At 38.4% G+C, this 133,813-nt stretch overlaps 2 protein-coding genes and 1 pseudogene across 5 annotated transcripts in view; 2 read left to right on the forward strand and 1 right to left on the reverse strand.

Annotated features, from left to right (window-relative positions):
• The window catches only part of PRRG4 (proline rich and Gla domain 4), a 16,977-nt gene extending 2,941 nt beyond the window's left edge, over positions 1-14,036 (forward strand). For all 3 annotated transcript variants that reach the window (XM_069554683.1, XM_069554685.1, XM_069554686.1), the window contains exons 3-6: positions 4,997-5,160; positions 6,848-6,896; positions 7,918-8,050; positions 12,283-14,036. In XM_069554683.1, coding sequence (XP_069410784.1) covers positions 4,997-5,160; positions 6,848-6,896; positions 7,918-8,050; positions 12,283-12,517 — 581 coding nt within the window. In that variant the 3' untranslated portion in view covers positions 12,518-14,036. The remainder of the gene's footprint in view (positions 1-4,996; positions 5,161-6,847; positions 6,897-7,917; positions 8,051-12,282) is intronic.
• An 18,746-nt stretch (positions 14,037-32,782) lies between these two features.
• On the reverse strand, positions 32,783-38,580 carry LOC138420963 (copper transport protein ATOX1 pseudogene; annotated as a pseudogene).
• QSER1 (glutamine and serine rich 1) lies at positions 37,751-116,260 on the forward strand. 2 transcript variants are annotated; one of them, XM_069554687.1, is made up of 13 exons: positions 37,751-38,255; positions 71,068-71,180; positions 71,582-71,743; positions 74,634-78,329; positions 93,098-93,426; positions 94,245-94,361; positions 94,955-95,088; positions 96,744-96,961; positions 101,754-101,891; positions 104,141-104,238; positions 107,417-107,569; positions 111,167-111,262; positions 112,514-116,260. In XM_069554687.1, the coding sequence occupies exons 1-13, from the start codon at positions 38,068-38,070 to the stop codon at positions 112,652-112,654; spliced, it is 5,583 nt and encodes a 1,860-aa protein (XP_069410788.1). In that variant the 5' UTR covers positions 37,751-38,067; the 3' UTR covers positions 112,655-116,260. The 2 variants fall into 2 exon arrangements, with proteins under 2 accessions (XP_069410788.1, XP_069410789.1); XM_069554688.1 differs by having other exon boundaries at positions 93,221-93,426.
• Positions 116,261-133,813: the final 17,553 nt, after the last annotated feature.

A 133,813-nucleotide genomic window follows, 5' to 3' on the forward strand; every position in this document is an offset into this window, starting at 1 on the left:
CAAGATGGAGGGGGCATATATATAGCCATGGCTGATTCATCTTGAGGTTTGACAAAAACAAAATTCTGTAAAGAAATTATCCTTCAATTAAAAAATAAATAAAAAATTTTTTAATGAAAAACAACAAAAAAAGTCTGCCTGCAGTGCAGGAGACCTGAGTTTTTTCTCCAGGTCAGGAAGATCTCCTGGGGAAGGAAATAGCAACCTACTCCAGTATTCTTGCCTGGAAATCCGAATAGACTGCTTCACCTAATGGGCGAGGCAGGGTGTAAACTGATAATCTCCATAAACTCTATGACAGAAGTAGAAGCAGAGAGTTCAAGAGCAGAGGTATTGGTTAGCCGTATTAGTTAGCATTAGTATTAGTTAGGTATTAGTTAGCATAGTAGCTATGTCTCTGGAGAGCTGTATTGCGCAGAAGCCAGTGCTCTCTGCATATGAGATATAACAAATGGAGATATGAAAAGTAACTAGGAAAATAAAAGACCTTCAGTTGTGTTCCGATAAAGCCGAGAGGTGAGATTTAAATGACTCAAAGGGAACTTATTTAGAAAGCATGGAAAGACAGGAGAGGAGAATAGAATATCTCGGTAGGTTTAAAACAGGGAAATAGACAGCCTCTTAGGATAGTCTAAGTCAGGAGAAATAAAGATGAGAAGATAATCTGAGGCAGCAGATACAAAAGTGCAGAGGCCAGTGTATCCTCTGGCAATGGCCTGAGGGGAAATAGGAACCATTGCTGCAAGTTCAGGATGCTCCAGGGGCATGGAAGTTTGCTTCTTTTAATTAAAAGCAAGTCCAGGCTACTTAGAACCCAGATAACAAAGGACCGGATTTCTCCTGAGATCATAAGGGAGGCAAGAAGTGTGATAAGGCATTGAAGGTCTAAGATGAACCATGGACTGAATTAGAACTTTCAACCTCAGGAAGTTGTGGACAGCAGTCCCTCCCAGAAGGCATGTTTTATACAGCAGTCGAGACTTTCATTGGCATAAATATCATTTAAGGAACAATAAAAGTGTTTGTGACCCACTTTTTTATTTTCCTTTTAAGTTGAAGGTCCCATTTAGAAGTCGGGTGTTTTGTAACTCAGATAACAGGAGGCCAACAATGAGAAATTTGGCACTGCTTTTCTAGCCAGTAAAATGTAAAGATCTGGGCATATCTGAGAAGCAGCAATACAAAGGCAGATTTCTAATTCTCTGTTCTGAAATCAGATTTTGTAAGTAAGTACAGTACAACTAAGTTAAGCAGACTCAAAGTTACTTCATCCCTGGTTTAGTATTATAAACCTGTGCCAAGATTACAAACAGGCCATACCTCTGTATTGCCTCAACTCGGAGAATTTAGGTCCAAGAGGAAAGTCAAGTTCAGTCATTTATTATTGTAAGTAATTTGGGGGGCACCTCTGTGTGTCAACATCCCTGCTTTAATGGAATTTTCCTTCTAGCTAGGGGAACAGAGTGGTAACAGATAAGTAAATAAAGCATATAGAACACTAGCTGGAAAGTGCCATGAAAAAAACACGGTGTGGGATGGGGATTGGCAGAGGTGAGTGGCGATGGGGTTCAAGGTAACACTGAACAAAATGTGGAAGTGAGAATACAGACTGAGAGAGGAAAGTTCTATTCAGTGGAAAGCAAGTTCAAAGGCAGGAGAGATCCGGGCACTTTGGAAATGTGCTGTCACTGTCGTGGACAGGGAGATGACTTAGAGGGCCATTATAAGAATCCCAACGAAAAATGATGGCGACTTGGAAAGTTTCTCAGTCTGTTTCGTGGTTGCGTAAAATCCACAAGAATAAAGAAGAGGAAAGAACCAACATTTTGTCACAGGACAGAATGGTCTACCTTTTTAGAATATTTCTCAAAACAACTAGCACTAATGAACTGATTCTGGCTCCCCCGTCCTTGGTTCAAGTAGCTCATAAATCTTATTTATAACTTAGAAATGAAGATGCTAGAATAACACTGGCCAGTAGAAATAGAATGTGCACCACATGAATCATTTAAAATTTTCTAGCAGCCACATTTTAAAAAGTAAAAAGAAATAGGTGCAACTAATTTTGATAAAGTATTTAATTTAACCCAATATATTCCAAATATTTAACCTAATATTACAAATATAAGCAAAAGAAAACATTGAGATACTTTACATTTTTCTTAACCATGTCTTTGAAGTCCCTTTCTACACTTAGTGTTCAGTTCAGTCACTCAGTCGTGTCTGACTCTTTGTGACCCCATGGACCACAGCATGCCTCCCTGTTGACCACCAACTCCCGGAGTCTACTCAAACTCTTCTCCATTGAGTCTGAGATGCCAACCAACCATCTCCTCCTCTGTTGTCCCCTTCTCCTCCTGCCTTCAATCTTTCCCAGCATCAGGGTCTTTTCAAGTGAGTCAGCTTTTCACATCAGGTGGCCAAAGTATTGGAGTTTGAGCTTCAACATCAGTCCTTCCAATGAACACCCGGGACTGATCTCCTTTAGGATGGACTGGTTGGATCTCCTTGCAGTCCAAGGGACTCTCAAAAGTCTTCTCCAACACCGCAGTTCAAAAGCATCAATTCTTCAGCACTCAGCTTTCTTTATAGTCCAGTTCTCACATCCATACATGACTACAGGAAAAACCATAGCCTTGACTAACCTTTGTTGGCAAAGTAATGTCTCTGCTTTCTAATATCCTGTCTAGGTTGGTCATAACTTTCCTTCCAGGGAGCAAGCATCTTTTAATTTCATGGCTGCAATCACCATCTGCAGTGATTTTGGAGCCCCAAAAAATAAAGTCTGACACTGTTTCCTCATCTATTTGCCATGAAGTGATGGGACCGGATGCTATGATCTTAGTTTTCTGAATGTTGAGCTTTAAGCCAACTTTTTCACTCTATTTCACTTTCATCAAGAGGCTCTTTAGTTCTTCACTTTCTTCCATAAGGGTGGTGTCATCTGCTTATCTGAGGTTATTGATATTTCTCCTGGCAATCTTGATTCCAGCTTGTGCTTCTTACAGCCCAGTGTTTCTCAAGATGTACTCTGCATAGAAGTTAAATAAGCATGGTGACAATATACAGCCTTGATGTACTCCTTTTCCTATTTGGAACCAGTCTGTTGTTCCATGTCCAGTTCTAACTGTTGCTTCCTGACCTGCATATAGGTTTCTCAAGAGGCAGGTCAGGTGGTCTGGTGTTCCCATCTCTTGAAGAATTTTCCACAGTTTATTGTGATCCACACAGTCAAAGGCTTTGGCATAGTCAGTAAAGCAGAAATAGATGTTTTTCTGGAACTCTCTTGCTTTTTCCATGATCAAGAGGATGTTGGCCATTTGATCTCTGGTTCCTCTGCCTTTTCTAAAACCATCTTGAACATCTGGAAGTTCACAGTTCACGTGTTGCTGAAGCCTGGCTTGGAGAATTTTAAGCATTAGTTTACTAGCGTGTGAGATGAGTGTAATTGTGCAGTAGTTCGAGCATTCTTTGGCATTGCCTTTCTTTGGAATTGGAATGAAAACTGACCTATTCCAGTCCTGTGGCCACTGCTGAGTTTTCCAAATTTGCTGGCATATTGAGTGCAGCCCTTTCACAGCATCATCTTTCAGGATTTGAAATAATAGCTCAACTGGAATTCCATCACCTCCACTACCTTTGTTCGTAGTGATGCTTTCTAAGGCCCACTTGACTTCACATTGCAGGATGTCTGGCCATCGTGATTATCTGGGTCATGAAGATCTTTTTTGTACAGTTCTTCTGTGTATTCTTGCCACCTCTTCTTAATATTTTCTGCTTCTGTTAGGTCCCTACCATTTCTGTCCTTTATTGAGCCCATCTTTGCATGAAATGTTTCCTTGGTATCTCTAATTTTCTTGAAGAGATCTCTAGTCTTTCCCATTCTGTTCTTTTCCTCTATTTCTTTGCACTGATCACTGAGGAAGGCTTTCTTACCTCTCCTTGCTATTCTTTGGAACTCTGCATTCAGATGGGTATTATCTTTCCGTTTCTCCTTTACTTTTCGCTTCTCTTCTTTTCACAGCTATTTGTAAGGCCTCCCTAGACAGCCATTTTGCTTTTTTGCATTTCTTTTTTAGGGGGATGGTCTTGATCCCTGTCTCCTATACAATGTTAATGATCCTCTGTCCATCATTCATCAGGCCCTCTGTCTATCAGATCTAGTCCCTTAAATCTATTTCTCACTTCCACTGTATTATCATAAGGGATTTGATTTAGGTCATACCTGAATGGTCTAGTGGTTTTCTCCACTATCTTCAATTTAAGTCTGAATTCTACACTTACAGCACATTCAAGTCACACTAGCCACGTTTCAGGTTTTTGATACCATATGTGACTAGTGGCTGCTATATTGGACAAAACAGCTCTGTTAAGACTCACACCTGGGACTTCCTTGGTGGTCCAGCATTCTTGGTCAGGACTCTGTGCTACTAATGCAGGGGCATGGGTTCAGTCCTGGTTGGGAACTAAGATCTTGCATGCCACACAGCGCTGCCAAAAAAAAAGTGATTTAGGAAATGGCAACCCAGAGGTGTAAGTGACTTATCCCAGGAGATACAGCTGATAGCTAAGCCAAATCAGTAAAGAAAAATCTGTGTCTTCTGTGTCTAACACTCTGCCACTACACCAGACTAATTTTTCTCAGTCAAAATAATAGGAAACCAGTGCTTTAGAGGTAGCGTAGTCTGGCCTGTCATTTATTGGAAAAATAATTGTCTAGAGGAAAAAATGAAACTCAATTTTTTTTCACTTATGCTGAGAACTTTGGACATAATCTACTCAAGTATGTCCTGGAATTTGATTAATATCTGTATTTCATCTTTAGCAGGAATTGTTTTTACTGATGATATTTCTTTTTGTCAGATTTAAAAACCACAGAGGAAAGTTGGGCATAATTTAACCACATCAAAGGAACTATGTGCTCTTCCCATAATTAAAACAGAAATTTTCTGCCTTATTTTTGTCAATGTTTGAAATCTTTCTATTTCTTTGTTAGTATTTACATCAAAAGAAGAAGCAAACCTGTTCATACATAGACACCTCCTATATAATAGATTTGATTTGGAGCTCTTCACTCCCGGTGACCTAGAAAGAGAATGCATAGAAGAACTTTGTAATTATGAGGAAGCCAGAGAGATTTTTGTGGATGAAGATAAAACGGTAATTTTGTTGATGATGTTAATTGGCTAGACATTTATTAAATTGTACTTTAAAAAGTGGTACTTTTCAGGCATTAGAAATTATATGCCTTAAATAAAATTAGGATTGTATACCTGTTATCTCTTTCTACTTTCTTAAAATGCTAATTAACCCATTTAGATTTTACTTTATACTTTCCTAGGTTTACAGTAATTAGCAGATTATCAATTGTGTTATAATTTTGTGTTTAACATTTATGATATTCAAAGACAGTCTTGAAGCACAGTGAATTAAACTTTAGGATATTAAGTTAGTTCTCTGACTCAGGCTTCAATCAGTCAAAACTCAGAGAAATTTTTCCTATCAAGACTTAGCTTTTTGATGACTATATTTATATTTCAAGTACTTATTGACAATCTACTATGTGTCATATGCTCTCCTAGAAACTGAGGATAAAATACATATTCCCTGCATTCAGGAGTTTATTGCTTGGCAATAAACTTTTAGAATGTCTCCCTTAAAATATAATTAACTTCTGTCTGTTAATCCTGAAAAATACAAAACAAATAGCCAGCACTGTCCCTGTTATAATCTGGCATATTCTTTAAAAATATCAAGTGACCCAGATTCTTTGCTTTTGTAAATAACCCCAAGCTTAAATAACCCCAGCTCTTTTTCCCCTTCCTCAAGAATCCCGTTTTACTCTTTAGTCACTAAGAACCTCTCTAGGTATTCTTCAAATGAAGGTGTTAAACTGAAACTCAGCTCTTTTTCTTCCCAAATTCTCCCCAGCCTCCCATTCCCTGCTATTACCTGCTGCATCTATTAGAGAAAGGAAGCAAAGACTGCTCCGCCTTGTAGTTGTGTCTGTTGAAATTCTAATCTGTTTCTCACAAAACCGTTTTCTAGTTTTATCACAGTTCCTTAAAAACGGCTTCCATTCTCTCAAGTAACACTGAACTTAAAAAGTCTCAGGGATGTCTTTCCAAATCAATAAATACCTTTTAATAAAATCTCTGAGCAAGGGCTTCCCTGGTGGTCCAGTGGTTGAAAGCCTGCCTCCAATGCAGAGGACATGGGTTAGATCTCTGACCCCAGAAGATCACACGTGCCTCAGGGCAAGTCAATTGAGTCCATGCCCCACACCAAGAGAAGACACCACAATGGAAAGCCCTTGCCCTCCAACCAGAGAGCAGCTGCCGATTGCCACAACTGGAGAAAACCTGCCCGCAAACAACACAGACCCAGCACAACCAAAAATAAATTGATTGTTTCAAAAACCTATAAAAACCTCCCATCAAACTGAAGGCTCACCTAGTGTAGAAAAAAGTCAGACTCCTTTTCAAACACGATCATGAATCCTCTGCTTCAACTTCCACCTCTGCTGTTTTCATCAACTCTCTAATTCGGTAGTGTCCCTGGACACCTGAGTGAGGGCCCTGGGCCAATGAAGGAAGAATATCAGGGTCCAGTGGTAAAGAGCTGGCACTAGCAATAAAGCCCCGGCCAATTTCAGTTGGAAGAAACGGTAGTGGGTGGCAATGCTTTAATTATTTAATAGAGTGAGTCACTTGCTCCAGCATGAATGAACTGGTGTCTTATATGTGGCACGTGCCAAGTGTTTACACCCCTAGTCGAGGTCCTGGAGACCAAAGGAAATGATGTTAAAGATATTAAATAAACTTGGAAATTTTTACCTTTCTCTTAGATGAAATTTTGGCAAGAATATTCAGTTAGAGGACCAACCACAAAATCAGGTAAGGCAAGAATGGATCAATTTTAATGTTTTTTTTTTTTTCCATCCTCCATCATAGTACATTTTTAGTTTCGTTGTTTGAGTTTGGTTGTTGCACAACGTACATATCTTGTAAATCCGGGAAAGGTTTCTCAATTATACACAGGGCTATCTAAGACAGAGAAGGCCGCATTCATCTATTTACACACTGAAAATCAAGTTTGGTGAGATACTAGGGAAATGAGATAATAGGCTTAATTCGCTCTTTTAAACAGCTCAGCTAAGTCAGGACTTGCACAGAATAAAAGTCAGACTGTTATTCGAGTAGTAAGCTATTTTAAATTTTTTCTTTTTTACCATTACAAGTGAATGAAATACTTGGGCTACTAAGTAAATTAATATTTTTAGGTAGAATTAAGTAACTTCTAGAGAGGGGAGATCCTTTGTCTTATCTGCATTGATCATCTCTAGCTGCTTTTAGTCAGGTTCGTTTTGTTTTTACCAGCGATTTATTCATTCCCCCAGGCAGGGCTCCAGCTGTAGGGAGACTGTATTACATATAGCTACTCTGGAGTGGCTTAGTAAATTTCTGTCAGTAGTTAATATCAAAATGTGTATAGTTGAACAAAGAATATGTTTATCCTGCTTAGACTTTTATTCATTTAAGAAGACATCTAAAATAAATCAGACACTTCCCCTGGTGGTCCAGTGGCTAAGTCTCTGAACTCCCAATGCAGGGAACCCGGGTTCCACCCCTGGTCAGGGATCTAGAACCCACATGCCACGACTAAGACCCAGCACAGCCAAAATGAATAAATAATTTTAATTAAAATAATAAAAATAAATGAAGCCATACCTAGGGCTTTTAGGAAGTATATGTTTCCCCACCCCCAGGTCATTCCTCTGGCACAGACTTTTAAAAATAACCAATATTAATTATTAGATGCTTAATAATGTGCTTACACTCAATGTTAAATTTATTGAAATCATAGGTGGTGCTTTTCAGTTGTTATATTTATGTTAGTTTAATGATTTCTCTTAAGATACTAACAGAGAGAAAATCGACGTTATGGGCCTTCTGACTGGATTAATTGCTGCTGGAGTATTTTTGGTTATTTTGGGATTAGCTGGTTACTATCTTTGTATCACCAAGTGTCACAGGCAACAATATCCAGGGTAAGTATTGAGTGAAAACATTTAATTTATGATTATACTTTCTATACTATTATTTTTAAATGGCTACAAAAATGACTGCCTATATTTTGAACTATATTTTTTATTTTGGAATAATTTCAGATATACAGGAAAGTTACAAAGATAGCCCAGAGAGTTCCTATATACCTTCGCCAGTTCCCTCATTGTTAAACTCTTATGTTACCATATTACATTTGTAAAACTAACAAGCCAACTTTGGGCTTCCCTGGCGGCTCAGATGGTAAACAATGTCTGCAATGCAGGAAACCTGGGTTCAGTCCCTAGTTTAGGAAGATTCCCCTGGAGAAGGGAATGGGTAGCCACTTCCAGTATTCTTGCCTGGAGGATTCAATGGACAGAGAAGCCTGGCGGGCTCCCATCCACGGGGTCACAAAGAGTCGGACATGACTGAGCAACTAACACGAGCCAATGTTAATACATTGCTATTATTAACTGAATTCCAGCATATTAGTAAAGCTTCCTAAAGGCCATAATTGTTTGCATAATAAATCTCAACATCATTAGAATAAAAAGTTATTCTCATTCATATTCTTATCTGCAAGTATAGATAAAAGTGTAGAACTACCTTATTTAAAAAAAAAAAGCAACAGATGCGAAACAGGCAATCAGGATTATTTCTTGTATATCCTTATTTACCCTATTTACGGTTCCAAATTCTATAAAGACGCTCATTATTGACCAGGTGATAAAACGATTATGGAAATAGATAGTGGTGATGGCTGTACAACATTGTGAATATAATAAATACCATTAATTGTACACCTGAAAATGGTTATAATGACAAATTTTGTTATGCATATTTTACCATAATAAATTTTTTTTCTTTATTGTTAAGGTAAGAGTTTAGGGGAATAGAGGTGGAATTAGGATAAATCTGTTGGAAGATAAAAGCTGAAGCCAAGTTTTCTGAGTATGATGAAAGGACAGAGGCAAGAGCAGAGGCAAGTCTGAAAGGATGCCCATAGTAAGAGTGCAGAGGAAGTTGGTTGTTGCTGTTGTTTTAGTCTCTTAGTTGTATCCAGCTCTTTTGTGATCCCATGGACTGTAGCCCACCAGGCTCCGTTCGTTGTCCATGGAATTTCTCTAGCAGGTATAGTGGAGTGAGTTGCCATTTCCTTCTCCAGGGAATCCTTCCAACCCAGGGACTGAACTTGTGTCCTCTGCATTGCACGCAAATTCTTTACCACTGCTTCCTGGGAAGCCCCTGCAGAGGAGGACATGCCTGCAAAGGGGGCAGAGGACAGGGGCAAAGTGAAGTCGTTCAGTCGTGTCTGACTCTTTGGGACCCCATGGACTGTAACCTATCAGGCTCCCCCGTCCATGGGATTTTCCAGGCAAGAATGCTGGAGTGGATTGCCATTTCCTTCTCCAGGGGATATTCCCGACACAGGGATTGAACCCGGGTTTCCCGCATTGCAGGCGGACGCTTTACCATCTGAGCCACCAGAGAAGCCCCAAGTAAAGTGTAATTCTATCCCCCAGCTGGAATTCCTAAACAGTCCCCTGAGGCATTATCTGAGAGTTCTATAAATCCTCTAACAGTTTGAAAAGTGAAAGAAAGTAAGGAAAATTTTGTGTAATTTTTCTTAAGCCACTATCTTTAAGCTGAGGTTTTTATTAATTTCACCTACTTAACAGACAGGGAATCAGGGAATCACCTACTTAACAGACAGGGAATCAGGGAATCAGCAAGTTCTCCCCATTTTCAAGGGCTTATTTAATATGGCTTTCTCCACAAGCTGCAGGATACCTGGAAATTCATGGGTTAATGAAGAAATTGGGATATTTATCTTTAAAGACTCTGCTTGTCTTTTATCTTTCCTTCTTTTCTATCCCATTTACAATATTTTCCCCCAAAGGCCGTGTGTGTGCCCTCAGTATTTAATAATATCCCTGAAGATCTGTGAACAGAGCTATTATTCAGTGTCATGCTCAACATCCTTCTCTTCTCTTTCCTGTTTTCTTCCATTTCTCTGCTTTTCCACACCACTACACCTTCTTACCTTATGCCTTTTTTTCTCTAAAGCCTTCTAGCTTCTTTCCTGCATGAGTTTAGAAGCAGAATTCAAAGACACATGGAGTAAAGAGGTGCCATTTTTATGCATGTTTTCTGTGTATGTTATTATTAAATTTTGAAAACCCAGATATCTTTATTTTAAAAGTAAGATTAGTTATCCTTAGTACAGTAGAATGCTGTCCCATTTACAGGTCATTTTTACATCTACTGTCTCACTTTGATTCTCAGAGCAACCCTTTATAGGGCACATTTCAAACTAGGTTAACCAGACAGTCCTTTGTGTTAAGATTAACTTTTAAATACTTACTAACTGACTAAAGTACTTTTTTATCAATTGTCCCAAGAAATTCTTCCAACAGAGTTACATGTTCTCTTTCTACCTTTTGCAAGTCTGAAAGTGGGGGAAGGGTGAGGAATATTTTGAAAAAGAGTGAAAAATGAGATCATTGTTAGAATAGTTTGTCTCATTCTTTTGTAAAAACATGCCAAGAAATGGGCAACAAGATCTTTTCATTTCTTAGTCCCTATATTTTATGGAGAGAAATAGGCATAATATAATGTTGTCAGCTTATCTGAGATGTTCTTGGTGTGTACTTTCTGATTTCAGTCATGTAAGATGTATGTAAGAAATCACTGTGAAAACACTTAATGATTTTAGTATCATTATACTGCTCCTGTAACAGATTTTGAAGGTCAACGTGGAAAAATTTATTTGTTCAAGTATAACATGTCTCTCCTGTTTCCTATAAGCAAACTAGTAGTACTTTTCATCACAAGCTAATGAATGTGGCAGGTGACAAGCCAACCATGCATACGTTCCAGATTTCCAACAGAGGAGGAATTGTATTGAGCCCTCTAAGTAAACTTCTGAGGCTCTCAGTCACCTCTCAACTATTGAAGAGCAGATAATCCAATTCCTCGATTTATATAGACCTTTTTCTTTTCTTCTCTCTCTGCTATTTTCCTCTCTCTTCCCTTTCAATTTCAGATCTCATTGTAACTTCCAACAGAAAAGGTTGATATTTAGAGGCAAGTTGATATTTAGTTTGCAAAAGTGTACAGTATTTTGGGTCTGCTAAACTCTCTTATTAGGAAGAATACTATTATAAATATTGATTATAGGTTCAGGATTATCTATATATTTTAATTATCTTATTAACCATACTATAAGAGGTTAATTTCTGCATAGATGCTTCATAGACAGCCAACTTCACAGTCTTAAGTGGATCAATTTACTTATGTTTAAGTTATAATTTGTAATTCACAAGTGAGAAGGGGAAATGTGGTTTCGGAACACCAGACCAGTATTGCATTTCAGCTTTCATTGGCTGATGTAGGTGACAAAGTTTTGTGAAAAATGGTGGAACTTGAACTAAGCCATTTTTTTTTAATTAAAAAATGTTTTTTTCTAATTGTTAGGCTTCCATCTGTGGAGATCAATGGGGAGTAAAGACGCTACCTTGGCAAGGGCAGAGAGCCATAAAATAAAGCAAGGCTAGATTAAGGGAGGCTTTGAAAAGTAGGCACAGGAGTTGGAAATTGATTCAGCAGAAAGCAGACTTCAAGTTAGACTTTTGTGGAGAAGAATGATGGGATGGAAGTCCTGCTGAGGAGGGATGGACCAGGCAGCAAGGCTGCTGGGGTAACAGAGGAGAGAGATGGACATCCACTGATGTTATTACCTCTGTGGCATCAATTTCCTTAGCTTTGAGTTGTAGCGCCTTTCAACAAAGCCTGGATTTGGTTTAACACCATACTTTGAGAAAATTTTAATTCAGGAATAGGAGAAAAAAAGAATTCACGTGTTTTGAGTCCTCGTTACAGTATTCCAGACTCTGCTTAGATGCCTTACATAATCTTTCTCAATCCACAAAAAACATCTCTGTTGACATAGCTATTATTATTCCCATTTTACAGAAGAAGAAACCTGAGTTAGGTTACCTTGCCTTTGGTCACATTGCTATGAAATGACAGGATCCTGTTTCATACCAATGACTGACTTCAAAGCTCTTGGTCTTCCCACTAAACCAAGACTCATTCAGAGTTTATGGGTAAATTAAAACTTGTTATATTAATAAAGAAGGTTCAGCTTTGATCTAAATAGTTGGATTTCTTAATATTGCTGTCTTAACCTAAAATACTGCCTTTCCTAGACCTCAATGCTCTCTCTATTTAGTTCTTCAGACATCTACGTAAGAAGGGGCAGACACACTCCTTCCATCATCTTCAGAAGACCAGAGGAGGCTGTCTTGTCTCCATCGCCACCTTCATTGGAAGATACAGGATTACCTTCTTATGAACAGGCAGTGGCATTGACCAGAAAACAGAGTGTTTCACCACCACCACCTTATCCCGGGCTGGCAAATGATTTTAGGGTATTTAAAAAGTCTATGTCACTCCCATCTCACTAAGCCCTCACTGTCTTGGTGATATAGGACATTCACATTATTTAAGTGGTTCTTTTCCCTGAACCAAAAAAGACAGGTCAATTCAGACGTTTATGACAAACTATAGAGAATAAAGGAGAAATAAGCATGTGTTCTCTGCCACTGGAGTTCTGTCAGCATCTTTAACCTGAACTTTATCATTATCAGCTGGATACGGAATTTTGTACCCTTGCAGTTAAGGAGAGAGCACTGTTCTGTTCAAAAGAATCTGTTATGGATGTCACAGCTAGAACTGGTGAACTGTCTGTATTCTTTGTACAGAAATGGTTGTAGGTTTGTTGTTGTGTTAGTCGCTCAGTTATGTCCGATTCTTTGAGACCCTATGGATTGTAGTCTGCCAGGCTTCTCTGTCCATGGAATTCTCCAGGCAAGAATACTGGAGTGAAAAAAAAAAAAAAAAGAATACTGGAGTGCGTAACCATTCCCTTCTCTAGGGGATCTTCCAGATCCAGGGATTGACCCAGGATCTCCAGCATTGCAGTCAGATTCTTTACTGTCTGAGCCACCAGGGAAACCCCATAGATTTTTTGTATTGAATACTAAAAAAAAAGAAAAAGAATTTCTAATTATTAGATTATTCCAAGTTATAATATTGGACCTACTCTTTTTTAGGATTTCTTTTTGTTGCAAATACTCCACAGAATCTGACATGTAAATATAAATCAATAACCTTAATAAAATCAGTTTTTTATCTTAAATTATTGCATAGCATTCACTATATTTTGCACAGTTTAGTCATGAACTGTTGCTATCAGTCATACTTTATTATGGGGGGGGGGGCAGTCAATAGTTTTCTTTAAAAAATAAACACTAGGGAGTTACTTCTTCAGAAGGAACATGGTTGCAATGGAAAGGATTTGCAAGGGTTGTTAGACCATGAAGTAGATTATAGGCCTCAAATCTAGGAGTGGAGCTTGATAAATTTGTGCATATTACTGACGAGTAGACAAACCCATTTTCATTGCTAAATTATCTGTATCTGACTATGCATAACTATTAACCTGGAAAAATTTTCAAAGTTTATAAATAATAGTTTGAGAACCTAGAAGTAACTTACTTTTCTGCTATCAAAATAATATTGATTAAAGTTACCAGCAATCTTTTAATGTCTGGACACAGAAGATCGTAGGCGATAATTCTGACCTATAGTTTGTATCTTCTTCTAATTCTGTATTGTGACCAATCTCCCCTTATAAACATAATAGAGTATAAGCTATAAACTTCTGGAATGAATGTGTGAGCACAAATTTATTTGAGTGTATGTGTATGTGAATTTGTTTCCTCTTTCAGGAACTCAAAAAATAACATACTCCTGAGAAATAGAAAATTCTGTTCTTTATGTTTTTGCCAGGCATTGCTTTTTTTCTATGTAATACCATTTATAAAACCGTATTTTGTTTTATAATTTTAGAGGGATGAGATTAAAACTCACATGCGTTTGGTAGTTCCTTCCAAATTAAACGTTTAAAAAGTATAAATCATATTACACTGTGTTTGAGTGTATGCCTCTCTTTTAAGACAGTGTGATCTTAATGCAGATGAAAGAAAGATCTTAATCATTATAGACTGCTAAAGACTTTACGTTTGATATTTTCAGAGTCTCTTTGGTTACTTGTTGCAAAGAAATCATCTAGCAAAAATTTTTGTTGTTTGATATTTCATTTTGTTTTAAATTAATTTTTATTGGAGTGTAGTTGCTTTACATTGTTCTTTCAGTTTCCACTGTGCAGCAAAATGAATCAGCCATACATACATACATACATACATACATATATATCCCTTCCCTTTTGAACTTCTTTCCCATTCAGGTCACCACAGTACATTAAGTAGGGTTCTCTTACAGTGTTCTCATTAGTTATCTATTTTATACATAGTAACATTTGGATATAATTAGGAAAAGTGGTCTTTTTAATGCCACCTACATAATCTATAAAAATTTTACTATTAGTCATATATTTGCTTTACATAAGCACTTTTCCTCATATAACTTTGCCCTTATTTTAATCTTGTTTAAAAGATCAGAGGCAGGACTTCCCTGGGGATCTAGTGGTTAAGACTCTGCACTTGCAATGCAAGGGGCATGGGTTTGATTCCTGGGCAGGGAACTAAGATTCCATGTGTCACACAGCCAATAAATAAATAAAGCAAGCAAGCACCTAATGCTGGTTCTGAGGCTAATTAGGAAACATTAAAAAAAAAAAAAAGATTGGAAGCAAACTCCATCATTTTAGCAATCACTCTAAAGCATGCAAGGATAACTTGCCCCAAATCTAACATGTTGGTAAGAGCTAGGTTTAGAATGAGCAAGCATATTTTTTTCAACCCCATCTTATACCTATAGAATTACACTTCTCAAATTATAAAGTATTGACAATTCTAAGTCTGTATGAGAAATGTACAGACATTTGTCATTTATACATAAATGTATATAAGAGCATATGTTGCATATCTGTGTTTTCTCACACATGTGTTTCTTAGGATGGATAAAAATATAAGATATGATTTATCTTTTATTGAATCACAATCTAAAATATTCCATGAACTTGTTTACTCCAGTTGACTCACAGAAATCTTACTGTAAATCCAGCTTCAGGGCCTGTGACAACCCGTCACCCAGCAGCAGCAGAGATTTGTCATATGCCATCATTTACTGTAAAACCATTCCTCTAACCTGAACAAATCTGGAATTCATTAAGATTATGAAATAACTAGTGTTTGTTGAGAATCCAATCCATAATACTTTAAATATAAAACAGAAAATATGATAGAATCATAACCAACAAATACGATAATTAAAAGGAAAATATTAATAAAAAATTATTGACATGTATTTCTGTCCCATTCTCCCTTTTCTATTCCTGTTGTATTTTTGGTAGTGGGTTTTTTGGTTTGGTTAATTTGCTTTTGTTAGTGCTTATTCCCTGAGTAACTGATTAGTGTTAACCATTAAATCTCTCTTGACACAAACTTTATAGTTAATTAGACAGTTTTCCCCTCTATTACAATCAGGACATGAATGTAATATGCGTATGAAAAGGGAAAGTTACACAGTCGTGTCCGACTCTTTGCGACCCCGATTGTAGCCTGCCAGGCTCCTCTGTTCATGGGATTTTCCAAACAAGAATACTGGAGTGAATTGCCATTTCCTTCTCCAAGGGATCTTCCCAACCCAGGGATCAAACCAGGTCTTGTGCATTGTAGGCAGATTCTTTATCATCTGAGCCACCAGGAATAAGACTAGAAAAAGACAAATACACATTTATAGGGTTCTGCCTTCAATAGGATAGATAATCCTACACAGAATATTCTCTTTTTAAGATGAAAAAAATCAAAAAGAGCACAAACTATGTGTCAGAGTTTTGCATCTATTAATATTATGCCCTCTGAGTAAATACACAGAGGTCAGTGAAAATTCTCAGAACAATTAAAAACTAGAGCAATGGTGTTCTCTGAAACTGGTTTCCTGTTTGCCTATAAAATTCGAACAATTTTTTTCTATTTCTCAGATAAGTTATGTGTATTTGTACTTTTCCTATACGTACAAGTGAATTTTTTAATGAGAAGAAGTTTGTCAGTGCTGTTTGAAAGCTTAATTTCATATTATTCGTACTGTTTTTATTCTAACTGAATGTGAAATAAGTTTGTATTAGTTACTGGTTGATTTGAAATATTGTATATGGCATTTATACTACTAGAAGAATGTCTAGAATTTCTGTAATTTTTTAAAAACTAGATTCTTTTGTAAATCCTGCCTGTGTAGCATTTTGGAACATGTATGACATATATTGATACCTTTAACCTTCCGTATTGTGTTTCCTTCAGCATTTTTTTGTTGTTTAAAAATGTTTCCCTAACAGGTAAAAGTTTAAGGCAATTCAGTACTTATCAGCATTTTCATTATCTGAAAAAAGCAACTTGCTTTTGAATGCATTTTTTCTGATATGCTTGATTATATTTTGGCTTTAATGGATTTCCTATTGCAGGCATTTTTTATATATGTGAATAAACTTTATGCTAAGTAAATATTTGTTGCTTGTTTCACTGTTTATTTGAAGAATGTTTAATTCTTATTCTTCATATAATGGCATATAATTATGTGAACAATGCATTGCATGTTTTCAAAACAGTGTTTACAGCATGATATTGCTATATCTATCTTTCACCTGGGGGTAGTAACTTTCTATTTAAACTGTTTAATTGTAATTGTGAAAGTGCTATTTTCCTTAACACAGTTTTAATATTTAATGTATTGTTTGAGACAAATTTATAATATATTACTGCTTAAAATTGAATTTACTTCTGACCTTTATCTATACATAAATTAAAAAAAATTTTTTAATATAGTAAGGTTATACTAAATTATAGGAGTAACAGTGCCTCCAACATAAGAGAAACACATTAAGTAATACTATGTATCATACAGATAAATGAACTCTGTTTTTTAAATATTACATTATGTTCAACATTTAGTCCTCCTTAAATTTTTTATCCAGTTGATTAATACATAAATGTTAATACTTTTACTCCTTAAAATTACTTTAGTCAAAGGAATGAAAAGCCAAGCTAGTGACTAGGAGAAACCATTTGCAAAAGATACATCTGATAAAGGACTGTTATCCAAACTATACAAAGAACCCTTAGAATTCAACAATAAGAAAAGGAACAACCTGATTAAAAATATGGGCAGAAGACTTGAACAGATACCTCACCAAAAAAGATGATTAGGTAACAAGCATATGAAAACATGTCCAACAGCATATCATTAAAGAATTGCAAGTCAAAACAACAAAGAGATACACACCTATTAAAATGGCCAAAATCCAGAACTCTGACCACATTAAATGTTGGTTAGGATGTGGAGCAAAATGAACTCTCATTTACTGCTCATTGGAACACAAAATGGTGCAGCCACTTTGGAAGACAGTTTGGCAGTTCCTCATAAAACTAAACATTTTTACCATTTGATCCAGCAGTCATACTCCCTAGTACTTACCCAAATGGGTTGGAAACTTAGGTCCACACAGAAACCTGCATATGGATGTTTATAACAGCCTTACTTATAATTGCCAGAACTTGAAAGCAACCAAGTTGTCCTTCAGAAAGTAAATAGATAAATAGTGGTAAATTTAGATAATGGAATATTATTCACCACTAAAAAGAAATGAGCTATCAAACCATAAAAAAACATAATGGATATTTAAATGAACACTACTAAGCCAAAAGAGCCAATCTCAAAAGGCTACAAACTGTATGATTACAACAATATGACTTTCTGGAAATGGCAAAACCAGGAAGATGTAAGAAGATCAGTGGTGTCAGGGATTGGGTGAATGAATGGATGTGGAGGAGGAATAGGTGGAGAATAGAAAATTTTTAGAGCAGTGAAACTACTCTGTATGACATGGTAGTGGTGAAGACATATCATTATACATTTGTTAAAATGCATAGACAACTCCAAGAGTGAACTATAATATAATAGACTATGGACTTCAGGTAATAAAGATATATCAATGTCAGTTTATCAGTTATAATGACTGTGTACCTCTACGACATGGGACATTGTTAGTGGGTGAGGTTGTTCATTTGTGAGGATGGGTTATATATGAGCTTTCTATATTTCCCATTCAATTTTGCTCCAGACTGCTCTAAAAAGTAAAGATTATTAATTTAAAAAATACTTTTAAGACTAAAAGTTTCCTTAGGACTGCTTGAAAGTTTTTTTTAAAACACTTCCTTATATTCTGTTGAAGAGTAGCAGGAAAAAGTGAATTCTTTTACTTAATGCTTTTATGTTATAATTAACTAGGTGAAATCTGTAAGTAAAATTTCAAGGAATTCAAAAATATACCCTAGATTTTGACTGCTGTGACAAGATAGTGAAACAGACACAAAATCTAAAAAACGAGGTAAAATAGCCACATTTCATCTAAAGATAGAAACTTTCCTAACAGCTTAAGAAAGAGGACTTTGAGGGCTAAGATCATAGAGATTTGGAACGTAAGGGTGATTAGAAATGCCCTTGCAAAGTTAATGCAGGATTGTCAAGTCCATTACTGACTCAGCATATTTTTCTCACTCGTGGGCAAACTCCGGGAGACAGTGAGGGACAGGGAGGCTTGGAGTGCTGCAGTCCATGGGGTTGCAAAGAGTCAGACATGACTTGGCAAGAGAACAACAACAACAACAACAAAATGAGCTGAAGGTTAGAGGCCAACCTCAGCAACAGGAGTCACTTGCAGTTCCTAGAAGCTGCCTGCAGTTCCTGGCTACATGGGATTGTTGCTTACTTCATCAAGCTAACAGAGAGATCTATAGAGGGTGTCTGCTAGCAAAATAAAGCCTTATATAATGTAACATAAACACAAGAGAGACATCTCATTATCTTTGCTACATTCTGTTGGTTAGAACAAAGTCACAGTTTACACCTGCATTCAAAGGAAAGAGATTCTACAAAGATGTGAATACCAGAAGAGAGAGGTCATTGCGGATCACTTTAGGGTCTTTCCACCATAAGCACCTATCACACGCCAAACGCTTTCTCTACAATCTTTCATTTTGTACAACCATGTTAAAAGTCTCTCAGTTATAAAGTGTTAGGTTAACATAAGTTAACATCTAACCGGCTTCCCTGATAGCTCAGTTGGTAAAGAATACTCCTGCAATGCAGGAGACCCTGGTTTGATTCCCGCAGAAGGGAGGGCTACCCACTCCAGTATTCTTGGGTTTCCCTTGTGGCTCAGCCGGTAAAGAATTTGCCTGCAATGAGGGAGACCTGGGTTTGATCCCCTGAGATCCTCTGGAAAAGGGAACAGCTACCTACTCCAGTATTGTGGCCTGGAGAATTCCATGGAGAAGTCCGTGGGGTCGCAGAGTCAGACACGACTGAGCGACTTCCACTTTCACTTCCACTGATTTTATTCTTGCCTTTGAAAACTTTGTAACATCTCATTATTTACCATTTTCATTGATCTTGTTCATTTTCCAACAATTCCTAGTATTATATAGTTTTAAACAAATTATCAAAGGTAATAAGAATGAGAACAATTTGAGAAATTGGTCCTGTTCTTCTTAGCAAGTTAAGATACAGCCAAAGGAAAAGTACCTGGAAAGGGTGGATCAAAAAAAGAGTGGATCAAAACCCTCGTCCTTACATCCCCTTGAATGTTTACTCTCACATATGATTTATAATTTAGCTAATTATGGGTCAAAAAAATCATTTTCCTTGGCATATTGTGGATATTGCTCCAACATCTTCTGGCATCTAATTGCTGTTAAGAATTATAATAATGCTCTGATTCCATTCCTTGACATATGATCACTTATTTCTTTTTTTCCTCTCCTTAAATATTGGAAATATATTTTCTTACAATTCTGGAGGCTAGAAGTCTGAGATTAAAGTGTCAGCAGAATTTATTTCTTTGGCAGCCTCTCCAGCTGGCTTGTGGATTAGACATCTCTGCTTTTACTGATACATGGTCTTTCTCCTCTTTACTTCTGTGTCCTAATCTCCTCTTCTTGTAAGGATACCAGTTATATTGGAGTAGGGCCCATCCTAAAGACATTGTTTTAACTCAATTACCTCTTTGAAGACCCTATTTCCAAATTCTATCCCGTTCTGAGATATAATACAAAGGGTTAGCATTAAAAGTATAAAATTTTAACACCTGAAATTTTAGGAGGACACAGTTCGGCTCCTAACACTGCTCTCCCTGCTTTTGTCCTCGTTTCCTAAAGTCTAGTTTCCATCCTCTGGAAACTTTCAAATTTTCTTTTTATCCCTGGTGATCTCAAATTCACAGTTCTGGGTCTTTTCATTTATTGTTCATGGCATCCAATGCCTTCTTTTAATTTGAAGATTTATGCCCCCGAATTCTAGAGAATTTTCTTGTGCAATTTTTTGCTTTCTTCTCATTTGTTTTCTCCACTTTTTGTGTGATTCCTAATGGTTGAATATTGGACTCTCTGGACTGATTCACTATTTTCAATTTCTTTCTCCAAGCTATTCTTTCTGCATAAGTTCTTTAACCTTTAATTCTATTAAATTTCATTTTTAATTTTAGATTGTCATGTTTTTAATCTCCAAGAGCATTGTTGGGGTTTTTTTACAATTTTTTTTTTACAATTATAACAACTTCAATGGTGTATAATTTACATGCCATAAAATGGTGCCCTCTTCAACTGAGCAGTTCCACGAGTTTTAACAAATGAAGACATCCATGTAACCATCATCCCAACTGCAGAAAGTGTCCATGCACCCCTTTACTGTCAATTTCTTGACTTTTCAGCCACCAGTCTACTTTATAGATTAATTTTGCCTAATACTATAATTTTATATACTAAATCAAATAATATGACATGTATTCCTTAGTGTCTGATTTCTTCTACTCAACAGAATATTGTTGCATAAGCCAGTAGGTTATTCCTTCTTATTGCTGAATAATATTTCATTGTACTGGTATATCACAATTTCTTTATTCACCTGTTGATAAGTGTTTGTGAATAAAGCTACTGTGAACATTCATCTGCAAGTCTTTGTATGGACATATAATTTCAGTTCTTTTGGGTAAATACCTTGGAATAATACTGCTGGTAATAGGTGGGTGTATGTTTAACTTTATAAGAAACAACCAAATTGCTTTTCAAAGTGATTGAACCATTTCACATTCCCAACAGGAATATATGAAAGTTCTGATGGCTCCACATCCTTGCCAACACTGGCTCTTCACAGTCTTAATTTTACCCATTCTGGTGGGTACACCGTGTTCTCTCATAGTGGGTTTTTTTTAATGTTCTTTTCTTTTTTAATTGGAGGATAATTGCTTTACAATGTTGTGTGCTCATTGTGTTTTTAATTTGCAGTTCCCTCATGACTGATGATATTGAGTATCTTTTGAAATTTATGTGTGTGTGATTATCTTTTTATATGCTTATTAGCCATTCATATGGGCTTCCCAGGTGGCTCAGTAAAGAATCCATCTGCCAATGCAGAGGTGAGTTCAGTCCCTGGGTGGGGAAGATATCGTGGAAAAGGAAATGACAACCAACTCCAGTATTTGTTTTTTAATTTTTGAATTGGAGGATAATTGCTTTACAATATTGTGCTGGTTTTTGCCATACATCAACATAGTCAGCCATAGGTACACATATATCCCCTCCCTCCTACACCGTTTGACTCCTCTAGGTTGTCACAGAGCACCTGATTCGAGCTCCCTGCATACAGCAAATTTCCACTGGCTGTCCATTTTACATATGGCAATTTATATGCTTCCATGCTACTTTCTCCATTCATCCCACCCTCTCCTTCTGCCACCTGGGTCCACAAGTCTGTTCTCTCTGGGGTCTCCATTGCTGCCCTGCAAATAGGCTCATCAGTACCATCTTTCTAGATTCCATATATAGCATTCTCTAGGATCATCAATTCTCTAGAATCAAGAGCTTCAGCACATAAAGTATGAAATGCTATTCACCACACATACAATACTTGTCCTAGAAAGCAGCCTCCCACGTGCCTGCGCTGTGGCATGTTGTGTCCGACTCTTTTGCAACTCCATGGACTGTAACCCGCCAGGCTCCACTGTCCATGGAATTTTCTGGGCAAGAATACTGGGGTGGCTTGTCATTTCCTACTCCAGGGGATCTTCCTGACCCGGGGATGGAACCCACATCTCTTGCGTCTCCTGCATTGGCAGACAGATTCTTTACCATTGGCGCCACCTGGGAAACTCTAGTGTTAACAAGCAATATTTGTTTTTCTCTTTCTGACTTCACTCTATAACAGGCTCTAGGTTCATCCACCTCTTTAGGACTGACTAAAATGTATCCTTTTTAAGGCTGGGTAATACTCCATTGTGGGCTTCCTGGTGGCTCAGTGGTAAAGAATCTGCCTGCAATGCAGGAGATAATGCAAGAGATGCAGGTTCAATCCCTGGGTTGGGAAAATCCCCTGGAGGAGGGCATGGCAACCCACTCCAGTATTTTTGCCTGGAGAATCCCATGGACAGAGGAGCCTACCAGGCTACATCCATAGGGTCACAAAGAGTCGGACACAACTGAAGTGACTTAGCACGCATGCAATATTCCACTGTATATATGTACCACAACTTCTTTATCGATTCATCTGCTGATGGACATCTAGGTAGCTTCCATGTCCTAACTATTGTAAATAGTGCTGACATTAGGGTATATGTGTCTTTTTCAATTATGGTTTTCTCAGGGTATATGCTCAGTAGTGGGATTGTGGGGTCATATGGTAGTTTTATTCCTGGTTTTTTAAAGGAATTTCCATACTATTTTCCATAGTTGCTCTATCAATTTACATTCCCACCAACAGCGCAAGAGGGTTCCCTTTACTCCACACCCTGTCTGGAATTTATTGTTTGTAGATTTTTTTATGATGGCCATTTTGATCGGTATAAGGTAATTTTGATTTGCATTTCTCTAATAAAGAGTGATGTTACGCATCTTTTCATGTGTTTATTAGCCATCTGTATATCCCACTCCAGTATTCTTACCTGGGAAATCCCATGGACAGAGAAGCCTGGTGGGCTATAGTCCATGGGGTCGCAAAGAGTCGGCCATGACTTAGTAACTAAACACAACAAGCCGTTCATGTCTTCTTCTATCAAGTATTCATTCAAATCTGCGTCCATTTTTCAATTAGTTTGTTTTCTTCTTCCTTGTGAATTACAAGGATTCTTTCTATAGTCTTAATGCAAATCCTCTATCAGATATGTATTTGGCAAATATTTCGTCCTGGTCATGGCTTGTCTTTTCGTTTTCTTAGGGGTGTCTTTCAAAAAGCAGAAGTTTAAAATTTTGATGCAGTCCTATTTATCTGTTTTTCTTTTATGTTCATTACTTTGTATGTCCTGTCAATAAATCATTGTTTGTGCCAAAACTGTAAAGATTTCCCTGTTTTCTTCTAGACATTTTATAGTTTCAACTTTTACAGGTAAGTCTAATTTTTATGTAGGTATGAAGTTAGGATTGACATTCATTTTCCTCCATTCAACTATGCAATTGTTTTAGCAATTGTTTATTTAAAAGCCTGTCCTTTCCCCACCTAATTATCTGAATTATCTTGGAATCTTTGTTGAAATCAATTGATATATTTGGGGCCCTCTATTAGGTTTCATTCATCTCTGTCTATCCTTGTACCAATACTGTACTGTTTTTGCTCACTATAGCTTTGTAGTAAGTCTTAAAAAGAAGTCGTATAAGTCCTCCAACTTTACTCTTTCCCCAGATTATTTTGGCATTTTCATGCATATTTTCTTTATTTACTTACTGGCTATGCTGGGTCTTTGTTGCTGCGCTGGCTGTTCTCTAGTTGCCAGGAGAGGGGGGCTTCTCTCTAGTTGCGGTGCATGGGCATCTCATTGCAGTGGCTTCTCCTTTGCAGAGCACAGCTTCTAGTGCACGCAGGTTTCAGCAGTTTTAGCACTCGGGCTCGGTAGTCATGGTTCCCGGGCTCTAGAGCATAGGCTCAATAGTTGCGGCACACGGGCTTAGTAGCTCTGAGGCATGTGGTATCTTTTCGGACCAGGGATTGAACCCGTATCTCCTGCGTTGGCAGGTGGATTCTTTACCACTGAACCACCAGGGAAGCCCTGCCATGTATATTTTAGAACTAGCTTGTCAACTTCTGAATCAAAGTACTTCTGGGAATTTAGAATTGCACTAAATATATAGAAAATTTTGAAAAGAATCACCCTCAATGATTATGAGTCCTCCGATCCATAATATATATTTTCAAGCTATTGGAAATATCTCTCAGCAACATTCATAGATTTCAGTATGCAAGGGTTGCATATATTTTGTTAAATTCATCCTTAAGCAGTTCATGTCTTTTTATGCGATTCAAAATGCTATTTCTAAAATTTAATCTTTCAACTTCTAGGTATGAATCCAACAGAATTAAAAGCATATTCACAGAAAAGCTTGTATACAAATATTCATTGCAGCACTTTTCATAATAACCAAAAAGTGGAAACACTCAAATGTCTACCGAACTATGAATGAATATGCAAAATGTGGCATATCCATATAATCCACTATTCAACTCTAAAAAGGAATGAAATACTGATAGATGCTACAACATGGGTGAGCCTTGAAAACATTATGCTAAGTGAAAGAAGTCAGACACAGAAGACCACACATATTACACAATTCGACTTATATGAAAAGCCCAGAACAGGCAAATTCATAGACAAAAAGTAGATGAATGGTTGTCAAAGGCTAGGGGGAGGAGGGAATGAGAAGAGTTTGCTATTATACATGAGATATCTTTTTGAGGTGATACAAATGTTCTAGAATTAGTGGCATTGGTTGTACAACTTATGAATATACTAAAACCCATTGAATTGAATACTTTGAAATAATGAATTTGTGAATTATACCTCAATTTTTAGAAACTGTATTTTCCAACTGTTTACTGCTACTGTATAAAAATACAATTGTTTCATTTATTGACCTTGTATCCTGTAATCTTGTTAAATTCAATTATTCTACTATTCCTTAGAATTTTCTATGACATAATCATGACATTCGCAAATAAAGAGAGTTTTACTTTCTTTTTTTCCCCTCACCTTACTGTGTTTGGCTGAACCACCAGTATGCTGTTGAGAATGATGTGTTTGAGAGTTTGAAAGTAAATATAATAAACGTTAGCATGATATAGGGTATTCGTTGTACGATTCTTTAATCTACTTTATGTCAAAAAAGCTAAAACAAAACAAAACTGAAAACTATGTTCCCAACACTGTTCTAGGCATATATTGTTATTTAATTCTCTCATTACCTCTATGAGGCAGGCATTATTACCTAAGTAATAATTTACAGGCAAATATTTTACAAAAGAGGAGACTGAGGCACAGAAAGGTTAAGTAGCCTACTCAAGTTCTCACAGTAAGCAGCAGAAGCAGTTACTGAAGGCAGCCTGGCTTCAGTCTATGCTCTTTGCTGCTGCTGCTGCTAAGTCGCTTCAGTCGTGTCCGACTCTGTGCGACCCTGGAGACGGCAGCCCACCAGGCTCCCCCGTCCCTGGGATTCTCCAGGCAAGAACACTGGAGTGGGTTGCCATTTCCTTCTCCAATGCATGAAAGTGAAAAGTGAAAGTGAAGTCACTCAGTCGTGTCCGACTCTTAGTGACCCCATGGACTGCACCCTACCAGGCTCCTCTGTCCATGGGATTTTCCAGGCAAGAGTACTGGAGTGGGGCGCCATTGCCTTGCTATTCTGTCTCTTCATAGAGTGTATTTTTAGCTTTTGTTTCAAGGTTGGAGGGTGGGGGAGAGCATGTAAGCTTTTGTTTGGAAAGATCACAGTTTTTTTTTTCTTAAGCCCCTGCCCTTGTTTTACCCCTGTATTGGTAACTTTGGGATTGTCCCAGTTCTGACCTCTTGAACATGTTTTCAAGATGTAGCTTCTAGCACTTTTAGTGACATTCCTTCACCCTGCCTTGTCCCCTTAACCAATTCATAGTTAATGAGAAGACTGAATAACTGAGACTTGGGGACAGTCACTTATCAAAGAACATACAGTCATGTATGGATGTGAGACATGGACCATAAAGAAAGGTCAGGGCAGAAAAATTGTTGCTTTTGGACTGTGGTGTTGGAGAAGACTCTTGAGAGTCCCTTGGACAGCAAGGAGATCAAACTAGCCAATCCTAAAGGAAATCAACCCCGAATATTCATTGGAAGGACTGATGTTGAAGCTGAAGCTCCAATACTTTGGCCACCTGATGCAAAGAGTCAACTCATTGGAAAAGACCCTGATACTGGGAAAGACTGAAACCACGAGGAGAAGGGGGCAATAGAGGGTGAGATGGTTGAATGGCATCACCAGCTCAATGGACATGAGTTTGAGCAAGCTCCAAGAGATGGTGAAGGACAGGAAAGCATGGCGTGCTGCAGTCCATGGGGTCACAAAGAGTTGGACACAACAGTGATTGAACTGAACTGAACTGATAAAAACTCAAATTACAGCACTAAAATTAAGTAGTTATATCAAACAATAGTAAACAAATGTTCCCCAAAAGTGGAACGATTTGGGTGTCGGCAGTTTAATTGGGAGGCAGCAAGAAAGACAGAAAAGGGAGAAAGGTAGGACAGGACAAACCAATGGCATATCATCAACAGGAAACAGGGGTCACTCGTGTAAAGACCACTCTCAGAAGGATGCAAAATACCTCTCATAACAGTCCTCATGGAAGCTGGAAGGCTGGAGTATTTACCAGTGACTTCCATTCTTCACTGATTGAAGGTTTCTCCTGATGGGGAAATGCAAATTTCTCTACATTCTAGGGAGCTCCAGGGAGGCCTAAGAAAGCCAAATGCAGAAAGACACGTGTCAGTGTCCTGGGTTAGGCTGCTCTGTGCACAATGTAAGTCAGCATTGTCTCAGAGGTGAGCCAGGGGATTGCGAAGCGGGCACCAGAGGAGTCTGCTACAACTTGTCATGACCCATGGTTTCCCTATGAGTTTCTGAAGTTGTGAGCAAGCAGCCACGTTACATGACTAGTGAAAAATAAAAAGGAAATGAGTATGCATAAATACAATAAAACAAGTATATTGAATAGTCTGTGCTGACTTTTTAAATTATAAAAATGTTCTCTGAGTAGAGTGTATGTGTGTGTCTCTGTATATAAACCTATGAAGGTACTGTGTTTGTTCTTTTTTTATTCTTATTCTTTTTCCTTTTAATTCTTTTTTTTTTTTTTTTTTTGCCACTCCATGGAGTTTGTGGGATCTTAGCTCCCTGACTAGGGATTGAACCTGCGCCACTACAATGGAATCCAAGATCCTAACCACTAGGCCATCAGGGAACTCCCAGGACTGTACTTCTCATGTTCTTTGTTTGTTTGCTTGTTTTTTAATTAATTTTTCTTGAAGTATTTTACAACACTGTGTTAGTTTCCACTGTATAGCAAAGTAAATCAGCTATATCTATACATATATCCTGTCCTTTTTGGATTTCTTTCCCATTTAGGTCACCACACAGCACTGGGTTCCCTTAGCTCTACAGTAGGTTCTTGTTACTTATCTATTTTATGCACAGTATTAATGGTATATATATGTTAATCCCAATCCCTCAGTTCATCCAGATGTTCTTATTTGCACAACAGATATAGAGACACAGATGTACTTCTTGTGTTGATACATTGATGTCCCGTTCTGGCAGATGTGGGTGGAATGGGGTAGGACATTACGAAGAACAAGGGAATGTTTTCTGTGACTTTGGTCATTTACTCCCTGGTTCAGATTTTTGTGGCTCCTTATTGTGAGGAAGCGGAGAAGGCAATGGCACCCCACTCCAGTACTCTTGCCTGGAAAATCCCATGGACAGAGGAGCTTAGTAGGCTGCAGTCCATGGGGTCGCTAAGAGTCAGACATGACTGAGCGACTTCACTTTCCCTTTTCACTTTCATGCACTGGAGAAGGAAATAGCAACCCACTCCAGTATTCTTGCCTGGAGAATCCCAGGGACGAGGAAGCCTGGTGGGCTGCCGTCTCTGGGGTCGCACAGAGTCAGACACGACTGAAGCGACTTAGCAGCAGCAGCACTGTGAGGAAGTATACTAAAGTAATTAAATGTTTGGGTATTGGGTCAGTTTGGGGACTATTTGAACATCAAAACAGATAAATATGGTAATGGACTATAATGTTGTGTTCTAGGACTCCCAAGATCATCCTCATATTCAATGATTTGCTGCAAGAACTCACAAGGCAGTGAAGTTGCTACACTGATGGATACAGTCAGTTAAGATGAAAGGAGATAGATTCAGCAATGGCAAAAGGCACATAGAACAGAGTATAAGTGAGGGAGACAAGGTAGAGCGTGAGGTCGTGCTCTCCCAATGGGGTCCTGCGGACATTCCTCACATGAAGTACTGCCAATCACGGAAGCTTACTTGAGTCTTGATGTCCTGGGTTTTTGGGGGGAGGTTTTTCACATAGGTGTGGCTGACTCCCTGGTGACTGATCTTAATTCCCTAAACCTTCGGGAGGTCAAGCTTATACTGTGTGGTCCAAAGCCCTCACCATAAATCACATTGTTAGCATTACTCACTGGTGTGGTCCAAGGCCTAGGGTAAATAAAACCACTCTTAACAGGCAGGATATTCCAAGTGCTTAGAAGTTGTGGCTCTGGAGCCTGGATGCTAAGTCGCTTCAATCGTGTTCCATTCTTTGTGATCCTATGGACTGTAGCCTGTCAGGCTCCACTGTCCATGGGATTGTCCAGGCAAGAATACTGGAGTGGGTGGCAATGTCCTCCTCCAGGGGATCTTCCCAACTCAGGGATGAATCAAACCTGCATCTCTTACATCTCTTGCATTGCAGACAGATTCTTTATTGCTGAGCCACCAGGGAAGCCCCTGGAGCCTGGCGAGGGCCAAACCTTTCTTTGGAATATACAACATTTGGACAACCTGAACCTGCTGAGTTCATTCTGCACAATGCAAATCCACTGAATAAAAAATAATTCATGAATTTATACTGAAATGGATAAACAGATAGATGGGTTGATAAACAGGAGATTAGGAAAAGTTCCTTATAGAAGAATGATAACTAATGATTATGAAAGAAAAGATGGATTTAGAAAAATCGCAATTCAGTAACCATAATAATAATTGCTTCAATTAAGAATCATCAGGTGGATTTCCCTGGTGGTCCAATAGTTAAGACTGCATGCTTCCAAAGCAGGGGGCACAGGTTCGATCCCTGGTTGGGACTCTTTTCCAGTGAGTCAACTCTTCACATGAGGTGGCCAAAGTACTGGAGTTTCAGCTTTAGAATCATTCCTTCCAAAGAAATCCGAGGGCTGATCTTCTTCAGAATGGACTGGTTGGATCTCTTTGCAGTCCAAGGGACTCTCAAGAGTCTTCTCCAACACCACAGTTCAAAAGCATCAATTCTTCGGTGCTCAGCTTTCTTCACAGTCCAACTCTCACATCCATACATGATCACTGGAAAAATCATAGCCTTGACTAGATGGACCTTTGTTGGCAAAGTAATGTCTCTGCTTTTCAACATGCTATCTAGGTTGGTCATAACTTTTCTTCCAAGGAGTAAGCGTCTTTTAATTTCATGGCTGCAATCACCATCTGCAGTGATTTTGGAGCCCAGAAAAATAAAGTCTGCCACTGTTTCCACTGTTTCCCCATCTATTTCCCATGAAGTGATAGGACCAGATGCCATGATCTTCGTTTTCTGAATGTTGAGTTTTAAGCCAACTTGGTCACTCTCCACTTTCACTTTCATCAAGAGGCTTTTTAGCTCCTCTTCATTTTCTGCCATAAGGGTGGTGTCATCTGCATATCTGAGGTTATTGATATTTCTCCCAGCAATCTTGATTCCAGCTTGTGCTTCTTCTAGCCAAGTGTTTCTCATGATGTACTCTGCATAGAAGTTAAATAAACACGGTGACAATATACAGCCTTGACATACTCCTCTTCTTATCTGGAACCAGTCTGTTGTTCCATGTCCAGTTCTAACTGTTGCTTCCTGACCTGCATATAAGTTTCTCAAAAGGCAGGTCAGGTGGTCTGGTGTTCCCATCTCTTTCAGAATTTTCCACAGTTTATTGTGATCCACACAGTCAAAAGCTTTGGCATAGTCAATAAAGCAGAAATAATGTTTTTCTGGAACTCTCTTGCTTTTTCCATGATCCAGCGGATGTTGGAAATTTGATCTCTGGTTCCTTTGCCTTTTCTAAAGCCAGCTTGAACATCTGGAAGTTCACGGTTCACATATTGCTGAAGCTTGGCTTGGAGAATTTTAAGCATTACTTTACTAGCATGTGAGATGAGTGTAATTGTGCGGTAGTTTGAACATTCTTTGGCATTGCCTTTTTTTGGGATTGGAATGAAAACTGACCTTTTCCAGTCCTGTGGCCACTGCTGAGTTTTCCAAATTTGCTGGCATATTGAGTGCAGCCCTTTCACAGCATCATCTTTCAGGATTTGAAAGAGCTCAACTGGAATTCCATCACCTCCACTAGCTTTGTTCATAGTGATGCTTTCTAAGGCCCACTTGACTTCACATTGCAGGATGTCTGGCTCTAGGTGAGTGATCACACCATCATGATTATCTGGGTCGTGAAGATCTTTTTTGTACAGTTCTTCTGTGTATTCTTGCCACCTTTTCTTAATATTTTCTGCTTGTTAGGTCCATACCATTTCTGTCCTTTATTGAGCCCATCTTTGCATGAAATGTTCCCTTGGTATCTCTAATTTTCTTGAAGAGATCTCTAGTCTTTCCCATTCTGTTCTTTTCCTCTGTTTCTTTGCATTGATCACTGAGGAAGGCTTTCTTATCTCTTCTTGCTATTCTTTGGAACTCTGCATTCAGATGCTTATATGTTTCCTTTTCTCCTTTGCTTTTCATTTCTCTTCTTTTCACAGCTATTTGTAAGGCCTCCCCAGACAGCCATTTTGTTTTTTTGCATTTCTTTTCCATGGGGATGATCTTGATCCCTGTCTCCTATGCAATGTCATGAACCTCCGTCCATAGTTCATGAGGCACTCTATCAGATCTAGTTCCTTAAATTTATTTCTCACTTCCATTGAATAATCATAAGGGATTTGATTTAGGTCATACCTGAATGGTCTAGTGGTTTTCCCTACTTTCTTCAATTTAAGTCTGAATTTGGCAATAAGGAGTTCATGATCTGAGCCACAGTCAGCTCCTAGTCTTGTTTTTGTTGACTGTATAGAGCTTCTCCATCTTTGGCTGCAAAGAATATAATCAATCTGATTTCAGTGTTGACCATCTGGTGATGTCCATGTGTAGAGTCTTCTCTTGTGTTGTTGGAAGAGGGTGTTTGCTATGACCAGTGCATTTTCTTGGCAAAACTCTACTAGTCTTTGCCCTGCTTCATTCCATATTCCAAGGCCAAATTTGCCTGTTACTCCAGGTGTTTCTTGACTTCCTACTTTTGCATTCCAGTCCCCTATAATGAAAAGGATATTTTTTGGGGGTGTGAGTTCTAAAAGGTCTTGTAGGTCTTCATAGAACCGTTCAACTTCAGTTTCTTCAGTGTTACTGGTTGGGGCATAGACTTGGATTACTGTGATACTGAATGGTTTGCCTTGGAAACGAACAGAGATCATTCTGTCGTTTTTGAGATTGCATCCAAGTACTGCATTTCGGACTCTTGTTGACCATGATGGCTACTCCATTTCTTCTAAGGGATTCTTGCCCACAGTAGTAGATATAATGGTCATCTGAGTTTTATTTACCCATTCCAGTCTATCCATTTTAGTTCGCTGATTCCTAGAATGTCAGTGTTCACTCTTGCCATCCCCTTTTGACCACTTCCAATTTGCCTTGATTCATGGACCTGACATTCCAGGTTCCTTTGCAATATTGCTCTTTACAGCATCGGACCTTGCAGATTAACCAGGTGGGCCCTAAATCCAAAAACAAGCGTTCTTATAAAGGATGGAGGAGCAGACAGATATACAGAATGTGAAGACAGAGGCAGAAATTAGAATGAGGGAGCCAACTTAAGGAATGCCCTAGGAGCTGAAAGAGGCAAGGAAGAATCCTCTCCAAGAGCCTCCAGGGGAAGCACACAGCCCTGTAGACAGCATGATTTTGGGCTTCTGTCCTCCAGAATTGTGACACATAAATTTCTATGGCTTTAAGCCACCCAGCTTGTGATAATATATTGCAGGTCTCATAGGAGACTAATAGAGATACTAAAACCAGCGGTGAAGGAATGATGCTTTGAGAGTTTACAGTCTTAAAGTACCAACAAAATATTACTATAAAAGAAAATATAGCCGCTCTTTGGTGGAGATAGGAGCCCCTTGTGGCTCAGACAGTTAAGAGTCTGCCTGCAGTGTGGGAGACCTGGGTTCGATCCTTGTGTTGGGAAGATACCTTGGAGAAGGAAATGGCAACCCACTCCAGTATTCTTGCCTGGAGAATCCCATGGACGGAGGAGCCTAGCAGGCTACAGTCCATGAGGTCGCAAAGAGCGACTTCACTTTCCCTTCACTTTCACTTTAGTGGAGATACCTGGCAATAGCACTTTAACCAAGCTTATTGGGTTCAGAAGTCAAATATAGCTGGTTTGAAGCTCCACTTGTATTAGCATCAATTTATATTAGTTTACATGATTTGGGCAGTTAATTTCATTAAGCCTCAATTTCCTGTAAAATGGAAATAATAATAACCAATATCCACAGTGTAAGAATATTTTGAGGATTAAATATAGTTATAGATACACTATAGTTTATAGATAAACTATAAAAAGCCCATAGCACAGGACCCAGCACATTCATATTCAATACATATTGGCTACACTTTTTTTTCTTCCCCAGCAAAAGCAGCTGGACTTTATTGCAGAGGAGCATGGTAAGTGAGGGTCTCTGCAGAACTCCATTGTCTGAGCAGGACTGACAGGTCTTAGATCTGTCTGGAAGACGGGAGAGGATCTATTCTGCAGGTTGGACACCCAGGCCCTCTCTACTTGGGGCCAAGGTAGGAAACAGCCTTTCCTGTTTTCCCCAGGGTCTCCAGCAGAGTGTCCACACTATGCTCAGAGGTGATGCAAACCTTCTTGTTGGGCAGGTCAATGTCAAACTGAACTCCTCCTAGCTTGTTGAGGATATGAGTGACAGTATTAGCGCAGGCTTCACAGGTCATGTCCACGGAGAACTCATGCTTTGTTGGAACTGAAGAGGTGGCGGCAGTGGCATTGGCTTTCTGGCTCTCCATATTGGTTATTCTGATGAAAGTAAAAGTGCAAGTGTTAGCTTCTAAGTCTTGTCTGATTCTTTGAGACCCCATGGGCTGTAGCCTGCCAGGCTCCTCTGTCCATGGAATTCTCCAGGCAAGGATACTGAAGTAGGTTGCCATTCTCTTCTCCAGGAGATCTTCTGCTATGATTTACAGAAGGAGGTTTAAATTTCCTGTAACCTACTCAGGGAGATAAAAGATGTCATTCAATGATCGACTTGATCATACCACACCCCTATCTTTCCAGCCCTTACTTAAAGTGGGCTCTAACCCCCTAACCTCTTGGTCTCCAATTATTCAACCTGGCTTCTTCCAGACCCCTATCAGCTAAACTATAGTGACAGAGCTCAAGAGATCATTTAATTCATAGTTCAGACCACTTCCTCTACCTGTAAAACTGATGATCAACTAGGCTTTCTGAAACTCTACTCACTGGAAGGAATGTGAGTCATCACTGTCTTTGAATGACACCTGTGGCTTCCAAAGAAGCAGGTATAAATGCAGCTTTTCTGATCCCATTGCGGTTTCCCTGGAGGGTAAGACAAGCAACAGAGATAGCAGCCAAAGACGGTTGATAGGATCTAAGCCTCAGAGAAAATGATAGTGGGGCTTACTTCATTTCTGATTGTTGTTTTTCCTTTTTTTTCTGCGGGATCTTAGTTCCTTGACTGGGGCTGTGGTCATGAAAGTACCAAGTCCAAACCACTGGACTATCAGGGAACTCCCTCATTTCTGATGTTGTGATTTAATTTCTGATGTTGACCTAAGAGAGTGAAATCAGTTCTCCCCCAGCAAAAACAGGATTATATGCCAGAAGAGAAAGGAAAAATGGAAGATTAAGACCCCTCCCCTAATCAACCCAATTGCCACAAAACTTGACCTCCTTGCATCTTTCTAAATAACGGTTAGTCTTTTTGTAACATTAGAATATATGGAGTTACTGACTACATTTCAAATCTGTCAACCCCCAACACTGCATTTCCCCACAAGCTAAAAAAACAAGGCTGCCTCAGTGGAGATACAGTTTCATTACTTCCTCCCTCAACTGAATGCCTCTATTAACCTAAAACAATCTGAACCCTGGGCTTCAGTTTCCTCAATAGCAGAATGAAAGTGATGAACTACGCTAAGCTTCCTACCAGTTTAAATATATGGTGATTTTCTAATGGGATGGGAAGAAGGTGGGAAATGTGAGGAGAGTGTCCATGGACACTCTTTTCTTTGGTCATGCCTTGTAGCATGTGGGATCTTAGTTCCCCGACCAGGGATTGAACCCTTGTGCCCTGCATTGGGAGCACAAAGTCTTAACCACTGGACCACCAGTAAGTCCATCATGGACAGTTTCGGAGACATCACTAACTTATAGACAATAAAACTCAGAAGGAATTGAAGACATGGGTGGGAGAGGAGGAAAGACTTTTAAGTGTAGGATCTTAATTCATCTTGCAACCAAGTTGCCTTTGTTTCCAGAAGAGTATGTAAATGATTAAATGGAATTTCTGAATGGGTACTTAAAAAATTGTATTTGGATTTATTCATTCAATAAATATGTATTTAGAGCCTAATGTCAGGTGTAGCACTAAGTACTGAGAATAGAAGGATGAATTAAACCCAACTCCTTCCTTTAAGGAACTCATGATCTGTGAGAGAATGGGGCAGATATACAACTAATCATAATGCAACAAGATAGTGTTAAATACAATAGATGCAACAGGCACCATAGAGCAACTGAAAAGGAAGCAATTGGTTTTGCCTTGGAATGATGAGGAAATGTCATGAAAGACACAACAGTTGATCTGGATCTTGAATTCCACAGGCAAAAAAATGGAATGAATATTTTTATTTAAAACAAGAACAACAAGGCTCATTGGTGACTTTTGGTGCTGTTTGAATCAGACTTAAAGGGCTTCCCCGCTGGCTCAGTGGTAAAGCATCTGCCTTCAATGCAAGAGACACAGGTTTGATCTCTGGATCAAGAAAATCCCGTGCAGAAGGAAATGGCTACCCACTCCAGTATTCTTGCTTGGGAAATCCCATGGACTGAAGAGCCTAGTGAGCTACAGTTCATGGGGGTGCAGAAGAGCTGGACAAGACTTACAGACTAAACAATAAGAACAACAGATCAGATTCAAACAGCTGGGTTGGGAATTATCTGAAAGATAACATGAAAAGTTTGCAGTGTTGGGAGTATGTCGTAGGGAAGATGACATTCTTCAGGTAACATCATTCAGTTCAGTTCAGTCGCTCAGTCATGTCCGACTCTTTGCGACCCCGTGAATTGCAGCACGCCAAGACTCCCTGTCCATCACCAACTCCTGGAGCTTACCCAAACCCATGTCCATCGAGTTGGTGATGCCATCCAGCCATCTCATCCTCTGTCATCCCCTTCTCCTCCTGCCCCCAATCCCTCCCACCATCAGGGTCTTTTCCAATGAGTCAACTGTTCGCATGAGGTGGCCAAAGTATCATCAATTTTACCAAAAAGACTGTGATGTTTTATGATGTTATTTGTAGACATTTTGTAACATCGGAAATATACTTGCATTGACCTAAGGTAAACTAAATTTCACTTAATGGGCAAAGGAACATCACATATGGTGACAGACTAATATTATTTTTAAAACACTAAAATTTTCCTTTAATATTTTTTCTCTGATTTATGTGACATAAACAAACTACATAATGGTGTGAGGGACTATAAAGGTTTTATTGCCACTTGTTTGGTATTGCCTGCATAAGTTCTGAGTACCAGTTGTGAGTATCAAACTGCCATAAAACATTTGTAACATGCCACTCCACTTTTCATACAGGCAAAACTTTAGTGCTCACAAAAATACTCATAACTTTGCTTTATTTATATAGATTACAGATCTCCAGTCAGAAGTAAGAAAAATAAACGTTGTATGGAATATTTGTTACTTCTCTGCAGGGTCTTAGATTATCTGGCAAATTCCTTCTCCAAAGAATACCACTTTTCAAAGATGTCCTCAGAAAATGCATACTGGGATTAACATAAAATCGGCAAAGTCACTTGTGTCCACACATTTGAATTCATTTGTAAATAACCACTACTCACTTCCTTGCTTCCCCACCCCAGGACAGGACTCCAAGCAGCACAGGTGACGAAAGACTTACAAAAAAAGGAATGAATAGGAACAAAAGGATGTAGGCGCCAGGAGGAAAACAGAATCTTCCAGGACAAAATTAATCTCAGAAGGAACAGCAGGTCCAAAACCAGGGATTAGTGAAGTTTAAGTTGCTTTTTGCATGGTGATCAGAGTTAATGTATTAGATTTATTGTCTCCTACGATGCCTGTCTGATTTGTTTAACCTTCATGTTAAGCTTATCTTGAGGGATAGATTTCTGTACTAAGCACATAAATAGGTGTTAAACCTGTATTGATTTTTAAAAAGGGTGATGGTCAATCAACTTCACCGTTATTAACTTTTCCTTTATGCCTTAAGGACCAAACAGTAGTTTCTATGATTCTTGTTTCACTACTTATAAGTTACTAGAAGAAACAGCAACTCTCATATACAATAGGGAACCGCAAATAATCTTTAATTCCCCTCCTCCCCCAAACAACCTGGACGCCGGACAGGAAACGTTTGGATAGAGTCCTGCTGAAGTTCCAAGCCTCAAACAAAAAACTCCAACACAGTGTGTGCACAGTGAGTTTAAATTTATGGTAATTAAAGTCATCCAGATGGTGGCTGTATTAATCAATGAAGAGGCAGTATTCATCCTGGGACAGAAGATTCGGAAAACCAGAATGAGAAAAATCCCTAAGGTGGGGGTGGGGACAGTTAATAAGAGCCCTCCAGGGAAAGGTCCTTTCAACGAGGGTTGGAAAAGAATACGTTTGAATTTGAATCTCTTTGAATATAAATCTCCCCTAACAGCAGGAAAAGGGTCCTCTAGCCCAGCAAGCTTTGGGCAGGAAGGGAGTAAACGGAACTGTAAAACAGTGTGCTCAGCTGTTTCTGGTTTGGGACGAGGCGCAGAGAAAGGAGTCGCGATGTGGGAACTGAGTATTTGAGTCACTCAAAATAACTCGAAGGGTCAAATAACGAACTCCAGGCAAAGCGTTGACAAGCCTCCCCCGCCGCAGCACCCCGCGCCCGGTTTCCGCTGTTTCCCCCACCCTCGCGGAGGAGCCCGGCAGGCGCGGCCCCTTCCCACGCGGGGCGCGGCGAGCGCCGACGGCTTTCCCTGGAGCAGCCGAGGGCGGGAAGTCCGCGGCTCGCGGGCTAGGGCTGGCGGCCGCCCCTACGATTCCCGGAGCTGGCCTGGGCCGGGCAGGCCTCAAGCCTTCTCCGCCCGGGCTGGCCTTTCAGAGGCGGCGGCGGCGGCAGCAGCGGAGGAGGAGGCCGTCTCTACCCGCGAGCCGCGAGCGCGGGGCGCCGAGGGGAGGCGGGGCGAGGCCGCGGGGCGGAGGGGGGGGCGGGAGGTGCATCCTGGGAAATCCACCAACATGGGGCGCAGCCACCGCCGCCGCCGCCGCCGCGAGTCCCGGCCACGGATGCCGCCGCTCCCCTGACGCCCAGCTGGGGCCTCGCGGCGCACCGCGGCCCGGCTCCCCCCGGCACAGACCGGCCAGCGCGCCCTCCGCCCGCTCGCCCGCGGCCATGTGAGGGGGCAGCTCCCTCCGCCGCCGCCGCCTCCTCTTCCTCCCCCCGCCCCCTCCCTCCCCTCCCGCCCCCCTCTCACTGGGCCCTAGAGGAGCCCCCACCGCAGCCCGCCCGCCCTCCGCCGCCCCCACGATGGACAGGAACTACGCGACCTCCGGCTTCGCCGACCCGCCGCCGCCGCCGCCCGCGCCCCCCGCCGCCCCCTCCAGCGCCGCCGCCGCACCACCCCCCGCCCCCGCCTGGGCCTACGAACCCCGAGCTGCGGCCGCCGCCTCCAGCAGCAGCGGCAGCGGCGGTAGCAGCCCTAGCCTCAAGGCCAGGTAGGGAGAGTGGGAGGCGGGGGGTCCTGGCGGGCCGGGAAAGGCCGGGGATGCGTTTGGGGCCTTCGCCCCCGTGCAGCCCCGCCCGAGGGTTCGGGTCGGCGGGGAGCACCCCCTGCTCGTCTCCTCGCCCTCACCCTGCCGGTAGAGGCTGCTGGTAACTCCTGTGGGGAGGTTTCAGGGTGGGTGGGGGCGCCCGATGCGGGATTCGCAGCTGGGGAGCGTGGGTAAAAGGGAGGCTTGGGCGGGAGTCGTGGGTCCCCGTCACCTCCGCGTCCTGGGCTTCCACATGGTGAAGTTTGGGTTCCTGGTTGAACTCGGCGATCAGGGGAACTCGGGACTCGTGCCGGGGGGCCAAGCGGGGCACCGAGGAGTTCGGGGCAGTGACATTCCATTGTATTGTGACGGACAATGTGGCCTGGGGGGCCCCGGCGGTGAGCGTGAGGGTGAGGGAGGCGAGAGCGCAAGAGGCGCGGAGCCAAGTCTCAGACATTGGGGGACCTGGGGCGAGGGGGTGGTCTGTGCTGCGGGAGAATCCCGGGGACGTGGGTGCCTGGGAGGGGGCCCCGGGGATGCGAACGCTGCGCCTGGGCTGGGTGACATATGTTCGCAGTGGTGGCCAAGATGAAGCTGTTTCTCTTCCATGCGTTCAAACTTACTCTTGGGTGTCCTCCTCTTAACAACAGCAGGAAGTAAGGACTCTCTCTTTGCCTTCTGTGTTTTGGGGTGACTAAGAGTTGGGAAGAAACCGGAGGAGGGGGGCGGTCAGTGAAGGCCGTAAAGGTTGAAGAACCGAAGCATGCTTCTCCATCTCGTTTCTGAAGCCCCGGCTCATTATGTAGCGTGGGGTTCAAGAGTTCATCTTTGCTCCAGCATGACCGAGGGAATCTAAAATGTTGACTCTTACTAGACGTTTAAGCTCGCGGGAAATGTGTAGTAGTGCTACACTGTGAAACGGTCCATTTGAATGATAACTGGAAGGCGTGGTTTGGTTTGGAAGATTTGGGAGCGGGGTGTTTTAAAGCCACCTCCGCCGAACAATGCAGAAATCTGGTAGGTGCAGCTTCTGATTACAAGGACCAGGGAATCCTGGGTTGCTAATGACTTCATCCTCAGCTACCAACAGGAAGCTTCGTGGCTTTATGATCTCATCAGATTTTTTTTTATTATTGTCACAACAGAAGTGAACTTTTTTTTTTTAACTTTATATATATTACAGTATTCTAGGTTTTCTTCTTTGTAGAAGTTGCACTTTCATGATTTGGAAAGTATGTGCGAAGAGTAACTGGTCTTTGTCTTAGATAGTACCTTGGGATGATTGTTGAGAGAATGAGAAAAAATTCGTTCAAGAAAAGGAATATATGCTTTCATAGAAAATTTAAGGTCCTTTGTTTAAAAGATATGGGGTTAAGAAAATAATAATGTGATGTACCGATGTGGAGGTAAATAATTAAATGCTGAGACCTCTCAGAAATAGTCATAACTTTGGATTATATACAGTTTAAGGAGTTCATGAAAAATGTTTGGCACTTTTCCCTTTTATTTATTTATTTTTTTTGGTGGTAATTTGACTATCATTTTACAAGTAGCTTTTGCATATATACCATAATTTACAAATTAAAGTTACTTTCTCTTCAGTGAACAATGATAGGTGTTTATGCACCATAGTTTATGTTTTAAATGACAAATGTTTTATTAGGTACATGAAACAAATGCTATCTAGTTATTTCTGTTGTTTCTTTTAGCAGAATACTTCTGAGGCAAGAAACTAAAATCTACTTGTCATATTTTCCAAATGTTATTTATCAAAGTAACAAAGAATGACTTCCCAAACACATTTGAAAACAGTAAGTAGATTTATTTGGAACACATAATCTAAAAGGGATTTATTTTGTTTATTGAAAACCATTGATTCTTAAATGCTCAGCCCCTCCCCTCTTAAAATATATTTTGGGGGTGGAGTTAGCTAAATTATAGCATAGAAAATGCAGGCTTTCCCCCTCCCCCATGAACTTGCTTTGTTAACATCTTGTGTTAGGATCAGGCCATCTGTACAGGGCTACACACACTTCTTAATTGTACCTCATTTTATTCTGTGTGAGTGCTCTCTTCAGTTATATAAAAAATACTGAATCTGAAATATGCCCTGTAAGTCTCTAAGTATTGTGTGTTTTCAGAAGACTGTTCATATTTTTCTATAACATTTTGAAAAGCTGTTTCATAATTCATGTATCAGTTGAATGTTTTTGTTCCCCCTTGTGGCAGTTTTTCTTGAAGGTGCAAATGAATACTGGTTGTGATGATGTGATGTGGATACTTATCCACAAGGAGTTAGCCTGTCTGTCACCTTGTTTCCAATAACCTATTCAGAAGCTAACAGATGGTAGTGATGTTCAGTTGTTACTGATATGAGATCTAACATTCTACTTTATGTCTTTACTTGGTCCTAAAATGAAACATTTTCATCAGTTCATAGGAAATAGCATGGTAAACATTTTTTCATGAGTTCTGATATAATACTTTCTTGATGTAATGGCTCCACAAGATACTAGATATTTCCGTTGGTTTAACAATTGAAAAATAAAGAGCGAATGAGAAAACTCTAGCATTTCACTTTAAATAGAGTGTATAGAGATTTCTGAATGTTTCTAAAATATTTCTTGCTGTGTACATGGAAATTTCAGGGATAAGACCTGATTGTATATACATTTCCATTTATTTGTCCTCTTAGTTTTAGGGAGCAAATGAGCATATATCTTTATCTGTCACCATGCAGTTAGAAATATTCTTTGTGGGGCTATTTTAGGTATTCTAAATACCTTTGCATGTTTTTGGATATAAGATGATCATCAGGAAGCTACAGACCTGCACCTTTTCTCTCCCTGACATTTGTGTCTTTGAACAGAATAGGAAGAGACAGGCTATTTCATCATAGTTATGATAGATGTTGTGTTGGTATTTGAGTATACACCAGAAGATGACTAAACGGAAATAATTTTGTTTTACAATAAAATTGTATTTGTTTTGCCTTTTTGACTCGAAACAGTCTTTTTTGCCACCAGTTGTTAGAATTTCCTAAATAAATTATAAATTCATCCTGATTTTAGTATGAATGTAATGAGTGTGATAGGTCATCCTTCCAAAAAACAAAACAATGGTTAGCTTCTCCAGAAGTGGTCAGCTACTATACTAAGGACATTTTGTGTGCATGCTCACTTGCTTCAATCCTGTCCGACTCTTTGCCACCCTATGGATGATAGCCTGCCAGACTCCTCTGTCCATGGGATTCTCCAGGCAAGAGTACTGGAGTGGGTTGCCATGCACTCCTCCAGGGGATCTTCCGGACCCAGGGATAGAACCCAGGTTCTCCCTGCATTGCAGGCAGATTCTTTACCACTGAGCCACAGGGGTAAGCCCAAGGACATTTTGAGTAAGTTTTAAATCTAGCATTTTCCTTAAGGCTTTTGGGATAAGACCTGAAAGATCACAATTTTGTTCGTAATGTCCCATAGAAACAATGTTGTAAGTAATTTGTAATGTTGTAAGTAATGTCAGTTACTGACAACTTATTTGTGCTAGCTGCTGTTTTAAGTGATAAATGCAAACACTATTTAATCCTCAAAGTAATCTTTTGAGGTAGGTATTGTTTATACCTTCTTTTTTAAGAACTGGAAACTGAGACATAGTGACATTAATAAACTTAAAGCCACATAGCAAGTAAGTAGTGGAGCAGGGATTTAAACCTGGGCATGTTTCATTACTGAACTGGACTACTTAGATAGTCTGATACTGTAATCTGCCTGTGTAATGGGTTAATGATCATTTATGACTGGCCTGGAATCCTGACCATCATTAATATCGTCATTTCAGTGTTCTTTATCATTGTTGTCCATCTTTTTTCCTAATTGAAACATACTTCCTTTCATTTCCATAGCACTGTGCTTTCTGACTTTCCTCTTTCCTCTCTGGGCTGCTGCTTTTTCCTGTTCTTCACTAGTTCTTAACTCTTCTAATCTCCACATATTGTTTCCTTAGGGTTTGGGGTTGATAGGATTTCTTGTCCATTCTGTGCTTTGTCCTAGGATATCACATCCATGCCCATGACTTAAAATACCATCTCTAGAGATGCCCATATATACATCTAAAGCCCAAACCTCTTCTGAGCACCTGGTTGCGTATCCATCTACCTCTTCGAGCTTTTATTGGCTACGTAGCAGGAATCATTAGTGATGAGCTCATACTTTCCCCATCCACCCCACCTCTGCTTCTCAAGTGAAGCTTTTCTCAGTCACGCCTCTGTCCATCTAGTTGCTCAGGCCAGAACCCGGGAGTTGTGTGTGCTCTGTCACCAAACCTTGCTGACTTTTATTTCATCTCTTAAATAATGTCTTGAAATTGTCTACTTTGTGTTTCTGCTGCTCCAGCCTGATCCAAGCCACCATTATTTTTCTCTTGGATAACTAAATAATCTTAAATCTTTCCTTTCCTTCCTTCAGTTCATTCCTTTATTTTTTTTAAACAGAAGTATAGTTGATTTGGGGTTCCCTGGTGGCTCAGATGGTAGAGAATCCGCCTGCAATGTGGAAGACCTGGGTTTGATCCCTGGGTTGGGAAGATCCCCTGGAGAAGGGCATGGCAACCCACTCCAGTACTCTTGCCTGGAGAATCCCCATGGCCAGAGGAGCCTGGCTGGCTCCATGAGGTTGAAAAAAGTCAGATGCAACTGAGCAACTAAGCACAAGGACATGGTTGATTTACAATGTTGTGCCAATTTCTGCTGAACAGCAAAGTGACTCAGTTTTACACATATATATGTTCCATTCTTTTTAAAATATTCTTTTCCATTATGGTGTATCCCAGGAGATTGGATATAGTTCCCTGTGCTATACAGTAGGACCTTGTTATTTATCCATTCTAAATGTAATTGTTTGCATCTACCAACCCCAAATTCCCAGTCCATTCCTCTGCCTCTCTCACTTCAATTTGTTCTGTTCATAGAATTCAGAGTGATTTTAATTTGATTTAATTTTTGGCTATGCCGGGTCTTAGTTGTGGCACTTGGGATCTTTCTTGCAGTATTCGGGATCAGTTCCCTCACCAGGTGTCAAACCTGACCCCTTGCATTGTGAGCGTGGAGTCTTAACCACTGGACCACCAGGGAAGTCCCAGAGTGGTTTTTAAAAACACAAATCTACCAGTTTGATCATGTTGTTCCTTTGCTTAGTACCTTTCCATTGCGACTCCTACACCTTAAGGTCAAGGTTTTAAAAATCTGAAATGTGTTGAATATAGTCGTGCATTTATTGGTCCATTTAAAATTCCTTGGGTCATCCTAAATTGCTTTCTACCTTAAAGCTCTCCTACACCCTGTCCCTTCCACCTATCTCTCACCCTTTCTCTATCTCCCAACCTGACTTCTTAAGGTATTTCATGTTAGAAACCTGCTGCCTTTCAACCTCTGCTCCCTGTTGTTCTGTGCAATGGTATATACATACTGTGTTTCAACAAAATTCTTAGAAATGTAATCACATACCTATATGCTGTTTAGGTGGGGCTTCCCAGGTGGCTCAGTGCTAAAGAATCCACCTGCAATGCAGGAGACAGAAAGGACGCTAGTTTGATCCCTGGGTTGGGAAGATCCCCTGGAGGAGGAAATGGCAACCCACTCCAGTATTCTTGCCTGGAGAATCCCATGGACAGAGGAGCCTGTTGGGCTGCAGTTCATAGGGTCAAAGAGTTGGACACAGCGGAAGCCACTGAGCACGCATGTATACTGTTTATGTAATAGGTGCCTTCCTCTTTAGAATGGAAGTTCTTTGAGGAACACTGTGTTTTGCCTACTGCTCTATACCTGGTACTTACTTTTTTGTTGCTTAGTCACAAAGTCAGTCTGACTCTTCGTGACCCCATGGGCTGTAGCCCATCAGGGATTTCTGTCCATGGGATTTCCCAGGCAGAAATACTGGAGTGGGTTGCCTTTTCCTTCTCCAGAGGATCTTTCCAACCTAGGGAACCTGTGTATCCTGCCTCTCCTGCACTGCAGATGGATTCTTTACCACTGAGCCGCCAGGGAAGATGGTACTCTAGTGCCTGGCATAAGAAAGTTAAAGTGGAATCGCTCAGTTGTGTCTGACTCTGTGACCCCATGGGCTGTAGCCCACCAGGCTCCTCCGTCCATGGGATTTTCCAGGCAAGAGTACTGGAGTGGGCTGCCATTTCCTTCTCCAGGGGATCTTCCCAACCCAGAGATCGAACCCAGGTCTCCTGCATTGCAGACAGGTGCTTTACCATCTGAGCTTGGTATATAATTGTTGTTTAATATTAATACTTACTTATGGCATGAAAACCAGAACTCTGTTTTAGCATGGGAATTGGAAGCCCTTTGTTCTTTGCTGCCGTCTCTAGTGCCATTCCCCACCTTCCCTGTCTACTCTGTAGTCGGGACCAGAATGAAGGGTTTAGGGCATTTGTGATTGTCATTGGTAGGAAGCGTGGAGGTGTAAGCCACTGCTTGCTTTCCTCCTTTCCTTGTTATACTCTCTGGAACAGTGTGAGCACTAAAACACAGGATTTTTCTTTCTTTCATTGAACAAATATTTGCATGCCCACTATATGCAAGGCACTGTTGCCTTTATCAAGTATATTTCTGCAGTGAAAGCTTGAGAAGTCCAATGTCAAATTCATTCAGTCATTAAAATGTACTGAGCATCTCTGAGTTTCTGTTACTAAGCTAAGTTCTACAGGGTACTGCAAAAATGAAGGAGACACTGTCCTGCCTCTCAAAGAACTTGCGATCCAGTAAATGGAGTGTAACCTTTAAAAACTGAATCACTGTATTACGATCCAATAAATGCAGTGTTACCTTTAAAAACTGTGAATCAGTGTATTGTGCACCTGTAACTTACATTATACATCAACTATACTTCATTTAAAAAAAACCACAAACTTGTATTTGAGAAAGGTTACAGGATCATATACTTGGTGCCTCTCCTACTTGGCTTTGAATTGCTGAAGTACCTAAGAAGCTTGGCGTTCCAGCCTTCTCTTTCTACTCACCCTTGGTGGAGTTGCCATATATATCAAATTATTTTCAAATCTCTATGTCTAGATTCATATCTAGCTATCTCCCTGTCATCTCCATTTGGGTATTGAATAACTATTTCAAACATAGTATATCTAAAACATGATTATTGCCCTAACCCCGCAACCGCATTCTCCTTTAATCTTCCCCACCTCTGTAAATAATGCTGCCATTTACTTTGTAGCTCATGCCTAAGAGTTTGGAGCCATCTATGATTCATTTCTTTCATATCCACTCCCTCAGTAAATCCTGCTCATTTGATCTCCATATGTATGTGTTCCCACATGGACAGTGAGCTGCCTCCTTGTTTCCACTTTAGCCTTTCTATAATAGAGTTTATTAACAGGCAGAGTTAACATTTCAACATATAAATCAGGTAATGTCATTACCCTGCTTACAACCTCCTCGTGTTACTCAGGAAAATACAGAGTCCTTATCGTGGTCTCTGAGGTTGTAAGGGATCTGAGCCTTGGCTCATTCTCCAACCTAATCATTCCACTCCATCCACCATCCTTCAGCCACATGGGCCTTATTTTTGTTCCTGAAACATGCTAAGATTATCTGTGTCTTTGGAATTCTGCACTGGTGGTTCTTTTTATCTGGAGTTTCTTTACAGGTCTTTGCTGCTACTTCTGGACATGTAGGTCTTCACCCAGATGTTACCACCTCAGATCTTCTCTCACGGCCCTATGTAGAGTAACTTCTCATCACTGTATTATATCACAGAGTTTTATTTTCTTCATTGTATTATCACTCTGTGAAGTAATTTTGTAGATTTATATGTATCACTTGGCTTCCCTGGTAGCACAGCTGGTAAAGAATCTGCCTGCAATGCAGGAGACCCTGGTTTGATTCTTGGATTGGGAAGATCCCCTGGAGGAGGGCATGGCAGCCCGCTCTAGTATTCTTGCCTGGAAAATCCCCGTGTACAGAGGAGCCTGGTGGGCTACAGTCCATGTGGTCACAAAGAGTCGGACACGACTGATCAACTAAGCACATACGTATCACTTACTACTGCCCTTCCCCATACTGCTAACCACCACTAGTAGAATGCATGTTCCATGAGAGCAGGGAGCTATCTTGTTCACATCTGTTGAAGGCAGTTTAGAGAAATGGTTGATAGGATAAGCTCTGGGGCAGGGGGTTGTATTTTGAAGCCACTACTTGCAGTATGATCTTAAAGAAGTCTCTTAATTGTTCTGTTCCTGAAGTTCCTTGTGTGAAAACAGGAAGTTTTTTGAAGATTGAATGAGAACACAGAAAAGTATTTAGAATGGTGTCTGACATATAGAATAGTGTATAGCATCTGAGCATTATTGTCAGCACTTAGAACAATATCTGGCACATTGTCAGTGCACATAAAACATTCAGTGTTTGAAAGAAATGACTATAGTCCTGAGCAGAATGCTTGTTTTTTTTTTTTTTTTTTGAAGAGGTATAAAAATGTTTGGGGGACTTTGAGGGAAAAGTTATATTGAGCTCAAGAGGATTAAGGAAGCATTTTTCAGGTGTATTGCATACAGACTGGTCTGAATTTTTGTTAACCTTGATTAAATGACATAAAGTATTAGCAGAAAGAAGGCACTTCCGAGGGCAAGTGTTCCAAAGTGGGAGGGAGTGGGATCTGCTGGATTAGTTAAGGGGAGGTCCTTGAACTGGCACAGCATCACTTCTGCCGCAGGTTACTGGTCAGAGCAGTCCTGGGCCCAGTACAGAGAAGACCTCATTGGAGAGGTCACCAGAGTAACACTCTTCCACAGTGTATTAGTACTAGATTTTCGAGGGCCTTTGATGACAGACAGTGGAGTTTAGTCTACGGCACAGTAGGGAGCTTTGAAATTCGAATTTTTAACAGGCATGATGATGATATCAGCCCCAGAAAAGAGTTTTAGTAAGATTAATTTGACAGTCAAGTTCAGAATGCTTGAAGAAGTATCATTTCACTAAGATGTGAGGAAAGAGCACATGTAAATGTCCTAAGGCCAAAACAATTCTGGTAATTCCCTTTTCTGAGTCAGTCTAACCCTAGATCAGTGGTTGTCAAATTTAAGAGTTCTTCAGAATCACCCAGAGGGCTTGAAATACAAGTTGCTGGATCTAACCCCAGAGTTTTTGAATCAAGAAATCTGAGGTGGAGCCTAACAATTTGCATTTCTAACTAGTTCTTAGGTGATGCTAGTGATGTTTATCACCTTATCACCCTCTCCTTGCTATTCTTATCTCTGCTTAAAAATCTTCTCTTCATGAAGGTGTTCCCACCAAATCTCAGTGGCCCCATCCAGTTTGTCTTTTCGTACTGTTCATGGGATTCTCAAGGCACGAATGCTGAAGTGAGTTGCCATTCCCTTGTCCAGTGGACCACATTTTCTATGAACTCTCCACCATGATCCGTCCATCTTGGGTGGCCCTACACAGCATGGCTCATAGTTTCATTGAGTTAGACAAGGCTGGGATTCATGTGATCAGTTTGGTTAGTTTTCTGTGATTGTGTTTAGTTTGGACATGTAACAACAGACTGTTTCAAAATTGGGAAAGGAGTACATCAGGGCTGTATATTGTCACCCTGCTTATTTAACTTATATGCACAGTATATCATGAGAAATGCTCTACTGGATGAAGCATTGCTGGGAGAAATTGGAATCAAGATTGCTGGGAGAAATATCTATAACTTCAGATATGCAGATGACATCACCCTTATGGCAGAAAGCGAAGAAGAACTAAAGAGCCTCTTGAGGAAAGTGAAAGAGGAAAGTGAAAAAGTTGGCTTAAAATTCAACATTCAGAAAACTAAGATCATGACATCTGGTCCTATCACTTCATGGCAAATAGATGGGGAAACAATGGAAACAGTGAGAGACTTTATTTTGGGGGGCTCCAAAATCACTGCAGATGGTCACTGCAGCCATGAAATTAAAAGACACTTGCTCCTTGGAAGAAAAGCTATGACCAACCTAGACAGCCTATTAAAAAGCAGAGACATTACTTTGCTGACAAAGGTCTGTCTAGTCAAAGCTATGGTTTTTCCAGTAGTCATGTATGGATGTGAGAGTTGGACTATAAAGAAAGCTGAGCGCCAAAGGATGGATGCTTTTGAACTGTGGTGTTAGAGAAGACTCTTGTGAGTCCTTTGGACCTCAAGGAGATCAAACCAGTCAATCCTAAAGGAAATCAGTCCTGAATATTCATTGGAAGGACTGATGCTGAAGCTGAAACTCCAGTACTTTGGCCACCCGATGGGAAGAACTGACTCATTGGAAAAGACTCTGATGCTGGGAAAAATTGAAGGCAGGAGGAGAAGGGGATGACAGAGGATGAGATGGTTGGATGGCATCACCAACTCGATGGACATGACTTTGAGCAAGCTCCCGCAGTTGGTGATGGACAGGGAAGCCTGATGTGCTGCAGTCTGTGGGGTTGCAGAGTCGGACACGACTGAGCAACTAAATTGAACTGAACTGAACATAAGATGGGAATTTTAGAGATGTTTACTGAGTGCCTGTCATGGCTTTTGAAGCTTGGAATATATTAGTGAACAAAACCTAGATCCCTGCTCTGATGACTTTTAAACTGGGTATGTGGAGTGAGACAGATGATAAATAATAAACATAACTTTGTAAATTTTCTGGTATTTTGGTTAAGTGATAGGAGAAAACACAGGGTTATGAAGAATGGAAGGTGAATGAGGAAGGCAATGTAGATTTAAATCGCAGTCTAATTGAAATAGTGATATTTGGTAGTCTTTTCAAAAGTATTTTACACTGAGAAACAGTACTTCAATAAGAGAAACAGTACTTCAATAAGAGGTCCCCCCCCACCCCCAGTGATGCAAATGAGACTACAAGCTTTGTTTAAAAACATATTGCCTACTCTTCTGCTAAACTTACATACAAAATGTCTTCCTTCTTTGTGAAATGTTTATGCTTTGTTGCTGCTGCTGCTGTTCTAAATTTTAGGAACATACTAGATGACTTATTACCAGGATGTTACACAGTTTCTGAATTTCCCTTGGGCCAGTCTAGCTAGGCTTTTTCCCTCCTAGGCCTTTCTGCAATTAGGTTTTTTTTTTTTTCTTTTTGTTCAGTAGTAAGCATGTGTTCAAAAATGTATAGAGGTACTATATAACCTGAAGAGGTAAATGGGAGAGTGTGGACCTAGTTTTAGCATATCCATTCATTTTTCTTTCATATTTTTCTCTAGAATCATGACCACAGATTTTCTCTTGACCTCTGTCTCTTTTATCTCTGAAAAAAGCACACCATTTTCCCATTGTTCCTTGAACAGCAACAAGAATGCTTTTATCTTGGGGTTTTTGGGCTGTTTCCTGTATTAGGACCACTCTTCCCTCTGATAATGTCTATAGGGCTTTCTCCCTCACTTCTTTCGGTTCAAAAGGTTGCTTTGTTAGGCCCCTCCTTAGTGCCCCTGTCCCCATCTGTACTCGACTTTATCACTGTGTTGCTCAGTACCCTGCTTTAAATTTCTCTGTAGCACTTGTCAGTCTTTGATAGTAAGTATTTCTATATTCTTGTTTATTGTTGACTCCTGTCCGTTAACCCTTGGATGTTTCTTGACTCTAATATCTCAGAGTTTAAATTTGGCCTCCATTTAAGTTTCTTTAGGGATCCTGACTATGTAACTTATCCTATGTTTGTAGGCCTATAGGATATAACTAAATATAAAATAATGAAATTTTCGTATGACTTAAATGCCATCATTCTCATTACTGTGTGATCACTGATCCTACTTAAATAACTTGGGACCAGATTTGTCTGACCTAGTGAAGCATGATAAACACAAAAATGTGGATAGGCCAAAATACTTTTGCTTGGATCTAACTAAATTAGATGGCTTAACATTTTTAAACATTTCTTATATTGAGCAAACTGAATGTTGATCTGTTAGAACAGCTGGTACTATCCCCTTTTAAACAGACGTTAAGTTATTGAAATCAATTTGGTTTGGCTAGAGCTATATAAATAAGGTTCAATGGACAGTGCCAAAGTAAGAATGTGAACCATTTGAAAGGATAGGGTTTAAATAGAACAGTGGTGATACAAAAAAACAAGAGATGGTCTTTTGCTGTTAGTATCTTTGTATTACTTTTTTCTTTTTAACAAGAGCAAGTTTGGACCCAATGATCCTAACTTACAGCATAGAAGGTGATGGCTCCAGACTTGATATTAAAAGCTAATCTAGGGCTTTCTTGATGGCTCAATGGTAAAGAATCTTCCCGCCAATGCAGGAGATGGGTTCAATCCCTAGTCTGGGAAGATCCCACACTCTGCTGAGCAGCTAAACCTGTGTGCCACAACTAGCGAGCCTGTGCTGTAGAGCCTGGGAACTGCAACTGCTGAAGCCCATGCACCTTTAGAGCCCGTGCTCTGCAACAAGAGAAGCCACCACAGTGAGAAAATGACTCATTACAACTAAAGAGTAGCCTCCACTTGCCACAACTAGGGAAAAGCTCGAGCAGCAACGAAGACCCAGCATAGCCCCCCCCAAAATTATATGTTTTTTTTTTTTAAGCTAATCTAGTATACCAGCCAATTAGCATATACCTATTGTGTGTATACCCTTTGTCCACTCAGGGCTTCCCTGATAGCTCAGTTGGTAAAGAATCTGCCTACAATGTAGGAGACCCTGGTTCGATTCCTGGATTGGGAAGATCCGCTGGTGAAGGGACAGGCTACCCATTCCAGTATTCTTAGGCTTCCTTTGTGGCTCAGCTGGTAAAGAATCCGCCTGTATAGGGAGACCTGGGTTGGGAAGATCCCCTGGAGAAGGGAAAGGCAATCCACTCCAGTATTCTGGCCTGGAGAATTTCATGGACTGTATAGTCCATTGGGTCACAAAGAGTTGGACATGACTGAAAGTCTTTCACTTTCATTGTGCACCTTGGGTTTCCCTGGTGGCTCAGTAGTAAAGAATCTGCCTGCCAAACAGGAGACATGGGTTCAATACCTGGGTTCAGTCCCTGGGTTGGGAAGATCCCCTGGAGAAGGAAATGGCAACCCACTCCAGTATTCTTGCCTGGGAAATCCCATGGACAGAGGAGCCTGGTGGGCTACAGTCCCTGGGTTCCCAAGAGTCTGACGGGACTTAGTGACTAACCTGCAGCAGTTGTGCACCTTATTATGGACATTTAGCACCCTCATAAAGAATACTTTGGAATGAGTTTGTCTGTTATTCAGGTTTAATGAACATGTTTATTAAGAAATTTTAAGTTATTTTAGCTTGTAAATTATGACACTGGAGTAACATTTTATGAAATCTTTTTAAACTATTGTTTCAAAATGTATACTTTTTTTCCAATGTTCATTATAATTTCTTCTTCTGTATTCACCTTTGTTTTGGACCAAGAATCTGTAACGTGAATTAGTAGAAGTTGGTTTTTCTCTACTACAAACAGCAGCGGCATTTTTATTATGGACAATTTTAAACCAAACACATTTAAAAGCTATAATGAATCCACATGTATCCATTAGCCAGCTTCTACAGTTTTAGCACATGAGCACTCTCCTTTCATATATGTCCCTACCAACTTTGTCTCCCTACTTTGTATTTACTTTGTTTTATTTCAAAGTGAATTTCATGCCATGTATGTGTCTCTTTCAGCCATATGTTTCTGAAAGATAAAGGCTTGAAAATTTTTAACATAACCATAACATGTAGGATATTTTAAGGCAGTATATAAATATTCTACTTACTTTGGTATCTGAAATCAATCTTAAAATAGTATAAATATATTGTACAATTGGAATTGTATAAAATACTAGTGGTTTTATTATAAGTTTTTGGTTAATGGGCTTACAGATTTCTGGAAATTTCCTTAAAACATGTTGAGTATCTGGAAAATTTCTGATTACTTTTTAGTAAAATTTATAGGGCGTGCCTGAAACTAACACAACATTGTAAATCAGCTATACTCCAATAAAAGCTTAAAAATTTATAGCAAAAGAAGAAATAGTATTGTATCAAAATGAAAGTTAAAACTTTGGATTTTGATTCTCCTGAAAATCTCTTTCCCTCCTCAAAAATGTTGTTTATCGGGTTCTTGTACTAAACCAAAGATGTACAAATGTTTGTATACAAAACTATTCACAAGTGTGAATTATTGTGTGTATCTGTAGGAAGTATATATACACTCTAGAATTAAGTGTATATCTTCAGGAAGATTTTCCTTACTTAATGCCAGAAATCCTAGACCAGTTAATATTAATGAACAAAATTATGATGACTAAGAATTCAGCTCTACTAGTTTCTCAAACAAGGAAGAAATTTAACTTGGTAAGGGAAAGACTAGGCCACAAACAATAAGATACAAAAAAGAAATTAAAAATATTCCATAGTACTTATATGTTAGAATCATGGAGACATGGATTCTGTTGTGTAGTATAAGAAGTAACCAGCTCTGTGTGTTCACTTTTAATAATCCCTTCCTAGCCTGAAATGAGACAGAATCATTCAGGATCCACATGTCATTTTTGTCTGCCTCTTAAATGAATATTAATTTCTGGACATAACAGATTGTTAATACACTGCAGCAGTTCAAATCACAAAATAATTTGCTTTGACAGATGTTATTTCTTTTAAAAGAAAAACAGTCTAGAAAAATATTGGGGATTGGAAAAAATTGGACCTGAAATATTTTCTTTGTTCAAAGGAAAAGTCAGTAATGCAGGTGATGACAGAAATAAAAAAGGAAGATGGGATGGAATTTTGGAATTGTGTCCAGTCCAGGTCTTGGTGACTCTTATCATCACACAGATAGCCAATCACGTGCCACATCACTGTCACATTCGATTTATTTCCCGACTGAACAAAAAGTGGAAGCTTTGAGTAGCCTTGACTTTGGCATCGTCTCTCTTGGGCATCTGTTACAAATGCCAAAGTCCGTTTCTCTTTGTTGTGGATAATATTTGGAACTGGTAGATTGGTCTTTGAATATGTTCTCCTGCTCCACTAGGCAGGAAATACCATACTACTTTTTTCACTTTCTTAGTGAAAAACAGAAACACCTGCTATTTAACAAATGTATCATTTATATAACCTGCAGTTGAATTTTTTTTGTAAAGATCTTTAATGATGTATATAAAATTAAAACATTTATTTAATTCAAGAAATCATACTTGATTTAACAATAACTGGTACAAAGGACCAGTTGTACCTCCTTTATACCAGTTGTCAGTCAGGGTCCTGCATGAAACATCATTTCTCTTAGATGATTCATTTGAGACCACTTCTGTGGTGAAGGGCTCAATAGTATGGTTAGGAGTACAATTAAGGGAACCAAAAAGGGATATTGAAACACTGAGTGAGTAACGGCAGTGTGAAGCCACTTCTAGGCCTATGAAGGGACACCAGTTACTAGAGCCCAGATGGAGCTGTAGTTGTGAAAAGATGCAGCATGGCTGGAAACGTGGCTGTGATACAGGGAGGGGATGGACAGGTAACACGCAGGCTTCTCTCTTCTGCTTTCTAGTCTCCTACAGAACCTACCTCTAATGGCCCCTGAAGAGCCAAGGTGATGCAGTGTGCAGAAATTATGTATGTAATGAGATAGTCTTAAAACAAAAATTAAGGCCCAAAGAAGCTGTAAGATGATGAGCTCCCATTAGAGATAGTGATTGCAAGCCATTTGACTCCTCCAACACTTTCTAAAAAAAAATTAACAGTTTTATTAAGATTTAATTTACATACCGTAAAATTCTCCCACATATTAAGTATACAGTTCAATAAGTTTTAGTATATTTATATCACCAGTGTCACCACAGTCTAATGTTTGAACATTTTCATTACCCCCGAAAGAAACCTCATTCCCCATTCTCAGCCCGAGTCCTAGGCAACCATTAATTCATTTAATGTCTGTAGATTTGTTTTTCCTGGACATTTAGTATAAATGGAATCATAAAATAAGTGTTCTTTCATGTTTGGCTTCTTTGCCTAAGCATAATGTTTTTGAGAGCCATCCCTGTTATAGCATGTATCAGAACTTAGAAATGCTTATAGTTGAATAATATTCCATTGTTTAGATATAGCTTGCTTCCCAGGTAGCTCTAGCGGCACAGAACCTTCCTGCCAGTGCAGGAGACATAAGAGATGGAGGTTCGATCCCTGGGGCAAGAAGTTCCCCTGGAGAGGGAAATGGCAACCCACTCCAGTATTCTTGCCTGGAAAATCCCATGGACAGAGGAGCATGGCAGGCTACATACAGTCCATAGGGTTGCAAAGTTTTGGACATGACTAAAGCGATTTAGCACACTTTTGCTTATTCCCTAGCTGATGGACATTTGTCACTTTTGGGCCCTTGTGAATATTGCTGCTGTGAACATTTGTGTAGAAGTATTTAAATGAAAACATGTTTTATTTCCCTTGTGCAGGAAAATTCTACCTGGGAATAGAATTGTTGGGTCATGTGATAACGGTGTTTCACATTTTGAGGAGCTTTACCAGCCTTTTTAAAGTGGATGTGCCATTTTACATTCCAACCAGCAATGTGTGAGGCTTCTAGTTTCTCTATATCCTTGTCAACATTTATGATTATACTGGTGTTTTTTTTTTCAATTATAGCCATTACTCTCCTGAAAAGTTTACTATTTTTAACAGAGTTATCTCTTCTCACATGATATTCTGCAAAGTCAGGTTCAAAGGAAAAGAGGTATCTTTTATCATCAACCACTTTATTATTTTCACTTTTTTTAAACTAAAGGACATCACAGTGGAATTACTCATCAGTAGCCAACTTCATTAAGCTCTACATCCCTTAATACTTGTTTTTAAAGCAGTTTTTAGTGAAACTTGGGGCTACTTATATATAGTAACATTTGTATAAGAGGGCTGTTACGACAATAAAAGGTCTATTTGAGTTTAAGATTTCCTTTGTTTCAGTTTTAATTTGGGAACTGAGGGAAGTTTGTAGCACATAGCAGCTAGAGTCACCTTTTAAAAGTGTTATTTCTCATCCCTTGCTTAAAAATCCTTCAGTTGTTTTCCATTGCACTTGAAATGCAGTAGAACCCAAACTTTTTGTTGTACCCCACAGGCTTGTCATGTTTGCCCCTGCCTGCTGTCTCTCCAGTGACTGGGTCTGCTGGCACTCTCCTCTTCCCTCAGTACTCTCAAAGCATGTTGGTCTTCTTTCGGCTGCTCTCTGTACCTAGCTTGCCCACCTCAGGTCACACACAACTCTTTCCTCTTCTCTTCCTGTGGTTTGGCACAAGGCTAGCTTACTGCCTATCCCCTTTCCATGGAGACTTCTGCTGATTGCTGTGTCCTCCGTGAGTAAGTGTCCCACTCACTTCGGTCCTCACCTCATTTCTCAGGGAGGATGTTCTTTGGGCAATTTCATCCACTTTCGCGACTTCAAAAATCCCCAGCTAGTAATAATACCCAATTTTTAATTGTCAGCTCAGTTTTCTTTCCTGAGTCCCAAGTGGGAATGTTCGCCGGCCTTGTTTTGAGTATCTCCCACATTAACTCTTAGGAACACCTTCTGTGCTGTGCTTAGTTGCTCAGTCGTGTCTGACTCTTTGTGACCTCAGGGACTGTAGCCTGCCAGGCCCCTCTGTCCATGGGAGTTCTCCAGGCAAGAATACTGGAGTGGGTTGCTGTGCCCTCCTTCAGGGGATCTTTCCACTCCGGGGATTGAACCGAGGTCTCCCCCTTTGCAGGAGGATTCTTTACCGTGTGAGCTACCAGGAAAGCCCAAGAATATTGGAGTGGGTAGCCTATCCTTTCTCCAGGGGATCTTCCCAGCCCAGGAATCAAACTGGGATCTCCTGCATTGCAGGCAGATTCTTTACCAGCTGAGCTATCAGGGAACACCTTACCTCAAATTTAATGCATCCTCTGTCAGACTCCTTCAGATTTGTTCAGCCTTATGAGTGGTTCCCCATCATTCATGTTTCCTTCATCTTCCCCCACAAATTGTTGTTGGCCAAGTCTTGTCAGTTTTATTTTTCAAGATTTCTTAGATGTCTTAACTATTGCCGCTGTTCTTTCTGTCCTTATCATTTTTTACCTAGATTTCTGCAGTAGCATCTTGGCCTGTCTACTTTTAGGCTTTCTCTGTTCTTCACAGTGCTTCTCAGATTGTGCTTCTAAGAGTGATTTCCCTCTTCCTGGTATATGGCAGAGTTGAGAGTGTATAGTGTGAAAAAAAAGCACCAGATGATGCTGGTGAGCGCCCCTGGTTAAAAACCATTCTTTAAAAATACAAGTGTAATCATTTAGCACTGATTAAAATTCTTCAGATGCTCTTCGTTCCCTTGAAGATAAATGTGAGATTCTTATGTTGACATGTGATTTTCTATAATATGGCTCCTGTCTGACTCATAATCCCCGTCCCTAGTACAACCATGCAGAATTACTTATAGGTCTAATGTACCATCTTATTTACATTTCCAGGTCTTTATATTTGGTGTTGTTTTCTTCCTGAAATACTCTTCTTTCCTTGAATAATTTCTCCTCTTTCTTTCAGTACTCACGTGTCATTTCCTAGAGGTAAGCCTTACATTATGTAATGTTTGTTCATTTGTTTACTTAATGCCTTTTTATTTCTGTGTCTTCTAGTGCCTAGCATAATGCTTGGCAGTCATTAAATGTCAGTTGTATAAATGCACACCTCATCTTTTAGGTGCAGTAATAATAGCATTGATTGAACATGATGTGCCAAACACAATACTGTGGTAAATGACACACACACACACACACACAGACACACACACACACGCACTGTGTGTGCTCAGTCATGTCCGATTCTCTGTGATCAGTGGGCTGTAACCTGGCAGGCTCCTCTGTCCGTGGGATTCTCCAGGCAATAATACTGGAGTGGGTTGCCATTTCCTACTCCGGGGGGTCTTCCTGTCCCAGGGATCAAACTCATGTCTTCCGTGTCTCTTGCATTGGGAGGTAGATTCTTTGCCACTAGCACCACGTGGGAAGCATATATGTATATATAGCCATATACATATGCTTTATCATTTACTCTTAAAACCTGGAGAGTAATGAATGTGCATGTTTTTATTCACCGTAGTTTACAGGTAAAGAAACAGAGACTGTCTGGTTAGCCTCAAGAATTTGTAAAGTGCGGATTCACAGAGCTGGATTTGAATCCTGTGGCTTATTTGCAAAGCTTGTGTGTGTGTGTTTTACAGCTATTACCACATTGTTTCATGGTTCATTAGTTTATTTTTCAAATTCACAATAAATAACTCCTTAATAAAGACTGATTCCTATGCTTCAGGTTTTTTTTTTTCTTTTTAAATTCTCAGGCTACAATTAGCTAAAATTAAAAAACTATTATTTTATCTGACATATAGGTATGAGTGGGACAGACATGCTAGACAGAGTTCTCCATACATAGGTAACTCAGTGAACTCCGTGTTGTCACTCTACTGTTTTGGAGATAGATTTTATACTAAAGAATACTGTGTGGGGCTTTGCTGGTGGTCCAATGGTTACGAATCCATCTTGCAATGCAGGAGACACAAGTTTGATCCCTAGCCCAGGAAGACCTCACACATGATGAAGCACCTAAGCCCATGCTCCGCAACAGGAGAAGCCATCATAGTGAGAAGCCCATGCACCGCAGTTAGAGAGGAGCCCCTGCTTACTGCAGCTAGAGAAAGCCTGTGCACAACGATCAAGACTCAGAACAGCCAGAAATAAATAAAGAATTAAAAAAATACTGTGTGATAGATGAAGTAAACATATTCAGTTTAACTCAGAATATTAAAAAACACAGAACAGGGTCTTCCCTGGTGGTCCAGAGGTTAGGACTCCATGTAGGGAGTGTGAGTTTGATCCCTGGTTGGGGAGCTAAGATCCCACATGCTAAAAAACAAACAAAAGGAATACACAGAACAGTAGGCTTCATAAATAGGAAAACTAGGATTCCATATGCTTTGCTGAAAGTCTTGATGTAGTTATTTACAGAATCAGGACTGGAAATCTGGGCCCCCTAACTTCCAAACCAGGGTTCTTATGTTTCTGAACTGTGAAAAGTTAATACCTAAGACTAAAACAATATTTTCCAAGTTTAAAAAAAAATCTGTTTTTGTTATATTAGAATATATATATTTTCAATGACCAGGTTCTTTAACACAGAGAAAAAAATAATGTGACTACTTAAGGCAAAATCATTCATTCAGTCTTAAGCAACTTATTACTTGTGTGCAAGTACTGGCTTGTTTACCTGGGATTTAACATATTTCATGGAACTTTTGCTAATTGATTTTAAAACTTGGAATGTGTTTTATTTCTTAAGTATTATGAACATAAGAGTATGCTACCCAAGGAGAATGTTCTTAATTTGGGCTTCAGTAATTAAATCCATTGAATAGTGGCCTGGTTAGATCTCTGCTTTATATTGAAAAGTCTCATACAATGCCTAGAATTAATAGAAGTCTCAAAGGTATTCAAGTTTTTTTAAGAAAGGGTTGATCTATTAGCTTAGTCCTTCATTTTTTATTTTCCAAGCTTTATCAGGATGCCAGGCAATCAGGTCAGGTACTCAGTACATATTTGCTTGAGAGGTGATTGAGCTGTAGCTTAAAGGTGATTCCTTTTCTGAAACTGAACATAGATTGTAATTATTTATGAGTTATCTACGATGTGCCAGATACTATTTTGGGTGCTGGGGTTATAGCAGTGAAGAAAGCAAAGGCCCTGTCCTCATGGAGTTTTCATTTTAGTGGCTAATAGGCAAGCTAGTAAATAATGTCAAGTATTTATTAGTGCTCTGGAGAAAAACAAAGCAAGAAAACAGGCACGCAATGTGGAAAGAGGACAGAGGAAGGATGCTGTTTTATATCCCATGGTCAGGGAAGTCTTCTGTGAGGTGAGGTTTGAGCAGAGACCTGAGGGGAAATGAGCTTTTTATGTTTAAGGAGGAGCAGCCAGAAGACCTGTGTGGCTGGAGTGGAAAATAGGTAAAATTGGAGGTTTAAGGGAGCAACAGTTAGTTAACTTAGTGCATTGAGAATTATAAGAACTTTGGCTTTTACTAGAGTGGGATGGGAAGCCATTGGACAGATTTAAGCATAAGAGTTTTCATGTTTTGGCTTTACTTTTTTTTTTTTTTTTTTAACATTATTGAACTTACAACACTGTTAGTTCCCGGTGTACAACATACTGATACAGTATTTCTGTACATTCCAAAATAGTTACCATCTGTCACGATACAGAATTACTATATTATTGACTATATTCCTCATGCTGTGCATTTCATCACTGTGACTCATTTATTTCATAATTGGGAATTTGTACTTCTTAATCTCCCGCACTTGTTGCACTCAAATCCCCCCGTAAGATGTACACATGCCAACAAACACATGAAAAAATGTTTAATATTATTCATCATCAGGGAAATGCAAATCAAAGCACAGTACACCTGTTAGAATGGCCATTGTCAAAGAAACAATAATAAGTGTTGGATAAGATGGGGAGGAAAGGCAGCCCTTATGCGTGCGCTGTTGGTGAGAATATCAGTTGCAACTACTATGGAAAACAGTATGGAGACTGCTCAAAATATTAGAAATAAAACTATCATAAGACTTCACTGTTTAAGGGAATGACTCAGCTGAGAGTGGGGAGTGGGAGGGGTTAGGGCAGAAGCAGAGAAACCAGTTAGGAGATTATGATTATTCCTTGCCTGTTAAAAAAATGATTGGAATTTGCATGGATATATGGAAATAAGGCAAAACAAAAAACCAACACCAGAGCCTCCTGATATTTAAATTATCTTGATCTTTATTCTTAGTCGTAGAAAGGTTTCCAGATTTGACTATGGCTTACAGCTTTTTCTTAGTGTAGACTATTTTTGAGAGCCCTTTTATTAAAAAAAATGTTTTGGCTGCGCCTCTCAGCTTTTGGGATCTTAGTTCGTGACCAAGGGTTGAACCCCGGCCCTGGGGTTTGTCAGGTTTCTACACTGTAAAGTTATCGTGGGTTTTTTTTTTTGTTTTTTTTGTCCTCTTTTCGATACTGTCCTCTTTGGAAGAAAATTGCTATGTGCAGCCCATTGCACACAGCACATTGCTATGTGCAGAGTGGGGAGTTATGGTCTACCTCCTTGAATGTAGAATTGCTGCACAAATTATTTAGTGTTCTTCAAGGGAGATTTGTATTTTTTCCTCTTTTTATTTATTTATCAGCATAGACTCGTAGATATATACTACTTAATTTTCTTTGCTCAAAATGTTCCAGCTTTGGTCATTGGGAGCTCTGTCAATTTGCCTCTTTGTCCCTTTGACATATCCCCATAAATTTAAGGTCTTTTCTCCCCCTCTCTCTGTTTGTTTGGTCAGGAAGAAAATGCAAGGATGCTCAACATCTTTAGGTAAATGAAAATAAAAACCACAGTGAGGTACCTCTTCACATTTACAAGGATGGGTATTATAATAAAAATTTTAAAAAAACCAGCCAATAACAAGTATCTGCAAGGGTGTTGAGAAATTGCAACTCATTAAATGTTGCTGGTGGAAATGTTAAATGGTATGGCCAATTTGGTTGCTGCTGTTCCTCAAAATGTGAAACATGGAGTTACCATAAGACCAGAATTCCACTGCTAGGTATATACCCAAGAAAATTAAAACTATCCATCTGGTCAAATCTTCATTGAATGTTCGCTGTTGTTGTTTGGTCTCTAGGTCGTGTCTGACTCTTTTTGACTCCATGGATGGCAGCATGCCAGGCTTCCCTGTCCTTCACCATTCCCCAGAGTTTGCTCAAACTCACATCCATTGAGTCGGTGATGCCATCCAATCATCTCATCCTCTGTTGTCCCCTTTTTCCTCCTGCCTTCAGTCTTTCCCAGCGTCAGGGTCTTTTGCAGTAGGTGGCCAAAGTATTGGAGCTACAGCATCAGTCTTTCCAATGGTTTCCTTTAGGATTGACTAGTTTGATCTCCTTGAAGTCCAAGGAACTCTCAAGCCAGCACCTCAGTTTTAAGGCATCAGTTCTTCTGTGTGTAGCCTTTTTTATTGTCCAGCTGTCACATCCGTACATGACCGCAGGAAAAGCCATAGCTTTGACTATACAGACCTTTGTTGGCAAAGTAATGTCTCTTCTTCTTCTTTTTTTTTTTTTTATGTCTCTTCTTTTTAATACACTGTCTAGGTTTGTCATCACAACCTTGTCTAACTCGATGAAACTATGAGCCATGCCAAGTAGAGCCTCCCAAGACGGACGGGTCATAGGGGAGAGTTCTGACAAAACGTGGTCCCCTGGAGAAGGGATTGGCAAACCACTTCAATATTCTTGCCTTGAGAACCCCTTGAACAGTATGAAAAGGCAAAAAGATAGGACACTGAAAGATGAATTGCCCAGGTTGGTAGGTGCCCAGTAGGTTACTAGAGAAGAGTAGAGAAATAGCTCCAGAAAGAATGAAGAGGCTGAGCCAAAACAAAAACAGCACCCAGTTGTGGATGGGACTGGTGATGGAATTAAAGTCTAGTGCTATAAAGAACAGTATTGCATAGGAACTTGAAATGTTAGGGCCGTGAATCAAGGTAAATTGAAAGTGGTTAAATAGGAGTTGGCAAGTGTGAACATTGACATTTTAGGAATCTGACATTTTAGCGAACTGAAGTGAACTGGAATGGGCAGATTTAATTCAGATGGCCATTATATCTACTGCTGTGGGCAAGAATCCCTTAAAAGAAATGGAGTAGGCCTCATAGTCAACAAAGAGTTTGGAATGCAGTACTTGGGTGCAGTCTCAAAAACGACAGATTGATCACTGTTCATTTCCAGGGCAAACCATTTGATATAGTAATCCAAGTCTGTCTTCCAACCACTGATGCTGAAGAAGCTGAAGTTCAACGGTTCTGTGAAGACCTACAAGACCTACAAGACCTTCTAGAACTAATACCCAAAAAAGATGTCCTTTTCATCATAGGGGATTGGAATGCAAAAGTAGGAAGTCAAGTGATAACCTGGAGTAACAGGCAAGTTTGGCCTTGGGGTACAAAATGAAGCAGGGCAAGAGAATGCACTGGTCATAGCAAACACCCTCTTCCACCAACATGGAAGAAGATTCTACACATGGACATCATCAGACGGTCGATACCGAAATCAGATTGATTATATCCTTTGCAGGCAAAGATGGAGAAGCTCTATACAGTCAGCAAAAACAGGACCAGGAGCTGATTGTGACTCAGATCATGAACTCCTTATTGCAAAATTCAGACTTAAATTGAAGAAAGTGGGGAAAACTATTAGACCATTCAGGTATGACCTAAATCAAATCCCTTATGATTATACAGTGGAAGTGACAAGTAGATTCAAGGGATTAGATCTGATAGACAAAGTGCCTGAAAAACTGTGAACAGAGGTTTGTAACATTCTACAGGAGGCAGTGAGCAAAACCATCCCCAAGAAGAAGAAATACAAAAGGCAAAATGGTTGTCTGAGGAGGCTTTACAAATAGCTGAGAAAAGAAGAGAAGTGAAAGGCAAAGGAGAAAAGGAAAACAAGGAGAGAGAAGAAGGCCTTTTTAAGTAAACAGTGCAAAGAAATAGAAGAAAACAATAGAATGGGAAAGACTAGAGATCTCTTCAAGAAAATTAGAGATACCAAGGGAACATTTCATGCAAAGATGGGCTCAATAAAGGAAAGAAATGGTGTAGACCTACCAGAAGTAGAAGATGTTAAGAAGAGGTTGCAAGAATAGAAAGAATAATTACACAAAAAAGATCTTCATGACCCAGATAGCCATGATGCTGTGTTCACTTACCTAGAGTGAGACATCCTGGAGTGCAAAGTCAAATGGGCCTTAAGAAGCATCACTATGCAGAAAGCTAGTGGAGGTTATGGAATTCCAGCTGAACTATTTCAAATCCTAAAAGATAATGCTATTAAAGTGCTGCACTCAATCTGCCAGCAGATTTGGAAAACTCAGCAGTGGCCATGGGACTGGAAAAGGTCAGGTTTCATTCCTGTCCCAAAGAAAGGTAATGCCAAAGAATGCTTAAACTACTGCACAATTGCACTCATTCACACCCTAGAAAAGTAGTGTTCAAAATTCTCCAAGCTAGGCTTCTTCAACAGTATGTGAACCAAGAACTTCCATATGTTCAAACTGGTTTTAGAAAAGGCAGAGGAAACAGAGATCAAATTGCCAACATCCGTTGCATCATAGAAAAAGCAAGAGAATTCCAGAAAAACCTCTGCTTCATTGATTACGCTAAAGCCTTTGACTGTGAAAATCACAGCAAACTGTGGAAAAATTTTAAAGAGATGGGAATACTAGAGCACCTTACATGCCTCCTGAGAAATCTGTATGCAGGTCAAGAAGCAACAGTTAGGACCAGACGTGGAAGAACTGACTGGTTCCAAATTGGGAAAGGGATACGTCAAGGCTGTATATTGTCACCTTACTTATTTAAGTTATATGCAAAATATGTAATGCAAAATGCCAGACTGGATGAAGCACAAGCTGGAATCAAGATTGCTGGGAGAAATATCAGTAACGTCAGATATGTAGATGATACCACACTTATGGCGGAAAGCAAAGAGGAATTAAAGAGCCTCTTGATGAAAGTGAAAGAGGAGAGTGAAAAAGCTGGCTTAAAATTCAACATTCAGAAAACGAAGATCATGGCTTCTGGTCCCATCACTTCGTGGCAAGTAGATGGGGAAACAATGGAAACAGTGACAGACTTTATTTTCTTGGGTTCCAGAATCACTGCAGATGGTGAATGCAGCCATGAAATTAATTTTCTCCTCCTTGGAAGAAAAGCTGTGACCAACCTAGACAGCCTATTAAAAAGCAGAGACATTACTTTGCTGACAAAGGTCTGTCTAGTCAAAGCTATGGTTTTTCCAATAGTCTTGTATAGATGTGAGAGTTGGACTATAAAGAAAGCTGAGTGCCAAAGGATGAATGCTTTTGAACTGTGGTGTTAGAGAAGACTCTTGTGAGTCCTTTGGACCTCAAGGAGATCAAACCAGTCAATCCTAAAGGAAATCAGTCCTGAATATTCATTGGAAGGACTGATGCTGAAACTGAAACTCCAGTATTTTGGCCACCTGATGGGAAGAACTGACTCATTTGAAAAGACCCTGATGCTGGGAAGGATTGAAGGCAGGAGGAGAAGGGGATGACAGAGAATGAGATGGTTGGGTGGCATCACCAACTTGATGGACCTGAGTTTACGCATGCTCTGGGAGTTGGTGATGGGCAGGGAAGCCTGTTGCCATTCGTGGGGTCACAGAGTCAGCCATGACTGAGCAACTGAACTGAACTGAGGTTTGTCATAGCCTTTCTTTCAAGGAGCAAACGTCTTTTGATTTCATGGCTGCAGTTACCATCCACAGTGATTTTGGAGCCCAAGAAAATCAAGTTTGTCACCGCTTCCATTGTTTCCCCACCTATTTGCCATGAAGTGATGGGTCTGGATGCCATGATCTCAGTTTTTGAATATTGAGGGGTTTTTTGTTTTTGTTTTTTTTGTTTAGTTCTACCAGTTTGTTGCTAGCAACCCATCTCCCTCCGTCCTCATGCACACATGCTCAGTCATGTCACCCCATGGACTGCAGCCCACCAGCCTCCTGTGTCCATGGACTTTTCCAGGCAAGAATACTGGAGTGGGTTGCCATTTCCTTCTCCATTGAATGTTGAGTTTTAAGCCAGATTTTTCACTCTGTTGTTTCACCTTCATCCAGAGATTGTTTAATTCCTCTTTGCTTTCTGTCATTAGGGTGGTGTCATCTACATATCTGAGATTATTGATACTTCTCCCAGCAATCTTGATTCCAGCTTGTGCTTCATCCATCCCCGCATGCCACATGATATATTCTGCATAGAAGTTAAATAAACAAGGTGATAATATACAGCCTTCCTCCTTTCTCAAGTTGGAACCAATCAGTTGTTTCATGTCTGTCACAGTGTAATTCATAATAGCTCAAAGTGGAAACAACCCAATGTCCATCTGTTGATGAATAAACAAAATGTAGTAATTGTGCTCTTTGCTAAGTCACTCCAGTTGTGTCTCTTTGCTAAGTCACTCCAGTTGTGTACGATTCTTTGTGACCCTATGGACTGTAGTCTCTGTCCATGGGATTCTCTTTGCACAAGTACTGGAGTGGGTTGCCATTTCCTCCTCCAGGGGATTTTCCCCAGCCAGCGATTGGACATGGGTCTCTTAGGTCTCCTGCATTGGGAGGAGGTTTCTTTACCACTAGGGCCACCTGGGAAGCCCAATGGAATATTATTCAGCCATTAAACAAAGTACTGATATGTTCACAGGATGAGCCTTGAAAACATGGGGAGTGAAAGAAGCCAGTCACAAAAGACTGTGTATAATATAATATGATTACATTTATTTGTGATGTTGTGAGTGGGCAAATGCATAGAGACAGAAAAGTTAGTAACTGCCAGGGGCTGGGTAGAGGACAATATGCAGGAAGTAATGCTAATGGGACAGGTTTAGTTTTGAAGCACTGAAGTGTTCTAAAATTGGATTATGGTGATGAGAGCATCACCAAATATTTAACCCCAAGTATGTAAAAGAACTCTGATTTGTATACTTTAAAAGGGTAACCTTTTATATATCAATAAAAGTGAATGTGAAAGTTGCTCAGTCTTGTCTGACTCTTTGCAACCCCATGGACTATACAGTCCATGGAACTCTAGGCCAGAATACTGGAGTGGGTAGCCTTTCCCTTCTCCAGGGGATCTTCCCAACCCAGGGATTGAACCCAGGTCTCCTGCATTGCAGGTGGATTCTTTACCAGCTGAGCCATAAGGGAAGCCCCATATATCAATAAAGCTGTCATAAAAAAAAAATAGAACAAAATAACAAAACTGAGATACTTAGGGATTTACACTTTAAAGAATTATACAGTAAATGCTACAAAAAAATCTAGGAAGAATTAAAGACCAAAATAAAGAGATATACTCATCAATTAGAAGGCTCAGTACTTTTAAGATGGTTGTTTTCCCCAACTAATGTATAGAGTTCATGTACTGTTTTTTTAAAAATTGACAGCTGACTCCAAAATTTCTCTGGGAATATGTTGCATGGCCAAAATAATTTTGAAAAAGAACAAAATTCCAAGATTTGTACAACCTGAATCATTTATCAGACTGTGTGTTATTGACCTAAGAACAGACGCTGATCATTGTAACACAGTAGTTAAGAACAGAACCATAACTATGGCTAGTTGACTTTTTTGGACATGGGTTCAAATAGGTTCTGTAGGTAAAGAATGATCTTTGAATTTTTTTCTTTTGCTGCACTGTGCAGTATCTGGGATCTTAGTTCCCCAACCAGGGATCAAACCAGTGCCCTCTGCAGTGGAAATGCGAAGTCTTAACCACTGAACTACAAGAGGAGTACCAAGAATAATCTTTCTGATAGGTAGTACTGCACAACTGCATTTCCAAGTTAAAAAATAAAAAGAATCCCATGCTGTACCTCATACCATGTGTAAAAATAAACTCCAAATGAATCAGAGACCTAAATGGAAAAATTAATGCTGTAAGACTTCTTGAAGAAAATATAAGAAGAAATTTTTGAGATATTAGACTTGGCAAAGATATCTTAGCTATGACATCAAAAGTACAGTTCATAAAATAAAAAAGTTGTTTTGGTCTTCTACAATTTTAGGAAATTTTAGGAAAATGAAAGCCACAGATTGGGAGATAATGTTTACAAAATATGTTTCTGATCAAGGATTTGGTTCCAGAATATATAGGCAACTTAAACAACCAAAAAAAGTTTTAGAAAAATAAGTAGATAGTTTACCAAAGGTTTCTGATGCTCAGCATTGTTAGTTACTAAGGAAATACAAATTGAAATCACAGTGAGGTACCACTGCACACCAATTAGAATAGTAAAATTTCTTTTAAAGGAAAGGAAAACAAAGAACTTATAATACTTAGTGCTGCTGAGGACGCAGAGTAACCACACCAGACATACATCACTGATGGGAATGCAGAAAGGTGTAGCCACTTCAGAAAGCAGTTTCTCTGAGGTTAACCAAGTTTCCAAGCAACTCAGCCATTCCCCTCCAGTGGTATTTCCTCAAGTGAAATGAAAATTTACATCCAGACTAAAACTTAGGTACATATTTTTAGCAACTTTATTCATAATTGCCAAAGCAAAAAAGAATTCAAAGGTCCTAGAACTGATTAGTGAATTTAAAACCACCAGCAACCTTTGGTACATCTATATCAGGGAGTTATACTCCACAAGAAAAAACAATGAGTTGCTGGAAGTGGGCACGCTCTTTGCCTGCAGAATGTCAGCTTTTTCCCTTCCAGTGGTTTGCGCCTTGCTGGGAAATTCTGAGAGTCAAGAGAAAGTCATCCGGGACATTGCTAGACAGCTTGCCCAAACAGCATATGGAATCTGCCCAGGGCTCATGGAGACTCGACCGCACAGTTTAGGAATGAGAGCCTGTCAGAGGAGGACAGGAGTATCTATTTGTTCAACAGATACAAAGATTTAGTTATGCAAGAAGAGTAAGTTGTTCATCGTTCATGAACAGATCTTCTGTACAACACGGTGCACGTTGTTAACAATACCGCATTGTGCACTTTAAGTGGGCAGCTCTCATGTGAAGTGCTCTTACCACAATAAAATCAGTTGGTTAGAATGTTAGCCTGGAAGAAAACATTCACAATACATATATCTAACAATGTGGATCCAGACTATATTTTATATTTTAAAAACGTCTTGAAACCGAGGGTCGCTAACAACCCAGTTTTTTTAAACAGCCAAAAATTTGAACAAACTTCACCAGAGAAGCTAAGAACAGTCGCATGAGAAGGTGCTCCTCATCATTAGTTATTATGAAAATGCAAATTAAAACACAATGAGATACCACTTTACCTACCTAGAAAGGCTAAAATTAAGAAGACTGAAAAGATTGTGTGACAAGGATGTAAAGCAAAAATGTAATGTTGATTAATTACTGATGCTAATGTAAAATGGTACACGTACCTACCTAATGACCCAGTAATTCCATTCCTAGGTATTTAACTTAAAGGAAGGAAAACATATGCCCCCAAAAGACTTGCGTACAAATGTTCATAGCAGATTTATTCATAGTAGCATGTAACTAGAAGCAATCCAAGTGTTCATCTGTAAGTGAATGGATAAACGTAATTGTGGTATCTTCAGATAATTTAATCAAAAGGAATGAACTACTTATGTATGCAGCAACATGAGTGAATCTCAAACATTATGCTGAAAACTTTAAAAGCCTTGTACAAAAGAGTATAGACTAAAAAAAAAAAAAAAAAAAAAAAAAAGAGTATAGACTATGATTTGGGACAAGCAAGCCTAAATTTTAGTAACATTAGGCTTCCCAGTGGTTATCTGGGGCCAGGAGTGAGATGAAAAACGTATTGACTGCAAAGGGACATGAGAAGCCTTCTGTTGTGATGGGAATGTTCTACAAGTTGGTTGGGATAATGGTTATACTGGTGTATACGTTTATCAACAAATGTGTACAAACTGAATTGTACATTTAAAATAGGTGCACTTTATTGTATGTAATTTATATTGTACGTTAATGAGTTGATTTTAATGTGTAAAATAGATTTTAAATTAATCCTAAAATTGAATCTTCAAACTAAAGTAAAATCTAACTCCTATATATCTAATTAATAACATAGCCATACAAATAATTTACTTAACTTTTGGATCAGTATTCTAACTGTATATGGGTCTTTAGACAAAAATATATTGTGAACAAATACTTACACTTGGTGGTTTTGTTTTTGGTAAAGATTGTGTTAAAGTATTTTTGGATAGAGCTAATGAGTAAATCTGTAAGTGTAAACTGGGATTCTGACTGTAGGAAAAGGAAAATAGGTGTGAAGTGGAGGAAGATGAGGAATGGTATATTGGATTTTAGTTAGAGTTGTCATTATGCACTCATCATTTAAAAAAGACATGTGTTTCTTAGCTTTGTCCACTTAAGGGGCCTAGAAGCAATGACAGCTCAGGCATTGAATATAGTTGACAACACAGATCTTGATTTCAAAATGCCATTGCCCACTAAAAGACGACTTCTTGAAATGGTTGACTTCAGGTCTGGTACAGAATTTAAAAAAACAAGGTGAACCTGAAACATCTTGTGCTAGAAGGTAAGAATGTGTCAGAGCACCATGGAGGACATGTGAAAAGGAAGCAAGATTGAGGGGACAAATTGAATATCATGATATGATATTTTTTAAAGTATAATACATACACATTGAAAAATATATTAATATATTTATATATTTTGTATGTATTTATATAGATAAGAGAGAGAAAAGGGGGAAATGCTCGTTTTCATAGAAGAATGCTAACTTTTAAATATTGAAAGTACTGTAATTAGAGCACTACTGTTTCTAATCTCTAGTGCAGTAATTAAAGATCGTGAAGAGTTGGTGTCTGAAACCATTAGCTGTTGGGACAAGGTATCGACACTGTCTTAACAGTTAACACCTCCCAGTTGTGTATTAATTTTGAAGAAAAGAAATAACTACATTCAGAGATCTGACAGCACCTGAACCACTTCAAGTTTAACATCACCAGTAGTGAGACAAACTGAGTATGTGTGTCCTAATGAGATGAAACGATAATTACAAAGCATCTTTATGTACTTCTCATGAAGAAGCAATCAGACAAATCTGGTATTTGGGATAGTACAAATACATTTCAAGTACATTCAACTGACTTGGATTCCTCAAAATAAAAAAAATCCATGTCATGAAGTCAAGGCAAAAGGGATCTGGAATTAGGGGCAGAGTGGAGACACTATTTTAAATGTAGAGACACAAGCAAATATAATCTTCAATTTTGATTGCATCCTACAAAGAGCTTTAAAATTGTAAACATTTTGATAACTGAGGAAAATTAGAATATGATCTCTGTATTAATCACATGCAATAATGACAGCATTAAATTTTCTTCAAGTCTGGTAATGATATTTGGTTATATAGCTGAATGTCCTATTCCGAGGAGATACCACTGAATTGTTTAAGGATACAATTTCATGACATCTGCAAGCTATTTTCAGGTAGCTTAAAAGCATATGTGTCTGTGTATAAAGGTAAAACAAGTATAACAAAATGTTAGCAGTCTTTGAATCTTAAGTGACAGGTGTATAGATTATTCCTTGTTCTATTTAAGTTTTTTTGTGGGTTTAAAATATTCAAAATAAAAATCAAGGGGAGAAAAATACCTTGTTCTGAATTACTCTCAAAATGTATAAGCTTGAAATTTTCAAGGAGAGTTACTGGGAAATAGTGTTAATTATCAATTCATTTGAACTATCTGATATTCCAGAGAATGTCAGAGGGACTTTAGAGATTATCTTGTCTGGGTCCCTTATTCATACAGGTGAAGAAATGAGTCTGACAGTAGAGTCACTTACTGAAATCATACGGTAAGCCAGTAGTAGCTCCTGGACAGTGAGTTCAGCTGTCCTATTTTCCAGGATATTTGTTGCTTTTCCACTGTGCCATGTTATCTCTTCCCATAAAAGGACTTTGTTGGAGGTAAAGTTAAATTAAGAAAAATACAAAGTATCATTTTTTCTTCCTAGTTTGTTTTCAGTAATTTCCCCTGCATTTTGACAGTGTTATGAGACCATGTTTGATCTCTTGATACATAGGTCAGGAATTTAGTGAAAGATGTATGCTTCTTTTAATAATTGCCTTCCTAGAATTCTTTTGATCATCTGGTTTGAGCTGTGTTTTTTTTGTCATTTATTTTTTTTATCCTCTAGTTTAAGCTATGAAGAAGGACATCCCTCAAACTCTGAAACAGACCTCCTTCAGAGACCGACTTTTGCAGCCTCTCATCAGCTTCCTGGATATACTGCCACACCTCAGCCAACTGGTAAAAATTCTACTGTGAAATATACCCTGAATCTGGGTGCATTTAGTGAATAAGAAGGAAAATCAACTGTCACATGTTGGGTTATGAAAGTGAACAGGACAGAACGGTTCCATGGGAAACGTTAGAATGAAAATGAGATTGAAAGCTTTGTCTTTTACTAATAGGAAACAGTTATACAGTTAATTAGTAAGGAAAACTTTTTTTCCTGCATCTCTATAGATTTTAAATTATAACTGTGCTTAAGCAAATTAATACTTGTTTGCTATTCAAAATGAAGCAGTTTAGGATTGTAGCACTTTGGGCCTCAAATTTCAGAAATTCCTTTTAAAAATAGCATCAGGAATATCCTTTTATGTTAATATATGTTTTTACTTTGGGATACATTTTGTCTTCAAATGTAGGTCTTTCTGGAATATTTGATACTAGTGTGAACGATGCCAGCACTAACACTAAAGAATCTTCAGTGATGAGTTTTCTCTCTGCTGTTGAATCCCGAACTGCTCAGGCTGCTTCTTCAGGAACTACTCTTTTACCACAATTCAGGGCCCCATCCTGGCAGACAGGTGATGCTTTGTTTTCTTTAAGTCCCATAGAAATACTGCTAAAAATTCACTTTTTATACTTTTGTCATGATGGTAGTGTGGCTGAGAGTGGTGTTAATTATTGATTTTCCAGTGAACTTTAAAACCCAGAATTTTTCACTATTTTAAGGTGGATAAAATTCAGGAAATTGTTACTAGCAGAAATTCAGTTTTAGCACTCTGTTGAAAACTAACAAGTTGAAGAAGGTAGGTAATTGTTAAAAGGTAAATCCTAGATATAAAGTTTTTACCTGGCAATTTAAGTAGTCACTTATTTACTTGAGAGAAGAAAAGATTAAATTTCTTTTCCTTTTATCCCCCATGTTACTTTTATAGAGGTATAATTAACATGTCAAATTTTAAAATATTTAGAATGTACGTTGCACTAATTTGGTACATATTTACATTGTGAAAAAATTCCTCCATCTGGTTAATTAACAAGCCTATCACTTTACATGTTTATCTTTTGTGGGGAAGTTGGTGAAAGATTAAGTTCTGTTTTAGTGCCTTCAGACTGGATAGGTGATACAGTAAAAAACAATCTTAGAACTGATTTTGTCATTAGAGTTAGGAAAGTTATTCTTAAGTGAATGGAATAAGTCATTCTTTAGTAAAAGCTAGTACAAATTGATGTTATTATATTATGTACTTTTCTATTTTATTTCATTTTTCTGTTGCCCCTTGAAATTGTTTGTGTGTATTTTTATTTTTTGCAGGATGACAGCTTAGTTTTTTTTTTTAAGGTTTCATCTTAAAGACTATACTTTTAAGTAATAGTGATTGGAAATATTTTGTTATTCTGATGTAGATTCCATTAATAAAGCTGTCTTTTCAGTATGTCTGAGAAACTTCTGCTTCCAAAGAAACAATGTGTTAGTGTGGCATAAAACAATATTTTTTAAAACATTAAAAAATACAATAGCTTTATTTATTGCTTCCTGGAATAATTTTACATTACATGTATTTAGTTAATTCTAAGCATTATTTATTGTTTCAAGAGTAACTAGATGTTTTCTGTCCTTGTAGTCATAATACTCTTGATTGCTGCCCGTCTTCTGGGATCTTAGCTCCTCGACCAGTTAAACCTGGGCCCCAGCAATGAAAGATCGAGTCCTAAGTGTTGGGCCACCAGGGAATTCCCACTTTTTTGACATTTAATGGAAAGAAGTGAAAGAAGAATATTTTTGAAAAGGGCCAGAGAATCTTTTTCCCTCTATTTTTTCAAAATGGGGAAAAAAATATCTTAATGGAAGCTCACTAAAAAATATGTAAATAGGCTTAGAGATTGAATTTACTGTTACAGGGAAAAAGCATGGGAGGGGGAGGGTTTAATTGGGAATTTGGGATTGGCATGTATACACTGCTGTATTTAAAACAGATAACCAGGAAGGACCTACCGTATAGTGCAGAGAATGCTTCTCAATATTCTGAAATAACCTATATGGGCAAAGAATTTGAAAATGAATAGGTACATGTATAACTGAATCACTTTGCTATACTGAAACTAACACAACATTGTTAATCAGTTTTGCTCCAACATAAAAATTTAAGAAATGGAAACAGTTAGGGCTTCCCTGGTGGCTTGGTGGTAAAGAATCTGCCTGCCAACGTAGGAGACATGGGTTTGATCCCTGATCTGGGAAGATCCCACATGCTGCAGAGCAAATAAGCCCGAGAGGCACGACTGTGGAGCCTGTGCTTTAGAGCCTGGGGGCCACAACTGCCGAAGCCCATGTGCCCTAGAGCCCGTGCTCCGCAACAGGAGGAGCCACCACAATGAGAAGCCCACACGTGGCAACTAGAGAGTAGCCCTTGCTCCCCGCAGCTAGAGGAAAGCCCACACAGCAGCGAAGACCCAGCACAGGCAAAAATAAATAAATTAAGGAAAAAAATGAAACAACTAAAAGGTACATAAAATGAAAAGTGATGGTTCCTAACTATAGTCCTGCTTTTTAGAGAAGAGTTAATAGTGTTTACTCTTTATTGATATCTTCATGCATCAAAACTTTTTTTGTATTTTCACCTAAGCAGTGTTACAGCAGCAGTATTATTAGGATATGCCATAATTATTTTATCAGTCTCCTGTTGATGGCCATTTAGTTTGTTTCTACCTGTTATTCACAATAACTGTGCTGAGTATCTTGTTTGAATCTTTGTGTCCACTTATTTCCATAGGGTAAATTTCCATAGATCTAAATTTCTGTAGGAACTTTTGGATCATAAGGGTAATTACATGGTTTTACTTTGGCTGTAAGTGGCTAGACTGCTATCCTGAAATGTTAACAATCTCTTCTTGACAGTACTTCATTAATTTCTGGTCAGCTTTTTGTGATAAGCATGCATCTATTGTTATTGGAAGTTGTTCATAGGAAATCAAAACTTGAAATGCAAGGATTTTAAAAATATACATGTATTTTGATGAAACAGACTTTGCCATGTTAACCTCACTATTAGTTTTAGATTTATTTATTACATTAAATGTAGGGAGTTTGGTTTCAGTTTTAATGTTATGAACATTTTAGTTTGTTCATTGGTATTTTGCATGGGAATTTCAGGGTAATCACTAGAGATGATATATTCTTAGTATTTTTGTAAATTTCAAATGACATATCTGACTGTATAATCTCATGTTTATATAACAATAATAGAAATGAATTGCTGATACCTTTGTAGTTTTGTTTTTGCCTTATAAAAACTAGCTATTTTGAAATATATTTTTTAGAATTTCTGTGCAGAACTAGTTTGTCAGACTTTTCAGTTTTAAAGAGATTTTGATGGATTAAGGGTTATGTAAGTTTCACAAGTCTATTATGAGAACAGATAGAAGTGTTTGTGCTATAACTGCATGAGCGTATTTGTTTTCTTTTCACAGGTATGCATTCCTCAGCACCAACTGAGCTGTTTGTTACTGGACCTTTGCCAACCACTGGAACACTTCCATCCCCTGCCCTCCCTGCTTATCAGCATCCTGCCACCTTCAGCAATAGAAACTTCGCTACCACCTCACCTTTGGTGCTTCAGGATTCAACTTTTAACACTACATCAAATGGAATTTTAAGTCCTCATGATCCTTTGCTTCAAATCAAGACTTCCCAGGGAACTGTTCCAACTGCTTTGACATTTGAGCGCCTGGGCAGTTCTGCGATAAGTAACAGCATACCACCTCAGTCTTCAACGTACCGCTCAGCTCAAGAGTCTGCACCCCATCTTTTACAACCTCAGTTTAGTTTGTTGCCTTCAGCACTTGGAGGAGCTCAGCAAACTTCTCAAGCCTATGGTTCAACTCTCTTTACTAGTTCTACTGCTTCCATTGAAAGAGCTCTTCTCCGAGAATGTAGTGTTATTAAACACCATCAGCGGCCTTCAGGTACCCAGTCTATTCAGGCACAACTGACTGGTTCACAGCATTCCTTACACGGTTATCTATCAAATGCAAGTGGGGTTAATTTTCAGGAAACAAGCAGGCAGTCATCTTTATCCTGTAGCCCAATTGGAGAGTCTACTCAGGTGAGCAATGGAGGATTGCAACAGAAGCCCTCCCAGGTCTCAGTGGAACTTGCTCAGTCCTATTCATCTGCAATTCCATCATCAGGGTATCCTCCTACTGCAAAAGTAAAAAGCTGTTCTACAAAACAACCACTAGCATCAGCCAAGTCCCCCAAACCTCCAAGTATAATTCCTCCTGTGCAAACACTAAGCTATTCCAAACCTTTACATAACCAGAGTTCTGTAATATCAGGCCAAGCACAAATTTATTCTACAGCGCAGCTACCAAGCCTTTTATCAGTCAGTCAGTCACAAAATTATGGTTTAGTACAGCCACATAATGTGCCATCTATTGTTCATTCACAGGTTTATAGGTCCAGCAAAGTTGAGAAGTTGCCATCCTTGTATAAAACATTGACTTTCTCTGGCTCATCTCAGACTATCACTTCTGAAAACTCAACACTTAATTATTCTTCCAATCAGCAAGAGGTGTTATCTTCGGTTACTAATGAGAATTACCCTGCTCAAACAAGAGATCCGTCTTCAGATAGCCAGTCTCAGAGTTACTCATCTGGTCATTCTCAGGGTTTATCACCAGTCAGCCAGACACAGGTTAGCTTTTCATCTCAGTCACACGTTTTGCCAGTTGTTAGTCCTTCAGAAAGCTATGCTTCAGGTCAGTCCCTGACATTAACAGCCCCTTCTCTTTCTTATTCTTCTGCCTCTCGGGCTCAGAATGTGCCAGATGCTAGTCCAACTCAGAATTTTATTTCTATGCATTCTTCCCCAAATGCTCAGACCCAAGGGTCATCCTCTCCCCAGTCTCAAAAGTTTTTGCCTGCTGTCCAGTCATCATCTTTTGCGACCTCTACTCATTGTCAGACCTTACAGAATAACCTACCTTCCCCTGATCCAAAGTCTTACGCTGAAAGAAAACTTGACTCAAATGTTTATACGTCTTCAAAACAAGAGGATGATTTTCCAATACAAGAGTTACAGGTATTACAGCCACAAGTATCTCTTGAGTCATCAACCCAAAGGCTGTCTGAGGGGGAAATGAACGTTCCAGAGTCAGCTTATAAGGTGTCAAAGGCAGATGACAGATATTCTCAGAGCATAATCAGAAGTAATTCCTGTCTTGAAGATCAGGTGGTTGGTATTGCTCTACAAGGGTCTAAAAAAGAAGAAAACCTAGTTGGTTCAATGACACAACTTAACCAACAAATTGGCCAAGTCAATAGTTCTGCAACCCTTGATATTAAGAAGACAACTAATTTAATGCAAACTCCGCAAATACGGTTGAATACTAAAGACCTAAACCAGCAGCATTCTCTTATACAGAAGGTACATGAAGCCAAGGTCCAGGAGCAGCATGATCAAATAACTAATGCCTCATCTCAGATTCAAATTCCAAACAATGCTTTAGGGCATGGCCATCAGGCATCTCTTCCTAATACACAGGTCCTTTTAGATTCTGCCTGTGATCTACAAATTCTTCAGCAGTCAATACTGCAGGCAAGTTTAGGACAAATAAAGACATCTTTACAAGTACAGCGTGTTCAAAGTCCTCAACAAATAGTACATCCTTTCCTTCAAATGGATGGTCATATTATTCGGAGCAATGGCGAACATTCTCAGCAGCAACTCCATCCTCAAAATTCTGAAATTATGAAAATGGACCTTTCTGACTCTTCAAAACCATTACAGCAACATCTGACAACAAAGGGCCATTTTAATGAAACAACTCAACATGATTCAAAGAATCATTTTGTTTCTCTTGGATCAATATGTTTCCCAGAGGCAATGCTCCTCAGTGATGAGAGAAATATTTTATCAAATGTGGATGATATCTTAGCAGCTACAGCAGCAGCTTGTGGGGTCACACCTTCTGATTTCTCCAAGTCAACTTCAAATGAAACCATTCCTGCTGTTGAAGATGGTGATTCTAAATCTCATTTTCAGCAGTCATTAGATGTTGGGCATGTGACATCTGATTATAACTCCATAGCAGCTACAGTAGGAAAGCCACCAAATATAAATGATATTTCCTTAAATGGAAATCAAGTTACTGTAAACCTTTCACCAGTACCTACTCTTCAGTCAAAGATGACTCTTGATCAACAGCATGTTGAAGTACCTGGTCAAAATAAAGCTTCTAAAGTAACTTCACCAGTAGTCGGACCAGGTCATGAAGTCCAGGAGCAAACTTCTGGTCCATTCAAGAAACAGTCTGCAGCCAGTCATGAACCTGAAGAAGACAGTGAAGTTGCTGTTGATAGTACATTAAATAATAACAGAAATCAAGAATTCGTTTCTAGTAGTAGAAGCATAAGTGGAGAGAGTGCTACATCGGAGAGCGAATTCGCTTTAGGCGGTGATGACAGTGGTGTGTCGGTGAACTCCTCTAGGAATACACTTGCAGTGTTGGCCATGGCCCAGCCTGGGGAGACAGTCAGTGTCAAGATGGAAGAGGAAAACCAAGATTTAATGCATTTTAACCTCCAGAAGAAGAAAACTAAAGGAAAAGGGCACACTAAAGAGGAAGACAGCAGTCATCAGAAACAGCTGAAAAGACCTGCCCAAGGCAAACGCCAGAATCCAAGGGGAACAGATATATATTTACCGTATACTCCCCCTTCCTCAGAAAGCTGCCATGATGGTTATCAGCATCAAGAAAAAATGAGACAGAAGATCAAAGAAGTAGAGGAAAAACAACCAGAAGTCAAAACTGGATTTATTGCCTCTTTCTTAGATTTTCTGAAATCTGGGCCCAAACAGCAGTTTTCCACTCTTGCTGTGAGAATGCCTAACAGGACTAGGCGACCAGGAACACAGACCGTTCGTACATTTTGTCCCCCACCACTTCCAAAGACTGCAGCTGTGACACCCACACCTTTAGTGTCTGAGGCTGGGGCTAACAGTCCATCAGAAAAACTTGATAACGAACTTAAAAACTTGGAGCATTTATCTCCACTTTCTTCTGATGAAGATGATCCTGGAGTATGCAGTCATGATATTTACAAAAGCAGCTCTACTACCTTAAATACTTCAGACGCTACTTCTGATAAAAAGAAGAAAGCAGGTAAAGTTTTAAATTTGAAGTTCATAATTATGGCTTTTATTTTTTTTCTGGCTCTGGAAAAAGTTTTATGCTTTCTTAGCTTGAAGCAAGTCTATAGTTTCTCAAGACAGAATGCTTAGGCAGATATCTTAGACTTATTTTTTTTAATGTTCCTTGCCTCTAGGAAAGTTCTGAGTTTTAGACTACATAGTTCTGGGTTTTATTCAGCTTTTTATCACATGCAACATAGTTTACATAGTGCACTATCCAGATTTTTCTAGTCTGAGTCATCTTAAAGTGGCTCATGGATATGGGACATTGTATTGAGGGCCATGTTGTTATGTATAAACTGGCATATTTTCTTTGTATGCTAATTTTACCTAAAAAATTAACATTTTGCTATTAAATTGGTTATTTTGTGTGCGATTAAGTTCAAAACTTTAAAAAAATTTTGCACTGGTTTCATACTATATGCCCAGATCCTTTAGGTGTATAAGGGAACATTTTAAGGAACTATTTTGAGAAGCATTGTCTTATGTAAATAATTGTCAAGCAGTATAAAAGTTATTGTTGTAAAGAACATGCTAAGGAAAAAATAGCAGTCAAATAGCTACCACCTCTGTGCCAGGAACTATTAGCAATATCGTGAGATGTGCTTTGTATCTCCAATATACAGATGATATAACAGACTAAATGAATTGTCCGGGCCCATACAGTTAGTAAATGACAGAGTTGGAGTCCATATTCAGATTTAAATCATGCTCAGGTTTATCTGGTTCTAACACCTGTATTCCTGCCTATCGCTTTTATATGAATAGAGTGGTACTTATGAGTTAAACCTTGTTTTGTGATGTACTTTTCAGCTTCTTTCCAGATTTGACCACCTTTTTAACTAATGAAGTGATAAGAAACAGCCGGTATCCCAAATAATCTATTAGTGTAAATGTCTGCTAATACATTTGTCAGTAAAAGTTTTAAGTCTGCTAAAACATTTCTGAAGAATTCTCATTTTGTTATACAGGGAAATTAGCATACTGGAAAATTATTGCTAGAGTCAGAACATAACAGATGTAGCTAATCACAGGAAGGTTTTACATTCTTCTCCCTCAATTCAGAAAACTTTGCAATTACTGTTATATTCCCTGTTATGTTCTTAGAGCAAATCTTTTATAATCTCTGTTACAAAACATGAATCTGGAACTAGTTTTAGTTAAAACCACCACCATCAACCTGATCCTTACTAATAGATCTTTGAAGTTTTCCCTTTACGCATTGCCTCCTCTTCTGTGAGGACCCGTCATCTCTTGCTTGGGCCTACTGCAACAGATTTCTCATTAGTATCCTTCCCACCAGTCTCTGCACCAGTCCATCTTCCTTATTGTGATCACATTTATCTTTATAAAAAAGAAGAGTAGTGTAGTGTGTTAGTTGCTTAGTAATGTCCAATTCTTTGCGACCCCATGGACTGTAGCCCGCCAGGCTCCTCTGCCTATGGAATTCTTAAATCAATTATTAATCTCTGCTTTGGAAATACTTCTTGTTGCTCCATGGAAAAAAATTAAAATGTGTAAAAATTCTCCCTTTCCACGTTTCACTCTTTGCTCACTCTTGCCACTTCCCCTCTTCTGTGACAGCTGAGTTTCTCATTGTTCCTTGGACCTGTGAGCACCTTTCAGAATCATGCTCCTTTTGAACAGGTTTTTCTCTCCCTGGGTCCTCCTCAGTTTTTTAGTCCAGTAGATACTTTTAGTTCTCCTTGAAGACCCTCTTCAAAATCACTTTGTGAAAGTTAACTCCTGGCAAAATTAGTGCTCATATCCTCTAAATTCCCACAGGTCTTAAATCTTTCCAAAAGGCAAAAGTTTTAAATTTCAACAAGGTCTGTATCCTAAGAAATCTTTGCCTAACCCGTAGTCACAAAATTTTCTCTTGTTTTCTTCTAGGAATTTTAAAGTTTGCATTTTGTATTTAGGTGTAGGATCTCTTTTAATTTGGGGGGTGGTGGTATAAGATGTGAGGTATGGGTTGAAGTTTTGCACATGGATGTCCAGCTTTCTTTGTTGAAAAGACAATCCTTTCTCCACTGATTGCTTTTCACATCTCTGTCAAAAATCAGCTCACCATGTTTGTCTTGTTTTTTAATTATGTAGGTTTTGGGTCGCTCAGTCATGTCCAACTCTTTGTGACCCCCGTGGACTATACAGTCCATGGAATTCTCCTGGTCAGAATACTGGAGTGGGTAGCCTTTCCCTTCTCCAGGGGATCTTCCCAACCCAGGGATTGAACCTAGGTCTCCTGCATTGCCAGTGGATTCTTTACCAGCTGAGCCACAAGGGAAGCCCAGCTGACCATATTTGAATGAATCTATTTCTGGACTCTCAATTCTGTCACACTGATCTACATTTTTATACTTTGATCAGTGTGACACTGTCTTAATTGCCATACCACTGTGTGCTTAATCTTTCAGTCATGTCCGACTCTTTGCAGTCTCATGAACTGTAGCCTACCAGGGTCCTCTGTCCATGGGGATCCTCCAGGCAGGAATACTGGAATGGGTTGCCATTTCCTTCTACAGAAGATCATCCCAACTCAGGGATTGAACCCATATTGCAGGTGGTTTCTTTACCATCCGAGTTACTGGGAAACCCTTAATCAATTGCCTCATAATTAATTTGGAGAAGGCAATGGCAACCCATTCCAGTACTCTTGCCTGGAGAATCCCGTGGACAGAGGAGCCTAATGGGCTACAGTCCATGGGATCGCAAAGAGTCGGACACGACTGAGTGATTTCAGTTTCACGCACTGGAGAAGGAAATGGCAACCCACTCCAGTAGTCTTGCCTGGAGAATCCCAGGGACGGAGGAGCCTGGGGGCTGCTGTCTGTGGAGTTGCACAGAGTCGGACACAACTGATGTGATTTAGCAGCAGCAGCAGCAGATTATAAAAATACAGTTAAACATCATATGTTGATCTGAAATTTGCACAACTGATTAAAATATTTTTAAAAATGGGAATTCCCTGGCAGTCCAGATGGCGTCACCGACACAGTGGACATGGGTTTGGTTGGACTCCGGGAGTTGGCGATGGACAGGGAGGCCTGGCGTGCTGCGGTTCGTGGGGTCTCAGAGTTGGACATGACTGAGCAACTGAACTAAGTTGAACCAGTAGTTAGGACTCCGGCTTCCCCTGCAGGGAGGCAGGGAGCACAGGTTCACCCTCTGGTCGAGTAGCCAAGATCCTGAAGTGCAGCCAAAAAAAAAAAAAAAACCGAATAGATTCTTAAAAAATTAGATTGCATAGGATTGCCTATGTAGAAAATGATGGCAGAAAAAGCATTTAGTTTCATTGATTTTTTTTCTCCTTTGTTGACAGTTTTACTGATTTCTGCTGTTTTTATTAATTCCTTTTTCAGTTTGTTTTTAGTTTATTATGCTCTATTTTTATCTATTTTCATATGGTAAAAGTCTAAATTGTTGGTTTGAGACTTCTTTTCTTTTTTGAAAAAGATTTTTTTGATGAGGATCATTTTTAAAGTCTTTAGAATTTGTTGCAATATTGCTTCTGTTTTATGTTTTGGGTTTTTGGCCCTGAGGCATGTGGGATCTCAGCTATCTAACTAGGGGTCAAACCCACACCTGCTATATTGGAAGGTGAAGTCTTAACCACTGGACCACCAGGGATGTCCCCTCTACTCTTTTCAGCTGCTGCTGCTGCCAGGTCGCATCAGTCGTGTCCGACGCTGTGCAACCCCATAGACGGAAGCCTACCAGGCTCCTCTGGCCATGGGATTTTCTAGGCAAGAGTACTAGAGTGGGTTGCCATTTTCTTCTTCATTCTTTTCTGCTCTAAGCACTTAATGTTACAAACTTCTCTCTAAGCCCTGCTTAGCTATATCCCACAAATTTTATTTTTATTATTTGTTTTTATTATTTCAAGTTTTTCAAATTTCTTTTGGTGCTTTCTTTTTGGTCCATGAGTTATTTAGAATCATATTTCACATTTTTCAGATATTTGGGGATTTTCCAGACATCTGTCCTTTATTGATTTCTGCTTTGTATAATTTTAGTTCTTTTAAATCTGTTAAGGTTAGCTTTATTGTCCAAAATATAGCTCATCTTGATTAATGTCCCAGTGTACTTTAAAAGAAAATTGCATTTTGCAGTTTCGTGGATGTTGTATAAATTTCAGTTAAAGCAGGTTGATTGTTCAGATTTTCTATCTCATTACTGATTATCTGTTTACTTGTTCTGTCAGTTATTGAGAGAGCATTTTCCGTGTTTCCAGATATATTTGTGGATTTGTCTGTTTTGTTTTTCATTTCTATCAGTTACTGCTTTGTGTATTTTGAGCTCTGTTTTTAGATGTGTACACATTTAGGACCATTAAGCCTTAGTGAATTGACCCTTTTATCAGTATAAAATATCCTTCTTTATCCTTGGTAATAATCCTTATTCTGAAGTCTGCTTTGTTATTATAGCCACTCTAGGTTTCTTCTGATGGGCTGCATGGATCTTTTTCTATCCTTTGACCTATCTGTGGCATTATGTTTAATGTGAGTATTTTGTAGACAGTACATAGTTCAATTTTGTCATTTTTTAAAACTCTAATCTCGTAATCTGTCTTTCAATTAGCTTGTTTAGACCATTTACATTTAATGTAATTACTGATATAGTTCAGTCTTTCATTCTTTGTTTCCTGTTTTCCCTCTTTGGTTTTGTTTCTGTGTCTTTCCTATCTTTAAAAAAATTATTTGAACTTTTTACTATATTTTTTAAAAATTTATCTCTGGGTTTTTTGTTGTTTTTTTTTTGGCTGTATCTTTTCATGTTATGTTTTTAGTGGTTGACTTAGTGATTACAACCCACTTAGCTAATATTTTTACTACATAAAATAAAATGGCGAAACCTAAAAACCATAGAGCTCTCTTTACCCTTGCTCTTATGTTATATATATTTGTCCTGTTGAAAGCCCTGATAGAGAAATAATTTTTGCTTACAACCATCATACATATTCTAAATAATTTAATAGGAGCAAAATAGTCTATTATATTTACCCAGATATTTATAATTGCTCTTGTACTTCCTTTATTCTTCATACTCCCTGTTTCCCTCTGGTATCATTTCCTTTCAGCCCAAAGATGTATTCCATTTTTAAAACTTTTTCTTTGACTTTCAGTCATGTAATTATTTCTCTGGATAAGGTTCATCCTGTGTGCTTTTTGAATCTGTAAAATGTGTATCTTTTTCAAAATTTGAGAAGTTTGCAGGCATTCTTTTTTGTGCACCAAACTCTTTCTTTCCTTACTGGACTCCAGTGACATGAAAGTATAATATTTTGATATTATTCCTCAGGTTTCTGAGTTTCTGTTTATTTTTTCAATCTTTTCTTCCTTTCTGTTCTTCAGATTTTATCATTTCTATTGGTCTATCTTCAAGTTCTTAGACTTTTTCACCTTCTCAGTTCACTACTGAGTCTACCCAGGGAGTAGTTTTTATTTCAGATATTTTCACTTTTTTTTTCAACTCTAAAATTTGTATTTGGTATTCTTTTTTCTAGTTCTAGTTTCTCTGCTGAGAACTTACATATCTCCATTCATTTCAAAAGTATGTTTATCTTACCTCAGGGAGCATGGTTATGATAGCTGTCTTCAAGTCTTTGATAATTTCAACATCTGAGTCACCTTAGAGTGGCATCTGCTCATTATCTTTTCCCTTTGAAAATTGGTCACATTTTTCTGGTTCTTTATATATTGAGCAATCTTGAATTGCATCCTGCACATTTTTAGTACAATACTGTAAGATTCTGGGTTTTGTTAAAATCCTCTGGAGAATATTGGTTTGCTTTGTTTTAGCAAGCAGTCAGACCTTAAGTTCTGTCTCACCTTTGAGTGGTGGTCTGATGTTAGGTCAGTTTTCAAAGCCTTTGCTCTGCTTCTTTGGATCTGACTCAGCAGTTAGTCTGAAACTTGGATGCATGGTAGACTTTGTTATAGTTTAGGTCTCAAAGACTTTGCTGTACTAGTTTGGGTCTCTTCTGCATATGTGCAGTTTCAGCATGAAACTAGGATTTGTGTGGGTTCATGCACAGAATTAGAGGATACCACTCTTCAATTCTCTTCTCTGGGAACTTCCCTACATGCCCAACTCCCAGGGTTTCCTTTCCTGGTCAATTGGACTAGAAAGCTGTAATTTTCCTTGGACTTTTTAAAAACTGCCCATGCTTTACTATGATTCTGTGTAACTGGGACTGCCCCGGGGCAGTGCAATAAGAGAGGAGGAAAAAAAAGAACAGGTAATTTTCCTACACATTGTCCCTAAGCTTTATTGAGATATAATTGACATACAACATTTTCTGCTCTTCATGCCGTAGGAGCTCATGGCGCATCCAGGTTCCTCTGGTTCTCCAAAAAGACAGGTGCTTTGTCCAGGTTTACGATGTTGGGTTTACTGCTTCTGTGTTGCAACTCTGTGACTTCGGTTTCCTTTGGGGCAGGGCTGGGAAAGAGAAAGAAAAGAAGAAAGAAATGGAAAAGCCTCCGCATACCCTCACCTTGCATGGGTCTCCTTTCCCCACTCCTCTGTCCAAAAAGATAGATTTTCTTGGGGGTTTTGTTATCTGTGTCCTGTATAGTTCTGCATAGGGGCCACCCTCTAGACCTGCCAGGTGATAAGAGGAAAGAAAATGAGGAAACCTCTTTCTCATAAATAAATAAATAGTTATTTCAGTTTGGCCTTACCTTCCCAGTCTGCCTGTAGTTACTAACTTTTCGTAGTCTTCCGGTAGTTCCATTTTATATTTTGTCCAGCAGTTTTAGTTGTAATAAGTAGGTCTAATGGACTTATTTGATCTTAGTTGGCACCAGAAGCCTTTCATGAATTTTAAAAAATTTATTGTCTTACAAATTACAGTCGTTATTTCTGATCCTCAAACTATTCTATAATGGGCCAATAGAAGCCCCTTGAGTGTTTTGATTTTGATTGTGATTACATTGAATTCATAATTTTAAGGGAGAATTGTTATCTTTACTATACTGTCTTCTCATCCACTTATGGAATGTAATGTTGTTCTACTTATTCAGATCTTATGTCTTTTAATATCTTACCATTTTTCCACATAGATAATCTATATTATAGCCTTAATAGTATTTTTTTATTATTTTAAATACAGTTTTCATGATACTGTTCTCTCATTAGTCACTGATAATGTGTGGCATTGGTTGATTTTCATGTCTTCAGTGCGTTTGGTATTTTTGTTGAAGTTTATTTTATTCGTTTATTTCGTTCTTGGTGTCACTGCATCTTTGTTGCTGTGCATGGCTTTCTCCAGTTGCAGTGAGCTGGGGCTGCTCTTAGTTGTGGTGCGTGGTCTTCTCAGTGTGGTGGCTTCTCTCACTGCAAAGCAGGGGCTCATGGGCTTCCGTAGTGTGGCTCTCGGGCTCTAGAGCAGGAACTCAGCAATTGTGGTGCAGGGGCTTAGTTGCCCCATGGCATGTGGAATCTTCTGGACCAGGGATTCTCATCCCGGCATTATCTTATCCCCGGCATTATCTTGGCATTTTTGTTGAATTTTTATTTTGATGGTTTTTCCACCTGATTCTCTTGCATTTTTTAAATAGATTATTGTATCTTCTAAAAATAACAGTAGTTTATCTTTCTATTTCTGGGGGTGGGCGGTAATTTATCTTACTGGCTCAGGCCTCTGTTGTTTAATGATGGCCAGCATCCCAGCCTTCTCCTTGATATTTAGTAAAATACATAGTGTTGGAAATTATTTGTCAGTTTCTAATATACTGTACTCTTTAAGAAAATGTCCTTCTCTTTTGAAGTTCTTAAAAGGTTTTTTTCTTTTTTTTTCATTAACAGTAAGCATTAAATTTTGTCAGATGCTTTTTTGAGTTTCTTGGGCTTCCCTGGTAGCTCAGAGGTTAAAGCGTCTGCCTGCAATGTGGGAGACCCGGGTTCGACCCCTGGGTTGGGAAGATTCCCCTGGAGAAGGAAATGGCAACCCACTCCAGTATTCTTGCCTGGAGAATCCCATGGACGGAGGAGCCTGGTGGGCTACAGTCCACAGGGTCGCAAAGAGTCGGACACAACTGAGCGACTTCACTTTCACTCTGACAAATCTGCCTTCTTTTTTCCTACATTGATCTGTTACTTGATTTCCTAATGCTGAGCCTCCTTTTTAAAATTTCTGCCATGAACTCTGCTTGGTCATGATGAATCACTTTCGTCCATTGTAGGATTTAAGTTGCTAGTATTTTGTTTGGGATCTTTACACCTAGATTCACAAATGGGATTAGTGTTTTTGCTCACTTTTGTTTTCAGGAATTTGCTAACCTTATAAATTAAATTAGGAAAGCTTTTTTATTTGTTTAAATTTGAAAAAGTTTGCTATATATAACTGGGATTTGGTGGAACTTTCTAAGGATACATCTGGGACTTAACAGTTTCTTCCTGATAGTTTGATCTGTCTGGGTCAGTTTATTTATTTATTTTCTAGTAAAATGATTTCTCTAATTTAGATTTTAAAATTTGTTGTTATAAAATTGTACATAGTGTTTCCTCAAAAGTTTTCAGTCTCCTCTGTTATGCAGTTTATGTTCTCTTTCTTGTTGTGATTATTTGAATCTTTTTCCTTATCAATCTATGGAACAATTGCCTATTTAATGGTTCTTTTTAAAGAACCAGTGTACTTTTTTTTTTTTTTTCTCCTATCATTTTTTACTCACTTTTTCTTAATTTCTGCTTTTATCAGTTCTTTTTCCTCCTGTTCCCTGGGTTGAATAATCTCTCATTGGCCAGTTTATTTTTTTGTTGCTTTGTAATGAATGGGATTAAAGTCGTAAATTTCCCTGTTCCGCCCCACCCCCACCACACTGTGGCTTTATTCCTCTGGCTTCAATTTGTTATGTTTCTCACTGTCCTTTCCAAATGGTTTGTCATTTTAGTTTTGATTTCCTTTTTACCCCAATAATTATTAAGAAGAGTGGATTTTTACCTGTTTCCTAGTAGGTTTTTGGAGTTTTTGTTGTTTTTATTCCTTTATTACTATTAATAATTTATAGCCCTGCTGGTAGTCCTTTATTATTAATTTATGGCCCTGTTCTATTGTGGTTAAAGGAATATGGCTTAGGTAATGCCTACATTTTGAAATTTACGGAAATTTTGTTAGTAGCTTGGTAAATGTCAATTTTTATAAATGTCCCATGAGTATCAAGTGCTGATAGATTTTATTGGTAATATTGTTCAAACCCTTTATATCTTTATTTTCTGTTTAATATAATAAATGACATTAGGTTATTTAAGAAAAATGTATATATATGTTGCAGGTATAAAAATGATAGATCTGGAATTTGCCTTAAACTATCCCAGCAGATATAATAGGGGTGACAGAAAAATAAAAGAAGTATATCAAAATGTGTATGATTGTTATAGTTGGGTTATGGTATGTGAGGGTTTGTATTCTCTAATTTTATGTATGTTTGAAATTTTTAATAAAATTTTTTTAAAATCCTCCCTATACTTATTTGTTTTTAGATTGCTTGATCTGTTGATTCCTGAAAAAGGTGTGTTAAAATATCCAACTATGTTTTATTGCTTTTCTAATACTGTTCCCTTGATGTTTTAAACCCATATAATTGGGTGCATAAAATTTTACTACAGTTCTATTTCCTTTTATCGTAATAAAATCTTTTTCACATTTCCCATTTCTGTTTTTAATATTGCTATAGTAATCTTATTGTTAGCATTTTTAGTATGTTTTCTATGTCTCTGTTCTTTCAGAACATTTTTTCTTGGGAGATATAACTCACGTGTGTGTGAGTGTGCATGCTCAGTCACTCAGTTGTGTCCGACTCTGCAGCCCCATGGACTGTAGCCCGCCAGGCTCCTCTGTCCATGGGATTCTCCAGGCAAGAATACTGGAGTGGGTTGCCATTTCCTTTTCCAGGGGATCTGCTGGACCCAAGTACTGAACTCGGGTCTCCTGCATTGCAGGCAGATTCTTTACCACCTGAGCTGCCAGGGAAGCCCCTCATAACTTATGTATGAAAATGCAACACACATAAGGAAAACACACACAAAATTTTCATAAATTTGAAAATGTGGATATTAATTAAGACATATTCCCTAACCACAATGCAGTAATTTCGTAAAAGAAAAGCAGAAAGAAAAAAAGGACAAAAAGATTAAAAAGTAAGTTTTTCTTCCTAAAAGTTCTAAATAACTTCTGATGACTTCTGAATTACTCATGGCTTTAAAAGGAAATTAAAACTGAAATGACAAACCACTTAGAACAGTGGAACGTTATATTTTGAAACCAGTGGAATGTGCCAAAAGTGAGTGGGGCAAAGAAGGAAGTTTACTGTGTTAAATGTTACTCATTGGAAAGCAAGGAAGCTCAAAAATAGAGTATTAAAGTAGATCTGGGTCATAATCTGTAGAACTAAACACTGTCTGACTTGCTTCCATGCTTTTCTTTTATAATTCTACCACGTGTGTCTGTATTTTCTTTGGCTCATTTTAAAACTTTTCATAAAGGACATTATATAGTATTGATAACTTTTTCCTTTCACTAATTTGGAAGCTATTCTTTTTATAAAATATTTTCCTAACTTTTTTATTATGAAAATTTCAAACACAAAGTTGTAAAGATTGATATAATTAAACCAGTTTATGCATCATTCAGTTTCAGTAATCATCAACACATGGTCAGTCTTCATTCTTACCCCTCACCCCCTGATGACTGTGATGAAATATTTTTGTTCTTTTCTTGATTTTAATAGGGATTACAGTATGTATTTTCACCTCCTCAAAATCTGTTAGTATCTCATTTTTCTCCTGAACAACATAAAGACTGAGCACTAAAACTCCATTTTATGCTCTCACTTTGCCTCACTCTTTTTATTGGTAGATAACCATGTATTTTATTTTATTTTTTTTTCATTTTGGCCATGACACAGCTTGTAAGATCTTGTTTCCTTGACCAGGTATTGAATTCAGGCCCCTAGCAGTAGAAGAAAGGAGTCCTAACCACTGGACTGCCGGGGAATTCCCCTGTGTATTTTAATTCTATCCTGTTTTCTAATTAATACTCAATAAGAAATATTTTTTTAAATAGTCAATGATTATTTAGTTTTATTTATACATTTACCCTGGTAGCTCAGCTGGTAAAGAATCTGCCTGCAATGCAGGAGACCCCGGTTCGATTCCTGGGTCAGGAAGATCCCCTGGAGAAGGGATAGGCTACTCACTCCGGTATTCTTGGACTTCCCTCATGGCTCAGACAGTAAAGAATCTGCCTGCAATGCAGAAGACCTGGGTTCAATCTCTGGGTTGGGAAGACCTCCTGGAGGAGAGCTTGGCAACCTACTGCAGTATTCTTGCCTGGAGAATCCCCATGGACAGAGGAGTCTGGCAGGCTATAGTCCATGGGGTCACACAGAGTGGGACATGACTGAGCGACTAAGCACACACACAGTTACCATATTGCCCTCCATTCTTTCCTGCACCTCATGTCTTCTCTTTGGGATGATTTTGCTTATGACTAAAGCATGTCCATTACATTTTCCTTTTCTGAGAGTCTGCTGGTGGCAGTATCTCTGTTTTTGTTAGATAGCTATGTGATTTGTTTTGCCATGTAACTTGGAAACAGTATATTTTTAAAATTCAGTGACATTGGTATAATAAAATCTCCTTTATTCCTTCATTTATTCATTGCTTATAAGAACAGTGTTTCCCAGTTTTTATATCAATAAAGGATAAAAATAAAATTGGTTATAAAACCCATGTCAATATGTAATATTCACCCATGAATTCATAAATGAATAATTTTAAAATGCCACACCCACTCAAAAGACGCATTCTTTTTACCTTTACATTTGTTTTATATTACACTGGCAAAACATTTCTTTGGACCTACTATACAAGTATTTAAGTGTTTAATATAGAGAATCTTCTGGTCACAAGACATAAAAATTATTTTTCCATTTATGTACATTTTTGATGGGCTTTCCTCAACGTGACTTGTGTTGAAATAATACTTTGGATATATTGGATTACATTTTTGAGGAAGAAAGCATAATACATAATTATAGTAACATAAAAATATATTAGAACAGGAGACTTACCTGGTGGTCCAGTGGTAAAGAAACCACAGTTTGCTTTAAACACAGGGGATGGGGTTCGATCCCTGGTTGGGGAACCAAATCCTATGTGCCTTGGATAACCTAAGCCTGCTTGCCACAACTATAGAGTGCTGTGTGCCACGCTTAACATTTTGAGAAGTGGCCAAACTGTTCTCCAAGGTGGCTGTACCATTTTACATTCTCTCCATCAAGGTACAAGGGTTCTAGTTTCTCTTCATGTCTGCTAGTATGTTTTTTCCTGTATTTTTAGAGCCATCCTGGTAGGTTAGATGGCAAGACTGCAATTGGCTACTGAAGTTGCATTGATCTAATGCAACTGACCTATAGTGTTGGGTGGCCTTTCATGTGCTTATCGACAATTTTTATATTTTTGAACAAACAGGTCTTACTCATTTTTTAAATTGGGTTATTTGTCTTTCTTCTTTTTGAGATTTAAGAGTTCTTTATATATTCTGGATACTAATATCTGGCAGGTGTGTGATTTGTAAACAGTGTTTCCCATTCTGTAGGTTATCTATCCAGTTTTGTGATGGCATCAGCTGTAGTACAAGTTTTCAATTTTGGTCAAGTCCAACTTATTCTTTCTTTTGTTACTTGTAAGGTCATGAAGCTAAGACGTTTATAATTTTAGCTTTCACATTTATGACTATAATCTGCTTTCAATGAATTTTTGTATATGGTATAAGGTAGACATCCAGCTTTATTCTTTATTCCTATCCAGTTGTCCCAGTACCATTTGTCAAAAGGCCTTTTCTTGGTTCCCCCATGGAATGGTTTTGGCACCCTTGTTCACAATCATTTCACTGTAAATATAGAGTTTACTTCTGGGTTTTAATTCTAGTCTTTTGATCTGCATATCTATCGTTTGCTACTATCACACTGCCTTAATTACTAAAGGAGTAATTAAGTTTTGAAATTCAATTACTGTGGTATGATTTGGAATTTCTGAGATGCGAGTCCTCCAAATCTATTCTTCGTTTGCAGGATTATTTTGACTGTTCTGACTCTCTCACTTTTCCATATGAATTTTAGGAGTAGTTTGTTAGTTTCTGCAAAAACAAAAAAAATCAGCTAGGATTTTTATAGGGATTTTGGTGCCGATTCCTCTTTTTTTATTTTGGTCATGCTGCACAGTATGGGGGATCTTAGTTCCCTGACCAGGGATCAAACCTGCATCCCTTGCAGTAGAAGCCTGGTATCTTAACACTGGGCCACCAGGGAAGTCTCTGATTAGCTGTTAAACCAAGCATGCCTTTCTGTGATAAAACTCACTTGGTCACGATGTTTACTGGAGTGGGTTGCCATTTCCTTTTCCAGGGATCTTGCTGATGCAGGGATTTGAACCCATGTCTCCTACATCTTCTGCTTGGCAGGCGGATTCTTTACCACTGGGCCACCTGGGAAGCCCATATACTTCTTTTGTATGTTGGAATATTTGTTCATATTTTGCTAGTGATTTTTGTGTTTGTGTTCAAAAGGGATAGTGGTCTATAGTGTTTTCATGATGTTTTTGTCTAGTTTAAGTATTGGAATAATACTGGCCTTGAATGAGTTGGGAAGTATTTCCTCTTATCTCTTTGAGTTTATGATGGATTGGTATTAATTCTTAACTGTTGATAGAACCCACCTTTGTACCCATTTTGACCTGTGCTTAGCGTTGTGGGATGTTTTTAATTTGTTTTATTGTTTTGTTGTTGGGCTGAATATTCAGATGTTCTCTTTCTTCTTGAGTTCTTTTGGTAGCTTTTGTCTTTCTAGGAATTTGTCCCATTCACCTAAGTTATTTGTTGGCATACAGTTTTTCATATTACTTTATGATCCTTCTTATTTAGCTTCCAGTGCTGTTTCAAAGTATTTGAGGGGTATTGTTTTGTTTCCCACCTTCAGTGGTTTTTCTTCTTCTAGGCCTTCACCACTTTGGTTGTCTGACCCTAGTCTTACATCGCTTTTTTGTCTCTGTTCTTTTAAAAAATATTTTTGTGCTACTTAGGTGGAACTAGGGGTAAGTTTAGGTTGATGGAGGTTCTCTTTCTAATTGTCATCCAGATGTTGAGAAGTTAAAAAATACTCTTTTTTTATTTCGATTTTTTCAATTGGTGGATAATTGCTTTACAGGGTTGTATTGGTTTCTGCATACAGCATTCTGCATACTGTTGAATCGGTCACACACACATGTATATGTATATATATTCATATATCCTCTTCCTCTTGAGCCTTCCTCTGTCCTCCCACATCCTGCCTCTGGGCTGTGGCCGGGTGCAGGCTGGCTCCATGTGCCACGCGGCAGCGGCCCGCCGGTCGCCTGTCTCACACATGGTGGCGCGTGTATCAGTGCTGCTTCCTCAGCCCGCCCGCCCTCTCCTTCGCCCGCTGTGCCCGGGTGCAGGCTGGCTCCGTGTTTCACGCAGCAGCGACACATGGTGGTGCATGTAAGTCAGTGCTGCTTCCTCAGCCCGCCCGCCCGCTCCTTCCCCCACTGTGTCCACGAGTCCATCCTCTGGGTCTAACAAGCATTCTTTAGTTTCATTGTTTCAAACAATTTGATGGCAAAAATAATAAAGGCTCTTTGTAAACTGTGCAGATTTTACTCAAAGCAAATAAATGTTTGATATTTTTATTGCTAATTTGCATTTGCTTGATCTAGTTTCAGAAGCCACACAGGTGGCGACTGCTAGCACAACTGCCATCGCTACTGGCACTGCCGCTACTTCCTCCACCCCTGTGGGTGCAGTTAAGCAAGAAACTCTCTACTCTCCTCCATCTGCAGCAAAGACCCCAGAAAATATAAACTCTTCAGAACCCCCAAAGTCCATCGAACTTGACGGTCTTCTTTCAGACCAGTTTGCCAAAGGACAGGACACTGTTGCTATAGAAGGTTTTACAGATGAGGAGGACCCAGAAAGTGGAGGAGAAGGCCAGTACAGAGAGCGTGATGAATTTGTGGTAAAGATAGAAGACATAGAGACTTTTAAGGTAATGTGAATGTTCCCAGGTCTAAAGGTCATAGTTTAGGGGGCGTGTCTTTGTGATGGCTTAATACCTTGTGTCTAGATTAAGTTGTGAAGAATTATGAAGTTTGGAGAAAATGGTTATTTATGTAATTTTAAAATTTAAAGAAAATAATAGGAATATAATGTGAAAGTAGCATTAGACTATTTTTTTGTAATTTCAAATTGTAGAATATTACAATTTCGTGTAAGAAATTTTAGCACTATTAAGAACACTTATTTTGGGGGTTTTGTTTGCTTGCTTTTTTTAAATTTTAAATTTATCAATTTTTTAAATTGAAGGATAATTGCTTTACAGAATAGTGTTGGTTTCTGCCAAACATCAACATGAATAAGCCATGTTTGCCTGCTTTAATTTTATTTTTTAATTGCAGTGGAGAGAAATGGCATTAAAAAATACAGTGAAGAACATAACGTTTAAATTATCCATATTTCTTCCATTCACAATTGTCTATATTTTAGCATATTTGTTTCTGATAGTTTTGAATATGTACGTGCTATATGTAATAAAATTGCACAAACAATGTATCATTAGCAGAAAACTTTCCAGTAGCTATAGAAAAGGGTAGTGGGCTACTTTATATATTTGTACTCCCTGTTTGTGGAAGAATTTTAGCAGAGACTGAATGAACAGCTGATGTATAAGAATTACTGTGAAAGTTCAGCTAGGTAAAAGATAAAAGGTTGAACTAGGGAGTTCTTTAAGATTCCTTTCAGCTCTCAGATTCTATAAATCTAGACTATATTGCTACTTTTTATAAATGTCGTTAATTCTTCTTATAGGAGGCTTTAAAAACAGGAAAAGAACCCCCAGCTATTTGGAAAGTACAAAAAGCCTTATTACAGAAGTTTGTTCCTGAAATTCGAGATGGGCAAAGAGAATTTGCTGCTACAAATAGTGTAAGTAAAATGCTTGTTTACATTAAGCTTCCTACTTTTTGACAGTGATCTTGGGTAAAATACAGAATGATAAAAATTTAAATGTATTGTTTAATGTATTTATATCGAGCATCTATGATATATTAATAAGTAGCATAAAATTTGAACTATAGAGTATATGATGCTCTGATTTTAAAATAAAATTAATATATAAATACCAACTACTTAAATGGCTTAACTTTTTTTTTTTTAATAATGGAAAGGAATTAACATTAGTGTGGGAAGAATTCTGATGGACCTAGAAACACTAACATTGATTATTCTGTCAGTCAAATATCCTGATTTACCAAGACTTACAGAATTATTCCTTTTTACTTGAGTAGTTGTTTAATAGCATTGAGCAAGTAAGCATCTGACGATTAGCCAGAGAAGACTGCATCTATATATAGGCTTGCAGTTAAGAATGAGGCTGGGATCATTCTTATTGAGGGTGCAATTAGCCTGGCCTGAGCGGCATTTTGAAGGATGACTTTATGACAGTGTGTCATGACAACAAGGGAATATTTTATGTACGGAATGTACAATTAAGTAATTCAAAGTGCTTCTTTCCTTAGTACCTTGGATATTTTGGAGATGCAAAGAATAAATACAAAAGGATATATGTGAAGTTCATTGAAAACACTAACAAAAAGGAGTATGTCAGAGTATGTTCCAAAAAGCCAAGAAATAAGCCTTCACAAACTATCAGGTATTTATTATTTTATATAATATGTTTGTAATAATTATTGGAAAACTTATGATTGGTGACATACAAAGAATTATATCAATTAAAGGGACTGATTATTTTTTCCATTATATACAAGTCTGAAAATCATCAGTTAATGTCATAAGTGATTCCTTTTGAAGTAATGAGACAGGAATTATAAAGCCTGTGGCTAGCATGGTGGGGTGGATACCTTTTTCTTCCCTGAGTCCTTTTGGTGTCACCCTAGTATAGTAGAAAATAATTGGATTTACAGTCTAAAGATTTGAATCCATCTCTTTATGACCTAAATTAATATAGCATTTCTAGGGACTTCTCTGGTGATCTAGAGGTTAAGATTCCATGCTTCCACTGCAGGGATCGCAGGTTTGATCCCTGGTCAGGTACTAAGATCCTGCACATGGTGAAGTGAAGTGAAGTCGCTCAGTCGTGTCTGACTCTTTGCGACCCCATGGACTGTAGCCTACCAGGCTTCTCAGTCTATGGGATTTTCCAGGCAAGAGTACTAGAGTGGGGTGCCATTTCCTTCTCCAGGGGATCTTCCCGACCCAGAGATCGAACCCAAGTATCCCGCATTGTAGGCAGACGCTTTACCCTCTGAGCCACCAGGGAAGCCTAAGATCCTGCACATGGTACAACAACAACAAAAAAAAAAGAAAAAAAGATAACCTTGCTTAGCTCCCTTTTTTTAATCTGAAAGTAAAATGAAAATAATAACGAAATGTCAAATTTAAAATGAGTAAAACCTGTTTAAGACCTGTACATTACATTAGAATTGTCATCATATGTTAATGTGACTCTGGCTTGTCTGGAGCATGAATTTGGAAAACCATGAATTTGGAAGTGATGACCCAGCCACATTCTCTTTAATCTGTATGGGAAAGCAGGTGTGAGCCTAGATATTCTCAATCTAGTGCTCAGAAGATCTAGTTAATGAAGATTCCAGCTTATTGGACACAGCCACTTTATCTCTGTGATGGAATTTTATCCTCTCCTTCAAATCTCCAAAACCAGGGCACAGCAAATCTTACTTCGGGGACTCTGGCACAGGTGCAGTTGAGAGTCCATATCAAAACCTGGCACCAACAGAGCTTGTGAGAGTTCTGATGTTCCAAGGCTGATGTGACTAGAAGTCCATTGGTCATCTGCAGTACAGCCTCATAGTCAGGAAAAGTGAGTTCGTGAAGGGAAAGGAGTGGAGGGAGAGAGAGAAATAATAGGGGTTGAATTAATATAGTCCCATACTAACTGAATATGTTGAATGTCAGTGTTAAAGAGTATATTTCAAGAGAATTTTGGAGCAGTCGCCATTGGCTATGTGTAGGGCTTAGACTTTATTTTGGAGGTATTGGTGAGGTGATTAAATTTTTTTCACCAGTGTTTCTTGATTTTCTGTTTATTTGTAATTAAATTATTTATATAAAAAATTTTTATTCTAAATTTTTATTTAATTATTTACTTTATTTGGCCAAGTTGTGTGTCCTGCGGGATTTTAGTTCTCCAGCTACGGTTTGAACCTGCACCCCTTGCAGTGGAGGCGCAAAGGTCTAACCATTGGACCACCAGGGAAGTTCCTCATTAATTTATTTGAGTTAGACAAGATTTCAGTGTGTTGATGAAGTCTGTTTGTAACATTGCAGAACTGTTCAGGCTAAGCCAAGTAACAGCAGTAAAACTTCTGATCCTCCAACACCAAAAACTGCAACAACAAAAGCCCCTTCCATGAAACCCAAAGTTAAACAGCTAAAAGTAAAGGCTGAGCCACCACCAAAGAAAAGGAAGAAATGGAAAGAAGAATTTTCATCATCCCAATCTGACTCATCTCCTGAGATCCACTCTAGTAGTAGTGATGATGAGGGTGAGTTCTTCATGAAATGAATACCTTGATAATTTGAGATTTGCTGCATTAATGGAGAGCAACAATGATGCTGACAATTCAAAATGTATTTATTTTTCCTTAATTAGGTAATTTATCTACCTCATTAAGTTCTGCTTAGGCATATATTTGCCCATGACTAAGCTAAATAACTGTGCCTTAGTTTCTCTTTTATAAAGTGAAAAGATTGAAATACATAGCAGTTATCTAACATACTTTTTGACCTTAGAACCCTTGTACACTGTTAGAAACTGTTGAAGACACCAATGAGCATTTATGTAAGCTCTTTATATATTGAAATTAACTTTATTAGAAATTAAACCTGAGACAGTTGTAAAACAGAAACGTACCAGGAAACATCCATCAGCCATCAAACTTATTGTGTAACATTTACAAGAAATTTTCAGCAGTTCAGTAGTCCAGGGCAGAGGCAGGCAACTGCTACTGGTGGTCTAAATGTGATCTGTAGCCTATGCTTAATAAAATTTTATTGGAAAACTGGGAATTATTTACATGTTTTCATAAGTTACTTTCCCCTTATAGTGACTGATTTGAGTAGTTCTTACAGAGAGCAATGACCATAAAGTGCCAAATATTTACCATCTGACACTTTACAGAAAAATACGCTGACCTCTAATTCTAATAAGGTAGTCAGAAAAACATGAAAGGATGACGGAAGGCTGCGTATGCCATGCTAAAGCTAAAAGGCTTGGGATTCTGTAAACGGAGGGGAATCCTTGGAGGGATTTAAGTAAAAGAACAAATGGTAAAATCTGAATTTTAATTATGAGACATCATCTGTCTGTTCAGTCGCTCATTTGTGTCTGACTTTTTGCAACCTCATGGACGCTGCAGCATGTCAGGCTTTCCTGTCCATCACCAACTCTCAGAGCTTTTGAGAAATTCAAGATGTATTCTTGGCAGAACTTGAATGATGAGTTGAGTTTTGGGGGTACTGTTGAGGTTGATGTCTAGGATGGTTTCTGGCATTACAAGTATCATTGCCTGGGAGCTGATCTCAGAGATTACTTGGATAAAAATAGAATTATAATAAAAATTCTTTTGTAACAGAAGTTTGCTTTAAATGTATTATTTTTAAAAGCTACTTATGAAGTTATTTAGAAATGTTTGTAAAGTATCAGAATTTGTAAAGAAATTTAGTGCTTTGAGTATGCATGGAAGGCATTATATATAATTTCACAGTTAGCATTCCTGCTTACTGTTTAGAGTAGAGAAGTTTAAGTTCTGCTTTGCACTGTTACTTATACAGCTTCCTCAGATGACAGTCAAGTTGAAAATTCTCTTTCACTGATAATCTGGATTACCACTCGGTGTCACTAGTAGGCAAGCATTATTAGTGCTTCTTAAAAAGAAGGAAATATGATAATAAACATAGTTTTTTGGCTGGTGGTTTTTCAAACTATTTGTTTTAAGACTTCTTTATAATCTTCAAATATATTGATGATTCCAAAAGACTGTGTGTGTGTGTGTGTGTGTGTGTGTGTGTGTGATTTGTATCTATGTATATCGCCAAGGATCGGTGAAAACAATTTCAAAATATTTTAAATAAACCCATTACATATAAGGGACTTCCCTATAGCTCAGATGGTAAAGAATCTGCCTGCAATGCAGGAGACCTGGGTTTGATTCCTGGGTCAGGAACATCCTCTGGAGAAGGAAATGGCAGTATTTCATTGAACACTCCAGTATTCCTGCCTGGAGAATTCCATGGACAGAGGAGCCTGGCGGGGTACAGTCCATGGGGTCGAAAAGCATCGGACACGACTAAGTGACTAACACACGTTACATATTAATGTCAGTTTTTTAAACACTCGTGTTTAATTAGAATAGGATTTTCATATTCTGTATTAGGTTTTTTATTAGGTGTTATTTTGGTTAAAGTATGTGAAGAAGACCTGGACTCACGTTAGGTATGTAGTTAGGAAAGAGAGGAGTATTTTGATTACTTTTTCAGATAATTATGGATATTTTTCTCTGATACTCAAAGGATTTTATTTTGTAAACTTGACAAGTGGTAGTTTCTTCAACTTTTCATGCTTGTTATGTTAAAATCTGTTTTACCCTTTATCCATGAATGACTTTATAACATTTTTTGGCCATGTGAAAATATTTGTTAGCTCATTGATTTTTTTTTTCATTTTTTTCCCACATTTTAAAATGTGGCAAAATATATATAACATAAAACTTGCCACTTTTAACCATTTTTAAGTGTACAATTCAGCAGCATTAATTATATTCACAACTGTTGCACAACCTCACAGCTATTTCCAAAACTGCTTAATCACTCTAAATAGAAACTTTGTAACCATTAGGTAATAATTCCCCATTCTCCCTTTCCCCCAGCTGCTGATGATCTCTAATCTATTTTCTGTCTCTCTGAATTTGCCTCCCCTATGTGTCTCATGTAAGAGTGGCTTATTTCACTTAGCATAATGTTTTTAAAGTTCATCCATGTTATATAGCATATGTTAGAACTTTTTAGTTTTTATGACTGAATGGAGTTCCATTATAAGTTTATCCGTTGTATGCCCTTATCTTTTTATTCTATTGATAGACACTTGGGTTACTTCCACATTTTGACTGTTGTAAATAATGGTGCAGTGAACATTGGCATACAAGTATCTGTTAGGTTTGTGTCCTGGTTTTCCAATTATTTGTATACCTAAGAGTGGAATTGCTGAGTCATATATTTTATATATTTAGCTTTTTGAGGAACTGCCTAGCTGATTTCCACAGTGATTATACTATTTTATACTCCCACTAACAATACATAGGTTTCCATTTTCTTCACATCCTCACCAACCCTTGTTATATTTTGTTTTGTGATTATAGGTATTTTAGTAGGTGTGAAGTGATATCTCATTGTGGTTTTGATTTGTATTTTCCTAGTGACCAGTGATGTTGAACATCTTTTCAATTCCTTAGTAGCCATTTTCTTACTTTCTTTGGAGTAATGTCTATTCAGGTTCTTTGCCCAGTTCATCTCTCCTTTGTTCCTTAGTTGTAGAAGTTCTTTATATATTGTAGATGTTAAACCCTTATTAGGAATATGATTTGAAAATATTTTCTCCCGTTCTGTAGGTTGATATTTCACTTTTTTTTTTTTTTTAGTATATGTGCTGTGGAGGTGAGCCCTGTATTTCAGTTTTTGATAATGTCCTTTGATGCACAAAATTCTGATGAAGCCAAATTTATCTGTTTTATTCATTGCTGTTGTTTTCAGTGTCATATTTGTAATCCATTGCCAAATACTAGGTCATGAAGATTTATCCCTGCGTTTTCTTCATAAGAGCCTTATGGTTTTAGTTTTTACATTTACATAATACATTTTTGCAGTATTAAAAAATAACATTTTTAATATTACCAGTAATTTCATCAGTGAAGTCTTTAACTATTGAAATGGTCATCAGACTCACAATGGTGGAAATAAGTTTTCCGAAATTCTAATTTTCACTTAGAACCTCAGTTTTATCATTGGCAGCAAATACTGTCAGTTGTTTTCCTGGTAGTGACGGGTTCACTTCTTTAAGAAAATGTCTGCCAAATACTGAATAGCGGTAGGGTATCTGTTATTTTTTAAGTAAAAATGGTATTCCAGTGGACAAGGTGGCTAGTTCATCAAACAATTGCATGGGTGCTCTTCCTGGAGGTGACTGTCATACATCATAGCAGAAGTGCTTTATATATACCTCTCATTTCATCACACAGAGTTTTAAGACATTTACTCAAGAGTAAAGATTTAATACAATTAAGTCTTTACTGCTTCTTCAAGGATTATTCTTAAGTGAAATCAGTGTTTGGGGTTATTTTTCCTTCAGATCCATAACCGTTAGATGGCAGCCACGGCAAGGTACATGGCTGCTAGCACAGTTTGGTGTCAGTGTCTCAGTTCATGCTAGCAAAGGCCCGCAGCAGTTTTACAGCATTACTTTCACAAATGCCAACAGAGTGACAAAGGTATCTAACACCTTAATGTTATTAGGAAAACAGCTTGACATCAGAGACCCCTGAAAGGGTTGTTGGGGAAACCCCAAAGGGTTTGGACCAAACTCTAAGAACCCCTATTAAAGGTTGTGATGATGGTTCTATATTTGAATAAAAAAGTAAAACTTAAGACACTCCTCTGATCTTGCAGTTCTTACCATTGAATTTGAGTGAAATTTTTTTATACAGATTGTGTTTACATTAAAATTTTTAAAAATATGTCTTGACTCTAGACCAGAATTTTATAGTAATTTAAGTGTAGAAGTAAAAAGAAGAGATATGTATATGTTAACTCATACATTAGGTGTTTTATGGTTTCTTTACTAATTAAATACTAGAAAACCCATCCAATTTTGAAGTAGCACGACCTCACAGTGGATGTCTGGTAGGGCCAGGGGAGGGGAAACAGGTCCCTACAGGGCAAATGTTTCCAAATGTTGGGCTGGTATTGGACTTCAGAGGCACCTGGGGACTTTTTTAAAGGTGTAGCATTTACGCTTCATTACTACTCCAGATTGGTTTTAGTAAGTCCAGCAGTCTGTTTTTTGTTTTGTTTTGTTTTCAAAGCTCTCCAGTGATTTTGATAGGCACAACCAGCTTTGAGAATCTCTCATTCGAAATGTTTTTAAAAGCAGAGTGGGAGAACCTTGACTTTGAAGAAGTTTTATCTATAACCGTTTATTTGCTTATGGGTAACTTGCTGTTGGGTAATGTGTTTTTAAAATTGTCAGAAAGGAATATTTAATATTTCCTCTTTTCTCCCTCCCAGAGTTTAATCCTCCAGCTCCTTTTGTCACTCGTTTTTTGAACACAAGAGCAATGAAGGAAACCTTTAAGAGTTACATGGAATTGCTTGTCAGCATTGCTTTGGATCCTGACACAATGCAAGCCTTAGAGAAGAGCAATGGTACAGTTTGCTAAGTCATACTTTCTTGGCAGTACTTTCCAGATCTTTTTCATTCTTCTCTGTTAGTTGTATGTTTAATATGTGGTTTTTGTGATATATCCTATATGTTGTCAGCTAATAAACTGTTGGTATCTTGGTTCTGTAAATACAGCTTTATATTTCATAGGATCATAGCTTTTCATGAAGTGTTTGAATAGTTGAACAATTTTATATTAAATGTATTTTTATTGATTTCTACTCATGAGAATACTCCAGTATTGCCTGGAGAATTCCATGGACAGGAGCCTGGTGGGCTACAGTCCTTGGGGTCAAGAAGTGTTGGACACGACTAAGTGACTACCCACCTACTAGTTTCTTTAAATCCTAGAATCTTTTTCATCCTCATTACATTTCACTAAGTATCTATATTATGTAGAAGATCCAGATTTCAATCAATTTTTATATTTCTGTTTTCTAATAATTGGAAAGATGAAGCAGATAACAGTGGTATAAAGATTAAATTGTATATTCATGTCCAGTAAAAGATACATCACAGAGTAAATATTTTCTAATCAGTTAGTAGTAAAACCATAAATGCCTTGGATTATATTTATTAATATTATTCCTTTTTTACTCTTTCTCTAGTAACTTTTTCTTCTGGTATAGTAGGGATGAAATTGCCATATGAAATAAGCTGATAATTCATATATCTAATGTTGCTTACTAATATTTACCCTTCAGCTACTACAGCTTTCACCAGGGACAGTTAAGAGAATGAAAGGATTAATGAGCCAGTTTCCATTATCCTTCTATCAGAATGAGTTGAACAAGTGTAAGATCAAAAAGATAGTAACAATGAATAAATAGTAACAATATACTTCAACAGCAGTGCCTAATGATATAAATTGTTTTATTATTTTCATATATACTTTGACATACATTATTCCCCATAATCCCAGAACATCTTAGCCATTTTTGGAGTAAAGACAATAAGGCTCAAAAAGGTTAAGTGACATGCTTATTAAGAGCTCCCAACTTGCAAGTAGCAGCTGCTACTGCTAAGTTGCTTCAGTTGTGTCCGACTCTGTGTGACCCCATAGACTTCAGCCCACCAGGCTCCCCCATCCCTGGGATTCTCCAGGCAAGAATATAGGAGTGGGGAAAAAGGATTAAATCCAAAGTCTTCTAATTTCTAGTCTTGCTTTTTTGATCATATAATCAGAAACAGTAACAAAGAGCTTGCAAGTATTTTCTCTGTCAATCAGAACTCCTTGCATCATAAAATACATATTTCTTAATAGTGGTCATTTCTAGGTAGTTGTATTTTAAATGATTTTTTTCCTATTATATATTTTTTTAATTTTTCTCCATTTAAAATGAAGGGTATAGATTTTAATGGTTCTATTTCAAAACAATCCACAAATGTTTAAAACTTGTTTTTGTAAAATGTAAATTTTGAATAGACTTAATCACTGCTAGAAAGATAAAATGAAAGCTATCAGGTATGTTGTGGTGACTTTGAACAGCGTTCCTTACTGAGAGCTTTTTCTTCAACTTAAGGAAAGTATTCTTTTGCTGGTCTCTGTGCTTGTGATTATTGTCCAGATATAAAGAGTCATTTTATTTAGCTATGAAATTAGTAACCAGATTCTGAGGGTTTATATATACATTTTCAGAAAGGTCATTAAAGATAATTAGTATTATAAAATGCTGCTATGCTGATAAATTTTTAGTAACCTAAACTATTTACTACAGCACCAAAAGTAATTAATTTATACCCTGAGTGTATTTTTCTTCTTCTAAAATAACTATATGGACTCTTTCCTTGTGTATTTGAAAGTGAATTTTGACTATTTTTTTTGCCCCCTTATCCTTTGCCCCATTGTATAGTGAATTAAGAATATCATACTCAGTATTTTATTTAAAAATGTTTAATGTTAAATTTATGATTTGAAATATTGTTTACTTGGTAAATGAAGTATGGAGAGATTAGGCAGTTTGACCATTTGTTGATCAAGTCTAATGCTGGGGTTAAAACCCAGGGCTTCTGTTTTCTCATCATAGTATGCTGCTGCTTTCTCAATTAGCTATTGTAAACTTTTTTTTAAAGCTAACTTTTAAAAAAAACCTTGTGTGCAATATTGTTAAATCAATAGTTTACACCATGAATTTAATGTCAGTCTATTAATGTTTTGTGGGAAAGCTGTATTTCTAACAAGGTTTTGTGTTGATAGTTCATCCTATTACAACAAATTCTTATGTTGTTTTAGATGAGCTACTTTTGCCTCATATGAAAAAAATAGATAGCATGCTGAATGATAACCGGAAGAGACTTCTTTTGAATCTTCATTTGGATCAGTCATTCAAGGTATTTCCTTCACATGGTTTATTAGCAAACTCAGTGGCAATTATAGTCCTCGACGTAACAGGAAAGAATATTTTGGAAGTCATTCTCAGTTTTATAAAGTTGTCCACCCAACAAAAATTTGATTTTTATTCATTATGAGTCTTGTCTGAACATGTCTTTTTATTTTATTAAGTACATTCTTTATGTTTATCATTTGTTTTTCTTTGCTTAAATTCATTTTTCAGGTTTTTATGTTCATCTTCTGGTGTTTTGTCGCTAAGTGGTGTCTGACTCTTTTGCGACCCCATAGACTGTAACCCACCAGTCTCCTCTGTTCATGGCATTTCCCAGGCAAGAATACTAGAGTGGGTTTGTCATTTCCTTCTCCAGGGGAATCTTCCCAACCCAAGGATCAAACCTGCATTGGCAGGCAGATTTTTTACCACTGAGCTGCCTGGGAAGCCCTTATATTCATGTAGTATTCCTTATATGTAATACTATAATTTTCAAATGTTTTCAAAAATGCTTCCCTTAATCTACTGTATTCCAATCTTGTTTTTCTTTTAACCCTTTTTAAAATTTTCCCATTTCATTGGAAGAGGACATGACAACCCACTCCAGTCAAGAGAAGTGTTTTTTAATACATTTGTATAGCTTTTTTATAAACAGTCTTTATTTTTGAAGCAGTTTTAGGTTCACAGCAAAACTGAACAGAAAGTACAATTTCCATGTATCCCCTGCCCCTACGCATGAATATCCCCCCCCATTACCATCGTCTATCTCCCACAGAACGGCACATTTGCCACAACTGATGAATGTACACTGACACATCACGGTAACCCAAAGTCCATAGTTCACCTTACGATTCATTCTTGTACGTTCCATCAGTTTGGACCAACATACCCACTATCATAGTATCATACAGAGTAGTTTCACTGCCCCCAAATCCTCTGCTTTGTCTGTTCATCCCTTTCCCTCCCCTAACCTCTGGCAATGACTGATCTTTTTACTTTTACTCCATAGTCTTACCTTTTCCAGAATGTCATATAGTTGCAGTATGGTATGTAACTTTTTCAGATTGGCTTCTTTCAGTTACTGATACTCCTCTGCCATGTCTTTTTCATGGCTTAGTAGCTCATTTCTTTTTAGCCTGAATAATACTCCATTGTCTGAATACCCCACAGTTTATACATTCACCTACTGAAGAGCAACTTGGATGCTTCCTAGTCCTGGCAATTACTGCTGTACAAATTTGTGTGAAGGATTATGTGTAGACATAAGTCCTCAAGTCCTTTGGGTGATTTGTATAGCTTTCTCACATCCCTATTTTATCTGAACTCCAGTAAAAGTGAAGATCACTTTCATTTTAGGTAGGTGAAAATTGATGCTCTGAGATTGATTTAGAGGTTGTAGCCAGTTAGTGTGTGTGTGCTCAGTCGTGTCTGACTCTTTGCAACCCCAAGGACTGTAGCCCACCAGGCTCCTCTGTCTATGGGATTTCCCAGGCAAGAATACTAGAGTGAGTTGCCATTTCCTTTCCCAGGGGATCTTCCTGACCCAGGGATTGAACCCACATCTTTCAAGTGTCCTGCATTGGCTGGGAGGCAGGTTCTTTACCACTAGTACCACCTGGGCACCCCAATTAGAGGTTAAATGACACCAAACGCTACTAGTCACCCTATAATCTTCACTGACACACACTTACAGAGGGGAAAAAAGAAATTCAGAAGTTAGTAAGATAATCAGTGCTAAGAATTTGCTCTGCTTACTCCTAATCCAGTATTTTCTGTTTAAATGCTGTCTTCAAGTGAAATAGTTTGTGGGGAGACACTATGTTTTCTGCAGACAATGAAATATTGTCAGATTATGTTCTGTGAATATTTACTAAATCTTACAAATGACCAGTTTTGGCTAACCATTTTAGAAATGTTGAACTATTTCTCTAAAGACTTGTGTTAAAATAAAGCCATCACTTGGAATTTAGTAGACTCAGTAGGTATTTCAATCTTATGCAGTAGTTTATGGTGGACAACTGAAAAATTTTCGTATTCTTGTTTTCGTAGAAAAAACACAAAATTTCTAATTTTGAAATTATAGTTACTTAATGTAAACTGTAAATGGTAATAGTGATGTCTATGATAGATAATTTTCATTTATAGCAATTTGTATTTCAAAGCCAAAATATACACACAGTATTAAAAGTAAGAATGATGTGATATAAAATACTACAAATAGTAGATTATAAAAGATTTTATTTTTAGAAATATTTACTACTATTTCCCATGATGATTTTGATAATTTTAGGAATCTTAAAGCCTTTTGAAGTTAATAATTTTTTTTCCTCTGAAATACATTTATTTCCAATCATCTTGAGCATCTTGTTATTAGAGAAGTCGTTAAATTTTCTGCTTTCATCTCCATCCCATTGTTTCTAAATTTAGAATCCATTTTTGTCTTTAAGTTCCATTTGTTATAAGGAGTAATTCTGGGTCCAGAATTTTTCAAACTTGAGCGTGTTTTATATGGAAAGCACTAGAGTATATAGTAAAAGCACAAATAATCTAAGAAAGAGAATGAAGCTAGAAACTAATAGCTCATTCTGATAGAGAATGCTGAAAGTTCTGTTGTTTCTATTAAATGAAACAGTTCACTTCTACACTTTTGCTTTAAAAATTAAGTTATTTGTTTAAGAAATGTAATGTGACCCCTGTTTGAGGGGTCACAGTACTAGGTGCTTGGGAACCGATACAGAATTTGGAAAAGAGTGACCTTGAAGGTTGAAACTGTTTATAAACAGATGAAACTTATAGCTGTCCTTTCCCTTGACTTGAAGCCTAAGAGACAACACTAAAAGGAACACTCTGCCTCATTCAGGAGTCTCTACAGTGTCACATGCTGTTGCTTAAATCAGGTCATAATGTTAGCTCATATCCAAGGGTGGGAAAACAGGTTCTATATCTTGATGGGAGGAGCTCCCACGAATTTGTGGCCATGTTTAACACCACATGTATGTTTGTGTATGTATGTAGGCACATATTGTATATATTTACCACACCCCATCAGTAACCCCCACATATATTTTTTGTGTATATATGTACATGTATGATTATACTTTTATATTAAAAAATAAATTTTCAATAGCTGGAGGTAGTCAAGCTCACGTTTTTCTAACATCAGTTATTCTTGCTTTATTCTCAAGAATGCCTTGGAAAGTTTTCCCGAACTAACAATAATTACTCGAGACTCTAAAGCAAAAAGTGGGGGATCTGCTATTTCTAAAATCAAAATGAATGGCAAAGCTTATAATAAAAAAACTCTAAGAACTTCTAAAACAACTACTAAATCTGCACAAGTAAGTATATATTGACTGATGTAATTACAGATTTTTCACTTGTTAATATAAATCCTACTTAAGACATTGAAAGGGGCAAGTTTTTTTAATTTTATCTTTTTTAAATTATGAAAGTATGATAATACATTTACAGGAGACTTGGAAAATACAGAACAAGGTTACATATGGTTCTACTATATATGACAATTATTTTTTAAGTAGATAAATTAAGATTTTTAGTTGGAGTTTCAATATCAGACTCTCAAAAATTAATAGAATCAATATACAGAGAAGTAGAAGAATATAGTAGACCTGAAAAGCACTGTGAACCAATTCAATATAATTAAGATTTATTCAGTTTTCACACAACAATAGGATACAAACTCTATACAAGATTCCATAGGCTATAAACTAGGAGACACTGAAACATATCTAGGGACATAAAACGGGGTGCAAAAATTTAATGGTCTAAAGGTATTGAAATCGTATAGCATCTGTCTTCTTATTACTGTGAAATTGTGTTAGAAATCAATATCAAAAGATATTTGAAAAAAATCCATGTTTTTTCAAGTGCAGTGTGACATTTACTGAGAGAGATCTTCGACTTAGCTATCGAAAGTCTCAATAAAATTGGACTGAGCCAACAGGAATTTGCTGTATGGATCAGGAAACTCAAACAGGGGCTCTGTATCAACCTAGAGGGGTGAGATGGGAAGAGAGGTGGGAGGGAGGTTCAAAGGGGAGAGGATATATGTATATCTATGGCCAATTCATGTTGAGGTTTGACAGAAAACAACAGAATTCTGTAAGGCAATTACCCTTCAATAAAAAGTAAATTAAAAAAAAATTAGACTGAGAAAAAACACAGAGTGATTGCAAGGAAGAAAGCATTTAAATGAGAAGTTAATATTAAAGATACTTTAAACAAAATCTCTTATATTTGGAAATTAAGTATCCACTTTTAAATGATGGGTATATCTAAGACGCTATAGCAAGGAAAATTAGAAAATATTTGTAATAGAATGAAAGTGAAAAGAGAATTGACCAGAATTTGTTGCATGCAACAAATGAGCAGCTGAAGCTGCTCAGTGCGATTAAACACAGTATGGAGTCTTCACTAAGGTATGAAAACAAATAATGGACACTAGCATAAACTTTTCTGAAATTTGGATACTGGAAAAGCAGGAGAGCTCCAGAAAAACATCTATTTCTGCTTTATTGACTATGCCAAAGCCTTTGACTGTGTGGATCACAATAAACTGGAAAATTCTTACAGAGATGGGAATACCAGACCACCTGACCTGCCTCTTGAGAAACCTGTATGCAGGTCAGGAAGCAACAGCTAGAACTGGACATGGAACAACAGACTGGTTCCAAATAGGAAAAGGAATATGTCAAGGCTGCATATTGTCACCCTGCTTATTTAACTTCTATGCAGAGTACATCATGAGAAACGCTGGGCTGGAAGAAGCACAAGCTGGAATCAAGATTGCCGGGAGAAATATCAATAACCTCAGACATGCAGATGACACCACCCTTATGGCAGAAAGTGAAGAGGAACTAAAAAGCCTCTTGATGAAAGTGAAAGAGGAGAGTGAAAAAGTTGGCTTAAAGCTCAACATTCAGAAAACTAAGATCATGGCATCTGGTCCCATCACTTCATGGGAAATAGATGTGGAAACAGTGTCAGACATTATTTTTTGGACTCCACAATCCCTGCAGATGGTGATTGCAGCCATGAAATTAAAAGATGCTTACTCCTTAGCATATTGAAAAGCAGAGATATTACTTTGCCAACAAAGGTCCGTCTAGTCAAGGCTATGGTTTTTCCAGTGGATGTGAGAATTGGACTGTGAAGAAAGCTGAGCGCCGAAGAATTGATGCTTTTGAACTGTGGTGTTGGAGAAGATTCTTGAGAGTCCCTTGGACTGCAAGGAGATCCAACCAGTCCATTCTAAAGGAGATCAGTCCTGGGTGTTCTTTGGAAGGACTGATGCTAAAGCTGAAACTCCAGTACTTTGGCCACCTCTTGCGAAGAGCTGACTTACTGGGAAAGACCCTGATGCTGGGAGGGATTGGGGGCAGGAGGAGAAGGGGATGACAGAGGATGAGATGGCTGGATGGCATCACCGACTCGATGGACATGAGTTTGAGTGAGCTTCGGGAGTTGGCGTGGCGTGCTGCGATTCATGGGGTCACAAAGAGTCAGACATGACTGAGCTACTGAACTGAAAACAAGCAAATGTTTTACTCTGTTGTTAAATGTGAAGTGTGTTCAGGAGGAATGAGAACTTCTCTGGTGTAGGGAGCAGAGTCTCATTCTTTGTTTTTCTCCATTGCTTAGCACAGTATCTGGCATATAGTGAATGCTCACAAATTTTCTAAATGAGACTGATAATTATTCCATGCTTATATTTTTAATATTTTTGTATGTCATTGAATACAAATGCATAACAGATAAATGAGTATGCACACATTGCATAAGAATCAGTATTCTATATCTATAAAATTATTAAACTTGGAATTCATTTATTTTCAAACATAGTCTAAGTTATTTGCCATTTCAGAAAGTAGTTTAGCGACCTAGCGATTACCCATCAAAAATGCGTTTTGTAGAAACATTCATAAATACATAAAACCATATGCCTTTGCTCATTGTAAAATTGTTTGTAAGAACAATTCCAAATACATATCACCAGTGTGAGACTGAATAAAGAGCTACCGAGATAATGTAATACTATGTACTTTTAAAAAGAAGAGAGAGATTCAGTCTTTCAATAAAAAATTTTTTACTTCCTATAGTTAGTTCAGTCACTCAGTCATGTCCGACTCTTTGTGACCCCATGAATCTCAGCACGCCAGGCCTCCCTGTCCATCACCAACTCCCGGAGTTCACCCAAACCCATGTCCATCAAGTCAGTGATGCCATCCAGCCATCTCATCCTCTGTCGTCCCGTTCTCCTCCTGCCCCCAATCCCTCCCAGCATCAGAGTCTTTTCCAATAAATCAACTCTTCGTATGAGGTGGCCAAAGTATAGCTTCCCCAATATAGTTCTGAGTATTAAGAATACAACAGTGAAAAATGATCCAAAATCCTTGCCCTCAATTTCTGTGGGGGAGTGAGGGCAGTGCTTAATCAATTGAAAGATACCCAAGTTTTCTTTAGGTTAAAAAAGTTATGAAAATTAAAATTGTGGAACAATATGTGCAGTATGAACTCCTTCCCATTACAAAAATTAGTGTTATTAATATATGTTATACTTGGGCGAAACATGGAAGAATATATTACATGCTGTTAACATTGTTTACCTCTGAAACAAGACATAGAATTCTTTTACCTTATAAGTCATCTTTTATGTTTACTGTTCAAACTTTTCTATAATGTTTAACTTTTTGGAAATAGTATACTTACATGCAGAAAAAAATAATAAAGATTTTTAAATATGATTTAAATTCTAATTTTGAATAAGCATCTTGTCCATATTAATACATATTAATACTAGCCATATAAGTCTTTTAAGATTTGCATTGAGAGTTTTGCTCTAACATTTTCATAAAAGTATTCTTAGTTCAGATGCTCCATGAAATAAATGTGTATAAATTCTTTTCTTTTTATAGGAGTTTGCTGTTGATCCAGAGAAAATACAGTTGTATTCTTTGTATCATTCACTCCACCATTATAAATATCATGTTTATCTGATATGTAAAGATGAGGTAATTACTTTTTTTGTCTTCTTAAAAAGGAAATGTATGTTTTCCTGAACTTTAAGAAGATTGTAGCTACAATATTTTTATATGTAAGTTTTAAATGTTGCGTTCCATTTACAGCTACTACAAAATATTGGCTCCATTCCCTGTGTTATACAGTATATCCTCATAGTCTGTCTTGCACCCAGTAGTTCATACCTTCCACTCTCTGACCCCTGTATTTCCCCTCCCCCTCCCACTGGTAACCACTAGTCTGTTCCCTAGATCTGTGAATCTGCTGCTTTTGTTGGATGTTCTAATTAGCTGCAGTATTTTTGAATGCCTTAAAAAGAATTGTTAGAAATAATTTTTAAAAATATGCGTCTATGCTATCTCTGTTAAATGCTGTGCTCAGATTAATCTGAGGCTCATTGCTTCTCATAGGACCTGTGAGTGGTAATGTTTTTGAGCTGTTATATTTGTTTTACATTGCCATGATAAATGGCACTTTATTGCATTTTCTTCTCTCACAATATATAATCATCCTGTTTAATTAATTCATTTTAGTCACTGCTTTGAATATCTTACTGTCCTCTTTATCACCAGAATGGCCTTATCCCACTTAATTGCAGAGAAATGGGGGTTTCGCCCCTTGGCGTGAAGAAATTATAGTTAAAATTTAATTGTATATTTTCAGTATCATAATTTAAGTTGCTCAGAAATTATATATGACCATACCACTTGATGGATGGGATATAAGGATTAACCTCAGGGATTAAATGGTTGTACACAGTAACCTTTTTTGACAAGCATTATCAGTTTTTTAATTTAAAAGGCTTAAGTGGCTCAAGGCTGTATAATCATGTATTTTATAATGATCTGGTATGGAAAAATGTACATAAATCTAAAATCTGTCTAGCAAAGGAGAAAGTAAGTATGGTCACACAGCATATGTTGGGTATTTTTACAATGCTCTGGAATGCAGGAACTGACCCCAAAATTTGTTATTCCACTTTTAACACAATTGGACGGAATTGAGAAAGTTTGAACCACTTCTCCTAGCCTTCCTCCTTCCCCACTTGGAGCCGACAATGATAGGATTAGACCATTCAGATTTATGTGAGATAGTCATTCTCTGCAGATGGAATTTTTAAAAAAAATCAGTATTTGGCAAATTTTTAAATCCTCTTTTCATTCAGGATAGAGAAACAGTGAGCCTTTGTGAAGAGCTTATAAAGTGATAAGTATAAACTAATTTAGTATTTCTTTTCATTTTAGATTTCTTCTGTGCAGAAAAAAAATGAAGATTTAGGACAGGAAGAAATTGTGCAGCTTTGTATGAAAAATGTTAAATGGGTAGAAGACCTATTTGAAAAATTTGGAGAACTTTTAAATCATGTACAGCAGAAATGTTCCTAACATTGCCACAAAAATTCCATCTTATTTTCTGGCACTAATGAGATGGCAGAGGCAGGTGGTCAAAGGGGGGCTCTGGAGACCTCAGATAATTGAATGTCAAGCAGTGGTCTTATGTAGGCACACCTGCTTTGACCATGAACTTGCATCGTGGCCTCTGCTAAAGGACAGTGGTGCTGCCAAGGAAGTCAGTCCTTTGGAAATGAACCTGAATGTCACCGTGTTTTTATCCTGATGAATGATTTTTCTATTTTGTAAACCGTTGGGTAACTGAGTTTTATTTTCAGAAATGTTTTTTGACAAATGATGAAGCATGCACTAAATATAATTTTTCTTTATTGCTAGAGAGATAACACTTAAGTAACTTGATTATTTTTTTCCTGACTCTGACCAAACACCAGAATGAAAGAGAAGTGGCAGAAAGCATATGTTTATCTTCATGTCTGACCACAAAACGGAAAGTATTGTACATTATGTAAGCAGATCTGGTGTGACATGACATTCTGTATGAGAATATCATCAGTTTAAAAATGTAAAATTCAGAAACGGCATTCTGCTTTATGAACTTTTACTCTTAACATGTTCAGGAAACTGGATGTGGAATTGGTGCAATTCTATGACTGCTTTTTGTGTCAAATTATATGGTGATGAAAAAACAATGACATACTATTTTCCCTATCTCAAAAGAAAAGTATTTTCCTTTATACCATTTTTCCTTTGGAAAAATTTTCAATTGTACATTTTATTTCACTAATAGTTGTATTTTTCACAAGGAAAATGTTGTGGTTATAATTATGTTTGATGTATCTATACTACACTTTTCATTATTTTCAGTAAATCTTATTTAGTTATATGTTGAATTTCTATTGTGAATTTATCTTGAGGTAACCCTCTTTGTTTATACAGATTTACTTCAGTGTTTTCCAGAATATGCATTCAGTACTAGAATTAGTTTAGCTTTATAAATGGGGTTGTGTTAGACACTGCAGTCATTTTCTGATTCGTGAAAATAAATTTCTTAGTAAACTAGCACTTGGTTAACTGATTTGTCAAAATTAAAATTAACCACATTCTACATTTTGAAGAATAAAATTTGTAACTAGACGACATGCAGTGTTAAACACAGCCAACCTGACTCTTAGAACTGGAAGCGGTAGAGTCCTCCTTTTGGTGCCTTTCCAACCTTTATACATGCTATTGTAGCTCTCTTTAGTTGGATAGCTAGTGTTTCTTCAAGTAGTTTAGCTGAGACCGTGAATGTATTAGGTTCAACATGACCTTCTGTTTTTATTTCTGTTTGCCAACAGGATGCCTTATGTGTTTGAGAAAAATTTTTTTACTAGTGTCCCAGTGATCTTCTTTTTTAGGATTCTAAAGAAGTTGTTAATCATCATACTCGTGTTTATTTTACCACCATTTAGTGCCTTAAGTCCTATCAAAAAAGCAGTGTTACTGCTCCATGCCCAAGTAAGACATGCTGACGAGGCTATTGCTGGTGTCTTTATTTTGAGTTAACAGGCCAACTTCTTACACTTAAAACCTCGGTAAATTGGCAAAGAATTAAAGATAGCATGTAACTTGATTTGAGAATCAAACAAAGTAGCATTGGGTGGAAATGGAGTATTTGAGTTCAGCTTACATATTTATTTCTGACGGTTATCTTATTGAAAGCAATAATCCTTAATCTACCAATCCTTATACCTGCTATTAGATAAGACAGAAGATAGAAATTCCTCTCAAGAATTAAATGTTCCATTTCTGAACATTTAGGCAGCTTATTTTGAAAGCAAAAGTAACTTATTAGATTCATTTTGCCTAACTCCAATAAGAGAGTATCAGCACTGAGAGCAGCATAACATTAATTTCACTAAGTGGAGAAAAGTAGGAAGCAGCCATATTTCTTTCTGATACTGACTCTGGACAGAATTGGTTTCTTTTCATTTCCAAAGTGCAGAGTAGAGAACTACATCATCTAATGTAGGATTGTAAGTACACATCTTTATGTTACTTCCCACAGCTTATTTCCCTGAATCATTAATGATTTAAACATTTTTAAAAGCCATTCTGCATTTAGGTAACTCTTGAAGTACAAGTTTGAAATCACTAGCCACATTTCCTTCATCATAAGGCCCATGGAAAACAGAGACATTCCTTGTTTCCTGTAGAAAATAATTCCATTTCCTTTTCAACTGCAGTTGCCTTTCAGCTGTTTGCAGTTGTATTCATATTAGAAAACAAGTGTTCTCATTAAACCAGAGGCCAAGTCTATGATACTGCCTGAAGGAAACTCAGTTACTTTGCACCATCTTCTCTCATTTGATCCATATAGCATAGGCAAAGACATCAAACTCAGGCCTTCGTGAAGTGGGACTATTACTATGACATCCACACACAAGTCCTTTCTTTGTATGAAATTGAATAGATACCTGGCTGGTTAGCATTCACATTCCTTGCCAGGGAGTTTGAAATGTGTAATATAGAAATAAGCTTAGGTCATAGATAGAGTTCAAGAGATAAAGCACATATTGCCACAATCCAGGAAAACGTTTTTAAGAAAGATTGGATTTTTGTACCTACAGAAACCTAGACACAATTTACTATTTTTTAAAAAATTGTTTTGTTTTGGTATTTACTCCTAGTTCAGATTAGTGGAGAAGGAAATGGCAACCCACTCTAGTATTCTTGCCTGGAGAATCCCATGGACAGAAGAGCCTGGTGGGCTACAGTCCACGGGGTCGCAAAGAGTCAGACACGACTGAGCGACTTCACTTCAGATTAGTGGTTAGAGAAGGGGCCTCCTTATTCCCATTTTCATGATGACTTAGTTTCTACTTAATTGACCTAATGAAGTCATAAATTTATAATGACAAATTATAGTAAACAATAGAAACTACCCACTTTTGTATTATACTATCAAATAGAAAACGATGAGATAGAAAAATCTAAATTTTAAATGGCTTAGAAAATATTCAGATTATCTTTAAATTTCTAAATTTCATCTAATTTCTAAAACAAAATTATAGGTGAAAATTATAGGTGACTCATACATCCCTTACTGTATTTCAAAGTCTCAGTTTCCTTTTAATATATGTATTTATTTTTGTTAAAGCAGCTATTTTCCAACCTGTGACTTTGGAGATATACCCATAAAACTAATATGGCATCAGGGTTATTGAATCAGCTTTGGGTCCCAGAAGTTGCTTCAGATGTGCACGTTGTGAATTTTATTGTATCTATAGAATATAATTTTTGTTTTAAACTGTAGTTTTCTCAGAAATACTTTTCAAAGAGTGAAAAATTCCAGGATAACTGCTTCTGTGTCAATTACACTTGACACATAACTGCACAAATGAACAATGTACACTATTGGTTGTACATTAACTTACATGTACGACTTTCGGCATCTGTGTTCACAAATGCATGTTTTTGCAAATCACCATTATTTATGTGACAATAATTGAGGTTAAGGTTACAAGGAAACCTGCATTTGTAGTCCAGAGTTTTAAGTGGTCCATAATACAATGTACGGAAATGTGAAAGACAATTTTGTATATTTGTTTGTTACTAACTCAGATCATTAAAATGAAAACAATTTTTTAAACAACAAAATCAGAATGTTTTGGGGTTTGGTTCTTTTGTTTTTAAGAGTTGAAAACTGAGGTATTGTATTGTTCTTGTATCATCATGCTATAGATTCAGCACGTATTATGAAGTCCTAAATAATTAGGTACAAATGGTAAGGGGCCACCCATCATTTTCTCAAATGATTGTCAATGTTTGATGAATTATTCAGCTTCAGCTGACAATATCAGAGAGTACTTAGGACTTTCTGTGTTGAGATATGACTCTTACCCTTTCTCCTTCTATAAAGAAGTATAAATTCTGTAATTTCTAAGTTTTATTTGAAAACAATGCATAGCTAGAAGCAATTGCTAATATCCAGATACTTTTAATTATCTATGTAAACTGTTGAGTAGGTAAAAAAGAATTTTGTCTTGACTGATCCTTTGCTTTTCAAAATAGTAACATTTTGCCTTTACTTTTATGTAAATATTTTAAAATGTTAAGTATTTCAATGAAAAACATTGTCAGCATATTTGCTAGGTTTTAATTAGTCTTGAATATTATAAAGCACTTTTCATTCCTTGGTTTATTTTACATAGTACAGAAATAAGACTTTATCAAAAAAGCTTTAGATGTGTCTGACTGTTTGCAACCCCATTGACTGCTGCACCCATCTTTTTAAAAATACACTTTATATCTCAGAGAAGATCTCTTAAACTCAGTTATTTAAGGTGACCTTCTCAAGGAAAATGTGAAAGAGGATACTTCTTTGTACAGAAATAAATTGAAGAATACGAAAAATATATTTTAAAAAGATACAAATCACTCTCTGCTTAATCTTGACATCAGCCTAAAACACATTCTTAATTTTCAGTATGGGCTGAGTCACAAGATTTAAGCTTTATTGCATTGTCCCTTTTCGGTGGTATGGCTTTAAGTAAATTCCTAAATTTCAGAGACACTCATGTTTAAATGAAAATTGAAAGGCACATTCCTAAGTGAAACAAATTATCTGGATTATTGATCAACTTAGGTTACGTATGTATCTTTCTTAGGTTAGCATGAATAATTTAGAACTGACTGGTTTCAAATGAAAGGAAGATACAATTACCTATTAGCCTATTGTTAAGCCTTATCTATTTTGTGATGTTAACAGTAGTTAAAAAATTGTAAGAATAGCTTATGTTTTACTTAATTTACCTATGATATATAGTATATTGTTTTCCCTCAAATACAGATTTTCTTTTTATTTTGCTCCTTACAGTGTTTAAGGCAAAATGAAAATCATTTAAGACTTAGAGTTGAAAATAATGGACATAGTGGGAATATTTTCTTAAATTGCAGCCAAAATTATCTTTCTCCTGTCCTTCCCCTCTTTACAGCCTTTCCATGACTTTTCATTGCCTTTAGCCCAGACTGTCACAGTCTACAAGGAAAGAACAGTTCTTTCCCCATTGTGTCACAGGCGTAAGGAACATGTAGGTTTTTCTTGCCTTCATGTTCCCTCTGCTAAACTATTCATCTCAATCTTCAGATTTCACTTTAACATCATTTTTGTTTAATCAGAGTAGGTTGGTTTTTTTTTTTGAAGTATAATTGAGTTCCAATGTTGTATTAATTTCTGTTGTACAGTAAAGTGACTCAGTTATATATAAATATACACTTTTTAATATTTTTCCATTATAGTTTATCCCAGGATATTGAATATAGTTCCCTGTGCTATACAGTAGGATGTTGTTGTCCATCAACTCTATATGTAATAGTTTGTATCTCCTGACCCCAAGCTCCCAGTGTCTCCCTGCCCCACTCCCCTCCCCCCTTGGCAATCACAAATCTGCTCTCTATATGAGTCAGTTTCCGCCTCATAGGTTCACCTGTGTCGTATTTTAGATGACATGTAGAAGTCATATCATATGGTATTTGTCTTTCTCTTGACTTAATATGATAATCTCTAGTTGCATCTTGCTGCTGCAGATGGCATTATTTCATTCTTTTTATGGCTGAGTAGTATTCTGTTGCATATGTATGTACCACAGCTTCTTTATCCATTCATCTGTTGATGGATGTTTAGGTTGCTTCCATATCCTGGCTATTGTAAGTAGTGCTGCATAAACACTGGGGTGCGTGTGTTTTTGAATTATGGTTTCTTCTGGGTATATGCCCAGGAATGGGTTTGCTGGATCATATGGCAACTCTAATTTTAGTTTTTAGCCTGTAACAATTTACATTCCTACCAGCAGTGTAGGAGGGTTCTCTTTTTTCCACACCCTCTTCAGATTTACTGTTTGTGGATTTTTCTCTTTTTTTTTATTTTTATTGAGGTGTATTTGATTTATAATGTTATATTAGTTTCAGGTGTATAGCAAAGTGAATCTATTACTTATATATATGTATATCCACACATATATATTCAGTTCAGTTCAGTTGCTCAGTCGTGTCCAACTCTTTGGGACCCCGTGGACTACAACACACCAGGCTTCCCTCTCCATCACCAACTCCCAGAAGCTGCTCAAACTCATGTCTGTCGAGTCGGTGAGGCCATCCAACCATCTCATCCTCTGTTGTCTCCTTCTCCTCTCTTCAGTCTTTCCCAGCATCAGGGTCTTTTCAAATGAGTCAGTTCTTCACATCAGGTGGCCAAAGTATTGGAGTTTCAGCATCAGTCCTTCCAATGAATATTCAGCATTGATTTGCTTTAAGATGGGCTGGTTTGATCCCTTTGTAGTCCAAGGGACTCAAGAGTCTTCTCCAACACCACAGTTCAAAACCATCAATTCTTCAGTGCTCAACTTTCTTTATAGTCCAGCTCTCACATCCATACATGACTACTGGAAAACCCATAGCTTTGTAATATGCTGTCTAGGTCGGTCATAACTTTTCTTCCAAGGAGCAAGCGTCTTTCAATTTCATGGCTGCAGTCACCATCTGCAGTGATTTTGGAGCCCAAAAACTAAAGTCTGTCATTGTTTCCATTGTTTCTCCATCTATTTAATATGGAATGATGGGACCGGATGCCATGATCTTAGTTTTCTGAATGTTGAGTTTTAAGCCAGCTTTTTCACTCTCTCACTTCCATCAAGACGCTCTTTAGTTCCTCTTCACTTTCTGCCATAAGGGTGGTGTCATTTGCATAACTGAGGTTATTGATATTTCTCAATAATCTTGATTCCAGCTTGTGCTTCATCCAGCCCAGCAGTTCACATGATGTACTCTGCATATAAGTTAAGTAAGCAGGGTGACAATATACAGCCTTGATGTATTCTTTTCCCAGTCTGGAACAAGTCTGTTGTTCCATGTCCAGTTCTGATGGTTGCTTCTTGACCTGCATACAGATTTCTCAGGAGGCAGGTCAGGTGGTCTGGTATTCTCATCTCTTGATGGATTTTGTTGTGGTCTAAGGCTTTGGTGTAATCAATAAAGCAGAAGTAGATGTTTTCCTGAAATTTTCGCTTTTTCAATGATCCAACGGATGTTGGCAATTTGATCTCTGGTTCCTCTGCCTTTTCTAAAACCAGCTTGAACATCTGGAAGTTCATGGTTCATGTATTGCTGAAGCCTGGCTTGGAGAATTTTGAGCATTACTTTGCTAGTATGTGAAATGAGTACAGTTGTGTGGTAGTTTGAACATTCTTTGGCATTGCCCTTCTCTGGGATTGGAATGAAAACTGACCTTTTCCAGTCCTGTGGCCACTGCTGAGTTTTCCAAATTTGCTAGCATATTGAGTACAGCATTTTAACAGCATCATCTTTTTAGGATTTGAAATAGCTCCACTGGAATTCCATCACCTCCACTAGCTTTGTTCATAGTGATGTTTCCTAAAGCCCACTTGCCTTCACATTCCAGGATGTCTGGCTTTAGGTGAGTGATCATACCATTGTAGTTGTCTAGGTCATGAGATCTTTTTTGTACAGTTCTTCTGTGTAATCTTGCCACCTTTTCTTAATGTCTTCTGCTTCTGTTAGGTTCATACCATTTCTGTCCTTTATTGTGCCCATCTCCTATACATACATACATATATGTATATATATATACACACATATACTTTTTTAGATTCCTTTCCCATAGGCCATTACAGAGTGTCGAATAGAGTTCCGTTTGCTATAAATAGGTCCTTGCTAGTTACTTATTTTATATATAGTAATGTCTGTGTGTCAATCCCAGTCTCCCCATTTATCCCTCCTACACCTTTACCCTCCCCAGTAAACATAGATTTATTTTCTACATCCATTACTCTGTTTTGTAGATAAGTTCATTTGTAGCTTTTTTTAAGATTCCACATACAAGCAGTGTCATATGATATTTGTCTTTGTCTGACTTCATTCAGTATGACATCGTCTGGGTCCATCCATGTTCCTGCAAATGATATGGTTTTATTATTTTTATGGCTAAGTAATATTCCATTGTATATACGTATGATATCTTTATCCATTCCTATGTTGATGGACATTTAGGTTGCATTCATGTTCTGGCTATTGTAAACAGTGCTGCAATTAACACTGGGGTGTGTGTATCTTCAAATTATGGTTTTCTCCAAATATATGCCCAGGAGTGGGTTTGCTGGATCATATGTTAGCTCTATTTTTAGTTTTTTAAGGAATCTCCAAATTATTCTTCATAGTGGCTGGACCAGTTTACATTCCCACCGATAGTGTAAGAGGGTTCCCCTTTCTCTACACCCTCTCCAGCATTTATTGTTTGTAGGTTTTTTTTGATGGCCATTCTGACTAGTATGAGGTGATACCTTTGATTTGCATTTCTCTAATAATAAGTGATAGCATCTTTTCACCATCTGTATGTCTTCTTTGGAGAAGTGTATTCAGACTAGGTTCTAATGCTCCGAACCAGATTCTATGCCCTGTGACTCCTCTAATGTAGGATCTACTGCACTGAGTTGTGGGTGCCTGATCCCGTCATCTGATAATAGGGCCACGTGTGTTGTCTTCACCACTGCCTTCCTAGCATCTAGTGCAATATTTGGTCTAATTAATTTATTTGATGAATAAATAGATACATGAAAGGACGTTACAGGGAACATTAAAAAGGTAAAAACAAATTATATAAATTTGTGCAAGAAAGGTATTCATGATCTTAATAAGCAATAGCAATTGCAACATCAGAAGAAAATACAGTGCTAAGCATTGGTATAATAGGAAAATTGCTGGTATCTTATGAAAAAGTGAAATGCAGCAGCCGTAATTCTCCCCATTTTGCCCTCATGCAGAGTGAGTCCAAGGATGAGGACTTCATGTTCCTGACTTTTGGGCTTGAGACTCTCCAAGACAGAGTAGGGAACAAAGTCCTGGTAAAAATAAATGAATATTTCTGTGAGATGTACTCACTGTGAGCAAACACCCTTGGAAGGAAGGTTCATTACTTGGGGAGGCTTCATGGAAGCAATAATGATTAACTGGAGCCTCAGAGTTTGGGAGGACTTTTAAATGGAGCTGGCTGAAGAAGGCATAATAGTTTGTATTCAGGAGAATGATTTTGTTTCAGTTCTGCCACTAAACTAGCTCTGTCCTCAGGCGTGTCAGGTGAAGCCTAATCTGGATGTTTCCTCATCCTGAAAGTAAGATAAGGAAGTCTTCTAAAGTTGTTACTGTTCTTTGATTCTGGATAGAGAGATTGGACCCAGGTTCGATCCCTGGGTCAGGAAGATCCCCGGGAGAGGGAAATGGCAACCCATTCCACTATTCTTGCCTGGAGAATTCCATGGACCAAAGAGCTTGGTGGGCTGCAGTTCATAGGTCACAAAGAGTCGGACCATACACAGACTAATGTTGGGAGGAATGCAAAGTGGTTGAGTTTAGCAGCACCAAAAGAGAGAGACAGCAGAATAGTGAGAATGGCCTTACTCCATTATTTACAATCTTTTACCAGCAAGACTTCATCACAATCATTAAGTAGCTTATCTTATACACACACACACCTGGCAGCGCTTCATTCATCTTGTGACACCAGCGTAATATTACGTAGAATCATGTCTGATGTCACCTGTCAGTTGTGAAGTACTTAAGATCTGTATCCACAGTCTTCATCTTGATATCTTCAATAGCACAGAGACTTTCCCACATTAGGCACTTAATAGGTATGTGTTGAGTAGATGGGTGACTGTATAAATGAGGATTTTTTTGGAATCAGTTTAATGTGTTTTCAAGTTGACTTCTAAGTAGTTCAAAATGCTATATTGTCAGTGATCCATTGTTTTCTTTATCTTTAAAAGAAAACATCTCATATAGAACACATCGTTTACATGTCACTGAGTTTTCACTCGGTGCTTCTCAACAGACCAGAGTCCATTCTTTTAATTCTTGTATCTAACTTCATTTACTCTATGAAAGGAAATGGGCTATCATCAGAGAGTAGCTGTCTTTAAGCAGTGAAGCAAAAGAAATTTAAAACACTAGCAACAAAACAGAAAGAACCTGGGTTCAGAATGAATTTTTAAAATTAGCCTTGTTTACACAGACTCTTTACCAATGACTGAAAAAACCGATAATGAGCCAATCAGCAGAAATTCTTTGCAGTGCCAGTTCATTGAGCTCATTATAAGATAATGTTATTTGACTAGAGTAGAAGTCAGGAAGGTGAGGTTTTTCATAGCCAACACAATGCAAATACATTAACATTACCAAAGGAGTTTGCAAATAATTAGCTATCAAAAAGATTATGTATTAAAGCACCATTCATGAAGGGTTGTAAAGCAAATATTTGCCTTTTTTTTTTTTTTAAAGTATCCCTGTTCTGCTTGTGAGGGCTTGCCTGGTGGTTCAGTGGTAAAAGAATCTCCCTACCATGGCAGGAGACACAGGTTCAATCCCTGGGTTGGGAAGATCCACTGGAGAACAGAATGGCAACCCACTCCAGCATTCTTGCGTGGGAAATCCCATGGACAGAGGAGCCTGGCAGACTACAGTCCATGAGGTCGCAAGAGTCAGACATGACTTAGCGACAGCCACCACTGCTCATGAACTTGCTGCCATCCAAATGAGAAAGATGAGAAGTCACTGACTGGAGGCTGAGCGCCACTGCATTATTCTTGGCCTGCTGTCACAAAATACCATCGACTGTGTGGCTTAAACAACAGAAACTTATTTTTTCCCAGAACTCTCAGATCAAGGTCCAGCAGAGTCCGTTGCCTGTGAGGGCTCTCTGCCTGCCTTCTCACTGTGTTCTCAAATGGCAGTGAGAGCCATTTGAGGCATCGTGATGGTCTTTTATTCAGGCCTGGAAACCAACATGAGTGCCCCTCACTTATGACCTCACTGAACATTAATTACCTCTCAAAGGCTCCATCTCCAAATCCTACCACATTGAGGGTTAAAGCTTCCACATATGAATTTGGAGGGACAGAGACTGAGTCCATAACAACCACTGATGTATCAATGAAGGCACAGAAAAGATGGAAGCTGGCTCTGCAAATAGTCATCAGTGATTGTCTTCAACTTGTCTCTGCTCTATTAGGAAGCAAGGACACAGTTTGTATACACCCTTCTCTTCTGTTGTAGGATCTTCGGAGGTTCACAATGGAACTCCCTTAGCACAGAGATCAAAGATTTGCGTCACTTGAGTCATAGTCTTTGAACTTCACACAGGCAATAATATCCTGTCCACTCCTAAATAAACGTTACCTTTCTCCAGTTCTCTTCTTCCACTCTCATTTTATGGCTCCAAACCACCATCAGCTGTCAGGACTACTACAGTAATCTGTGAACTGCTGTTTCCACGCCCCTTTCCCATCTTGCTTTCCTTCCATCCATTCTCCACAAAGTAGTTATATGTCTCCCCCGTGGAAATCCTTCGGTGATGTTCACTGTGGTTAGGATAAAGGCCAACACTTTACTGGCAAACTCCACTTTCAGACAGGATGGCGTAACGGGGACCAGATATAACTCTGCCTTATAAAGGAGGACAAAATTATGAAATGGTTTTCAAACATTAAAAAAAAAAAAGCACAGTGTAGTAATCCTCAGGGAAGGGGAAAAAGCAAGTTGAGCCCTCTAATCGTCCTAGCTTACTACCTGGGAAGTTTTTAGGACAGTACAGGAACAGTGAACCCAGAGCCTGTAGGTCACACTAAATTAAAGAGATAAACTTCAGATGCTGGGGAGACCTAGGCAACTAGAATTTACAGAGAATATACCAGAGGAGAGAAAGCAACCTAATATGGGCAAAAAAGAGAGAAAGAGGGAAACAAAAAAATTAGTAATGGCTAAAGTTTTCCACAATTTAATAAAAATTACAAACCCAGGTGGTGCTAGTGGTTAAGAACCTACCTGCTAATGCAGGAGACATAGGAGACAAGGGTTTGATTCCTGGGTTGGGACGAGCCCCTGGAAGAGAGCATGGCAACCCACTCTAGTATTCTTGCCTGGAAAATCCCTTGGACAGAGGAGCCTGGAGGGCTACAGTCCATGGGGTTGCAAAGGGGTCAGACATGACTGAAGCAACTTAGCACGCACACACTCACAAGCCCAAGGGACTTTCCTGGTGGACCAGTGGTTAAGACTCCATGCTTCTACTCTAAGGAGGGCAAGTTCGAACCCTGGTCAGGGAAGTAAGATGCTGCATGCAGCACTGCATGGCAAAAAAAAAGCCCAGTATTAAAAAAAAATGTAGAAACCTCACATTAAAGCACATCATGATCAAATTTCTTAAAGCCAGTGATATATGCTGTACTGGTGCTGCTAAGTCGCTTCAGTCATGTCCGACTCTGTGCGATCCCATAGACGGCAGCCCACCAGGCTCCCCTATCCCTGGGATTCTCCAGGCAAGAATACTGGAGTGGGTTGCCATTTCCTTCTCCAATGCATGCATGCATGCTAAGTCGCTTCAGTCGTGTCTGACTCTGCGACTGCATGGACGGCAACCAACCAGGCTCCTTTGTCCACAGGATTCTCCAGGCAAGAATCCTGGACTGCATTGCCATTTCCTTCTCCATTGATATGATATATAGACCACCTTAAAAGCAGCCAGAGGGAAAAGACACATTACAGAAGAGAAAGATTGATATGACAGCAAAAATTTTGTCAGAAACAGTGAAGTCAGAAAACTGGAATATTTTCTAAAGTACTGAAAGTACTGTCAATGTACAATCCTATACCTAGGGAAAACATCCTTCAAAAATAAAGGTAAAAACTTTTTTAGAACATACGAAACTTAAAAATTCAACAGCAGAAAACCATCCCTACAGGAAAAGTTAAAGGCCGAAGATAGAAATCTGGAACCATACAAAGGATGGAAGAACACTGAAAGTGGTGGCTATGTGTCAGGGGGAAATAACAGGAGATTTTATTATTTTTAAAGTCACTTTAAAGGAAAATTATTGAAAACGAAATCACTACAATATATTATGGCATTTTATAACATATATAGAAGTAAAATATATGGTAACAATAGCCCAAAGGCTGGGGAGAATGGGAAAATTAAATATGCTGTTGGAAAGTTCTTATACTATACCTGAAGTGATAGAATATCATTTGAAGTTAGGCTGTGATAAGCTAAGGATGTCCATTATAAATCCTAAAGAAATCACATACACATACATATATACTTAATAAACCAACAAAGGAAGGGAGACAGAGAAAGTACAAAGAACAAATGAGACATATAGAAAACAATGGTAATTGGTATGTTCATTCTCTGACCACAATGAAGTTAAAAAATAATATCAGAAAAATATCTGGAAAATTCCATACATTTATAAGCTAAACAATATACTTTTAAATAACCCCTAGTCAAAGAAGTGACAAAAGAAAATATTTTCAACTAAATTATAAAGATAACATCAAAATATGTTGAATGTAGCTAATGCAGTGCTTCCAGGAAAATTTATAGCATGTAAAACTAGGAAAACTCTAAAATTGATGATCTAAACCTCCTTCCTTCTAATTAAGAGATTAGAAAAAGAAGAGCAAATCAACCCCAAAGTAAACAGAAAAAAAGGAGCAGAAATTATGAAATAGAAAATAAATAATAAATCAAGGAAACCAAAACCAAGTTATTTGAAAAATGAAATTGATGAACCTCATGCTGGAATAGTCAGAGGACAAAGAGAGCTATTACCAATAATGGAAATGAGAGTGAAAGCAACACTACAGTGAAGCGAAGTGAAGTCGCTCAGTCCTGTCCGACTCTTTGCGGCCCTGTGGACTGTAGCCTATCAGGCTCCTCCGCCCATGGGATATTCCAGGCAAGAGTGCTGGAGTGGGTTACCATTTCCTTCTCCAGGGGATCTTCCTGACCCAGGAGTTGAACCCGGGTCTCCCGCATTGCAGGCAGACGCTTTACCGTCTGAGCCACCAGGGAAGCCCAATGTGATCCTATAGACATTAAAAAAAGAGTAAGGAAATGATCATGAATAACTTTATGTCTAAACTGGACAAATTCCTTGAATAGAAACTATGAGCTCATTCAAGAAAAAATAGATAACTTGGAAAAAAAATTTTGTGTGTTGGGTTTATGCCCTGTAACCTGAAAACTTACTTGTTCTTATCATTTTTTAATGGATTTCTTAAGATTTTCTATATAAAAGATCATATCATTCACAGACAGTTTTACTTCTTCCTTCATAGTGTTGCTCCCTTAGAACACCAAATACGATGTTGAAAGGCAGACTTCTTGTCTTTTCTCTGATCTTAGGGGAAGCACCCAGTCTTTTACCGTATAATAGGCCGTCAGCTCTCAGGTTGCTCCTCAGGAAGTGGTTTGGGGTATGCCCACAGTCATGCTGAGATAACAGTGGTTCTGATAGAGTCGTCTCCCTGTCTTTTCTTGGACACACCCAGGCGTTGCACTTCACTAATTTCCAGCAGATGGTTCTCTTGTTGTTAATTTATGACTGGGCATAAATTGCTGTTCAAGTTACTCCAGTCAAGGCTCATTTGAAGGGACAGTTTCTGAGGTCAGTGTTTGATATTTGTTCTGACTCCAAGAGGATTCCTCTTGCTTTTTTTCTTGGTTGGTTGGTTTTAGCAGTACCCCGTGGCACATGAGATTCTAGTTCCCCAACCGGGGATTGAACCCACACCTCCTGCAGGGGAAGCACGGAGTCTTAGCTCCTGAACCGCCAGGGAAGTCCCCCTCCTGCTGTCTTCTTTCTGGTTCTCTTCTGAAAATTCACCAGCCTGCAGTTTAGCATGTATCTTGAATCTCCTTCCAAATGTTTTTCACCACAACCTGCCTTGTCCCTGTGAATACTCTTAGACTTGGTCTTCTCCATGGTCTGCTGCTAATAAAGTCGGTTCCTTTAGTAATTATTTTTTTATGACCTGCTTCTACTGCCAGACACTGTCTCTGAGCCAGGTATCTGAAAAGGGGTGGGGCATGATGGCAAGCTGCTCTTTAAATAACACCCTTATGCTAGGAGCTGGGTGTTTGTAGGGGTGTGGAGGGCAGCTGCATGGTGTCCACTGGGCTTGCCTCTCCTGGCATGGAACTACTGCTTTATAAAACCGGGCAAGGATGCTCGGCATTTCAGTGTTGTCTGAATGTCACACTCAAGGTAGAACCTACATTCCATGAGTGGGAATTGGGCAGAAGGGAGTCCCCATCCCTCAACCACATTCAACAAGGACTTAGCCTCAAAAAGAGGTAGTTAGGGACTTCCCTGCTGGTCCAAGGGTTAAGAATTCTGCCTGCGAACACAGGGGACATGGATTCGATCCTTGAGCTGGGAAGATTCCACATTCCTCGGGGCAACTAGGCCTGTGAGCCACAACTACTGAGCCCATGTGCCCTGGAGCCCATGCTCCATAACAAGAGAAGCCACTAAAATGAGAAAACTGCACCCCACTACGAAGAGTAGCCCCCACTTGTTTCAATTAGAAAAAGCCCACAGGCAGCAATGAAGACTTAGTGCTGCTGCTGCTGCTAAGTTGCTTCAGTCGTGTCCAACTCTGTGTGACCCCATAGACAGCAGCCCACCAGGCTCCCCCGTCCCTGGGATTCTCCAGGCAAGAACACTGGAGTGGGTTGCCATTTCCTTCTCCAATGCATGAAAGGGAAAAGTGAAAGTGAAGTTGCTCAGTTGTGTCCAACTCTAGCGACCCCATGGACTGCAGCCTACCAGGTTCCTCCGTCCATGGGACTTTCCAGGCAAAAGTACTCGAGTGGGGTGCCATTGCCTTCTCCGAAGGCTTAGTGCAGACAAAAGCAAATAAAAATTACAGAGGTAGTTGGGGGCAGGATAAGAAGCGTTGATGTTTTGCTCCACCTAGAAAAGCCTCCTACTGGAAGCTCGAGGGATAAGGAGCCCTGCAGCTTTGGGAGCACTGTCTCTGCCTTGCTGAGTTGGGACAGAGGGAGTGGTCTTGGTTCAATACCACAGATTCTTGTTTTTCTTATTCAGTTTTCATACATTTTCTTGAATAGATGTTTCTTCTTTTGTTGTTTGTGCTTTGCACTGTTCCTAGAGGCTTGAGGTGGTTGGGTTTTTAAAAATAATTTTCACCAGTTTCGCTCGTGAGTGGGTCAATGAAGCTCCTCTTACTATCATGGAACTTCCAGCTGCTTAAATTTTTAAAAAGACGTTTTTGTGCAAAAATGCAATTGTCCAGAAGAGTCTTTGTATAATGTTTGCATTTGATAAAAAAAATAATTGCTAGGAATCCCCTAGCAGTCTAGTGGTTAGGACTCTGCTCTCACTCCTGTGGACCGAGGTTCGATCCCTGGTCCAGGAAGTAAGATCTTGCATGCTATGCTGCGTGGCCAAAAATAAAAAACAAAAACAGACAAACTTGTAATATAATTTTAAAATATAATGTATGTCTAATACAAATAATTTTTTAAATTTAGATTAGGGTTTTTTGAAGGTATATGCATGAAATAGTAGGAAATATATTTTTCTTTTATCTTTGTTGTACATTAATCCTTTTTTGTGCTCCATTTTTTCTCATTACATGCAATATTTATAAATATTAATCTTAATAGAAAAGGGGTTTGTATTTTTTCAAATCAGAGAATATAAAAATCTTCCTTCAACTGTGAATTAAGCATTACTCCAAATACACATGTTGGCATGGTTAGTTTTTTATTACATATTAAGACTATAGGAAAGTGATTTACTAGCTACATTGTATTCAGTTCCTTAAATAAAAGAAAGATTTTGTCACTGGATTTAGAACTGCTTGTCCTGAACTTTGAAGTCACAACCTAAGTGTCATCCCTAACTCATTGTTTATCTAGCTATGTATGCTGTTAAGGTCCATGCCCTAAGTGCTGTGTGTGTATTTGTTTTATTAAAATAGATGATTAACTTAGGGGGCATACAAAAATCTCATTCATCATAAACAATTTTTTTGATTAACTGGAAAACAATATTTACAATCCATTACCTAGTTTATTAAGCACCCACTGTGTGTTAGGTGTTCTGCTTTTGAGATATAAACAGCAATAAAAAGTAAGATGAAGATAAGCTAAGATTTATTATTAACTAGTAGTAGAAGTACAAATTATCTGCTCTGGATACTTGGAACATTCATCCTTGGCCCTTTAAATGACTTGGGCACATAATATAACAACATAAAGAAGAATGAGATTCATTAAGTATATACTATAAAGTTTAATAAACATATACTTTAATAATGCTTAATCTTTGTCACACTTAATATCTCACTTAACCTTTGTAACTGAGCTATGAAGCAGATACTATTTTCCTGTTTTGTAGGCAAGGAAACTAAAGAAATCAAGTAAATAACTCAAAGTTATATGGTGGAGCTCGTATTTAAATGCAAGTCTTGTGATTTCAAAGCTTATTGTCTTTTTAAAACTTTTTATTTTATTTTGGAGGATAGCCAGTCACCAATGTTGTGATAGCTCCAGGTGAACAGCAAAAGGGCTCAACCATGCATATACATGTGTCCATTCTCTCCCAAGCTCCCTCCTGTCCAAGCTGCTGCATAATATTGCAAAGCTCACTGTCTGAACTGTAAAACCAAGGTCCTAATTCAATACTACCCACAACTGGACAAACTCTTGAACAACAATTTGTTCAAATAGTAAGTACCTAGCACTGAGTGAGTTAATATATGACAGGAAATATCATTGACAGTAACACAGACATATCCTTGAAGATATATGCTACACTAATAATTACCAAGCTCTTCGTATTAGAAATCTTTTTAAAAATTTTCTTGGCTGCACCTTGTGGCTCCCAGGTTCTTAGTTCCCTGACAAGGGATTAAACCCATGCTTTCTGCTGTGGAAGCTCAAAGTCCTAACCACTGGACTGCTTGGGAATTCCCCATATTAGAAATATTATGTAACAAAATAAAGTTGATCAAAATATGGCAATAAATTTGTTGCTGCTCAGTTGTTCAGTTATATCTGACTCTTTGTGACCCCATGGAGTGCAGCACACCAGGCTTCCCTGTCCTTCACTGTCTCACTATCTTATGAGCTCAAATTCACGTCCATTAAATTGGTGATTCCATTCAACCATCTCATCCTCTGCCATCCCCTTCTCCTCTTGCAATCAATAAATATGTCTTAAGGTCATCTCTCACATATATCACTTATATTGAGTACATGTACTGCAAAGTTTTCACTATGCAATGATGATATGATTTTAAGATGAGTCTTGCAAAGTATTCTTTTTTATTAAGATATAATTCACATACAGAAAAATTTTCCTTTAAAGCATACAATTCAATAATTTTTAGTATATTCATGGGAATTCCCTGGCAGTCCAATGGCTGACACCTTGCCCTTTCACTGCGGAGGGCCAGGGTTCAATTCCTGGTTGGAGAACTAAGATGCCACGGGCCACGTGGCTTGGCCATAAGTAAATAACCAGAATGAGAAGTGAGTTTTTGTAATTAATTAATTATTTTTGACTGCCTTGGGTCTTCGTTGCTGCGTGGGCTTTCCCCAGTTACAGTGAGCGGGGGCTACTCTCTAGCTGAGGTGCTTGGGCTGCTTGTTGTGGTGGCTTCTCGTTGCACAGAACGGGCTCTAGGGCACTCTGGCTCAGTAGTTGTGGCTCACAGGCTCTGGAGAGATGGCTCAGTAGTTGTGGTGCATGGGCTTAGTTGCCCACAACATGTGGGGTCTTCCTGGACCAGAGATCAAATCTGTGTGCCCTGAAGTGGTAGGCAGATTCTTAATAGCAGGACCACCAGGGAAGTCCTGCAAGGGACAATCTTCGTTTACTGAAATGTCAGCAACATTCTTTGTCCACACATCCCTGAAGCAGTGACGATAATTCGATATCTGCAGTATCTTGATATCACAGGAAAAAAGCAGCTGAGTGGTAACAAGTTGAGGGTACTGCTTAAGGCTCTCAGGTACAACTGTAGTCGGCACAAGTTTTCTAAACCTTAAATGTAAGCCTCACTGATATTCTATTCTAGCAGTTTCTAAATCTAGCAACATTATGAAATCATTTAGGAAGCTTATTGCCAAATGCAAAAGAGATGGAAAATTTTTGTACACATCTTAGAAGCAATTATTAGATTATATAGTCTTTGGCTTTCCAGGCACCAATTTATAACAGGCTGCTGCCAAATTACGACTGAAAAGGTCAAAGGAACTTAAAAACACGGAAAAAAGTCTGCATCAATAAGTAGATAGGATCCAAATTCTCCGAACTTAAAAAAAAATTCTCAGTATTGAACAAGACTAGACTGAAGACAAACACACCAGAGATGACATTCAACTTCTCTTCCAAAAAAACCAGGATGTTGGTATAGTAAGTAAACAGACGAGATCTTGGCAGAATCCAACTATCAACCTCTAATTCAGTGGAATAAAGAAGTGGCAGAAAGGGAGTTCTTGGTGGCCCAGCAGTTAGGACTGCTGTGGCCCAGTGTTCAACCCCTGCTTGGGGAACTGGGATCTCACAAGCCACGAGACTCCACCAAAGTGGGGGGAAAAATGGCAGAAAGAAGAATGTCACAAGACTTCAGGGGAGAAGTGCAACTTAAGGCTGCATTTATAAGGCCTTTAAAAGCCACAGGAGTTGGAAGGCCTCAAGGCAAGCACGCGCACACCAAACATAAGCCAGCAGGTGAAGCAGCATTTCCCCACTTAGGAGGGAGTTGCGGCAGGAAAGACACAGAACACAGCCGCGCCGACTATACGGAATGGTATTTGGGCCAAATAAGAAGTTAGAAAGCTGACCCCGGTAGGGTGATTTCACCAGACACAAGAAGGAAACACTCAGGATGTTGGATTATGAGCACAGTCATGCAAATTGACACCAAAGATCTCTCCTGCTTAACGACCGGAGAGGATGTATTCAACAATAAGACAGTGTACAATGTGGAGATCCAAGGAGGTTCTCTTTCCTTTGTTTTTAAGCAAATATTAGACTTGAATAGATGTCTTTTCTTTCAGGAATGAAAAAATACTGAAAAACTCAAAATGGAACCTATGGGACAATTCTGCAACGTAAATAAGAGAACTGACTAGCAAAGAGCAATCTACTTTTCAATCTTAATCCCCCAAATATTCAGAGTGCTTATTGTGTGCCAAACACTGTTCTAGGCACTTGAGGATATTATGTCAATGAATTTTGTTCACATGGAGCTTATACTGGGGGAGAAAGAAGAGACAGACACCAGAGATTATTAAAAGTTAGTATATATACAAAACAAACAAACAAAAAAAAAGAAAACAAACAAGTTAGTATATATATTGGAGGGGCTTCCAAGGTGGCTCAGTGGTAAAGAATCCACCAGTCAATGCAGGAAATGCAGGAGATGCGGGTTCGATTCCCGGGTCAGCAAGATCCCCTGAAGAAGGAAATGGCAACCCACTCCAGAATTCTTGCTTGGGAAATTCCATGGACAGAAGAGCCTGGCAGGGTACAATCTATGGGGTCACAAAGAGTAAGACCAACTGAATGACTAAGCACAGCATAGTAATCCAGGTAAGAGATGATAATGATTCAGGCCAGAGTAGCAGGAATGGAGGGGTGGGACATGGTCATATTCTGGATATAGTTTGAAAATAGAGCCAACAGATTACCCAAAAAATTGGGTTATGGAGCTATGGTTTTTTCCAGTAATCATTTATGGATGTGAGGGTTGGATTATAAAGAAAGCGAGGTGCCGAAGAATTGGTACTTTCTAACTGTGGTGCTGGAGAAGACTCTTGAGAGTCCCTTGGACTGCAAGGAGATCAAACCAGTCAATCCTAAAGGAAATCAGCCCTGAGTATTCATTGGAAGGACTGACGCTAAAGCTGAAGCTCCAATACTCTGGCCTTGTGATGAGAGGAGCTGACTCATTGGAAAAGCCCCTGGTGCTGGGAAAGATTGAGGGCAAGAGGAGAAGGGAGCAACAGAGGATGAGACGGTTGGATGGCATCATGGACTCAATGCACATGCATTTGAGCAAACTCTTCGAGATACTGTAGGATAGGCAAGCCTGGTATATTGCAGTCCATGGGGTCCCAAACAGTCGGACACAATTTAGGGACTGAACAGCAACAACAACAATAGTGGTCAAGGATGACTTCAAGATTTTTGGCTTGAGCTACTAGAGAGCTGAGGTTGTTATTAACCTAGCCGGAGAAAGTCTGCATGGAAGAGGTTTTGAGGGGAAAGATCAGGAGTTTGGTTTTGAACTTCTTAAGTTTGGGATGCTTATTGGACA

This window comes from Ovis canadensis, chromosome 15, assembly GCF_042477335.2.
Source record: "Ovis canadensis isolate MfBH-ARS-UI-01 breed Bighorn chromosome 15, ARS-UI_OviCan_v2, whole genome shotgun sequence".
Lineage (NCBI taxonomy): Eukaryota > Metazoa > Chordata > Mammalia > Artiodactyla > Bovidae > Ovis > Ovis canadensis.

Coding starts and splice junctions, on each gene's coding strand:
- QSER1 (XM_069554687.1), top strand. CDS start 38,068: ATGGACAGGAACTACGCGACCTCCGGCTTCGCCGACCCGCCGCCGCCG. Junction 101,892..104,140: donor AGCCTTAGAGAAGAGCAATG/GTACAGTTTGCT, acceptor ATGTTGTTTTAG/ATGAGCTACTTTTGCCTCAT. Junction 107,570..111,166: donor CAACTACTAAATCTGCACAA/GTAAGTATATAT, acceptor TTCTTTTTATAG/GAGTTTGCTGTTGATCCAGA.